We start from the raw sequence: 144,179 nt of genomic DNA on the forward strand, positions 1-144,179 counted from the left end.
TTAGGCAGATGGGAGGAGGGAGTATGGGTGCATACACATCTAATGGGTATAGTGCACACCATCTGGGGGATGGACACACTTGAAGCTCTGACTCAGGTGAGGCAAAGGCAATATAGGTAACCTAAACATTTGTACCCCCATAATATGCTGAAATTTTAAAAATTTTTAAAAAGAAAAAGAAATCTGTTGCTCTGACAATCCTTTAGACATCATTCTTGAAAATCCACCCATTCTTTTAATAAATATGATCATTATTTTTCTTTTTAAAAAATGAGATACGGGCCGGGCGCTGTGGCTCACGCCTGTAATCCTAGCACTTTGGGAGGCCGAGGCGGGCGGATTGCTCAAGGTCAGGAGTTCAAAACCAGCCTGAGCGAGACCCTGTCTCTACCAAAAATAGAAAGAAATTAATTGACCAACTAAAAATATATATACAAAAAATTAGCCGGGCATGGTGGCGCATGCCTGTAGTCCCAGCTACTCGGGAGGCTGAGGCAGTAGGATCGCTGAGCCCCGGAGATTGAGGTTGCTGTGAGCCAGGCTGACGCCACGGCACTCACTCTAGCCTGGGCAACAAAGTGAGACTCTGTCTCAAAAAAAAAAAAAAAAAAAAATGAGATACGAATTCACACCCACCAGAATCAAAAAGACAGACAATAACAAGAGCTAATGAGCATGTGGAGAAACTGGAAACCTTCATGTATTATTGGTGGGAATATAAAATGGTATAGCTACTTTGGAAAACAATTTTGCAGTTTCTTAAAAAGTTCAGCATAAATTTACCATACGACCCAGAGAGTTTACCTCTAGCTAGTTACCCAAGAGAAATGATAACATGTCTACACAAAAACTTGTATACAATGTTTATGGCAGCATTATTCATAATAGCCAAAAAGTAGCAACAATCCAAATGCCTATTAATTGATAAATGAGTAAATATAAAGAGGCATATCCACATAGTGAACAATTCAGAAATAAAAAGGGAGACAATATACTGATATATGCTACAACATGGATGAACCTCAGAAATATTAAAGAAGCCAGACACAAAAGACTATATATTGTATGACTCCATTTATATGAAATGTCCAAAAAAATGCAAAACTAGAGAAAGAGAATGCAGATTCTTGGTTGCCTGGATCTAGAACTGGGAGTAGGAACTTACTACAAATAGGTACAAGGGATCTTTCAGGGGTGATGGAAATATTCTAAAACTAAATTGTGGTAATGGTTGTGCAACTCTGTAAATTTACTAACACTCATTGAATTGCATACTTAAAACAGATGAAGTTTTACGGTATGCCAAATAGACCTCAATAAATTTATCTTTTATTAATAATAGGTCTTAACTGACTCATCTGCAAAATATCACAAACCAGGAGAAGGAGTAGCCTGAGTAAATCTCCTCTCTCGCCTTCTTCCTTTCTGATCTCTGGGAAGGACAAATGAATCCCTCTAGCTCCACACTAAGAACTGTTTTCCCGAGCAGCCTGCGGCAGCTGTACTAAACTCCTGTGCCTAGTGACTTAGCGGCCCCAATTCAGGCCTCTGGCAGCAAAGCTCACCTTGCAGAAATACTGTAAGAGTTATAAATACTTTAGATCCTTGGGGAGCTCTGTCAGTTCTCTGCTGTGGCACCAGTAACCTAGAGCAAGGAAACTTCTACTCCTAGGTATACTGAGTGAGCAAGGCTGCGAGGCATTCTGGCGTAATAAACTCTTTCATGGTATGGTTTGGACCCTTAAGACTTCCATGCTCTCTTGAAAGCTAATTTCTGCAAGCCAGTTGCAGCCCACACACCTAGAAAAACAGGCTGGATGCAGATAATTCAAACTAAAGCCCCATTTATCAGGTGGAGGGGCTGGAGAAACTGAATTTCGAAGAGTGGAAGGTTCTCAACCTCAGCTATATAATTAAACCATCTTGTAAGCTTTTTAATAATACTATATCAGGTAGACTATTCTTTAGTAAATTCAAATCACCCACAGAGATTTGGATTTAACTGGCCCAGATGTGCCCTGTGTACCAGTATTCTTTTTTAGCTTCTCAGGAGATTCTACTGAGCCTTGGATGCTTAGTAGAATGAGGCTTGAGGAGATGTGTGTGTCTTATGCCCATCTTCTACCAGTGACTCATTCAAAGCCTAAAATGCATTACTCCCTAAACAAGGACTTCTTCCCCACCTAGTAAGAGCACCAACTGGATAAAGTCAGCTGAATGTCAGACAACAGAATGTCATTTGCAGTGTAGATGCTGCCAATTTATCTCAGTTTAACCCAGATGAGTTTATGTTGAGTGTATTGATTTCTATGTCCTTAATTGTGACACCCAAAAAGAAGGGCCAATGCTAATAACATAACGGGTAGTGGAGAGATTAAAAGGAAAAAGTAGCCTTTATTTTTAGTATTCAAGGACTTTCCTCTACATCAGGGACCAAGAACAAAACCAGTTAGCACCTAGTACAATAGTAACACAATATTAATTATTAAAGGAAATAATCAAGGCCGGGCGTGGTGGCTCACGCCTGTAATCCTAGCACTTTGGGAGGCCGAGGCGGGCGGATTGCTCAAGGTCAGGAGTTCGAAACCAGCCTGAGCAAGACCCCGTCTCTACCAAAAATAGAAATAAATAAATTGACCAACTAAAAATATATATACAAAAAATTAGCCGGGCATGGTGGCGCATGCCTGTAGTCCCAGCTACTCGGGAGGCTGAAGCAGTAGGATCGCTGAGCCCCGGAGATTGAGGTTGCTGTGAGCCAGGCTAACGCCACGGCACTCACTCTAGCCTGGGCGACAAAGTGAGACTCTGTCTCAAAAAAAAAAAAAAAAAAAGGAAATAATCAAACATGGCTCTCAAACATCAGTGACCATGAGAATTTAGGACAGAGTTTCCTGCTGGCTTGACTGGACAGGAAAAGCTTCGTGGATGAGGCTGCATTCTAGTTGAGCCTTGCAAGACCAATAGAATTTGAATTGGAGAAGGGGAGAAACAATAAAAACAATCACCCAATAACGATAGTTGCAGTAGCCATTTTCTGTACACCAGGCACTCTCTGGTTTCAAGCATCCTTTTCTTTAAGCCTCATAACCACCTTATAATCCTCATTTTACAGATGAGTAAATGGTGACAATGGAAAAATTGTCCAAATTAAAAAGATTTGTGCAAGCTCACATCAACAAGCAGGATTGGAATCCATGCAACCTGACTCCCAGAGTCTGGGTAGCCAGGCCAAGGCAGAGAGAAAGAAAGGAATTCCCCGCTTGGGTGATGTTGTGCAAAGAGTCCAGCCTGCTGAGAAAGCTGGGCTCCTCTCACCAGGGGCCCTAGAAGAGAAAACTGCCTAACTGGGACAAGGTCAGATCATCCGCACGGCTCTGACCAGATACCAAGCCAATTGCAACAAGAACAGTGGAATCCAAAGCAAACCAGAAAGGATTTCTTTTTTTAGAAACGCAAGATGAGAAAAGCATCAAATAGGTGAGCATGACCAGCAAAGCACGGGTCTGGAGATTCCCAAGGGGTGAGGTTTCGCCAGAGGCTGTGAGAAATGCCGAGAGCTGGGGCTGGAAAGACTTGCTAGGCGTGAGTGTACGCTCCACCCAGCAAGGACCCTCCGGGACGGCATGAAGGGCAGAGAGCTAGGAAAGGCAGAGGCTGTGCAGGGGACGTTCACGGGGAAGCCACAGAGACGGCACAGAGTTAAGGCAGACAGCTGAGCCTGCTTTGGCTGAATTACATTTTTCAAAATGCCCAGTTGTAATCAGAAGTGCAAGATACCCAGCGTACATTTTAATCCCAGGAGCAGAATCCTGGGAGCGTCTATGAAAGGCACGCAGAATACACGAACGCTGCCCACAGGGAATGCACAGTCCTGTTGGAGGGACGGGGAAAGTACGCGCACACACAGAGTGAATGGCACTTGTGAGTCATTTCCTCAAGTCCTTGGAACTCAGCTGATAGAAGCCTCAATTATTTTGGCTTTTCCCTACACTACAGTCTGAGACTAAGCAAACCACCCAGAAAGGGAAAAAAAAGGCAAAAGGAAGAGAGGAGAGGAGAAAGGGAAGGAGGGAGAGATAGGAGGGAAGCAGAAAAGGAAGGGGGGAGCAGGAGGAGAGACAGAGAGAACCAAATGCATACAAGAAATTCATTTAGAGTGATATTAATCAAAGTGTGAACCAAATGCCACTGGCATCAGAGTCACCCTAGGTGCATCATAACATGACAGACCGCTAAGGTGGGACCTGGGAATCTGAAGTGTTACGGGTTCCTCAGAGGATCCTTGGGCGCCGAAATCAGAGAACCACTGGTCTGGACACAGCCCGTGGCCAGTCCGTGTGCTCAGCCCCCTGCACCTGCTGCGGCATCTTCAGCTGCCAAATTGTGTGGGACAATCTCATGCTCAGAACAGCAGTCCTGAGGTGAGGCAAAGTCCCCAGTCGTCAGATAAAGATGAAATTATGTTCACAGTGTATCATGGGCTTTGGGGTGAGGCCGACTCTGACTGAAAGCCCAGTTCTGCTTCTTCCTAGCAGAGACTTCAGAAAAATTACTTAACTCAGTGTCGGGTTCCTCATCTGTAAAATCCTCACAGGGTTGCTGGGACAGGTAATCAGGCAGGAACCCTGGCTCTCTCTCAGCTGCCTTTTATTTGCTGACTTCTAAGATGGGACATCTTAGCCAGGTGCTGTGGCAGGCACCTGTAGTCTCAGCTACTCAGGAGGCTAAAGCAGAAGGATCTCCTGAGGCCAGGAGTTCGAGGCTGCAGTGAGCTATGATCGTGCCTGTGAATAATCCCTGCACTCCAGCCTGGGCAACAGCAAGATCTCATCTCTTAAACAAACAAACAAAAAGGCAGCATCTTAGAAGAATTCTTCAAATTCTAATCCTGGTCGGACATGAGAAATTGAATGCCTCTCCTACCCTCTACTAATGGGGAGAAATTGCCCTTAAGTATTTCATCTTACTCATCCCTCAGAACATTCTTCTGACATCCGTGGTCTTCAGGCCTTTGCACATGCATTTCTCTCTATCTGAATTACACACACACACACACATCTCTACACCTTCCTTATTCTTGTAATTTCATACTCATCCTTCAACTTCCCGCTCAAGACTCACCTCTGGTTTAAAACTTTCCCAGACACTACAGCCTGCCCCAAATCCCCCTTACTCACCGCCACTGACAGCTCACAGAACCTGAACAAACGCATTATGATGACTGGTGTGGTCTCTCTCGCCCCCAGACTGTGGGTTCCCCAAAGAGCAATACTTATTAATCTTGGTAACCCCAGCATTTACTATCATGCCTGGCATCTGGCAAGGACTAGTAATTTGCTGAGTTAATATATTCCATATGTAAAATATAAAAGTATAAAACTGCTTTTTAAAGTGTTACAATGCTCATAATCACACTAGTTTAAGTCTTCTTTTTCCATCTGAATCAGAATTACTCAGCTTTATCCCCCACCTTATTCATTAGATTTGGCTCTGAATTATAGAAGTCACCCCATAAAAGGAAGATCTGCCACCATGAAGAGTATCGATAAGACTCTCCCTGACTTTAGAGGCAGTTCAAGCCAGTGCAGTGAACACTAAGCTGGGTACTGTAGTTGGACAAAAGGAAAACTTCCAAAAGCACAGCATTCCTGATGGAACCAGAGCCGTCCTCCTGAGGTGCTGGTTTCCTGTTTGCCGACAGGCTCGTCCCCAGATCGCCTTATGACATTCGCATTTTTATCGGAGTTCTGATAAAGGAGTAAAAGCAACATTTCTACCCCTCAGTGTTACCCAAGCTTACCTTGCTGCCCCACCTCAAATTGCCCCCTTTATGAATCGCACTGCCCGTGCCCTTTCCATTCCCCATGCCTTTTCATTCAAACGATTATGGTCACTTTTCAAAATTCTACTCAATTAATGGCTACCATTTACTGAGTGGCCAGACTCAATATATGCCAGACACCTCATTAGAGGTTTTACATACACTCTAGTATCTTAAGTCCCAAACAACCTATGACCAACTATTTTAAGTATCCTCATGTACAGTAACTTTTTGGTATTTTTTGAGGCAGAGTCTCACTCTGTCACCCTGGCTAGAGTACAGTGGCATCATCATAGCTCACTGCAACTTCTAACTCCTGGGCTCAAGCAATCCTCTTGTCTCAGCCTCCCCAGTAGCTAGTACTACAGGTACATGCCACCACACCTGGCTAGTTTTTCTATTTTTAGTAGAGACAGGGTCTCACTCTTGCTCAGGCTGGTCTCAAACTCCTAAGCTTCAAGTGACCCTCCCACCTGGGTCTCCCAGAGTGCTAGGTGTGCACCGCCATACCAGGCTAGTTTTTTATTTTTAGCAGAGACAGGGGTGGGGTGGGGGATGCAGGAAGGGTGGGGGTGGTCTCACTATGTTGCCCAGGTTGTTCTCAAACTCCTGAGCTGAAGCCATCCTCCCACCTGGGTCTCCTAGAGTGCTAGGATTTCAGGTGTGAGCCACCATGCCTGGCCCACAGTAACTTTCTAAGTGATAGAACCAGATGTGACTCCAAAGCCCATGTTCTTTACCACAAAGGTACAAGCCTTTCATTAGCTCATTAAATATTGATGTAATACTCCATGGATGAGGTATTGTTATCCCATTATATGGATAAGGAAACTAAGGCTCAGAGAAGTCATAAGACTTCTCAGACTAATTCTAAACTATTTAAGCCACTCTAGTTACTGATGTCTCTTTGGGTCTGTGCTGGCAGCTGTCTTCCCAATCGGACAAAAATTGTAGCCAACCAGGAGGAGGCCAGAGCTGAGAGGTGGAGAAAGATGCACCTTCAAGATACAACCAAGCCTTACTAACATATTCATGATCTTTTCAGTCACATGAGCCATTAAGTTACAATGTTTACTTTAGTTAGACTTGGCTATGATCTGAATGTTTATGTCCCCCAAAATTTCTATATTGAAATCCTAACCCTCAAGATGGTGGTATTAGGAGGTGGGACCTTGTGGGAGGTGATCATGGAGTGAGGCCCTCATCAATAGGATTAGTCCCCCTATAAAAGAAGCCCAAGAGAGAACCCTAGGCCCTTCCATCATGTGAGCACACAATGAAAAGGTGCCTTCTCTGAACCATAAAATGGGCCCTCACCAGACACTGAATCTGCCATTGCCCTGATCTTGGACTTTCTGGCATCCAGAAATGGGAGAAATAAATTTCTGTTGTTTATAAGCCACCCAGTATATGGTATTTTGTTATAGCAGCCCAAAGAAACTAAAACAACTTGGCTTTTTAACTGATGCTTACAACCCAACAGGACCTATTTAATACAGAAATGAACGCCTGCAAGGTGAAACTATAAAATAGTGTGGATGACTTCTTAAAAACTCATATATCAAAATTATTCATCCAAATTAGAGCAGTTCCTTTCGGAGTAGTCGTGTTAGGGTAAATGAAGTTGCATGTCAATAGGCAACCAGAGGTAAGGCTATGAAAAGATGTCCCTAAATTACAGTATTGATCAAGCACTAACCAATATTTTGGAACCAACAAAATATATCATTTTGCAGGCACAGTTACTTCACATTGTCGTAGGAAGTAGTTCAAGGGACAAGAAAGGAAAGTATTTGTTTCCATTCCTATTCAAACTACAGGCTCTTGCTCTGTTTAATTAGTCCATTCCAAACATCGGTATATAATTAATGAGTAATCAGCTTCCTACCCCTGCACCAACAGCCTTGTAGCCTGCAGATAAAACACACCTAATGGGTGCAGTGAGTCCATCTGGGGAATGGACACACTTGAAGCTCTGACTTAGGTGGGAGCAAAGGCAGTATACATAACCTAAACATTTGTACCCCTGTAATATGCTAAAATTAAAAAAAAAAAAAAAACCAATTCTCAACAAAATCAGACCTGCAGTCTCCAGATGCTCAGACACATCATGTGCCAGGGTTTACCTTTGGCCTCAGATTCTCCTATTCCCAGCCACGACTGGGCTGAGACTCAGGGACATCTCTCCTGGGACTGTGTCAGGGGTTCAGCTAAGGCGGCACATTTCCATACCCAGTTCACGACCCATGGCCGGCACTGCTGCCTAGACTATTACGCCAGTGGAATCGAGTCACAAGACCGTGCTTATCACAAGCTATGAAATGGGAGAAAATTGCAAAAAAAAAAAAAAAATTCTCCCTTTAGAGCTGTGCTCTTTCTCTTTCTGTGAATAAAAGGATATTCCTGGTCATTATGCAATTATAGAAGGATCATATTGGTGCCAAGAAGAATTTCCTGGGTTTAAGGAGAACAGAAGGACTTCTGAGATGAGGTCCTTCTGAGTGCAAACCTCAGACCCTTTGGCTCAGGCCTGACTGTGGCCCCCACCACCAGAGCTAAGGCAATAAGGGAGATACTTTCCCTTTGCCAGCTCCTCAGAGTGGTCTTCAGCACCGTGGAGTTGGACTCAACACAGTGTCGACCTCTCCTTCCCTACCTAACTGTACACAAGAGAGTGAAAATCTGAATTAACATATTTTATGTTAACGAGCCCATATAACACACATAAAGCTGGACCAGCCGCAGAGAGGCATTGAACCTAAAGAAAGAACAAATTAGCCTTCAAAGAGATCTGAAAAGCAACTGAAATCTCTGCTGAAATTTCTTTCAGAGGCACCAAGGGAGCATTCCATTCATAATAAAAATAAAATGTTTACTCTGGGAGGCCGAGGCGGGCGGATTGCTCAAGGTCAGGAGTTCAAAACCAGCCTGAGCGAGACCCCGTCTCTACCATAAAAATAGAAAGAAATTAATTGGCCAACTAATATATATATATATAAAAATCAGCCGGGCATGGTGGCTTGTGCCTGTAGTCCCAGCTACTCGGGAGGCTGAGGCAGGAGGATCGCTTGAGCCCAGGAGTTTGAGGTTGCTGTGAGGTAGGCTGACGCCACGGCACTCACTCTAGCCTAGGCAACAAAGCGAGACTCTGTCTCAAAAAAAAATAAAAAATAAAAAAAAATAAATAAAATGTTTAAGACACTCTTTGCCGGGCCAGGTGCAGTGACTCATGCCTATAATCTGAGCATGCTAGGAGGCCAAAGTGGGAGGATTGACTGAGCTCAGGAGTTCAAGACCAGCCTGAGCAAGGGTAAGACCTCGTGTCTACTAAAAATAGAAAAATTAGCTGGGCATCATGGCGCAAGACTGTAGTCCCATCTACTTGGGAGGCTGAGGCAAGAGGATGGCTTAAACCCAAGAGTTTGAGGTTGCCGTGACCTATCTTGATGCCACTGTACTCCACCAAGGACTACAGAGCAAGACTCAATCTCAAAAAATAAAAAAAATTTTTAAAAATAACAAAAAAAATACCCTCTTTCCCCTCTCCCCTTCCTCATAAAGCTTTTTCATAAAGCACAGAAGTGCTACCAATTTCATGTTTCACACGCCCCCAAACACCCCAAAACTATGAAATCTCTGCCTGCATTTGCTGTCATCACCTTCCTGCACCCTTTTCTGCAATACTCCTGTCTCCCTTCTTGTCTGCCCTGACCAGTGTGGCTCCTTCAGTTCTCCCTTTTCTGATTATCAGAGTCCACTGAGGAAAAGCAGCCATCCATCCAAAAAACCTACTAATTAATTTTTTTGTCTTTGTCACATTTTCTCACCAAAATATAGACTTAAGTATATGGAAATAGACTTACGGAAGACCTGGATTGTCTCAGTCACTGTGTGTGATTTTGGGATAATTAACCTAAACTTTCTGGCCTCAGTTCCTTGCCCTATAAGATAAAGTAACAGTAACACCTTCTTCACAAGGATATGGTGATTATTAAACAAAAAAACATGTTTTGTCATAAGGAATAACAAGCTAAAAAGTGCTCTATGTATGTGATCTCTAATTCTGCTGGCTTTAATTCTTTACATTGGTTAGAATATTAGATACATATCATTCAGTGTCATTCTAGAACGTTTAACTAATTAGAGATATAATATAGTTTGTTTTCCTAGTTGGTCACTCTTCACAATTGTGGGTAAAGTCTTAAAGGTTGGTTACCTTTGCTTGTTTAGTGAGTCACCTGATTCTACAAACCCATTTTGGTGTACCCCATAAATTAGATCCAGACTCTTTAAACAATCAATTCTAAGTTTGAATTTCTAATTCTCAACCTAGCCTCCATTTAAAATTTCTGACCATAGCACAAAAAAAGGTATTTCTGACCTGAGCCCACCTTTTAAGGAGGGACTCTCATCTAATTTTCTATTCTTTAAATCAAGACACTCTCCCTACCTCCAAATTTCTAATGAACAATAGGCAAAGGCATCAGACACAAGTTAAAAGGGGACAGGGACTAAAATAAAAGGGGCTAAATTAGAAATGAAAAGCATGTAGGACTCAGGAACACAGGAATTAAGGAGTACTTACACAAAAATACCAAAACCATTCCTTCTAAAATAGAAGATAAAGGAATAGTAAGCACATGTGGATCCACTAATTTGCCGTGAAAATTATCCCAAATTAATCTCTTTAGATTCCAGGTAAGAAGGTGTTAATGTGAACAAGTCAGAGATTGGGCAAAAGGGGACACAAAGAAAGGATGAAAGCACAAAGTGATATTCAAGCTAACAGAAGGATGACACCTATAGCTAGGACATCCTTAATCTTTGAGCTTCACATTTGGGATATGGGTTCCTATGGGCCAGATGGGGGGAAAAAATCAGACAGTCCCTGCAGCACCTGCTCAAGAAATGCAACAGTTGGTGGGTGTCACTTCCCACCACTTCCCACCACTTCTCCTCTCCCCCAGGATGGGAGGTGCTTTGACCTTTGATGAAGACTCGGCATTTACCTTGGCTCACAACTGCCTGCTGGCTGGCCCACCACTGAGTAGAGGAAGGAGATGGATAAGCAAGGGTGGGGAGAAGCAGCTGGGATGTGCTCTCTTCATTAGAGAAGACCAAGAGAAATTAAATTTGTTGCTGATTATCTGCCTGGTATAGGATCTGGCAAAGAGAGCAATTCAACAGTCTTTTTTTTTTTTTTTTTTTTTTATCCCCAAGGAACAATTTAGTTCTGTCTAAGCAGGTAAGAAGCTAAGAGCTCCAACTGCCCACATGCTCAAATTATAAAGTTTGAACTTGACATTGAAACCCAAATAAACATAACACCATGAGACATTTTCCATTGATCCCTCCCTCGAGTTCGCCTGCATTTTGCTTAACAAGCAGCTCATCCATATGTGGCTAGAGAAGAAAATGCCCTCAAAGCCCAGAGAAGGGCAAAGAGAACCATGCAGGATAGAAGGCTCAGCCATGGAAACTCCACTCTGGATTGAATTGCACATGCAGGACAGACAGGCACCACCAAACTGGGTCCAGTGTCCTGGCTGTGGCTTCTAATTCCCTTATCTGATTCTATCTATGAGTGAAGGGAAAACCTGGAAATATTATACAGTCACCAAACATAAAGATATTTCCGAGAGATCCAGGATTCCATCCCCAAGACAAGCACCTTTTTCTTTTACCCTGATACCTATCCACGTTCAAAGGGACGTTCTAAACATTGCCTCTGCAGAGGGTGACTACATTAAACATTTCAAGAATAACAAGACTGGATCTTGAGATGCTCCAGAGAATTGCAGATTTTTCCCCAAAAAGAAAAACATAGTTCCTATAGGAACCAAATATCTGCCTAAGTCCTTCTATCACAGACACTGACACTTCTTAAAATTAACTTTTCTCAAACTTTAGCTATGGGTCTTCACCATCCAGCTGAAAGGTCAGGGCTCTAAGCAATCTTGGTCTAAAGAGATAATTTAAAAAGAAACATCCAGCTATTGTACAGATCCTGACAGTGAAATCAGCCATCCATTGAATTACTCTCTTTGCCGGATCCATCCAATTCATTCAATAAATAAATATTCAACAAAACACCTACATATATTAATGGAACATCTATGTGGCAAGAAAATAAGTAATATAAAAATAGTCTTAAAAATATACCTGGCCTTCAAAAACTAAGTCAAGACATATTTACCTCCCTCCCTAAAAAACATAGCAAGCATTAACTGCCCCAAGAGGGGTATAAAGTGCCACAGTCACGTGAGTTCAGAAAGGCTGAAATTATTTCTGATGGAAGCGGGTCAAGAACAACCTCACAGAGAATAGAGTATTTGAGATGACTTTTGAAGGATAGGCAGGATTTGAACCTGAAAGATGAAAGGAAAGTGCATCCAAGTGGAAGGGTTGTTTTAAGCAATGAATCTAAGGAAACAAAACATTCGTTTCCTTCTGGCTGGAGAATAAGTTGTAAGGCACATAATAGGGGGGAAGAGGAAAGAATAAGCTAGAGCCATTTCACAGGTGGCCTTCAATTTGGAATCTGAAATTTATATCATAAACAATGAAGAGCTACTGAAAACAGTTTCGGAGCTGGAGAGTGGCATGGTAAGGCTTCGGAAGGATTAATTGGGCGAGGTAGATTAGGGGATAATGCATCCAGAGGCAAGAAGACAAACCAGGATAGAACTATTATAGTGCAGGAAAACAGCAAAGAACTGTGGCATCAGAGAGGACATGAAGAGGAAGGTGGATGACAAAAAGGTTGTCAGACTAGGGTCAACAGGATTTGCTCACTGGTGGTCATGTAGAATAAGGACATCAAAGATCATCCTGGGCTGGGCATGGTGGCTCATGCCTATAATCCTAGCATTTTTGGATGGCAGAGGCAGGAGGATCACTTGAGGCCAGGAATTCAAGACCAACCCGGGCAACATAGTGAGACTTGTCTCTATGAAAAAAATTGTTAATTAGCTAGATGTAGTGGCCCCACACCTATTACTGGCCCCACACCAGCTACTCAGGAGGCTGAGGCAGGAAGATCACTTGAGCCAGGAGTTTGAGGCTGCTGTGAGCTATGATCATGGTATTGCACTCTAGCTTGGGTAACAGAGCAAGATCCTGTCTCCAAGGAGGAAAAACATCATCCTGAAGTGTGTATTGTGGATGTCTGAGAAGAAAGTAGCATTGTCAACAGAAAAGGAACTTAGAAGGTGAAGATGCCTGTGGAATGCCCAAATGCTCACTTATGTTTGGCCATCTGCTAGAAATGTGGGGCTGGTGCCAGAAAGACATAGCGGTATCTTGGGAAGGCCAAAGATACTGTTCAGTCCTTTTCTTACCTTACCTCTTTGTGATATTTGCCATTGTTGACACTTTCCCTCCTTGAAATTCTCCTCTTGGGTTTCTGGAAAATATCCTTTCCTTGTTTTCTTCCTTGCTCTGTGTCAACTGTTTCCTAGTCTCTATGAGCTCCTGTTCTGGCTTTATTCCCCAGAGCTCCAGCCTCAGTCATTTAGTCTTCTCATTCTACATCCTGTCCCTGAAAGTCCCTTGTTGCTTCAACTACAACTGCCATGCAGAAGGCTCCTGTAGAGGGCAGTGGTTACGAGTGCAGGCTCTGCTGTAGGCCAAGGTTCACATCTCAGCTCTACCATTTGCTGGCCATGTGACTTTGGACAAGTCATGTGCCTAGATCTCTCTCATCTGTAAAACATGGTTATGGGGCTGTTAAGAGGATCTAACATGAGGATTAATGCAGAATCTGGTACATAGTAAGTCCTCAGTAAATGGTAATTATTACAAAACCACATCTGGAACTGGAAATCTACATCTCTCTTGATGGCCAGTTCTTTGTAGTCAGTTGCCACCAGGGCAGGACCTCTCAAAGTCCCAAAGTAAACTCATCGTCTCTCTCACTTCCACTACCCTGCCCCTCTGTATTCCCAGCATTCGTCCTACTATGCAAATTAGAAGCCACATTTCTCCTACTCCCTTACCCCCACGTCCACCTGTCATCAAATCCTGTAAGATACAATTCCAAACTACCAGCATGGCATAAAAGGCTCATCATTTTCTTACTCCTGCTTCCCTGTTTAGACTCATTCCCCCCCACACCCCATGCCTCAATGTGCTCACACACTCTGCGTCAGCTTCATACTTCCCACACCCGATTTGGATAAATCCTATTTGCCTTTAAGCCTCAGCTTGTATCAAGTCCCTGGGAAGATGTCTTGGCTGCCAGTGGGCAGTTAGAAACCTTTCTCTCTATCATTATAACAAAGTGTATCCTCCTACTGTGGCACTTGCCATAGTAGAATTATTGATTTGCTCGTCTCTCTTCTCCAGTAAATTGTAAGGACTGATAGGCAAGGACTGTGCCTTATTTATCGCTCCCCTCCCTTCCTCCATCCCCATCTAGCACAAATCATAGCACATGGCACTGAAAACAAAAAATTAAAGATACCTAAAATGTTTAGTACATAGAGCTGAGGTGACAACGAGGATTCCTGGCTCCTAGCCCAATGCTCTTCCCACTAAATCATATCAAGAAAAATGCTTCAAAAATGGAAAAGGTCCAGAGAAATTATGAGTAGATGAAGAAGATGGAGAGACTTTCATATGACTACAAAAGCAATCTTATCTTATCTGGAAAGATGGAGATTGAAAGAGAATATGATGCAACCATATAAATCATGAAGAATGAAGAATCTAAGACACAGAGTTTGAGTGCCCAAAATCATACAGTGAAGAAGTCTAGAGTGCGAGTGACGATGAAATCACGAAAGGCATTTTCCACAGCTTGTTGAGAATTGAATATTTTTTCTTGCAAGAAGTGGTCCAAAGCCTGGAAGAAGTGGTAGTCAGTTGGTGCAAAGTATGGTGAATATGGTGGATAATAGGGAGTTTCCAAGTGCAGCCTCTGTAGTTTGAGCAGTGTTGTTTGTGCGACATGTGGTCAAGCATTGTCTTGCAAGAGGATTGGCCTGTTGCTGGTGGCCAATCTCAGCTGCTTAATCCCAAGAATCCTCATCATTTTATCCAACTGGTTGAAGTAGACACCTGCTGTAATCCATTGACCAGGTTTCATGAAGCTGTAGTGGATAATACCAGTGCTGGGCCACCAAACAGATACCATTAGCTGTTTTTGATGAATATTCAGTTTGGGATGGTGTTTGGGCACTTCATCTTTATCCAACCATTGTGCCAAATGCTTGTGATTGTCAAAAAGAATCCATTTTTTCATCACATATAACAATATGGTGTAGAAATGGTTTGACTTTATGTTGTGACATCAAAGAAAGGCAAGTTTCAAGAAGATTTCTCTTCCAATCCTTGTGTAATTCATGCAGAACCCATCTCTCCAGCTTCTTTACCTTGCTGATTTGTTTAAATGGTCCAATATTGTCCGGGCACGGTGGCTCACGCCTGTAATCCTAGCACTCTGGGAGGCCGAGGCAGGAGGATCACTCAAGGTCAGGAGTACAAAACCAGCCTGAGCAAGACCCCGTCTCTACTAAAAATAGAAAGAAACTAATTGACCAACTAAAAAATATATATATATATACAAAAAATTAGCCGGGCATGGTGGCACATGCCTGTAGTCCCAGCTACTCGGGAGGCTGAGGCAGGAGGATCGCTTGACCCCAGGAGATTGAGGTTGCTGTGAGCTAGGCTGATGCCACAGCACTCACTCTAGCCTGAGCAACAAAGTGAGACTCTGTCTCAAAAAAAAAAAAATAGTCCAATATTGTTGGAGTATAACGTCAAACCTTGCTGCTAATTCACGCACGGCTGAGATGGATTTGCTTCCACTACAGCTTTCAGCTCATCATTATCCACCTCGGTCTCAGGTCGCCCACATGGGTCATTTTCAAGATTAACATCACCAGAATGGAACTTTTCAAACCATAGATGTACCGTGCATTCATTAGCCACATCCTTCCCAAACACTTCATTGATATGTCAAGCTGTCTGCAGAGCATTGGTTCCATGACGAAACTCATATTCGAAAATAACGGATTTTTTTTTACTTATCCATGGTTTCACAAAAGTTGCTCTAAAAAAAAATTTGAAAGATAATCACAAGCCAAACCATGTGTTTGAAAGAATGAGGATGTACCTTCACAATCAAAATAAAAGAAGTGTCAAAGTAAAAAAAAAAAAAATGTTTAGTACATAAATGAATAACTGAATAGTCAAGCAAACCAAGATGATCCTACAGTTTTCCTGGTCTTTTTGTTGTTGTTGTTAGCATGGTTAGTTATAGAATTCATTTAGCTTGACTTCAGTTCAAAAGTTTTTCTGGTTTAAGTCTACGGCTCTGGGTCGAGTACGGTGGCTCACACCTCTAATCCTAGTACTCTGGGAGGCCAGGCAGGAGGATCGCTTGTGCCCAGGAGTTCGAGGTTGCAGTGAGCTATGATGACGATACCACTACACTCTATCCCCAGCAACAGAGTGAGACTTTGTCTTAAAAAATAAGACTTCTATGCCTCTGGAACAAGAACCAACAGTTTTCTATCCTATTGTTCAAGATATGTATCTTCTAAAGCTAATAGGCAGTTCTTATTTTGTCCTTGCTGTTTTTCTGCATTCTCTTAATGTTCTCTGGTTAATCACTTGATCGAGGCCAAATATGTAAAACAGACCCACCTAATGAAAATCAAGAAAGCTCGAAAGAACTTTAAGTTTGCAAATATAGTTAAATTTGCAAATATAGTTAAATAGAAGCATTCAAATAGTTGAGTAACATGGTTCCTAAAGATTACCATTCAGAATATCAACAATCATTGTATTGCATGTTGCGGGTGGGGTGGGGCACATAGAATTGCAGGCGGCAAAATATTTTAAAAACCATAACATTTTTTCCCAGAATACATTCTTCTAATTCAAAGATGACAGGTGTTATGTGTGTGGGGGTGGGGGTTGGGGGGTGAGAGTAAGAAAGCCACTTCCCAGTTACTACCGTGAAGCTACCAGAAGACCAGTCTTTGATGCCTACCTCTGCTTGCAGAGGCTGTTGCACTTTTCATCCGGCCTCCTAGGATCCCTCTCTCTACCCTCTTGTCCCTCTCATCTTGACCTTTGGGGGTCTCCTGCTGGAAAGTGTTTCCTGCCATCACTCTCCGAAGCCCCTGGCAGGAACCCATCCCTCCCCCACCCCCCAGTGGGTGACCTCTTAATAAGCACCTTGTTTCTGGGCCTGGGCGGTCCCCCCAAGTGTCCGAATGAACAACACCTCTGCAACCTGGGTTTCCTCTAGCATGTTGGGGGCTGACACTGGACTTTTTGATGAAAAGTTCTCCTTCAGCTCGAGAGAATGAACCACCAATAATCATTTAACACAAAGCACCAAGAAGGAAACTAACTCCGACAGACCAGCTGCTCAGAGACCAGTGACTTAGACAATGCTGCCACTCATCGGCTAAAAATAAAAGTACTGCTGGTCTTTTCACCATGTTTAGAGTGATCTAATGGAACGTTTCGTGTGGATTTGGAATGGGCAGTAACTGAATGGATACTACCATTATTACTGGCGCCTCAACAGTAGGTCTTTTATATTCATAACACAGTCGCAATTAAAGCGTGCTTGTGAGCAGGGGCTGCAGCAGAAACTGGGGAATGTAGAATAGGAAATTATTTCAGAGTAGAGAGAGAGAAAGGCAGGGTGAAGTGTCCCTATGAGGAAAACAGATGAAGATAACAGCACTGGTAGAGTGAGCACCTCCCATCCGCCTCACACGGACTCAAGGAGCTCCATCCACATGAGAAATCTAATTTAGCCCCCACTAAAGCCCTGCGAGACTAGTTCTCTTGTCCCCATTAGTAGAATGTAGTCAAGAGGGCTACAGATTTGCATAAGCTCTGACACAGCAGGGCTGTTTTTTTTTTGTTGTTTTTTTGTTTTTTGTTTTTTTTTTATTTTTTCTACTGACAAGTCTTGCTTCTAAGCAGGGCTGTTTTGAACGAAGTTCTATCTGTCCTGTCCCCAAGGTCCCTTCTCATTCTACTAAATCAACCTGCCTTTTCTCACTTCTCAAATTTGTTTAGGGTGGACGTTGAGTACATAAGATTGTTTTGATCACGATCTCTTTCTAGGGTGTTAAACAAAGGAAACCAGTGCTTCAGGTCTAAAGTTTAAATAGCAAACAGAGCCCAGCATGGTGGCTCACTCCTGTAACCCCAGCACTTTGGAAGGCTGGGGTGGGGGGGGGTGGCAGGATCGCTTGAGGCTGGGAGTTCCAGACCAGCCTGTGAAACATAGTGAGACAAAAATAGCCAGGTGTGGTAGCAGGTGCCTATAGTCCCAGCTACTTAGGAGCCTGAGGCACAGGAGTTAGAGACTGCAGTGAGTTATGATTATGGCACTGCACTCCAGCCTGGGCAAAAGAGCAAGACCTTGTCTCTAAAAACAATAAACAGTGAACGGACAGATGCTTGCTCTGGGAGATTTGGTGCTGTGGATTCTCTTTATCCAGCAAGAGCTTTTTTTTTTCTTTTTCCTTCCCACTCTATTTCCCTCTCCCCTCTAAAATCCTCTGCCTAACTATAGATACTGTAACAATTTAAAGCTATGCTGTTCAGTTCAACAGCCACTATCTACATATGGCTATTGAGTACTTGAAATTTGGCTAGTCCAAATTGATATGCACTGTACATGTAAAATATTAATACACACTGGATTTCTAAGACTTCATATAAAAATCAAAACATAAAATATCTTATTAATGATTTTTATATTGATTACACGGTAACATGATACTATTTTGGATATATTAGGTTAAATAAAGTGTTCAAATTAATCTTACCTGTTTTTATTTTTTTATTTTTTTGAGACAGAGTCTTGCATTGTTGCCCAGGCTAGAGTGAGTGCTATGGCATCAGCCCAGCTCACAGCAACCTCAAACTCCTGGGCTCAAGCGATCCTCCTGCCTCAGCCTCCTGAGTAGTTGGGACTACAGGCATGTGCCACAATGCCCGGCTAATTTTTTCTATATATATCAGTTGGCCAATTAATTTCTTTCTCTTTATAGTAGAGACGGGGTCCCGTTCTTGCTCAGGCTGGTTTCGAACTCCTGACCTCGAGCAATCCGCCTGCCTTGGCCTCCCAGAGTGCTAGGATTACAGGCATGAGCCACTGCGCCCAGCCGGTTTTTATTTTTTAAATGTGACTACTAGAAAATTTTAAATTACATATATGGATAACACTATACTTCTATTGGATAGCTCTGGTTTAAAGATATGCAGCAGGCTTTTGTAAATAAAAGCATTTCATACACTAATTAGTAGATTATCACAGACATGAAATTGAAATCTATTTCCTGCTCAGTTGATAGGCAGAAAACTGCCAACTGAGGTTCAATTAAGACAACCGTAATTATTAACCAGGAGTTTCACATCATGAGGAAACTAATGAAGCCTGATTTTCTCTGGTTGTGTGTCTTACGGGTGACTGACTTGTTCACTAATTATCCCAAAGTTTTCATCCTGCAGATTACGTTAATAATAGAGTAATTTATGTACTAGAAGCATGTGGCTTCTATCAGGGTCAACAATGACTTCACATTCTTACTTTAGAAAAAGTGGAACTATTACTATTCCACTCAAAAGCATGTTCCTTAAAAAAGCTGCAGAACTTTCTTACCCCTACCTCGTTCAATGTCTTTAAACTAGATAGAAATGTCATTATGAGCTAAAAACTAATCACACCCTAGGATTAAACCAACTCACCTCACAGGCTCATATCCAAGCTAACCAGGGTTTCTTGGAGGTTTTTCTTGTCAAAACAGCCCTGGAAAAAATGGCCTTAGAGAAATCTACAGGCCAATGGATGCCTGAAGACGAGATATATTCAAAGTTCCTAACTAGGGATTAAAAGGGCAAGCTTAGTCAATAACTCCCAAGACTGACAAACCATATGGAGTTGCCACTTCTGCAGGGCCTTCAGAACATTGATAACAAGGACTGGAATTCATCAGCAAGGGCCAATGCCAACAGGAACACCCCCTTCCTGCCCAAGAATTTCAGAGCCTCCTTTTGCCCCTTGGGGTCAGGCTCTATGTCCACAATAATGCTGAGTTTCCAGACGGGAGGAGGACAGACTAATTGATTTCTCAAGTTCACCTTCAAAGCCTGACTCTGATCACTCACTCTCAGCATAAGAGAACACACCCAACAAGCTAAACTGAAATAAAAAATAACCTTGTATCAATTCCAGGAGTTTCTTAAAAATAAAAAAATAAAAAAAATAAAAAAATAATAACCTTGGTCTGAAGTCTCTTAGGAACACATTTGAACGGTGCACAATGCAAACTCAACAGATATCTTCTGCCAGCTCTTTTCAATTTTCTCTGCTATGTGTGATATTTTCCATGGATGAGACCAGAGATGTTTGGTTGTAAATGACTGTCAGATGTTTAAACAATTTTGTTGCTGAAACATGATAATTTCCAGAAGCCCCTTTTCTGTACACGGTATCTTTTAGTAAGACCCACCACAAAGAAAATGAGTTGTAAAAGAAGAATGGCAGAAGATCTGGAAATTAACCAGGAAACTGGACCATAACATGCCTCAAACAAAACAAAAAAATCATTAATAAGAAACAGGCCAGTTTCTAAGGGTCATGGAAAGAATACACACTGGGTTCCCAGCAACTGGCTATGTTTCAAAGTCAGTAACCTCCAACTTGTCAGGGAGGATTGTGGTTAATGCTGTGAGAGACATGTGCTGAAAGATTTCTAGTTGCCCTTAAATTCCTGAATTTTTAGTCAAGATATCATACCACACATGTGCAAAACAGAAAAGTCTGGTGAAGTCTAAATGGGCCCTGCTTTAAGTACATAAAATCTTAACTTATAAAATCAATACATTAGGAGATAATCATTTCTATCAAAAAACGTTTAACTTTAGAATATATTTAAGTAACATTTCTCCTATTCACACTCTAAGGTGAATCGTATGAAATTGCCAATCTTTGACCATTTTTGACCCAAAGCCCCCTCCAAATTCTGCAATTCAATCTATACATTTCATTAACAACATAAGTGCTAGAAAATTTAAAGAAAGTATTAAGAATCTCTACAAATTTCAAGCTTGCAAAAATAAATAGTTTTTAAAAATATTTCTCAAATTACAATTCAAAGTCTACAGGAAAATATTTTGTTCAATGTTTTCCATTTTTATCTGCATAATTTTTCAGTAACATACCTATGGCCTGTTTTAATCTGAGTACCACAGAATATAATCAGTGATGACTAAGAATTTTGGTAATAAATTGGCAATGCCTAAAATAATAGTAATACATTCCACATTTATATATTTTTATATTTCAAAGTAGCTTTAAATGAAATGAATCTATTAACCCATATCCCCAAATCCTTTGTGAAAGTGAGACAAAGATGGAAGAAAGAGAGGGAATAAAACAGGAAAAATAGACAAATTTTAGTTATCAGAATTTACACACATCCAAATGAAGACTGCTTTTCAAAGGAGTCCCCATGGAAAGCTAAAATATCTAATTCCAGATGACACCACCACATTGATCAGAATGTTTATGGAATTCTTTGGAACTACCTTCCAAGCCACGTGAGAAAGCTATTACATTCCGTAACAGTTATATTTCTTCTTTCTCTTTTTAAATTCCAAATGGCATCAACCAGCTTATTGATCTATTTAATACTTATTTCCCAAACTTAGTTCCAAATGTCTTTTGATTATTTGCTAAAGTATATGCATACATACATAAAAATAAAATAAAAACTACTCTCGAAAAAGCGAAATTTTTACAATGAGGATATACAAGAACGCCTGGTAGGTTCTCTCACTTTCCCTGTTTGTCTGCTTATACCCATCTCCTCCATCAGCACTCTCCACCTTCTGGAAGAAAAACAGGTCTGCTATCTTTAAACCAAGGTGATTAGGAATGAGAAGGTGGGGAATGTCTCTCACAGTGGCCAACCCCAATCCCACTCTGGGTAACTTCAGTATTTCTTTACTTTTTCTGCATCTTTTAACGCATCTAAAAATAACAGTAGGTAGACTCACCTACTTTTCAGAATGTGGCAGAGATTCATGGTGTAATCTCTCCACGTGGGAGGAAACACACTGTGGACAACCAAATAACAAAATGTACATGTCTAGCCAGTATGTAAAAAAAAAAACAACCAGGGAAGGTGTTTTTCCCATTCCCAAGGCCAAGAGTAGAGAAGTGATGGAAAGACTGACTGCTGATGTTTTCAGAGTTTACTTATTTTAATCAATTACACTGACCCATAAAAGTGTTTCTTACGCCCATGTCTAAAGGTAAATGGGTTTTTACGTTGAAAAAAAGCATTAATACTTCGGGGATAAAGAATAAGTTAGGGCTTCCCCTCGCTGAGCAGAAGGAATCGGGGCTGTGCTGTCTCTCCTCGTCGATCTGGGAAGACTCCCTGAAGGAATTGGGGTTTGTGTTCCTGGCGTGCCCGGGGTCTGGGCCGGGCTCAGCGCAGAGCCAGCTAGCCGACCCGGGCGGGGAAGCATCCCTGGTTGCTATGGCAACGGGCCGCCTCCAGGCTGCAGCGGCGGACACTTGGGTTCCCGCCTAGAAGACCGTATTTCCAAACTGCTCTGAGACGTGGAGAGTCCGCCCAATGGGCTCAGCCCTCTCTAACGGGCTCGCAGTGATCCTCCAATCAGGTGCTGCCACACGAAGCCCGAAGCTGAGTGGTCAGTTTTCCAGGGAGGGCGGGGTTGGGGAAACACTGTACGGAGTGGGAGGCTGCGCTCCCCTCGCGCGTAGAAAGGGTGCTGGTGACTGCTGCCGGGTACACCAGCCGGGGGAGGAATCGGGGCTTTTAAGTCAAGGGCTCCGGGGGAACCTTCTGCCGGCATCTGGTCAACCTGCTGGATCAGCACCTCCAGGGTTTGCTCCTGAGATCGAAAAGCAAAACAACCCAACAACAACAACAATAATAATAATTGCCCTGGGAGAGGACAGTTGCAACAGGCCATATGAAAGTAAGCAGCTGGTGTAGGCTCGGGGGAGATCTGGGCATGTAGGTGAGGCAAAGTTCTGAGTGGAAGAAGAAAATGCTGCTTCTGAGGAAGACAAAACTGTCAGTGAAAAGAAAAAAGTGGATATGGTGATGTGATTGGCATTCTGCCAGCCCCATTCTGCAGACTAGTGAGATCTTGCAGGCACTAGAGCTTCAGCAGGAACGCGCAAAAATAACGGAAGATAACAAAGAGGGAAGAAGAGAAATACTTGGAAAGTTTGAGAGAATATAGGGAAAGTCTGAGCCAGTGGGGGGGGGGGGGGAAACAGAAGGAAATGAAAATTCTCTAAGCTTCTGATCTGTGGGTAGAATAACTGTATTTTCTGGTCCACTATCAGATTACATGATGAAAAAAAAGCTACTGTATTTTGTGAGGAAGGTTGGGGCTGATTTAAATTAGTTCTGCCCCTGAAAATCCAAACTGTATGTTTGTCAGTCTTATGGCTGATTCTATTCATAGGCCCAGGGGCCTGAATTTTTTTTTTTTTTTTAATAGAGATGGAGAGATGGGGTTTCGATCTTGGCTCAGGGTGGCGTGGAACTAACTCCTGAGCACAAGCGATACTCCCACCTCAGCCCCAGAGTGCTATGATTACTGGTGTGAGTCACTGCACCCACCCAATGGGAGGACATCTGAATGACCAGGAAAGAAATCACATCTGACCAGCCCTCAGAGAGTGTATGGTACTTCCTTAAGAAACCTTCAGAACAAGTCACAGAATATGGTCATTTCTTTATCAGAATTATTTAAGATTCACTTCAGGTTTTTTTCCCCACCAAACACACATAAAATATGGAATTGTATTTCTGAGTTGTGCAGACCTTGTCCTTTTTCTGAAAGGGATAATAATGATGGATTTTAAAGCCCTACATGTGTGACATCTTTGCACTTCTCAAATCATGTGTCACCCCATTTCCTGCCCTTCTCTCCTGACAGTGCCTGGCTGAACCTCTACCTGTTCTCACAAGGGCTTTGCCTCCATTCTGCTGAAGTTGCTCCCCGTTGCTCCCATTACACTGTTTTTACTTCATTTTCCAGCCTGTTTCTGACTACCACAAAGGGCACTATCCTCTGAGCTTCTTATACAGAGAGTTGCTTTTCCAGGAACATTATTAACAAAAGGAAAGGTCTCCCTTTTCCATTACGGAGACCTACAGCTGCTACTAACCTTATGCTATGTTTTAATGGTCTTCTGGGCTCTAGCTTATAAAACCAGTTGTACTATAATTTTTACTTCCTTGAGCAACTCTGCCTGGTCAGTTCCCCACTGGTCCCTCGGGAGTTTCTCTTGTTTCATTTTTTAATGTTAGCTGGAATCTGTCTTCATTAGGAGTCTAGCATCTTGTTCTCCACAGAGCTGTATGAATAGGTATAACAGAAGGGTGCTGGAAGGAGCATGCTTGCTCTCCTTAATGGAATTTCTCAATAATGGCTCCTCTATGAGTATATTAGCAGCAGAGGAAGAAATATGTGAAAACCTCTTCTGCTCCCCATCTCTCTTCCCCATAACTCTCAGTGTTCCATAATCCAATCCTTCCATGCTGCCAAGGAGAGGCCAAAGAAAGTGTCCTGAGATTCACCACTGAAGTTAAGCAATGTTGTGGGTACAGCACAAGCGACATGGACTTTCAAAGGCAAGAGATATAAAGGGAGTAAGAGAAAGTGGAGTCTGGTGAGAAGTGGCGAGGTGGCCACAAGGTGGCACAGGATGACAACCACAGGGGCTCTATTTCTGCTTTCTTTACCCTCTTACAACTTAGTGCCCTTGGAAGCTGCCTTTACAAACACTTGTACCTCTTTCTTCCACATGGCAGTCTGTGGTCCTTTTCTTTTCCCAATCTCTCTTTTCTTTCAACAGGTCTCAATCTTCACTATTTCAACAGCAGATTCCCTTTTCTCCCAGGTAACCCTGGCTGCTAACCCTGTAGTCAGAAATTCTAAAAAGTGGGCTCCTCCCATGCATCTCTCTAAGTCACACATTCAGTGGAGTCTGAGCTTGGCATGCAGCAGGGTTCCACGGGTTTTGGCATCTCACCAGTCAAGTTGGGGTCCAACAGGCTGAGTCATAGAGGGCTGTTGACTTACCTTACTTAACCTTCAAAAATTGGCTGAGCAGTGTCAGTCTGAGTTTTTTAGATGATATGATCTTCTACAAAAGAAATAAATTGGAGTATTTAAATTGAGAGATCAGCCGGGCACGGTGGCTCACTCTTGTAATCCCAGCTACTTGGGAAGCCAAGGTGAGAGGATCCCTTGAGGCCAGGGGTTTAAGACCACCTTGAGCAACATAGCCAGGCCCCACCTATATTAAAAAAATATTGAGAGAACAGTGCCTCACTGGATTTTGGTTATAGAATTATGATCTAAAGACAAGTAACCCAGGAGTCCGGAGACCTGGGAACCCTGGCACTTAGCTTGTGTCTGTAGGCCAGTTACTTAATTTTTCTGAGTGCCATTTTTTTATCTATAAAATGGGGATACTATCCATCTTATAGGATTTATAACATACATAAAATATCTAACTCAATAAACACTAGTTCTCCCTTTTCCCCTCCTATGCAAAATGAAGGGGATTGTGCTAAATCTCAGTGTTTTCACCACACAAAAAAAAATGGTAACTGCAGGTGATGGGATAAATTAATTAGCTTGATTGTGGCAATGGTTTCACAATGTATACATATACTAAAACATCATGTTGTACACCCAAAATATATGCAAGTTTTGTCAATCATACCCTTCCAATTAATAAGGATGGATAAAAATAGGAAAAAAATATAATAGAAAATTGGGTCCATCTCATGTGATTAAAGGAAGTAATATTTTATGAAAATCTATTTCCAATATATATATGTCTGTGTGAATTTGTATGAATGTGTATATTGAGTTGTAATGTGAAATCTATTTCTTACTATGAGAAAGTGACCCAAAAAGATTGAAAACCATAGCCCTCACTGTTTTCATGGATTGGACTTCTAATGAAGTCTTGATCATTTAGATCAGGGGTCCTCAAACTTTTTAAACAGGGGGCCAGTTCACTGTCCCTCAGACCGTTGGAGAGTGCACACTGTAGGCCCGGGACTAGTCGGCTGCTAAGCAGGACAGGCAGCGGTGGCAAAAACACCCAGAGGACTGGATAAATGTGCTAGGCGGCCCACATGTGGCCCACTGGCTGTAGTTTGAGGACGCCTGATTTAGATAAACGACTGCTAAATTGGGATTGGGAGCAGGAAACAGCCGGATCGCCTTCAGAGCAGGGTGGACTTGCAGTGCTGCAGACCACTCATCTTGAAAAACAGCCAGTCGTGCCCTTCCCAACTTGTCTACACTGAAGCCTACGTTAGGAGCTGCCACAGGTAAAAGAGTTTCAAGTTTTCAAGTCTGCTCCCAGAAGGGGAGTCCCATCACAGACCTGTGATGCCTATGTGAAAGTAGCGTTAGTTCCCTTCTATGCAGCATGAGTAGCGTGAGTTCCCTTCTTCTGTCTTGGTCTCACCCCAGGACGTGTTTGTGCCTGCACAGGCTGGTTTCCCTTGATAATCCTGCAGGGTGCCAGACTCTGTATCTTTGAATTCAGTCCTCCCTTTGTGCAACACTGCTTTCTTTCTGAAATCCTCAAACTGACATTTAAAAAAATGTTTTTAGTAATTCTTGGCTATATTTTTTAAGTAAATTTATATTTATGGGTAGGTAACAGAGGCTTGGAATTCAAAACTTACAAAAGTAGAAAGCCTCTCCTTTCACTCCTGTCCTCCAGCCCCTTACCTTCTTCTCCAGAGGCAATAACTATTACTAGTTTTTCATTCGTTTGTTTTGCTTTGGTCACAAAACCGCAAGTACCAGCCACTCCCATAGTTTGAAGCAGGACCTGGAAAGGTTTCTCAAAACTGGTTTTGCAACCTTTGAGCTTTCACCACCTGAGGGATGAAAAGTTTGGAGAGAGATTTGGAGATTCATAGATTAGGAGAAAGCTGCTAGTGTGTTTGGAGTCCCATCAGCACTCTAAAATCATCTTTATAGAGCATTCAATACTTGTGTTGTCAATTATTTGTTTACATGTCTCTCTCACCTCCTGAACTAAGTAAGTCCCCTGAAGGCAGTGTGGGCTCTACCCCTGGCTCTACAATAGCACCACTTTCTTCTGATGCTCACAACTATTAACAAATCATTGGAGAGTTAACCATGCTTACAGAACACAGAGTAGATGTTACCAACCTTGATATATAAAAGTAAAAACTTAGTGAAAAGATGCAGAGAAATGGAAAAGGGAGTAAAAGTGGGGTAAAAGTGTAAGTGCAAGGTCAAACGTGGGGGAGTTACGGGACACCGCCTCTGGACTATGGAAAACGCAATAGAGACACGAGTAAATGGTTAGTGCACAGGTAATCACAGTAGAAGACAGGAAGGTGATGTAACTGTAGAGAGTAGGATGAGTACAGGGCAATAAAAGTCAGTTACCATAGCACAAAGGCAAGAAGGAATGTCTAAAGTTGATAGTAGCATACACGTAATATGTAGAAGTAAGGAGGAAGCCACCAGAAAAATCAAATATAAAAAGAGTTAAAGTGTAGTTGCTCCATTGTAGCAGGATTAGGTAAGACTGGGAACTGTCACTTTTCTGTGCTACCTGACTTATTTAACAATGGTGCCAGAACTACATTAATGGAAATTTTAGAAATAAGAGAGGGATAGTTGCAATGCATTTGAGAAAGCTAGCCATTCAAAATAGTTAAAAATGGAGTATATTGTGAATTTTTAGAAAACTGAGCCATTTCTTGGGGGTGTCAAATAACCAAAGTTTAACTACACCAGTTTCTCTTCCTATCTGAAGTAGGTTGCTGTTCACCTCCTTCCTATAGCCACTGAACACCAGCTTGGTTGCACTGTAACTACTTACATAAAGAATAAGTAATCAACGAGGTACGCTGGTATTTTGAATGAAATCAGACTTTGCCCCAAGATTTTGGCCCTGATATATATTGCTCGCCTAACGTACAGCATTGTGTCTATACAGAGCATTTCCTCCCACCAAGAATCCACAAGAGTATTATACCTTTGTACTTTTGGCACCAACAGCCCAATCTCCTCTGTGCCAAATGGCCACACATTAACCCTTCCCTCAGTGTCCCTTGCTTGGGTGTGTTCCTACATCCTGTGTTCCTTGTGCCTATATATGATGTTGACTTTTTGATTGAGAGAAAAGATAACATTTTTGCTTTTTAAACCCAAGCAGTGAGCAAAATTTGACACACTTTCTATAATGGAGAAAAAATAGACATCAGTGAGACAAAATGGAGAATCTAAAAACTGACCAAAATACATATGGCATTTTAGTTCATGGTAAAGGTGGTGTTTTAAAGAAGAAGGAAAAACATGCAACCACTGACAAACTGTTAGAGGCGAAAGGCATGATGCCCACTGCATTCCCTCATTTTGGTGTCTCAAAGATTAAAACATAAGTTATGAAAGATTGCACATATATTAAGGAGTTGAACATAAAATAAACCATGAAATCTCAAAATGAAAGCATGGATGATTGTAGGAAAGGCCTTTCTAAGAAAGATATAAAACCTAGAGGCCATAAAGTAAAAAACTGGTAAACGTAAATACACAAATCTTTTTCTCTGTGAAATAAAAGTTATCTAAACAAAGTCTAAAGACCAGTGTCACAAAGAAAAGTATTTTTGAGATGATAGATATCCCAATTACCCTGACTTGATCAATTACACAGTGTATACACGCATCAAAATATCACATGTGCCCCATAAATATGTACAATTATGCTATATCAGTTAAAAATACAAATACATATAAAATAAAAAATTAAGGACAAGTGTCAAGCAAAAAATATATTTACAAAATATATGACAGCAAAGGGCTGATTTCCTTAATGTATAAAAAGCTTATATATAAGTTAGTAAGAACAAAATGACAATCCAGTTTAAAAATGGGCTAAAGATAAGAACTGGCAGTTTTCAAAGAAAAAAAAGTTACAGTGGACATCATCTGGTGGGTGGCCCGCAGCGTCACCGGGAAGCGGGGGCTCGGAGGCCGAGCAGGGCTGGGCGGGCAGACGCCGCCGCAAGTGGAGATGTCTTTGAAGACCAGAAGCGCCCAGAGAAGAGCCTTCTCTCCAGAGCTCCACCGGGAAAGAGGGAGAGAGGCTGCAGCCACCCCGGGGGCTCAGCGGATGGTCCCACAAAAAAAAATAAAGTGGCCAAGGTGACGGTTAAATCTGAAAACCTCAGGGCCGTGAAGGAGGACGCGCTCAGCGAGGGGAGGATTCAGGGGGCGTTCCGAGTGACCCCAGGGAGACACACCGTCCAAGGAGAGGGGCTACCGTGGACGACGGCAGCGACCACGGAGAGGGCGAGGAAGAAAGTGAAGATGACCGGGACGAGGTGGAGGAACTTGGCGAGCCCACGCCAGGTGATGGGGGAGACGACGATGCAGCCTCCTCTCGGTCCCTTCTGCCCAGGAAGCGGGGGGATTTAGAGATGGAGACGCCAGCGCAGGCGAAAGCAGGAGAAAGGAGGGAGAAGATGCAGACGGAGTTCGGGACGCATCTGCGGAGGGCGATGAAACGTCGCGACAGAGAGATCCGCGAGGACACACACAAGGCCCACCTCCTGTGCCTGCTGCCCATGGCTTCGTCTGCAGCCAGCCGGACCTGCAGGCCGTCGGCCTCTCCGTCGTCCCCACGCGCTTCCCCAGAGTGCCGCCCGGGCCGTGGACGCCCGCCACCTCGCGAGCCTGGCCAAGTGGCTCGTGGGAACCTTCGCGGTGAACGCGGGGCTTTCGACCGACGCCCAGGACGGGCGCTGAACGGCGGTTTGCGATTTACTCTGCGAGAGACCGCCAGGAATTGGTCCACATGTTTCTACTGATTCTGCGGGCCCTGCAGCTCCTGACCCGACTCGTGTTGTTGTCTCTGCAGCCAGTTCCCCCGAAGTCACCCGCAGCCAAGGGAAAGAAACCCTCCAAGGAGAGATGCACAGAAGATCCCGGAGGCTCCTCAGAAGCTTCCAGCCACGTTCTAGAAAACCACACCGAACCCAAGCCCAGCAAAGGAGGCCAACGAGAGGGAACCTTTCCTAAGGCCGCCGGCAACCCAGGGGCCAAAGGGAAGAGGAGCGGGAAGAAACCGGCGAGCCTTCCTCCTCCAGCGAGGAGGAAGAGGGTACACGGGGCGGGCAGGAGGTGGCGGCCCAGGGATGTCCTCGTGGCCAGAGGCGGCAGGTGGCTTCCAGGGTCTCTTACAAAGAACAGAGTGGGAGCAATGACGTTGGCTCCGAGTTCGAGGTCTCCGGCAGGACCAACGAGAAGGACTAGGAACCGAGGAAGAAGGCCGGGGCCTGGCGGACTCGCCATGACCGCCCAGACTCCCCGACACCTCCCTCCGGCCCCGAGGGCGGTGGTAAGAGAGGCAAGAAGACGCCCGCGGGCGCAGAGGCCGGCGTGGACCAGTGGCTGGAGGTGTTCTGCGAGCGTGAGGGCAAGTGGCTGTGCGTGGACTGTGTCCACGGCGCGGTGGGCCAGCCCGCGGCCTGCTACCGGCTCGCCACCAAGCCCGTCGCCTACGTGGTGGGCATCGACGGCGAGGGCTGGGCCCTCGACGTCACGCAGAGGTACGACCCGGCCTGGCTGGCGGCCACCCGCAGGCAGTGCGTGGACGCCGCGTGGTGGGCCGAGACGCTGAGGCCCCACCAGGGCCCAAGTGTGGAGAGGCCGAAGCAGGAGGACCTGGAGTTTCAGGCGAAACACCTGGACCAGCCTTTGCCCACTGCCGTCGGCCTGTACAAGAACCACCCTCTCCACACGCTGAAGCGGCACCTGCTGAAGTACGAGGCCATCTACCCGAGACGGCGGCCGTGCTGGGTACCGTCGCGGAGAAGCTGTCTCCTCCAGGGCCTGCGAGCACGCGCTGCGCTCCAGGGACACGTGGCTAAAGAAGGGGCGAGCGGTGAGGCTGGGCGAGGCGCCCTACAGAATGGTCAAGGGCTACTCGAACCGTGCCCGCAAGGCCCAGCTGGCCGAGCCGCAGCTGCGCAACCACCGGGACCTGGGCCTGTTCAGGCCGTGGCAGACAGAACCGTACCAGCCGCCCTTGGCCGTGGCCGGGAAGGTGCCGCGGAACGAGTTCGGGAACGTGTACTTCTTCCTGCCCGCATGATGCCCGTGGGCTGCGTCCAGCTGCACCTGCCGGGCCGGCCCCAAGTGGCCTGCAGGCTGGGCGTCGACCGCGCCCCGGCCGTCACTGGCTTCGACTTCCGCGGCGGCTACTCCCACCCCGTCACCGAGGGCTGTGTGGTCTGCGAGGAGTTCGGGGACTTGCTGCTGAGCGCCTTTAAAAAATGACACTCATGGAGCCAGGTACAGTGGTGTGACCCTGCAGTCCCAGCTACTGGAGAGGATGAGGGAGGAGGATGACGAGTTCTAGCCCAGCCTGGGCAAAATATCAAGACTCTGTCTCTAAACAAACAAACAAACAAAAAATGATACACATGGTGATGGATATCCAATTACCCTGATTTGATTATATGACTATATAACATTATCACATCTACCCTGAAAATATGTATCAATAAAAATAATTAAATTTTTTAAATGGTACACATGAGCACCAAAATACTGCTATAAGTATGTTGATAAAAGCTTTTTCCACAATAGGCCTAAACTGGAAACAACTCAAATGTCCATGAACATTAGAATTAATTTGTTTCAAAGTGTGAGTTAGTCATATAATGGAATAATATAATGAAAATAAATAAACTGAGCTACGTGCCCCAATATGGATGGATCTCATAAATACAACATTGAGCAAAAGAAGCAAGAAACAAGAAAATTCATAAAGCATGACTCCATTCAAATAACGTTCATAAACAGAAAAATAAAGTCAGGATAGAGTGACTTCTAATACGTGGATAAGGCTATAATTGAATAGGAGCCCAGTGTGGACCTTTGGGTGGTAGCAATGTCCTGTTTCTTGACTTAAGCAGTACATAAATTATGTGTGTGTGTGTTAGAACTTTATGTATGTCATATAGTACAATAAAATGAGAATAAAAGAAATACCAAATGTATCATGGGGACATTCTTATGATGATAATAATGCCACCATTAAAGAATAGTAATAGCTCTTGAAGTACTCATGTAGAAGATCTCTAACATGCATTTAGTGCATCTTAATGCAAAGAAGAATAAGGTGCCAAAATGTGTATAACAGAAAGTCTTTTGTGTAAGTAAAAATGATAGATACATAGATGATAGATGGATACATACATATATTCATAGATAAATAGATGGATAATGGATAGATACATGTGTAGATAGGAACAAAGATGGACAATAGACACAAAGATAAATCAATAGATAGAAAATTGATAAATACATAGATATATAATATATGCATACATAGAAAGATAGAGAATAGATACATACATACATATACACATACCTAAAAATAGATATGTAGGTAGATAAGTTCATTGAGAGAGATCTATACATATTAATAGATAGATGATGAATGAATAGATAGATAAATGAGCACATAGATACATAGAATTCATAGGCAGAAAGATACATGGAAACATAAAAGATACAAAGGCATATAAAAATAGATACATTGATTCATAGATATACAGACGCATAGAAAAATGAATAGATATATTATAGATGATACATAGGCTGCATTGTGTGTAGATTTTGTTTGTTTTGTTTTTGGAGGGAATTATACAAAAATTCATAGTGGTTGCCTTCATACAATTTTACAATATACATCCATAAAATACAATGTGGCATTACTTGTATGTGCTATTTTGATATATTGTTTAATATGATGTCATTTTAAAATATATTTCATATGCATAGAAAAAAGATGAAAAGAATGTACCCAAATGATAAAAGTAATCATGTCTAGTAAGAGAATTATGGATGATTTTATCCACTTTGCCCCTGATTTACATTTCTCAATACTTCAATGATACCTATTTTAACACATTGAGTGCCACACTAGAAAAAAAAAGAATTCTTTCCTTGGGGCCACGGTGTTTAATTACAAACATAGAGTAACAACTTTGAAAACAAAACGATTCTTTCTAATTTGATGAAAAATTTGTTATTGACTTCTATTCATTTAATCCATGTTTTTAGAATTAAATTGTCAATATTAATTGTAACAATAAGAACATCAACAAGTAAGATTTTCATAACCAACTGCAGGGTTTTACAGGTTTTGCTTCATGATGCCCCAGGCTCAAAATTAACATGAGTTAAATACTCACGTGGCAGTTAATGTGTTAAAATATGTATCTCTCTTAAATTACAATAAAAATAAAATACAGCCATATTTGACTTAAAAAAATAAAAGGGTACAGACTGTCATTACTCTCTTTTCACTCACAACTTTTAACCTGAGTGCCTAAACAGGGAAGCGTGATCTCAGCAAAGATCCTAGCAAGTTTTTTATCTGAAAAGCTGTGTGAAGTGGTTGACCTAGTCTTACTATTCCCTTGCCGGGGCTGTCTTTTGCTCAGAGGCCGGGGAATTTGACAGGAGAATGCTGGAGGATAGGCAGGTCAGAGTTGAGGAGAGCAGATCTTTGCTGAGGAGACACCAGACATAAGGCCGCACCAATCACGCCACGTGAGCAAACAGGTCAGCTGTTGCAAAACAGCTCAGCATCAGAAGCAACAGAAGTGACCTGAGATTCCACTCATCCACAAAGCCGAAGCCAAACCAAACAGCTCAGCAAATCACAATAGCATTGCTCAGATACCCATTCGTTCCTTTATTCAATAATATTGGGCAACTTTGAAATGTTTCAATGTGCCTTAGGCCCTGGGAATACAAAGATGAAGTGTTTTCCTTCAGGGATATTACTTTATAATGGAGAAGAGAAATAGTAAGTAAATACATTCCAACCAAAGGTTAGGTGTTAAGTCATCTGAAGAGAAATAAAGCAAGGAAGGAGATAGTGACAGGCTCTTTCCTGTTTTAGATGGGCTGATCAGGAAAGGCCACTCTGAGACAGTGGCATTTGGGCACAGATTTGAATGAAGAGAGGCAGCAGTGATGCAAGGTAGGAAAATGTGGCAGGAAAGCAAGTGCAGGCCAGGCGTCGTGGCTCACACCTGTAATCCTGGCAGTCTGGGAGGCCGAGGCGGGTGGATCACTCAAAGTCAGGAGTTCAAAAGCAGCCTGAGCAAGAGCCAGATCCTGTCTCTACTAAAAATAAAAAGAAATTAATTGGCCAACTAAAAATATATAGGAAAAATTACCCGAGCATGGTGGCACATGCCTGTAGTCCCAGCTACTCGGGAGGTTGAGGCAGAAGGATTGCTTGAGCCCAGGAGTTTGAGGTTGCTGTGAGCTAGGCTGACACCATGGCATTCTAGCAGAGGCAACAGAATGAGACTCTGCCTCAAAAAAAAAAGCAAGTGCAAAGCCCCTGAGGTCAGAGCAAGCTCAATATGTTTGAGGACAGCCCTGAGGTCTGCCATGACTGGAGCAAAATAGGAGAGGGAAGATAGAGTCAGAGAGGCCAGCAGGGGCCAAGTCAAGTGGGATCTTGTGCGTGCTGGATTTTATTCTCTATGTGCTATTGGAGTGTCAGTCAAGCTCTCACTTGCTTAATAATGTTGAGAGCTGTCATCAGCTCTCTGGGCTTTTCAGGTGTTTGATGAAGATCCATTCTCTCCTGTAGTACTTTTGAGAAGTTCTCTGGAAACACTTCACACACTCCACACCTCCCCCCAAGTGGAGATAGCTCCCTTGGGGTAGAGTAGTACTCATGACTGCTTCCTTCTCCCAGAGCTTCTGTCACTGTCCCTCTAGCCTCCTTCTCCTGAGCTCCCTGCCCCTCTCCATACAGTGCTCCCCCAATCTCTCCGTCACTCTCCCTCTCACAGTCTTATCTGGGCCACAGGAATCATTCAGCATCCTTTATCAGACACTCTGAGAATGGACATAGCTCCCCATTCAGTAACCCTGCCACTAGCATAGTGAGCCAAGCACCGGCCTCCAGACATGGGCCAGACACCAGTACCCTGTGTCCATCAACTACAAGAAACATTTAACCAGTTCTCAAGTGGTCCTGAAGGAGCCCCTCTCCTTAGACCAGTGTTTCTCAACATCAATAATATTAGCATTTGGGGGCATACTTTTTGTTGTTGTAGGGGACTATCCTCTGCATTCTAGGATGTTTGGCAGTGCTATGGTCTGAATGTTGGTATCCCTCCAAAATTCATGTGTTGGAACCTAATACCCCATGTGGTAGTATTAAGAGGCAAGGCCTTTGGGGGTGATTAGGTCAAGAGAGCTTCACCCTCATGAATGGGATTAGTGCTCTTGTAAAAGATGCTTTGGGGAGCCTGTCTGCCGTTCTGCCATGTGAGGATGCAGCAGCTGGCTCCATCTATGAAGCAGAGAGCAAGCCCTCGCCAGACATCAAACCTGCCAGCAGCTTGAGCTTGGACTTCTCAGCCTCTAGAACTGTGTTTTTTATAAATTACCCATTCTAAAGTATTTTGTTATAGCCACCCCAAACAGACTAAGACAAGCAGCATTTATGGCCTCTAGCCAATAGATGCCAGCAGCATGCTCCCAGTTGTCACAACCCAAGATGTATCCAGACATTGCCAAATGTCCCCTGGGAGGTAAAATCACCTTAGTGGGCAAGCCACTGCAGCCCTGCCTGAAGGCGAGGAATGCCACAAGGTTCCTTGTGGAACTCGAAGCCCAAGGCAACAGCTCCCTTCTCATCCATCTCTAAATCTACCTTGGCCTTGCCAACCTCTTCTATACCCTCAAGTAGCAAAGGCCTAAGGGTTGCAACATCAGTTTGCAGAAACCTCCTTTCTGAGTAATACAAAGGTCCCCTCCCTTTTCCCTGGGAAACAAAGAGTATTTGGAACTTGGAGTCCTGGCACCTCAGTCAAAACAGAGACAGAAACAGTCCCATTCTTACATCCTATTATGCAATTATTTTTGTGGGAGGAAAAAGAGCATACATACACATCACACCCACGGTTACTAGTACAGTCTCTGCAGAGAGTATCTCTGGGAGTATTGGGGGCTTGTGACATCCATGATAAAGATAGGGTCCCCTGGAAGATTGTGTTGCAAGAGATGAGAGAAACAAAGACACAGACACAGAAATAATAGATAAGAAAGCGGGGAGGTCAGGGGACCACCAGCACTCCGGTGCCAAGGTGGCAGTGACTGAATCCCAGCACTTGCTTTTTATTTTCTTTGCCATGTTGCAAAATACAATGATCTCATGTGAAAAAATCATGAGATACAATAATCAAAGGTTGTGGGGCTCCCCCCAAAATCACAAGGTGTCTTAGCTAATTTCCTTTTCCTTTCTAGAAGTGAAAAACACATAATTCTTCGGTAGGTACAACCCTTTTGATCAAGGTAAACTGATTTTATCCCAAGCTCAAGCTTTGTATGTGCATGGATATCAATCTTTAATGTCCATAGCTGCAACCCATTTGATCAAGGAACAAGGAAACATGCTTTCCACTGGGAGACTGGTTTTACATTAACTGAGGCATTGTTGAGAGAAAGAGAGAGAAGGAACTTGGCCCAGCATTCAAACACTATGGAAGCCTTGAGACCCTTCTCCTGGGCTGACATATTGCAATCTACCTCTACAGCCATGAGAAGTTTTCATGTCAAGTCCATGGCTTTACATGCATGAGATCTCTTAGGCTCTGAGGTTGGAGCATGCTTTGCTGTACTCCCAATCACTGATATATGTCCCCCAACTAGACAGTTAACATCTGCACTTATGTCAGGCTTCTGCTCAGGCAATTCCTTCATATCCTATCCTGTCACAACCTCAGGCATAGCATCCCTAAGTCCCAGTGGTCTTAATCCCATCATGGGAGGACTCACGAGAGACTTGAATAATTATGTTTGTATTTTTTCTGAGGAAAGGAACCAGGTGGCTGGACAAGCAAAGTGTAGAGACTTTCACTTTTACAACTTTTGAATCCTAAATCCTTTCATCTACAAAATTACTTTTAAATGGGAAAAAGAGCCAAGAATTTAGAAAATTTAAAAGGTTTTAGGACTTTATAAGGAGAGACAGGTTGCATTAGAAAAAGCCCATGTGAGGAGGCCTAATTCTCTGAATGCAAGAAGATCCAGCTGCTCTGTGGCCCTTGTGTGTCCTGGGGTAAACTCTGCAGCAGATAAAAGCAATTCATGTAATTTTTATACAGATATTGCAGGTCCATGAGATTCTCCCTCTGAAAGATGGATTTAAACATTGATTATTCCTACCAGAAAGCTACAAAATAAATCAATCCATTCTTCCTTCCTTCCTTCCTTCCTTCCTTCCTTCCTTCCTTCCTTCCTTCCTTCCTTCCTTCCTTCCTTCCAATATTTGAGTGCCCACTATATGCCAAGTACTGTTCTAAGAGCTGAAGATACAACAGTGACTAAAACAAAACCCCTGGCCCTCATATATCCTAATGCAGAGAGAGAGGACAGAAAATGGGGAATAAGTAAGTAAATTATAGAGTGAGTTAGAGGTTGAGAGATGCTAAAGAGAAAATGGTAAGGAGGATATAAGGAGTGGGACAAGGGTCATGAAGCTTTAAATAGTGTGGTCAGGGAAAGAGGAGTCAATGAGAAGGTGACTACTGAACAAATTCCTGAGTTGCTGAGGAAGGGAGACTTGCAGACTTTCACACAAGGCCTAGTGCTCAGAAGAGCTCCACACTTGGTTTAATTTTCTGCTGTCACCGTCTTGAAATTGTTAATGATTTTTTAACAAGAAGCCCCACATTTTTATTGTGCACTGTGCCCCACATATTATGTAGCCAGTCCTGCTTTCAGATATTAATAACTGGAGAAAGAATCTTTCAGGCAAAGAGAACAGCAAAGAGCATACCTGGAGTTTCCAAAGAGCAAGGAGGCCAGGGTGAGCAGAGATGGGGTCAGGGGTGATGTGCACATAACACAAGGCTATCCTAAGAGCCAAGCTTTCTTCTGGGTGAGACAAAAAACAAGCTATGGGCAGAGGAGTGACCCAACACATGTTTTAAAAGGACCACTCTGGATTTTTCTTGAGACTAGGTTGCAGATGGGCAAGAATGGAATAAAGGAGACCAATTAGAGGAGGCTGTTGCAATAATCCAAAAGAGACATGGTTACGACCCAGGTGTTGTTAGGATGAAGGCAGTGAGAGTGGTCCAATTCTAGATGCATTTTGGAGACAGAATTGGCAGAATTTGCCAGATTTTATATAGGGCAAGAGATTAAAAGAAGAGTCAAGGATGACTCTAGTGTTGGCCTGAGAAACTGGAAGGATTAAGTTGTCATTTTGAAACACAGAGGACTATGAGAGAAGCAAGTTTTCCAGGGAAGATGAGAAATTCACTTTGGAACATCTTAAGTTTGACATAACTATTTCACCTCTAAGAGGAGACGTCCCATAGGTAAGTGACTATCTATGCCAGGAGTTCAGGGGAATGTCTACACTGACAGCCTATATTTAAGGGTCATTAGCTCACATGGATGATATTTAAAGTTATGAGAATAGATGATTCATCATGCATAGACAACAAAGAAGTTCAAGGTCTGAATTCTGAAGTACCCCATGGTGGAGGGATGAAGATGAGGAAATGACCAAGGGCAGGTTTCCAAGGTGGTTGATATAGAAAAAATCACCATCCTAATGTACACTGACTGAGAAGAATTGAAAAATAAGAGGAGCACAGCTCAGCAGATGCTCACAGTTTGACACCAGTACCAGCCAGTTGTGGTTAGAGCTCACAACTCAGACAGTCCATTAGCAAATGATGACTGACTAGCAGAAGAGCAATAAAGCCCAAGCCATGGAAATGGCTTATTATTATTATTATTATTTTAAAAAAAAACAGAGAGAGAGAGAGGCTGGACTCATAGGGTGAACAAATCCCATTGGCCCAAAACTGAGGGGATTCCCAGGATGTAGGATTTTCAGTGCTAAAACCAGGAAAGTCCCAGCCAAACTGGGATTAGCTTGTCAACCCAACTTGGTGTCCAGTCCTTCACTGGAATTGAGCCCTCCCAGCTAATTAACTTGCATTTTCTCATCTGTAAAAATAGGGGTGATACAGTGTTGTTTTTAAGATAGAACAAAAAAATTGCCTATCAGAATGCCTGATGCTTACTTATTGGGTGCTCAATAAATGATGACTGTTAGTAATATTAGAAGGAAAATCACTCTTTGTACCTCAGTAAACCCTATAGACACCACTGGATTGTGGCAAGCAAAACAGCTGGGATTCACTCAGTTATGATCCTGAGTTGTTAAGGAACATTAAATTAGGATCATTACATTCCTGTTTAGCACCATTACCCATTAAGAGGCATGAGGGTCATATTAGACATGAAATAAGGAGAGGAAGCCCAACACGATATTTGGTTCTACATAAACAGTATTTATTTACACTACTGTAATAATATTTATGCTAGTTACAGAATTTCAACTTATGGAATTGAACTATATATAAATTATGGAAAAATCAACCATAGATTCAGGACAAAGTGTAAATGCTATTAATCTGGACATTGTCAAAGTAGGGCTATAGCTGACAGAAGTAGGGAAGTGGAAATGGGGTAAAGAGGGGCAAAAAAGCATTGGGAGCATCAAAATCCCAAGTTGGAGGCCGGGTGTGGCAGCTCACGCCTATAATCCTAGCACTCTAGAAGGCCGAGGCGGGTGGATTGCTCAAGGTCAGGAGTTTGAAACCAGCCTGAGCAAGAGCGAGACCCTGTCTCTACTATAAATAAAAAGAAATTAATTGGCCAACTAATATACATAGAAAAAAATTAGCTGGGCATGGTGGCACCTGCCTGTAGTCCCAGCTACTTGGAAGGCTGAGGTAGCAGGATTGTTTGAGCCCAGGAGTTTGAGATTGCTGTGAGCTAGGCTGATGCCAAGGCACTCACTCTAGCCTTGGCAACAGAGAGAGACTGTCTAAAAAAAAAAAAAAAAAAAAAAAATCCTAAGTTGGAAATTAAGAAATCCTGTCCCATTTGTGGAATAAGTTGAGGTTTTAATGTGTTTCTTAAAGAGATGCCTTGATTCTGGCTGGGCATGGTGGCTCACACCTGTAATCCTAGTACTTTGGGAGGTAGAGGTGGGAAGATCATTTGAGTCCAGCAATTTGAGGCCAGCCTGGGCAACATAGTAAGACCCTGTCTCTACAAAAAAATTTTAAAAATTAGCCTGGCATGGTGGTGTGCATCTGTAGTCCCAGTTACTCGGGAGGCTGAGGCAAGAAGATCACTTGAGCTTAGGAGTTCAAGGCTGCAGTGAGCTATGATTGCTCTACTGTACTCCAGCCTAGACAACAAAGCAAGGCCCCATCTAAAAAAAAATGTCCTGATTCCAAGTGGAAGAAGTGAGAATGGTTATACAGTATAACCATTTTGGAGGGTGGGGAAAGAGAAGTTGAGAGAAGTGTACTCTTTCTCTCTCTCTCTCCCCTCCCATCTGATTTTAAACATAAACATTTTCGTTTTGTTTATGAAAATTTAAAAATAAAAAGAAGAGAAAGGATGTGAAAGTGTTTGCCCACTCGAAATAGTTTTAAGAAAGAATATTTGGGTGCACAAAGGCACTGAGCCTTTCAGAAAACTGAGCTATTTTGAAATGACTCATTCCTTAAGCATGTAAGAGTGCCAGGATCTTACTCCACCCAGTTCCCCTTTCACTCCGAAGCTGGGCCATTTTCTACACGCTGGATTCCTGTACATTGACTGCACTTGAAAGATTGACTAATCAAGCAATCACGGAGTATGGGGGGGTGGGGTGGAAGGATCAAGATGGCGGACGAGAAACACCGCCAGACAGAGTGTCTCTGCAGAAAAGACAGATACTAGCAGAAATTAGAAAAAAGAAGCAAGAAGACGAGCATACAGCGGACGAGGGCCGGAAGGAGGGGTACCTGAGACCCTGGGAGACTCCACAGGAGGAGGCTGTGGAGGAGAACTGGAGGCTGAGACCACTGGAGCAGCCCGGAGACCAGCGGCAAGGACCTCAAGAAAGACATCACCACATGGCCAGGGAGGAGTGGACCCCCAGCATGACATTGCTCTGAGAGGTTAGAACACAGCTGTGCTCATGGTGTTGAGTGAACTGCAGACACTCGCCAAAGGGCCAACACAACAATCCTGTGGACAGAGAAGGTTGCATTACCAGAGTGAACGTGGGGAATTGGAGATTATCCTATACTTTCGCATTCTAAGGCACAATCCCCCAAGAAAGTGACAAAGTCTATGTGATTCTGGAACAATCTTGGGAGGATTGTACAATAACTTCTTCTTATAAAGGGGAAGAAATAATCATTTAACTTTGCTCTGAAGACCTCTTAGTTGAAGCACAAATAATGTAACACCATGACAACTCTAATATTCCCTTTGGCCTTCAAAGTCATTATACACATTACGTTTATTCGCCTAACCAGATTGTCTTAAAGTTTGCATTAAAATTAGTTTATTTATACTCCAATGAGCAAGTCACATGAATGGACAATTCACAGAAATAAATGTGAAAAACCAATAAACATATAAGAACAATGCATCTTATTAATTAAGAGATACATATTAAAACACAATATAAGCTGGGCGCGGTGGCTCACGCCTGTAATCCTAGCACTCTGGGAGGCTGAGGCAGGCGGATTGCTCGAGGTCAGGAGTTCGAAACCAGCCTGAGCAAGAGCAAGACTCCGTCTCTACTATAAATAGAAAGAAATTAATTGGCCAACTAATATATATATATAATTAGCTGGGCATGGTGGCGCATGCCTGTAGTCCCAGCTACTCGGGAGGCTGAGGCAGAAGGATTGCTTGAGCCCAGGAGATTGAGGTTGCTGTGAGCTAGGCTGACGCCACGGCACTCACTCTAGCTTGGTCAACAAGCGAGACTCTGTCTCAAAAAAAAACAAAAAAAACACAATATAATTTTCATCTGGGGTTAGCAAGTTTAGAAAAGACTGATAATATTTGATGTTAGTAAGGATATAAAAATTCAAGGAAAACCTTGAATTGATATATTTTTGGTGGGCAATTTGGTGAAACGTTTATTAAATGTAAAATCATTTGCATCTTCTGCATTAGTATTTTCACCTCTGGAAATTTTTCTTATGGAAGTATTCTCACAAGAGAAAAGTAGATATTTAACAGGAATATTCACTCTAGCAATGTTTATAACAACCCCTAAATTAGAGACAACCTAAATGTATGTGAAGAAGGGAGTAGCTAAACTATGACATGTCCAGCAGACCACTTGGCAGCTGTAACTATGTTGTGGATCACTATGTACACCAATATGCAAATATGTTCAATCTGTACTACCAAGAATAAAAGCCAGCTGCAGAAGAAAGAGAATGTAGAATATGATCCTATTAAAAAATAATGGCAAACAAAAAAAAAAAATCACAGAATATGCCACCATTTTTTATGAAATGAGGCTGCCGCCTGGGATAACAGCTCTCAAGTATCGGTTGCCTAACTTGCGATGCTGTACATTACTCTGTATGCAAGGGTGTTCCTCTCCAATTTGGATTCCCCAAGAACTTCAAAATGTGCCCTAGTAGTACAGCACCACCCGTACCAGGTTTCAGAGGGTTGATATTTCTCCCCCTGGTCAAGACTTTCCCAACAGCTCATCTGCATTCTGAATGTCTGTGTTTGTTTTCCTTTGCTCCATAACAGATCACCTCAAACTTAGCAGCCCCCCACCCCCACCCATTTACTCTCTCACAACTTCTGAAGGTCAGAAGTCTGACACAGCATAACTGGCCTCCCTACTCAGGGTCTCATCAGGCTAAAATCAAGGTTTTGGCCGGGCTGCAGACCCCTCTGGAGCTTCGGGTCCTTTTCCAAGCTCATCCAGGTCATTGTCAGGATTCAGTTCCTTTCAACTGTGGAACTGAGGTCCTTGTTTTCTTTCTTGCTGTCCGGGGACCACTGACAGCTCTAAAGTCCACCCTCCACATGTGAGGGGTCGAGTCATTGCACACCTGCAAGGCCCCGCACCCCCAGTGAAGCCGGGACCAACATCCGGCTTCTGGAAACTGTTGCTTCTCTGTGCCATGGAAACTGCTGCTTGCTTGCTTGTTTGCGCCAACTTTGCATTGTTCGAACCCCTGTATAGTGGGGCTACCAGCCAACCAATCATGTTAAAGGTCAATGCATGATCCACGCGTGATCAGCCACTGCATAGCGTATGCACCATAGAGATAAAAGGCACGCTGCAACCCCCGTCGGGGTCCTTGCCTACCAGAGTGGCCACTGCGTTGGTGCTCAAGGCTTGGACCCTGGCTAGCCAGAAAATAAACTCCTCTTGTGTGTTTGCATCCTCGGTGTCTCTGTCTCTCTGTTGGGTAGGGTGGTGAGAGGTAGTCGACTCCCAACACACAGGCAGCTCACCGCATGGCTGTTTGCTTGCTGACAGCCCAGCAGGGGAACCTCTCTCTAACTTGTCACCTTCTTTTAAAGGGCTCACCTCATTTCATCTAATTCACAGACCACATTCAAATTTTGTCAGTTGCCCTAATAATACTTACTATAGGTCCAGGATCTCATTCAGGATCACACATGACATGTAGTTGTCATGTCTCTCCAGTCTCCTTCAATCTGAATCAGTTCTCAGTCTTTCCTTATTTTTTATGACCTTGACATTTTTAAAGATAGCAGGACACTCACTTTGTAGAAAGTCCCTTATAATTACATATAAGTTATACATTTTTTGACAGAAATACCCTAAAAGTGATAGCATATTCTAATGGCATCCCATCAGGAAGTATACAGAGTTCATATGTCCTATTACTGGTTATATTTTAACTTTTATTATAAGATAGTGTCTGCCTGATCTCCCTGCTGTAAAATTAACTGATAAGTATTTGGCATTAATATATAGTTCTGTGGCCGGGCGCGGTGGCTCACACCTGTAATCCTAGCACTCTGGGAGGCCGAGGCAGGCAGATTATTTGAGCTCAGAAGTTCAAAACCACCCTGAGCAAAAGTGAGAGCCCATCTCTACTAAAAATATATATATAGAAAGAAATTAGCCAGACAGCTAAAAAAATAACAAAACATAAATATATATATATAAATTAGCCGGACATGGTGGCACATGCCTGTAATCCCAGTTACTCGGGAGGCTGAGGCAGAAGGACTGCTTGAGCCCAGGAGTTTGAGGTTGCTGTGAGCTAGGCTGATGCCACGGCACTCTAGCCCAGGCAACAGAGTGAGACTCTGTCTCAGAAAAAAAAAGAAAAAAGAATATATAGTCTGTGGAAATAACTTTGGAATTATATAAATACCCTATTTCTTATCAATCATTCATCCAGTAGTTGTAGCATCAATTGATGGGTCTTGCTTGAATTAATTATTACCATACTCATTGCATAATGATCCTAATTCTATAATTTCCTCTGTATTTGTTAGTTGGCATCTTACTGAAAGGTAGATTTATCCATTTTGTCCAACTACTCATGTATTTATTCAGGCTCATATCAGTACAGACTCATGGATTTCTATTTTTTTCAGTGGATTGTGTCTGTTATTATCAATATTTGTTTTGATGCTTAAATTATCCCAGATTTGGTCAGTGGAAGCTTCATTTAAGCTGATTTCTGTGTCTTTATGAATAAAAAAGATAATACCCCTTATTATTCTTCAAGCAATTTTTACTTTCTGGCACAAAAATACCTTCTGGGCTAATCTTATACTTGTTTGTTCCATATCTGAAATCAGCCATTTATTCAAGGATCCTGTTTCCTTTCATGGAAAGTAATATTTAGAAATCAAGATCTAGGCACTAGGCATGCTCATTGCTACAGGGCTATTATTGCTTCTGGAAACTAGATTCTCATACCTTGATGGCACTTGAAAGATTGACTAATCAGTCAATCACTGAGTACACCACCAAATCCACTGATTTGAAATAGCACCTTTACTATGAACTAAAATGCCATGTGTATTTAGATCTATTTCTGGATTCTCCATTCTGTTCCACTGATGTCTTTTTCTTCTCTAGTAACAGACTATTTTAATCATAGCAGCACAATCTGGGCTTTTAAAAAATATCCTTTTGATTGATTGGTTCAGCCAATGCAGTCAGTGGAGTTGGGGTTGGGGCATCGGTTGGCATGATTGGTGGCCCCTGCTCCAAAGAATCAGCCAGTGTGGCCAGGACCACTAGGGCTGATGATTTGACTGGTATGGTTGGTGTGTTTGGTAGGACTTCAGCCAGCATGGTTGGGGCTGGCCAAGGAGACAGTCTGAGAGGCCAGGAGATAGGTTACACACTGGGGGATTAACTGAAGAAGTAAATGTATTGAGAGTAAATGGAATCCAAGTTTCTCACTATCTGAGAAGAGAGTTACAAATACAGAAAAGCAAAGCCTGGAAAAAGTCCCGCAGTATTGGTTAGGAACTAGAAATATTGGTGTGAACTCATGATTTTGAATATGTATAGATGGAGTGACTTTAGAAAAAAGATTTAGGTTGTGTATATGCGTGTATGTTAGAGTGTTTGTATATGTATGTATGTATGTTCATATATTTCTAGCTCTGTCTCCTGCAAAGTCCTGAGCAACATGGTAAAACCGCATCTCTGTAAAAAATAGAAAAGCTGGGCATGGTGGCACATACCTGTAGTCCTAACTACTCAGGAGGCTTAGACAGTCCAGAAGTTTGAAGCTGCAGTGAGCTATGATGGTATTACTGCACTCTGGTCAGGGCAACAGAGAGATGCCTGTCTGGGAAAAAAAAAAGATTTAACCACACCAAATTTATTCATTTCTCTTTGAGCAAAAATAAATAATAAAGTTTAAAAATCATTGACAAACTAGGGAAAGATATTTGCAGTACAGGAAAGCAAACAGCTATCTTTAATTTACACAGAGTTTTATATAGGTAGACAAAATTACAAATGGTAAACTCAAATACCAAATGCAAAAATGCCAATAAATTTGTCCTTTATAAATTGCAGTCTCAGGTATTCTGCTATTGCAGCACAAAACAGGTTAAGAAAGTCACAATCTGTGATTACCTTATTGTTTTTACTGACAGAGTCCCCTATTAAAATGTAAGTTCTATTAGTACCTGGTATCCAATAGGCACTTAACAAATATTTAGGTTAATGTTAAATGAGAGGATTCTGGAAAAGTAGTTTGAGGGTAGATTGTGAAGGATCTTGAAATGCCATGTTTGAGAGTGTGGACTTCATCCTAAAACATTTGTCACAGTCACTGAAGAAGAGATCTGCTTTAGAAAGATAACTGTGGCAACAGTTGGTGATGAATCTTGAAAGGAAAGCCAGTTAAAAGGTTACTGTAATTGTTCAGGTCAGAGATGACTTCAGGTCTGAACTAGGGCAGAGAGACTAGAAAGGAAACTATTTTAAGATGTCATCAACAGAATTGGTAATAATAATAGATACCATTTATTAACTGCCTACAGTAGGGCCAAACTCTGTATATCTTCACAACAGCCAAGTAAAATTAGTGTTAATGTGCTAATTTTGCAGATAAAAAGGCAAAACAAGTTTCAAAGAACTTATACAATTTCTCCCAGTCTCGCAGATACGTAAATGGCTCTTCTGCATTCTGTTGCAGGACTGTCTGATTCCCAAGTCCAAGGAGTGAAGGAGAAGGAGTGATGCTAAGTTTCCAGCTAAGGTAATTACTTAGATGTTGTCCTTTGCCGAAATACATAAAAGTTTGACTGGAAAGGTAATGAATGTGGCTTTGGACATTCTGTGTGTGAGAAGCCTATAACATAGTAAGCGTGCGTAGAAGGTAACTCTAGCTAACTTGCTGAATGGGATAATTCTTGGAAGGCAATCAGGGCTAACAGACTCAAGGGTGGGCTGGAGGTATGGGATTCCTAAAAAGTTTGGAAACCCAGGGATCTCCAGGGGGATAGGCAACAGAAATGAATCATTTTATTCATTCATTTAAACAATGACTGAGTGCCTTCTCTATGGCAGGCACTTAAGAGCACTAGGGATACAGCAGTAAATAGACAGACTGTATCTCCACCTTCATGTATTTAAATTTGAATAGGCAGGCCAGATAATAAACAAATAATTAGATAAAAAATATTTCAGATGGTAGAAAGTAAAACAAGGAAATGGATAAGGTATGCCTTGAGAAAAGGGAGGGTGTAATTTTTAATGGAATAGTCAGAAAAGACTCTCAGGTCTGGTCCGCCCACGACAGCCACTGTAATGAATGAGACCTCCAAACATCCCATGTTGCTGTTAATTCTCTCAAGGGTCAGTGTCTTCAGAGCGAGCACCTCACTGGCAGAGCCAAAGGCACATGCCCACCCCCTTAACACCTCTGATGTGAGGGACAGGGAGACCTGGCCCTATAACTTATGTATTATAGTAGGTACTACCTTTAAAGAACATACAAAAAATGATGAATTTTCCCAAGAAAGAAGGGAGTGTAAACCAAAAATAAAATCTTAAACCCCCCTCATGGCCAAGCAGGCCCCCAAAAAACCTTAAAACTCAGTTCCTGGCCATGAAGGGAAGGAGAGTGAGACAAGCCCCCTTATACCGCCTCCCTTTTGGAGTTTAGGCTACTTGCAAACTAGACCTAAGGCCGTGGCAAGGCAAAAGTTAAATCATGCCTGCAGGATATCAATTTACTTAACATCACTTTAAGTAGGTCTATTGTGGCTCGCTCTCTAATTAACAGACCCCCTCATCTTAACTCAAGCATATCTTTCCACGAGTGCAAGTCTTTTGACAAAGCTTGCTTGCTTTCTTTAACCAATTACAACTCAAAGAATACTAAACCCACCTACAACCTTGTAAGCCCCCCCATTCCAGCTGTCCTGCCTTTTGGGGCCAAATCGATTTATTGGTTTATGATTTTACACGAGGGCGTCACCGAGCCGTGTGTTCACTACTAAAGGCCTGCGGGCCCCGGAAGCGGTATCGTCCAGCTCTGGAGAGAGAACCCCGGGGCCGCGTGAGGCGGCCCGCAGACCGGGTGGGCGAGGGTGGGTGCGGCCCACCGCGCGGGCAGGGCTCGGCTCCAGCTCTCGGCAAAACCAACGCTAATACTTATTAGCTAGGGAAGCTCACAGGCCCTAACATCCCTAAATCCTCTCTCTCCGGCCGCCGCGCCCCAGCCACGCGCCGGCACAGGGCACTGACTCGGGCGCGCCTCCTTCCGCGCACGCGCCGTGCTAGCCTGCGCCTCACCCTTTACCCCAAAGCGCCTAAAACCAAGCTACGGTGGCCTTGCTGGGGATAAATTATTAACGCGCCACTGTTCCGCAAACCCAATCTGACAAGCATGAACTGCCGGGACAGTTTAGGAAGGCGGCGGCCACGAAGGCACCTGGGGGAGCAGATTTGTGGATTTGGGAGTGAGAGGAGCAAATCCATGGATCACCAAGGGCAGGAAGAAAATTCAGTGTCCGCCTCCCGAACAGCCCGGAGTTGGCAAACTTTAAAGCGTGACTCTGCGCCTGGAGCCCCAACTTGGGGGCGTGGCCGTGCGCTGCCCCAGGCGGGGGCGTGGCTTGCTCCAGGCCCCGCCCCGCCCCAGGCAGAGGGCGCGGCACCCACTCCGCGCCGCGCAGCTTCGGTCCGAACCTGCATCAGCCGCGCGAAGGTGATCCAGGTGAGTGCCAGCACCTGCGGGCAGCAAGGGCACTGACCCTTCGGGGACACTCCAGCTTCTGCTCTGGGCACTGTCGATATCTCCGCTACCCCGAGATGAAGAGGGACTCGCTCTCTTTCTAGCACCCCCACCCCCATCAGTAGATTAAAGTTCTGCGTTTTCCATCCTCTTTGCCCTCCGTCTGCCCTGTATCCTCTCTCCCTGGGTTTGGGGCGTCTGAGCGAGCCTGGGCCTCGTTATCTATAACTCAGGGAGATTCTCAAGGTCAACCCCTCCTCAATCCCTTTCTTTCCTCTCTTCCTCTTTCCCGGCTGTGCAGTCCTGGGGCTCCCTCTTTCTGGCCGGACCTCGCCGGCTGCAGCTCTGGTGCAGGGGATGGGCGAGCGGGGCACTGCAGGGGGAGCTGGCTGTGCAGGCCTGGTCGGTGACTCTGGTTTCGAAAGTGGCCTGCGAGCGCTCCGGATGTGGACGTGTTGCCAGGGAGCGTTGGAGAGCCCCTAGGGAATTGTGTTTGTTTTCCTCCAGCCTCATAGAAACGTTTGCCCATTTGTATTGGAACTTGTTAAGTGGATCGTTTCCTACCGCTGCCTTAGAGCAGGAGCCACCTCTGTGGGGGTGGGAGAATCTTCATTTCATGTCCTTCCTGGGATTTCAGAAAATGTCCCAGCTTATCTGGTGTGACAGCAGCAGGGAGGCCCAGGGCCGCAGCGGTGGGGCAGCTGCAGGGCGGTGGAAGACGTCGGAGACTCCTTACTGAGTCATTCCTTCAAGTTGCGGCTTCTGCTCATTCTTTCCTTGGGAGTCACAAGTTCACAGGCGACATTGTAGCGTCGGGACGAGTATGGGAAAGGAGGTAAAGAAAAGCAGAGGCGAGGGTGGGTAGGACAGGAGCTGAAATCTTAGTGCCTTTACTGGAGAAAGGTGTCCTCGAGGGGAAGGCCGCTTCCTGCTCTGCAGATGTATGTGCTGTGGGCCGAGGCGTGGCCATGCCGAGTTGCTGCAGATTTTAGATTCCTCGCGGGTGGGAGCTGGAGCAAGGGCTTCTCTTGGGAAATCAGTACATCACCTGGAACCTGCAGTCTCTGGGAAGCAGCCAAAATTATCCGTCAGAGTCACAGGCTGAGTTTTTATTTCAGTGGGTTCAAAGAATATCTTATCTGAGTCAGGAGACAGAGAATGTCTATTCTCACAGGAGTTAAATTTAAACAGAGTTAAAACCAACATCTAAAATCCAGACAAATACTTTCACCCCTGGGAAGATATTTTGTTAGGCTTCCCTCCTGACACAATGTTACAGAAATAGAAAACTTTGTCAAGTGATTTTTTTTTTTTTGAACCAGTGTTACTATATATATAACGAAAAGGAAACATGGCCAGCCATAGAAACTGTGCTCTAGAAGCCTCATTAGAGTGAAGCTGAGGTCCCCAACACCCAGGCACCAGTCTGTTAGGGACCAGCTCTGCCGTCCCTACCCTCCGTGGAAAAATTGTCTTCCATGAAACCAGTCCATGGTGCCAGAAATGTTGGGGACTGCTGTATTAAGGAACAGAACTGGAGAAAGGTAGTCTTCCACTTTATCTAGACTTCTTCCCGCTGGCGTAGAGTTCTGAGGAGACACAATCCTGAAAGGAAAGCTCCTCACCTGGAGGTTAGGACAGAGAAGGAGCATACATGTATTTTTCCAGACAAATGCTGAAGAGCCCCCAGAGCAGTCTGAAATGAGGTAGATGTCAAGTCAACCTGTCAAACGTAATTTAGTGCCTTCTGCACATCTAGCTGTATTTAAACATATTGTTTCCTACATTTATACTTAAATATTCTGAATCTGTATTCAGAACACCACTGCTGACCACAATTGGTCATGAACCATTTAGCATTTTAAAGCAATATATGCTTAGAAGGGTATACTCCTACTGTTTTTGCAATTGAATTTATCAATGCTGCTTATGAACATGTCATCTGCCTGGACAAGAAGAACGAAGCAGCTAGCATCAGGTGGATTATAGCTATGTAAAATAAAATTCCTGACTGAGTTTCCCTCACTCTCTCTTACCTTGTCTTTGTGGGGAGAAAAGTGGTAATGAGGCAACATTTAATCTTTTAAACATATTTGCAAATACCTTTAAGGATTTCAGCATTTGGAATCATAGGTCCTCCTGTAACCACCCTCTGAGTTCTTTTTAGAGTTGACCTGCTCTGTAACTGGAACTTGGGTGCTAAAATTTTGGTGCCTTCATCCACTAAAAAAAAAAAAAAAAAAAAAAAAGTGATATTTTATTTCTCCAGCTTAAGAGATGTGAATGATTGTGCTACAGCTTCATTCTCGGTACAGACAGGCATGAAAAGGTCAAACCCCTGTTTCAGGCAAAAACTAGCAGCCTAGGTGGTTCCTTCTTTTGGAATGGCTGGTACTCTAGCAGGGATTCAGCAGCTGGTAAGAATTAACTACCGTCTGCTTGCATTTCTTGTGATGGAAAATCCAAGTAGTGTCACTGTGACTCATTCGAGATTTTTTTTCCTCTTGTTAGAAGTCATAGCTTAGTTTCCCTATGATTCTAGATTGCTGTGTAATCCCAGTTAAGGGACAGGTATGTGGGACTTAAGATATAAAAAAGGAAGTACCAATTTCTGTCTTTCTTTGTTCCTTGCAAACCTGTATGTCCTAAAAGATTGGAGGATATTTTTTTCCATCCTGTAATCTCTACATTTATCATACTGCAGTGCTGACATTCCTTAAAAAGAAAAGAAATTTTGGGGGGGTGTTTCCCAAATTTTTTTTCCTCTTTCAATTAGAAACATCTCAGACTTTAATCAGTCACTGACTCAAAGTTAGCTATTAGCTCTCTCTTCTTATTAATATATTTTATGCTCAGGAGAGGGTCTGGGGAGGTGGTAATGATTCAGAGATGTCAGGTGTGGCCAAACATGCTCTTCAACCTTACTGAGAGGCAGTATAGCCAAGGGTCAGAGCATGGACTCTGGAGCCAGACTTCCCAGAATGTGGGAATTGGTCTTTGCTCTGTGGTTGCTGTGTGACTTTGGGCAGATTACTTAACCTCTCTCTTTTCTTTTTTCTTTCTTTCTTTTTTTTTTTTTTTTTTTTTGAGACAGAGTCTCACTCTGTTGTCCAGGCTAGAGTGCAGTGGCATCAGCCTATCTCACAGCAACCTCAAACTCCTGGGCTCAAGTGATCCTCCTGCCTCAGCCTCCCAAGTAGCTGGGACTACAGGCATGTGCCACCATGCCCAGCTAATTTTTTTTTCTATGTATTTTTAGTTGTCCAGCTAATATCTTTCTATTTTTAGTAGAGACAGGGTTTTGCTCTTGCTCAGGCTGGTCTTGAACTCCTGAGCTCAAACGATCCCCCCACCTCAGCCTCCCAGAGTGCTAGGATTACAGGCGTGAGCCACCCCGCGCCTGGCCCTACTTAACGTCTCTGATGCTCAGCTTCCTCATCTGTAAAATGGAATTAATAACAGGAATGCAGTGAGGATTTAGATGAATTAATGTCAATGAACTGCTTAGAACAAACAGGGTTTGACCCATACTAAACAATATGCATACTAATAATAAGTATTAATAATAATCGATTTCTCCTATTACTCTTCCTCTAGTCTGTTATCATCACCCTTCAGACACACTGGTCTCTTTTCTCTTCCTCATGCAAGTCAAGCCTTTTCCTGTCTCCAGTCTCTGCACTTGCTGTTTCCTTTCCCTGTGTTCTCTCTCACACATCACTGTTTATGTCCTTCAGAGCCGTTACCCCAACCTGTTACCCTCCTGTTCTATGGTCCTCCCATGTTGTTGCCCCTAGACATACACACTTGACCATGTGTTCTGGAGGGTCAGGACCTTCCTTTGTCAGTCTTGGTCACCACTGTCGTCCTATACCTCGAGAGGTGCATGGCCTTTAGTAAAGGATAAATAAGGGAAGGAATCATTTCGAGAAAATACTGAAGAAGGCGGTAGACATAGACGTGAGGCAAGCATTCTATTTAGGTAAAATGCTTTGTCCTACAATTTATGTCATCAAATCAGTTTCGTTTAATGCATTATGTGTTTTGGGTTTTGTTTCCTTTTGTGTCCCACGGCTTCTCCCCATTCTTTCCCTTGCTCTCTGAAGTTGTTGGCTTCAGACCATGGGGGATATCCTGAGGGCTGTCCTTGAGACCATGTCCCCTGGGACTCTCAGCCCCAGAGGGTTTAGCTAAGCTAAAAGCTTCTAGATTAGATATCAGAGGACTCTCACTCAGGGAGCCTTATGCATGGAGAATCTCTTTGGGGAAATTTGTCATCACACCAGTAGAGGAACCTGAGATTTGTTCTGTCTTGTTACAAATCTAGTGTTTTTAGATTCCTGGAGAGCAGAATTACCAGTTTTTCCCAGGGAAGATTCAGCTCTATTCAGGCATGTGTGTTTAGTGTCTTATCATATAAAATCAGACTCCAGAGAAGAAAAGAGCAGAGATTTTGTTGATTTGGCCTTAGTAGAGTTCATGTGAGTACAAGCCTGTCCCCTATAACCAAGAACCATTCACTTGGACTTGAGCATCACGCTGATCTTCCCTCCTCCACTGCCAGCCAGTGCAGTAATGTATTCAGCAATTGTTTTCAGAACTAACAATTCACCAAAGTGTTGGAATAAAAACATCCGACTCCAGGCATGGTGGCTCATGCCTATAATCCCAGCACTTTGGGAGGCCTAGACAAGAGGATCACCTGAGGCCAGGAGTTGGAGACCAGCTTGGACAGCACAGCAAGACCCCCACCTCTTTAAAAAAAAATCTGAAACTTGAATATTTTATATGGCCAACCTATGGCCATTTAACTATTCAGCTAAATATATTTGGATTATAACACAGTTGTCTCTTAAAGGGACAGATCTTTCATCCTCCTAATTTATAGTTAGCTTCTACTTTCCAAATATGCTACTAGCAACACTGATGAGGAATTGAAGAATATGAAGTAGTAGGAAAGATCTACTTTATGACCTGCCTTCTGCCATTTGCCTCACTTGAATTAAATTCAATAAATGTATATATATATATATTATATATATATAATAAATTCCATAAATAAAATGATTTCTATTCAACTAACTTCATTTTTAGCCCATGGAGCACTATCTACTGAATAGGCAGTACAAAACTGTGGGAGAACAGTTACTTTTCATCACCTGGGTTTTTTATTCCTTCTCTTAAATGTCTTTCAAATCTGTCAGTCATTTGAAAGTTTGACACTCAAACAGATTGATCATGTGTTTAAAGCATTTTTAAAAATGTAGTCTGAACCAAAGAAATCCCGTCTCTCCTTTTTCTCTCCTCTCACAGAAACAGAGAATTACTTTTTTTTAGGTTTTATTTTGTTTTTAATTGAAACAGCATAATTGGACATATTTACGGGGCACAATGTGATGTTTTGATACAGATATACATTGTGTAAGGATCAAGAGGATTGCTTTTGTGTGACTTCCCTCCAGGCTCTTTCATGTCTCCATTGAGCTTTCTATGGGCTCAGGAGGGTCAGCTGCTCTGTCTGAAGGTAATTTTGAGGCCTATTTCTTTGTGAAAATATCTGGAGGCAGAAGCGAGGCTGGGCAGATATTTGGGGAGCTTTAAGTGAGCCAGATGAACTGCCAGCACGACTTTAGAGTTGTCTGAGCTGCTCTCCAGTGTTTGGGACTCAGGTCCATTTAGTATGCTTAGACTAGCCCTTTAAATTACTATCCTTGCATGTTACTCTCATTAAAATGTTGGATTTTGCCACTTAAAATAAGATACACTCTGCAGGGAAGATTGAATTAATAGCACAGGCAGCCAAATAAAGATTTTAATGAAACATTGGGGAATGGCTCCAAGTTGATCTGTGAATGCTTTGTCATTGTGCCATTCCTGAATGCATTAAAAAAAAAAAAAAAAAGCAGTTGAGAAATTGCCTTACAATTTGAGGAGAACAATATCACAGCTGGAAGAAGGGGTTACCATTGTCCAAGCTGGACTTGACTTGTTTGAGAGCAAAAGGAGAGCTTAAAGGCAAAATCTCTCTCTTACAAGTCTGATAATTGTCATTTAGGGCTGGGTTTGGTGGCTCATGCCTGTAATCTTAGCACTCTGGGAGGCTGATGCGGGCGGATCATTTGAGCTCAGGAGTTCGAGACCAGCCTGAGCAAGAGTGAGACCCTGTCTCTACTAAAAACATAGAAAGAAATTAGCTGGACAACTAAAAATATACATATATATATATGTATATATATAAAATTAGCCAGGCATGGTGGTGCATGCCTGTAGTCCCAGCTACTCAGGAGGCTGAGGCAGGAGGATCACTTGAGCCCAGGAGTTTGAGGTTGCTGTGAGCTAGGCTGATGCCACTGCACTCTAGCCCGGGCAACACAGTGAGACTCTGTCTTTAAAAAAAAAAACAACAAAAAAGGCGGGCGCGGTGGCTCACGCCTGTAATCCTAGCTCTCTGGGAGGCCGAGGCGGGTGGATTGCTCAAGGTCAGGAGTTCAAAACCAGCCTGAGCAAGAGCGAGACCCCGTCTCTACTATAAATAGAAAGAAATTAGTTGGCCAACTCATATATATAGAAAAAATTAGCCGGGCATGGTGGCGCATGCCTGTAGTCCCAGCTACTTGGGAGGCTGAGGCAGGAGGATGGCTTGAGCCCAGGAGTTTGAGGTTGCTGTGAGCTAGGCTGACACCACGGCACTCACTCTAGCCTGGGTAACAAAGTGAGACTCTGTCTCAAAAAAAAAAAAAAAAAAAAAACTAGTCATTTAGTAAAAGATAAGGTGGTGTAAGGGCATGACTCAGAAGTGATAAATTATCGTGACAAGTGCCCAGATCCATAAAGCCTGCCTTTTGCTCCATTTGAGCAATGCTGGTGGTGCCCTGGGGAGATTCTGCTGGGCAGCCAGGAGGGACTTGTGTAAATAGTGAAGGCGAATTTTACCCTGGGAGTGTTCCACTGAATGAAGTTACAGAGGCTTTCTGGGTAAGCCTTCCTCCTGCCAAAGGAACCCTGCTCCAGCGAGATAAGATGAATGGTGGCGGAAGCAGGAATTAAAGGAGAGGTTGAGCAAAGCTTTGGCACTGGAATAGTTATGTTCCCAGGAGACTCTTGTCAGTAAAATTTCTGGAGATAGGTACCTTGGCCAAATATCATAATGAAACTCTCTGTTGCTAACTCAAGTCCTGGAATGTAGTATACATTGTAGGGGTTAGACCAACATTGCTTCATTTTAAGCCCAATTTGATCACTCCTAAAGCGAGACTTGGGCAATGGTGCCTTGTAGCTTACTTAAAACCCACTAGGCATCCACTGACTCCACCTACGCTGAAGAGTTGTTGCCCTGAGTGCTGTTCCATCCACCTGCAGACCTCATGGTCCTGCTGGTTACCAGGGCATGACTCCTCCCCTAGAAACCCACTGTGGCCTGGGGCTCTTCTGCTGCCCCCAAGTGCCGTACCCGACCTGCTTCAAAATACAGTTCCTACTTTTCTTCCTCCAACCTGAGATGTCCTCAAAATATATATATATATACTTGGCAAGTAATACATTGATAAATTTAAAAGTTGCAAGTAGAAGTGCTACTGTGTTTTTAAAATATTATAGAAATAATTAGGTTTCTAATGTATTTTCAAAAGGGACATCTGTGAAAACCTACCACTAACATATTTAATGGTGAAAGACTGAATGTCCCCCCCACCCCCAGTATGGGGAATAAGGCAAGGATGTCCACTCTGCCACTTCTGTTGGCTCTGCATTGGTTTCTAGCCAGGGCAATGAATCAAGAAAAAAAGTAAAATAAAAGGCATTCACATTCAAAGTGAAGAAGTAAAACTGTCTTTCTGTGCTGATGGCATGATCCTATATATAAAGTATTCCAAAGATCCTGGATCTAGCTCCCCCTCTCCCTTGTGCCCTGGCTCTGTTTCTGTTTGTTCCTGGAGCAGAAGCCAAGGGCGTAGCAGTACAGGGTGTAGCAGAGCAGGGTGTAGCAGAGAAGGGTGTAGCAGTGCAAGATATAGCAGTGCAGGGTGTAGCAGTGCAGGGTGTAGCAGAGCAGGGTGTAGCAGAGCAGGGTGTAGCAGAGCAGGGTGTAGCAGTGCAGGGCGTAGCAGAACAGAGTGTAGCAGTGCAAGGTATAGTGGTGCAGGGTGTAGCAGTGCAGGGTGTAGCAGTGCAGGGTGTAGCAGAGCAGGGTGTAGCAGTGCAGGGTATAGCAGAGCAGGGTGTAGCAGTGCAGGGTGTAGCAGTGCAGGGCGTAGCAGAACAGAGTGTAGCAGTGCAAGGTATAGTGGTGCAGGGTGTAGCAGTGCAGGGTGTAGCAGTGCAGGGTGTAGCAGTGCAGGGTGTAGCAGAGCAGGGTGTAGCAGTGCAGGGTGTAGCAGAGCAGGGTGTAGCGGTGCAGGGTGTAGCAGAGCAGGGTGTAGCAGAGCAGGGTGTAGCAGCGAAGGGTGTAGCAGTGCTGCCCTTGACCAGAACACTGCAGAGGTCCTTCTCTTTATTGCTCCCCATGCTGGAGAAAGAGATCGTTTAACTCCTGGGTAAGGGCAAACTCAGTAATGTGCTTTAGTTGCAAAGAGCATGAACAGTGGTGTCAGTCTCCCTACATTCAGACCAGCTGCATGACCTTAGGCAAATTACTGAACTCCTGTTTGCCTCAGTTTCCTCATCTGTAGAAGAAGGAATAGTAACTAATACAGGGTTGTGAGAATGAAGTATTAGTTTATCTAAACTCTGTTACCGTGCCTGGTTAAATATGTAGCAGTGATATTATTAAATATTTCCCATTTTGCTGTTTCTGCCAGATAGGATGAAAAATTCTGTGAGAAGTTAGTTGGGGGTCCCACTGAACCCTTAAATAGGCCTTTCACTTGAAGTCACGTTGCTGACTGTTGAGAGTTCGAGGCACACCTGATCCGTGGGATTAGAAGTGCTGGTCCCCAGAGGTCATCCTGTAGCATAATGAGCATCTCCTTTGAGGGATGGGGATCCTGTAAGTCATTTCAGTACTGATAAAATCTGGTCTGGTGAGTGACCGTGACCACAAAGAGAAATCTGGGAACCCAGTGGCTGTCACAGGTTAGGCTCACAAGATAAAGTCTCAGGAGACTCCAAGCTGTCGTACCTATTTGGTTGGTTTTGTTTTGGGGCCTCTGTCACAGCTGAAAGAAGAAATCGTCTTCTGGTGGGCACACTCTTAGTGAGCAATTGTGAAGGGCTTAGCTGTGAAGCGCGCGCTCTGCCCAACAACCTCTGATCTCATCAGCCCCGTTCTGTTCTCGGGCTGGTACAGGAGAAGAGCACCTCGGGAGCTTCCAAGGATTTGGTGGAATATAGATCACCAAGATAAGCCTATCTTTGGTTTTGAATCAGATAAAATCACCATCTTGCACCAGTAAAATCACCATCTCCCACTGTTTTTGCACAGAACAGTGGTTCTTAAAATGCAGCCCCTGACCAGAATCATCAGTACCCCCTAAGAACTTGTTAGAAATGAAATTTTTTTCCTCATCATGTGAGCAAAAAAAAAAAAAAAAGGAAATTCTCAGGCCCCACCTAAAACTGTCAGAAACTCTGGCAGCAGGGTGTGCTTTAACAAACCCACCAGGTGCTTTTGATGCCAATGAAGTTTGAGAACCACAGAGCTACAATTAGAATTGCCCTCTATTGAGTTTGTCTTCATGCAAGTTACTATAAAAAATATAAGTAGGAGACATACTCTCTGTCCTCAAAGAGCATACAGCCCATTTGGAGATGTACCCCATATTCACTGCTCAGCGTTCTAGTACTAACTGAGCAGTGGGAAGCAAAGGTGCAGGTACTCCAGGGCAGAGCCTGTGGTCGGTGAGGGTTGGTCAGGAGTTAAAGCTTCGCAGAGGCCCTGTAAATGCCTGCCCTGGGCAGTGATGACAGGCGGACAGTGTGAGCAGATTTGGGAGGGGGGACTGCCCGCCTCCCAGATGTATGGCCTCACAGCCCGTTTGTTTCTTAACCCTCAGCACATGAGCTTCCGTCCACCTTCTACCACTCCCCTAAAACCTGGCTGTTAGAGGGTCCTCTCCCCAAAGCTAGGATCATATTCTGGGTCTGTTCGTGCATCTTGGCAGAGAGGGGTCAGTTCTTCCCTTGCCTTTAGGGTCTGTACTGTTCTGGGTCTCTTCCTACCCTGAAATTTAGGGAAAGCTACTGGCATGCTAGGAGTGGACTGAGAGTTGAGCCCAGGCAGAGGGCTGTCTGGGTTAAGGGTGGTGCATGTCTGGTCACACACCTTTCCCTTTGGGTAGTTGTACTTCCTCTGCTGACTCTACGATCTCACACTTTTCCCTCCTCTAAGCCTCTCATCTTAGCTCCTGGAAGGAGAAGCAGTCACTATTAACCTCTGCGTGGCCTGTAACCTCATCACCTGCATCTGTCTCTCTTAAGTTGCTTCCTACCGTCCCACCCTTTGCAGTGGTACAGCCACACAGGCCAACCTTCCTGTCCCTTGAATGTGCCAGGCTTTTCCTCACCACGCCTTCACACTTGCCGATCCCTCTGATTGGAGTTTCTTTTCCCCAGAATGTTGTGTGGCTCTTTCTTCCTCATTCATGTGTCAGTGTGGATGCTGCCACAGCGAGGGATCTTCTGGGTGATCCTGATAGAATAGCGCCCGCCCAGTCTCTCTGCACCAGTGCCTTGCATTTTCCCCAGAAGAGTCACCACCCTCTAGAGTTGCTTTGTTTGTGTGCTTGTTGGCAGCCTCCTGTCCCTCTTAGCAATGCCTTGAGGGCAGAGACCCTTCTCGCTCCCTGCTGCGTGCCCCACACCTAAGCAGCACCTGGCATGTAGTAGTAAGCACTTTATATGTTGTGGTCCAATAAGTGAATTAAGTGTTCTTCGATCGATTATGCTGTCCATAATCTAACAACACCCTTTTACAATCTAAGTAGATCAGCCATTTGCCAAATTTGAATCATTTGAAAAAGCATCAGAACCAATGTCTAAGTCAAAGCACACATTACTGATTTGTAGAAAGATCAATCTCCTCATTTAGGAACTGCTTAGGTGGCCAGATATGTGCACTTAACCAGCATTTGCAGTATGTCTTCACATTCGAGCCACTTATTACATGTTCACACCAGGTATGTATCTAGTTTATCTCATTTAATTCCCCAAACCACCCTGTGAACTAAGTAGAATCTCCCCCCTTTTCGTAGAGACATTAGATACTGTTTCAGAGCGAGCCGAGGCAGCATGTGAACACAGGTCTGACTCCCAGATTCCCTCTGTCTCTTTTCCTGTAGATTTCCCATTCAGGTCCACTAGGGCTAAAAAAAACTTTCCAAAAGGATCTCTACTCTTAAATGAGTGACAAGAATTTTCTAATTTAAAAAAAAAAAACCGACATAGATGATTCAAGTTCCTTTTAACCCTCTGGTTTAATGTTCTCTACTCTTCGATTTAATGTTCTCTCAGCTGAAATATTTTGACTTAAAACTGCCAAGAAACAGAAACAGAGGTAGGAGCAGCTACCTCTGCGATTGCCAATAAGGTGGAACGGAAACTTTTCTGTCTTATTTCTCCCTTTCCCCAACCTGTTTAGTTTGTTTTGTTCCGTTGTCCCCAGCTTCTGATCATTGCTACGAAGGGAAAAATCTGGAATTGGGTAATTGTTTACTTATTTGCCGCTGTCCCCTGCTAGAACGTGGGCACTCCGTAAACTCGAATTAGCAGGTGAATGCACGGCTACCTGGTGCGGTGACGGCAGTGTCTGGCTGCGGTGAGGGTCTGAATGACTGCGGCCTGCCCATCTCAGCACTTCCTCCTGAACGCTCCGACTTGTCACGTGATATATTTTAATGTGGCTAGCTACTGAGAGTTCAGAAAAGGAGGGGGATATGTGCAGTTCTAAGCTTTGCTATTTTAAAATGGCAACTTTAAATTCTAAAATGTATATTCAGGCCGGGCGCGGTGGCTCACGCCTGTAATCCTAGCACTCTGGGAGGCCGAGGCGGGCGGATTGCTCGAGGTCAGGAGTTCAAAACCAGCCTGAGCAAGAGCGAGACCCCGTCTCTACTAAAAATAGAAAGAAATTAATTGGCCAACTAATATATATAGAAAAAATTAGCCGGGCATGGTAGCGCGTGCCTGTAGTCCCAGCTACTCGGGAGGCTGAGGCAGGAGGATCGCTTGAGCCCAGGAGTTTGAGGTTGCTGTGAGCTAGGCTGACGCCACGGCACTCACTCTAGCCTGGACATTAAAGCGAGACTCTGTCTGAAGAAAAAAAAAAAAAGAGACAGTAAAATGTATATTCAGTATCATTTAGTCAAACCTTTTGTAATTGAATCAGGTGAGTGATAGTGAACAAAGCACTGCCGTGTGCAATGTAACCTAATAATGTGTAATATTTTTTGAGTACTTACTATGTGTCAGGCATCACGATGGATGTGTATGGACAGTGTCTCCATTTAATCCTTACAACAGCCTTTTGGGTGGGGTAGGTACCATCCTTCGCTCCATGTAACAAATGAGGAAACTGAGGCTGCTGAAAAGATGTCGAGTAATTTTCCCAGGGGCACTTAACTAGGATGTGGGAGAACCAGGTCCGGAAGCCAGACAATCTTGATTCCAAGACTGCACTCTTAGCTGCAGAGCTGTCTCGTGTGCTGCACATGGCAGATGAGTGACAGGACTTGAGCCAGAAGTCAGGTCTGACCCTTTGCTTCCATATAACATGACTGCCAGTTCCTCTGTCTTCTCAATTACTAATTACTGTCAGGCCACTTTTTAGATAACTTTTTAAAATATATATTTGCTCATTTTAGAAATTATAGAAAAGTACAAAGGGAGACCTGTCATCCAGCCATCTAGAAATAACTTTGCTTATGATTTTGTTATGTTCTTCCTTAGTATTTTTTTTTTTTTTTTTTGAGACAGAGTCTCGCCTTGTTGCCCAGGCTAGAGTGAGTGCCGTGGCGTCAGCCTAGCTCACAGCAACCTCAATCTCCTGGGCTCAAGCGATCCTCCTGCCTTAGCCTCCCAAGTAGCTGGGACTACAGGCATGTGCCACCATGCCCGGCTAATTTTTTCTATATATATTAGTTGGCCAATTAATTTATTTCTATTTATAGTAGAGACAGGGTCTCACTGTTGCTAAGGCTGGTCTCGAACTCCTGACCTCGAGCAATCTGCCCGCCTCAGCCTCCCAGAGTGCTAGGATTATAGGACTGAGCCACCGCACCCGGCCCTTCCTTAGTATTTTTTTTATTATTATTATTATTGTGGTTTTTTTTTCTTATTTGGTCTTTAGAGATGTTTTAAATTCCTTAGTATTTTTATTATTGAGAAAACTAAAATTATAATGCATATATACTTTGTTTTCTATTTCTCCATTTACTATGCTGTATGTTAAGCCTGTTTTAACATCTTTAATTTTTATATACACTATTTTTTTGTATAGTATTCTATTTTACAGTTGTGTTATATTTATATAACTGGCCCTCTGCTCTTTGACATCTCTACTATTTCTGTTTTCGCTATTATAAATGGTGCTGAAGTAAATGTCTTTGAACCACATTTGCTTGCATTTGGAATATTATCTCAGGATAGATTTCTGATAGAATTTATGAGCCAAAGGGTATGAACATTGTAAAGAATATTAGCTGTCGACAAGCTGTCTTCCAGATGGTTCTATTTTATACTTCCCCAACAGTGTGTAATAGTGCAAACTAGGTACTTTTAAGTACAGCCGTGCATAATTTAAGGATGGGGGTACATTCTGAGAAATGCATTACGATTTTATACTTACACAAACCTAGATGGTAGAGCCTACTACACACCTAGGCTATATGGGATACCCTATTGCTTCTAAGCTACAAACCTTACAACATGTTACGGTACTGAATACAGCAGGCAATTGTAACACAATGGTAGGTAGTTGTGTCTCTAAACATGTCTGAACAAGTTATGGTAAAAATACAGTATAAAAGATTTAAAAAATGGTACACCTTTATAGGACATGTTTCATGAATGGAGCTTACAGGACTGGAAGTTGCCCTGGGTGAGTCAGTGAGTGGTGAGTGAATATGAAGGCCTAGGACATTACTGTAGACTTTGTGAACACTGTACACTTAGACTACACTAAATTTATTTTAAAACATTTTTCTAGCTGGGCGCGGTGGCTCACGCCTATAATCTTAGCACTCTGGGAGGCCGAGGCAGGTGGATTGCTCAAGGTCAGGAGCACGAAACCAGCCTGAGCAAGAGCGAGACCCCGTCTCTACTATAAATAGAAAGAAATTAATTGGCCAACTAATATATATATAAAATTAGCCGGGCATGGTGGCGCATGCCTGTAGTCCCAGCTACTCGGGAGGCTGAGGCAGCAGGATTGCTTGAGCCCAGGAGTTTGAGGTTGCTGTGAGCTAGGCTGACGCCACGGCACTCACTCTAGCCTGGGCAACAAGCGAGACTCTGTCTCAAAAAAAAAAACAAAAAAAACATTTTTCTTTGTTCAATAATAAATTAAGCTTAGCTGCCTGTAACCTTTTTACTTTATAGATTTGTTAATTTTTTTAACTTTTCTCTTTTATAGCAACACTTACCTTAAAACACACCTTTACTCCACAAAAATATCTTCTTTCTTTACATCCTTATCCTATAAGCTTTTTTCTATTATTCAAAACTTTATTTTTAGGCTGGGCGCAGTGGCTCACGCCTATAATCTTAGCACTCTGGGAGGCCGAGGCAGGTGGATTGCTCAAGGTCAGGAGCACGAAACCAGCCTGAGTAAGAGCGAGACCCCGTCTCTACTAAAAATAGAAAGAAATTAATTGGCCAACTAAAAAAATATAGAAAAAATTAGCCGGGCATGGTGGTGCATGCCTGTAGTTCCAGCTACTCAGGAGGCTGAGGCAGAAGGATCACCTGAGCTCAGGAGTTTGAGGTTGCTGTGAGCTAGGCTGCTGACACCATGGCATCTAGCTTGGGCAACAGAGTGAGACTCTGTCTCAAAAAAAAACAAAACACTTTATTTTTTACTTTTTAAACTTTTTTATTAAAAACTAAGACATGAGCACACACATTAGCCTAGGCCTACACAGGGTCAGGATCATCAATATCACTGTCTTCCACCTCCACATCTTGTCCCACTGGAAGGTCTTCAGGGGCAGTAACACACATGGAGCTGTCATCTCCTAGGATAACAATGCCTTCTGGAATGCCTCCTCAAGGGCCTGCCTGAGGCTGTTTTACAGTTAACTTTTTTGTTATTGTTATAAGTAGAAGGAATACACTCTCAAATAAGGATAAAAAATATGGTATAGTAAATATTAATGCATGAACCAGTAACATAGTGTATTACCAAGTATTATGTACTGTACATAATTGTATGTGCTATACCTTTATAGGACTGTCAGGGCAGTAGCTTTGTCTACACGAGTGTCACCAAAAATGCATGAGTAATGCACTGTGCTACGGTGTCACTAGGCGATAGGAAATTTCAGCCTCATTAAAATCTTATGGGACTACTATCATATATGCAGTCCTTCATTGATGGAAATGTCATTGTATGGTGCATGACTATATGTGGTAGAGGGTTTCAACTCACAGATTGTAATTTATACAGCTGCTTTTTTGCCTAACCCACAAAACTGCATGATGATTAACAAGCGCTGTCATATAACCAAATGAATTGCAAAGTAATCTTCACCTGTTTCGGAAGATCAGCTCAGGAAGGACTTTTGAACTGTGCACTGTGTGTCTAATACCATGTAGAAAACAAAGTTCAGGGCAAAGTTCTCGCTCTGCAGAACCTTATCTTGTTGGGTCCATGAAAGGGTTGCTGGAGACACAGAGCAGGTTACAATCAGCAAAGTGCGGTATGCAGTTCAAATGAGTGCTCATGCCAGAGAGCGGCTATCAGTTCCAGCTATCAGTTCCTTCAGCCTGTCCATGAGAGCTATCTGCTGCCCCTGGGGCTGGCACAACCCAGGGTGCGGCTGTGGCCGCCTGGGTGTGGCCCCTGTGAGCTGAGCTGCTGTTCCTTCCCAGCGCACACCCAGGCACACAAAGGCCACTCTCAGAGGCCGTCTCTTTCTCGTGTGGGACGGATGAGAAATGCATCAGACGACTTTGTACTTACACAAACCTAGGTGGTAGAACCCACTGCACACCTAGGCTGTATGGGAGAGCCTATTGCTCCCAGGCTACAAACCTTACAACATGTTACGGTACTGAATACAATAGGCAATTGTAACACAATGGTAAGTAGTTGTGTATCTAAATATGTCTGAACAAGTTATGGTAAAAATACAGCCTAAAAGATTTTAAAGGCTGGGCGCGGTGGCTCACATCTGTAATCCTAGCACTCTGGGAGGCCGAGGTGGGCGGATTGCTCAAGGTCAGGAGTTCGAAACCAGCCTGAGCAAGAGCGAGACCCCGTCTGTACTCAAAATAGAAAGAAATTAATTGGCCAACTAAAAATATATAGAAAAAATTAGCCAGGCATGGTGGCGCATGCCTGTAGTCCCAGCTACTCGGGAGGCTGAGGAAGAAGGAATCTCCTGAGCCCAGGAGATTGAGGTTGCTGTGAGCTAGGCTGATGCCACGGCACTCGAGCTTGGGCAACAGAGTGAGACTCTGTCTCAAAAAAAAAAGACTTTAAAAATGCTACACCTTTATAGGGTTCTTTTCATGAATGGAGCTTGTAGGACTGGAAGTTGCCCTAGGTGAGTCAGTGAGTGAATAAGAAAGCCTCAGAAAATAAGAGCTTGGCAAATGATAAAGTTTTTGTTTGTTTTTATTTTGTTTTGCTTTGTTTTGTTTTGAGACAGAGTCTCACTCTGTTGCCTGGGCTAGAATGCCGTGGCATCAGCCTAGCTCACAGCAACCTCAAACTCCTGGGCTCAAGCAATCCTCCTGCCTCAGCCTCCCAAGTAGCTGGGACTATAGGCATGCGCCACCATGCCCAGCTAGATAAAATTTTTTTTTTAATTAAGCTGATTCTTTCCTTAAAAGACAAACCTTAACCATTTTTCATTCCCCATTGGATTTAGCAGCTATGATGATAGCTTTTCTCTGTGTTCTAAACTCCTCTTTCTTAAGTAATTGATACAGCCAGCTTCTTCCATGGTTTCAACAGATACTTTTGAAGGAAGCAAAGGAAACTCAAATTGGTTAGGTGCATACCTTATACCAGACACCGTGCCAGATGGTGGACATTATCTCAGAGGCACGTGGCAGCCACCTGGTGTTGCAGCTGAATCATTTATTCCGCAAGCATCTATGAGCATGCACTCTGCTTGGCATGGGAGATGCCAGACAGATATGGTCCCTCCCTCATGGAAGCTTAGCAGCTGTTATAATTGGCCGCTCTTTCTGTTTCAAGTACAGGCTGTTACGGCGTATGAAGCAGGACTCCTCACTTGGTAGGAGTGCAAGGAGATGTCTAGGAGAGTTCTTCTCTCAGGCAGCTCTGCAGTCATTGCTCCTGCACCTATGCAGGTGTGTCCCCCGCAGGGAGAGCAGGCACGCTACTGCCCTGTGCACTCCCACTGTCCCTGTGACTGATTATGTGTCTTCTGCAAACCATCCACTCTAGAGTCAGACTGTGGGTCCATCTTCCTGCGAATTTGCCCTTCGAAGGTACTTAGTGTTCTGGCCCTGCCTGCCCCGGTCCAGATTCCTACTCAGCACGCACACACCACCTTAACAAAGCATGAGGGGGGTAACTTCCACTAAGGTGCGAATGCCTAACAGGTTTAACCTTGTAGATTGCACATATACCTTGAAAGAGGAGCTCAGGAGCAAATATTAATTTCTAATTGTAGATTCTAATTGTAGATTGTAGATCAGTTGCTTTCCAGAGTGTTTCTTGCCTGCAACAGAGACATCTACTCGAGAGGCGCTTCTCTGTCTTGCCACCTACCCACCCCAACCCCTGACAAATCAGAAAAACAGGTCAATGAAGAAGCTACCAAGTTCTAATGTGTTACCTGGACTAGCTGAAGTGTTTGTAACAGGAATTCCTTTTTTTGTTTTTTGGTGGTTTTTTTTTTGAGTCTTACTCTGTTGCCCAGGCTGGGGTACAGTAAGCCTCATTATAACTCACTGGACCCTCAAACTCCTAGGCTCAAGTAATCCTGCCTCAGCCTCCTGAGTAGCTGGGACTATAGGCATGTACCATCACACCTAGCTAATTTTTCTACTTTTTATAAAGGAGAGAGCTTGCCATGTTGCTCAGGCTGGTCTTGAACTCCTGGCTTCAAGTGATCTTCCCACCTTGGCCTCCCAAATTGCTGGAGTTACAGGCGTGAACCACTGTGCCTGACTTGTTTTGGGGAAGAATTCTAAAGCCTGCCTTGTTCTTAGCTCTGCCCTCATCTCCTTGAGCCTCCATTTCCTTTTCTGTAAAATGGAGCTACTAGGATTTTTGTGAAGTTTAAAAGGGAGCTGAAAAGTGCTGCACCAACATAAGGTAATCCACACCCAGCCAGGGAGTCCGGGAGCCGTCCAAAGGTTAGGGTCTGGAAGGAAGCAGACTCTCTTGGCTTACAGACTTTGACCTAATGCAAACATGCTTAATTTTATTCTCCTTGAACAGGCAGCTCTGAGAGAGTTAGAGGCAGCTGCATTTTTTTTTTTTTTTTTTGAGACAGAGTCTCACCTTGTTGCCCAGGCTAGAGTGAGTGCCATGGCGTCAGCCTAGCTCACAGCAACCTCAAACTCCTGGGCTCAAGCAATCCTCCTGCCTCAGCCTCCCGAGTAGCTGGGACTACAGGCATGCGCCACCATGCCTGGCTGATTTTTTTTTCTATATATATTAGGTGGCCAATTAATTTCTTTCTATTTATAGTAGAGACGGGGGTCTTGCTCTTGCTCAGGCTGGTTTCGAACTCCTGACCTCAAGCAATCCACCCGCCTCGGCTTCCTAGAGTGCTAGGATTACAGGCGTGAGCCACCGCGCCCTGCTGCGGCTGCATTTTCAGTGGCCCGGTTGGCCCAAATGTGTCGAACTTTAAGGATAGGCTAGAAAGCTGAGTCATTTTTATTTTAAAGAGGTGTTCAGAATTCACACGAAAGTTTTGTTTTAATGACTACTATCGCTTCCTCCTCATGCTGATTTTCTAAATGTAGGAAGAGAATGAGGACAGGGAAGCTTGGAGGGCAGCCAAACACTCTGCCATCTGCAGATGGGTGGGGCCCGCTGACCAGAGCAGTTCTGGGCTGAGCCGGGGGCCAGCCCTCTCCAGTGTGTGTCTCTGTGTCCCCTCCCCTCTGAGGAGGGATGTGGGTGCACTCAGAGAGCAGCTCAGGGTGACGAATTTCGAGAGGGAACTGATGAAAATTATTGTGAAAGCTGGTAGGAAGGGGGGAAATTTTTAGGATTTAGTCCCCGAATGTTATTTTTCTGAGCTAAGAGAAACTTACTTTTAAGGAGCTGAGCTGCTCGCCAACCCCAGATTGCATTTTGAGAAAGATGCTCTGAGAATACCCCGTCAGTTTGGCTCTAAATATTCAAGTGGGACTGAAAGGGGTCGTTGGAACTAAAGGAATCTGAATCTGAATCCCAGCTCTTGTTACTTTGTGGTTTAGACCTTGGGGATAGTACTTAACCTCCAGGCATTCTTTGGAAAATAGGGATAGGACTGACCATCTTGTTAGTTTGTTTATGAAGATGACTGGGCACACTTTGGAGTGAGGTAACGCCCCGAGGTTTACAGGAGAGACTGAAGCCAGACGGTTACCAGGGATGGTAATTTTAAAGCTGAACACACACCGAAGCTGCTGACTTGTGTTGGCCTTGTGCACGACAGGCAGTCTGTGAGAGGTCTCTCCAAGCATGGTAGCTGCTCCTTCGGTCCTGCCACGCTCTGACCCTTCTTCCATCTGTTGATCGAAGCTCAGAGGTTGGAGGGGTGGCGCTGGGGAGCCTGTGAGGTCGTTGGGCTTCCTCCCCCCTGCCAAATGTGGCTCACTTTGATGCCTACTCTCTTCGCTTCCTTCTCTCTCCTTTCCTCTAGGGGATCAGGACAGTAGCTTAAATAGCAGAAATTACTTCATACTGGAAAATGAGCTAGGGTTAGCTTTTTCTCCAGACATGTCATTATGAAAATTTTCAAGCATACAGAAAAGTTGAAAAGAATTGCACATTGAACATCCATATAGCTACCGCCTAGCATCTACGATTAACATTTTGCTATATTTGCATATATCATTTCAGGGGGTAAAATGCATAAGATCTATGTATTTGGATCAAAATGAGTCCTAGATATCAGAACACTTCATGGGGCTAAATTTCGAAGTGATGATTTGATGAGCAACCTAAGTTCCCAGGAGCTGCCCAAAGCATCCTAAGTAAGCCCAGGAGCCATGCTCTGCTTTCAAAGCCCTCGAGTGGGGCCTGGCCCTACCTGGGTGAGATTTCTGCTGCTGTTCCCAGCACGTGCCCAGGATCAAAGGGAGGCCCTAAGGTTCCTGCTTTTATAGTGTCTCAGGCAGGAAACTTGGAATCACTGTGTGTATGCTGTTTTGGATTCTGTTTTTCTCTTTCCTCTCCCCCACCTCTTCCTCTGTTTTTCCCTCCTCCCCCACTCTCCCTCTCTCTCTTTATCCGTGTAACAATGTATGCTTTAGCATGTTGTTGCGTTAAATATTTTTTCAAAAATGTGATTTTTAGGGGCTGTGTCGCTCTACAACAGTGACTATTGCAATGGTGTAGATAAATCTTATAATGTTGATCAAGATAACCCAGGCACAAAAAGAGGAAATACAATATATGAATACGTACTTTTCTGTGTGCATACTGCATACGTGAATAATTTTTAAATTCTGTTATATGATACATGGTAGTATCACGAATGACCTCTTAGAAACGTCAGATTTGGCCGGGCACGGTGGCTCATGCCTGGATTCTGCAGGCGTCAGATTTGGCCGGGCACGGTGGCATTCTGGGAGGCTGAGGCGGGCGGATTGCTCGAGGTCAGGAGTTCGAAACCAGCCTGAGCAAGATCGAGACCCCCGTCTCTACTGTAAATAGAAAGAAATTAATTGGCCAACTAATATATATCGAAAAAATGAACTGGGCATGGTGGCGCATGCCTATAGTCCCAGCTACTCGGGAGGCTGAGGCAGCAGGATCTCTTGAGCCCAGGAGTTTGAGGTTGCTGTGAGCTAGGCTGACGCCACGGCACTCACTCTAGCCTGGGCAACAGAGCGAGACTCTGTCTCAAAAAAAAGAAAAAAGAAGGAAAGAAACGTCAGATTGACTCACGCCCTTTCGATCAGCATGTATGCATTTGGTCTGTATGTAATAAATCGTCACACTCCCTAAGACCTCAGACCCTGTGATGCCCACTGTGCGGGGGTCGTGTCCCAACGCGGTGTTCTTTCTTCCACAGCGCCAGGATGGCCGTCCTCTCTAAGGAATACGGCTTCGTGCTTCTAACCGGTGCTGCCAGCTTTGTAATGGTGGGTCACCTAGCCATCAATGTCGCCAAGGCCCGCAAGAAGTACAAGGTGGAGGTAAGTGGAACCCAAGCTGGTGCTTTTGTAGGCTTGTGCGGGGCTCATCCAAGAACTTGTCTTTAGTCAAGGAGGGAGAGGTGAGGAGCTAGTGGTGGGAAGTGGCAGTTTCGGGGCTGTGTCTATTAGAAATTCTGCTCCTTTCTGGAAGGAAAGAGGCAAGAACTATGGGGCCCTGCTGGGGGTATGCTGGGGTTAGAACAGCAGGTTTTTGGCTGGAGCTGTTTGCTGAGAAGCTTTGTTACTATATTTTCTACAGAGGATTAAATGGTGACGTTGTTTCCTGGTGTGCCACTTTAAAAATGATGTCTTGAGGTGGCTTTCCTGTTTTCCGAGTAGAAAAGAAGCATGTGGTGCTGAGGTTAGCCTGGACTTGGACATAGGAAGGTGGTCTATTAAATAACTTCCTTCAGTTCTAGCTGATCTAGAAGGGATGATTACTAAGGTTGTCCCTGGTGAGAGCAATTTTAAATGTCTATTTCTGTTTAGCAACTTATAATTAAACTCCCTCACTAGAGAGAGCTTTTTTAAGTTTTCATATCTAGTTTCTTCCTTTTTATTTTTTATTTTTTTTCACCTTCTAATGGATGCTTCCATTAAAATGATCACACAGTCAATTTCTGTTCTTCCATTAGGGAAATCTTAAAAGAATGTGGTATTTGATGACTCTTGGGAAAGAGCTATTTCCCTACGGTGTCTTTGTAATTCATCTGAAAGCTACCATTGATACATAACATCAATGAAAAGCACTGAGTTTGGCACGGGCTGCCTCTACCTTGTACAACTACAACACAGACATACACTCTTATTACTGGATATTTTCTAAAAACATTGAATCTGCTTCTGAGAATTGAGACCCTTGTCACTGTAAATATTTAAGCAGAAATAGAATGACCATCTGTTAAGAGTGTAAGTGATACTTTGGGATATACTGTTTTTAAGGTTAATTTTAACTTTCAACACTGAATGGTACTCTTGATCATTTAATCAACATGTGCCTTGTTTGACAGTATCCTACCATGTACAGCACAGACCCTGAAAATGGACACATCTTCAACTGCATCCAGAGAGCTCACCAGAACACGTGAGTGTCAGCCCTGCAGGGCACCAAAGACATGTGCAGAGTGGGTGTTTTCTGTCCAACACCCTGTCCCTTAGTGCTCTGTATTTGCTGAGCATAGTGATGTTGACAATCATGGGTACCTCGTTAAAAATTATGTATGGGGACAGATCGAATATTAAGCAAACTTAAGAGTTGTTAGAATAGTGGGGATTTCCGGATAATCTTTTTCTTTTCTTTTTTTTTTTGAGACAGAGTCTCGCTTTGTTGCCCAGGCTAGAGTGAGTGCTGTGGCGTCAGCCTAGCTCACAGCAACCCCAATCTCTTAGGCTCAAGCGATCCTGCTGCCTTAGCCTCCCAAGCAGCTGGGACTACAGGCATGTGCCACCATGCCCGGCTAATTTTTTCTATATATATTTTTAGTTGATCAATTAGTTTCTTTCTATTTTTAGTAGAGGCAGGGTCTCACTCAGGCTGGTTTCGAACTCCTGACCTTGAGCAATCCACCCTTCTCAGCCTCCCAGAGTGCTAGGATTACAGGCGTGAGCCACTACGCCCGGCCTAGATAATCTTTTTTTTTTTTTAATGTCTTTAATGTTGCATTACCCTGTACAGTATTTGAAGCATGTCCCATTTAAATTAAGGTTGGATCTCCCAGCCCTAGGGAACAAAGAAGTTTTGGATTCTGTAAGGAAATCCACTATAATTCACCAAGACCTTCCTCTTCAGTTTATTGGATGTGAGGTCCTTTCACTCAGCATGTTCTGAGTTACCTCTAACCCCATGCAAAGCAGAAGAAGGTGGATATTAGCGACCAGGGCTTCTCCCTCCATCAATATTTATTTTTGCTCTCAAGTTTCTAACTTGGCAAGTGAGAATGTAAAGGACTCTTGGTTCTACATAGGCAAACTTAAATGGGGCACTTTTTAAAAAGTTTCTTTCTGTCTGTTCCAGGTTGGAAGTGTATCCGCCCTTCTTATTTTTTCTAGCTGTTGGAGGGGTTTACCACCCGGTAAGTTTTGCCACAGAATGTTTACCTATTTGGATTTAGTTTACTGAGCTCTCATCAGGGAAGGAAGAAGGAAATTAACATTTAATGAACATCAGTGTCTAGGCACCATGCATTTAACAGGATTTTATTCAATTATTTTTTACAAAAAGTTCTTTAAAGTAGCTGGGGTTTCCCCCCTCTTTTTTTTTTTTTTTGCAGATAAGAAAAAGTCTCTTGGATACTATTTAACCTGCACAAGGTCAAATAGGTACAGAGTAGAAGTATGAGAATTTGAACCCAGGTCTGTCTGATTTTAAAGGTTTCATATCCAGGAGAGTCTTCATTTGCCATGTTCATTCATTCATGCAACAAACATATACTCACCACCCAAGGTTCTGGCCGTGAACAGAACCAGCAAAGACACCTGGTTTCCTAAAGCTTACCTTTGAGTTGAGGTCACAGAGGAAAGGCAACACAGGCAAATTATGTAGTGTGTTAGATGCCGGTGAGTGCATGGAAGAAAACAAAGCAGGGAAGGTGGAAAGGGACTGTGGAGCAGGGACAGTTCTGAACAGGCTGGCCAGGGAGGAGGGCCTTGCTGGGAAGGTGACAGTTTAGCAAAGGAGGTGAGGGAACAGGTGCTGCACATGTCTCCAGACATCCAGGCATAAACAGCCCAGAGGGAGGCCAGCGCCTGGCTGGTCCGTTTGGTGAGCAGTGAGGAGGCCACTGCTCCTGTTGATATTTAACTTTATCCCAAATCAACCCATACAAAAACCCTGATGCAGTAGCCTACTGGGTGGTAGCACTGCTAAATGGGACAGGCACTAGGGAAAGTGGCCCTCTCTCACATTCTCTCTTCTTTGTTCTCCCCTTACTCCTTTTGGCCAAAGGGGCCACTCTAGCATGGTGCCCAGAGGGAAGGATTTTTCACCTTACATAAGTTTTGACTTTCTTCTCAAAGGCGTTGGGAACAGGGAGGCTTTTCCCTCCAAGACCACACATTCTGGGGTTCACAACATGATACACTCTCCCGCTCTGTCCCGTGGAGCCCCACCTTGGTGCAGCCTGCAGCACTGCCTGCTCACAGCCCTGCCGGTGGGTGGCTTCACTGGAGACGTTGTGTGCACAGCAGCTGGGGTTTTTCAGTCAGTCTCAAGCTCTAGTCTCAAGCTCCAAGGCCCATTTGAGACAACGGGGCTTTTCCTCTAGCCATGCCTTTGGGACAGTTTCCTCTTCTGGCTAACCCTGAGACCCCAGGCCTGCCTGTCCTTCTCTTATGCTCCAGCACAAGTTCCCCCAAGATGCCAGGGCGAGCCGGGAGCTCCCTGTGTCCCACCTATCTAGGAAGCCAGTGCTCATCCCATGGCTCCATGAGCTGTTCATAGAGGAACCACAGATCTTCGATTGTCTTGACTGAAACAAATAACTTAATTCTACCTAATTTTGGTGGGGAGTAGTTTAGCAAATCCATGAAATTGTTAATTTTTGCTGACACATTGTGTAATCAACCCTAGGTGTTAATAAAGGTTTGCCTGTTTCTTTAATGTAAATACTAACATAGCCCTTTTATCTTAGCGTATAGTTTCTGGCTTGGGCTTGGCCTGGATTGTTGGACGAGTTCTTTATGCTTATGGCTATTACACGGGAGGTAAGTACATGCACAAGGAAACACAATTAAAATTAAAATCCTATGCTACTATATTTTTCCTCTTAGGGCTTTAAGAAAAAGGGTATTAAAAAGATCTATTATCTTCTCTTTTTCTTAACTAACCTTTCAATAGTAACAAAACTCATTTTCATTGAACATTTTATTTGTGCCAATTGCTATTCTAAGAACTTTGCATATGCTATTTAACCTCACAACAATTCTGTGATATAGATATCCCATTTTATAGATGAGGAAACTGAGGCATGGACACATTATTGGTCTAGGTCACATAGCTACTAAGTGTGTGCTACTAAACCAGGATTCAAACCCACACAATCTGATTCCAGAGCCTAACTGCTACTGCAAATGGTGTACCTGAGAAAGAAGGGAAAAAGACATTTTTGGCTATATTTCCTCCTTTGAAAAAGAGGGAAATACTGCTAAAAATCCTAGAGCAAATGTATTGATGCAGTTATTATCCCATAATTTTCTAAAGTCCAACCAGTACTACTGGGACACGTTACTTGGTGTCCCTTACCGACAGCTTTAGTATCTGAAGTTGTCAGGAAGTACGTGACTTCAGGCTGAGGGCTGGTTAACCTCATGAAGCCAGGTTGTCTCATGTGCAACCCCGGATGCCATGATTGATAGAATAGCTCCTGGATGTTGCGAGCATCATCAATTCTGGACCATTCCTGCTAACTTCTGCTCTTGCTTATTTTTCAGAACCCAGCAAGCGGAGTCGAGGAGCCCTGGGGTCCATCGCTCTCCTTGGCTTGATGGGAACAACTGTGTGCTCTGCTTTCCAGCATCTTGGTTGGGTTAAAACTGGCCTGGGCGGTGGGTCCAAATGCTGCCATTAAAGAATTGTAGGGGTTTAAAAACTCTTAATTCATTTTGAAAGACTTACCATTATTTCCAGTTACATTTTTTTTTTTCTAAATATAATAAAAACTAAATCTGGCATCAGCCTCATACCTAAACCTCCTGACTCGTATCATTCATTTCTTTTTGGGTCTCCATCTAAAATCAGTAGCATGTTCCTGCTAGGTGAGAGAGGAGACACAAGTAGTAAGTACCTCCCCTCACCTTGCCAGGGGATGCTTATGTAGTATGTGAAGACGAGAAAGTGTCTGATTGTGGTGTAACATGTTCATAATTGTGCCATAGTGGTGAAAAATTAAGGAAAACCTTTTAGATCTAGTTAGGATATAATATTATCACTTGCAACTAATACTTAGGATAACAGTAAGCATTTTTTTAAAACTCTCCATTGGAGATTGTTTCTATTGTTTAATAATGGAAGCAATAGGCTTAATTTAAGAAGATGAAACGTAACATTTGGATACAAAGATTTGATTGCATATATAAAAATGAGGAGGATTTAAAAGGTTTTTGTTGATTTAGAAAACAATGAAAGTTGGCAGAGTGAGATAGTAGCTCCAAAAACTAATGTGCACCAGGCAGGGTGGCTCACACCTATAATTCTAGCACTTTAGGAAGCCAGGGTGGGAGGATTGTTTGAGGCCAGGAGTTCAAAAGCAGCCTGAGCAAGAGCAGGACCCCAATTCTAGAAAAGATAGAAAAATTAGCCAGATATGGTGGTACGCACCTATAGTTCCAGCTACTTGGAGGCCAAGCCAGGAGGATCACTTGAGCACAGGAGTTTGAGATTTCAGTGAGCTATTATTATGCCCCTGCACTCTAGCTGGGGCGACAGAATGAGACTCTGTCTCAAAAAAACAAAATGAAAAATGCTAATGTGGCCATAAACTGCCTTAACAGAAATATAGTGACTAGACCTGTGCTGTCTGATATGGTAGCCGCTAGCCCCATGTGATGATTTAAATTTTGATTAATACAATTTAAATAAAACATAAAAAGTCAGTTCTTTGGTTGCACTAGCCACATTTCAAGTGCTGAATAGCCAGTGAGGATTAGAGATAGGATTTGAATCTGGCCTGACTCTAAACTCCACGCATTTTCCATTGTACCACTCGGTCGCTTATGCTCTGAAGAGGAATCATATAAAGGTAGAGTGCTCTGGTCAGCACGGAAGATGGTCAGCCTTGGCCAAGACCGCGTGGAGCTCTCGTGGCATTGGACGAGGAGGTTAGACTACATCAGCATGCACCCCGGTGTTAGTTTATGAGACATTTTCACCAGTGGAGAGAAAAGCAAGGAAAATGAGGACAGTTTTTCATAAAGCTTTACCTTGTATTCTTTTTTACATTAAAATGTTTCTTTACGAAATGATAGTGATGATAAACAGTAGGGGTATTTTTGTTCCTGACTTGAAAAAATATGATATAATTAAGAATTTATAATAAGCTAGATTTTTGTTTGTTTTCTTTTGTTTTATAAGAAAGGCACCTAAAGAGGCTGGAGAACTTGCTGAGGTTTCGTTTCTCATTGCACAGGTAGCAGACAGCAGTGAAGCAGGCCAGGGCAGACCTGCAGGTGAAGCTGGCTCCTCACCTTTGTTTGAAGGTTTTTTTGTTTTGTTTTGTTTTGTTTTTTGAGACAGAGTCTCACTTTGTTGCCCAGGCTAGAGTGAGTGCCGTGGCGTCAGCCTGGCTCACAGCAACCTCAATCTCCTGGGCTCAAGCGATCTTCCTGCCTCAGCCTCCCGAGTAGCTGGGACTACAGGCATGCGCCACCATGCCCGGCTAATTTTTTGTATATATATTTTTAGTTGGTCAATTAATTTATTTCTATTTTTGGTAGAGACGGGGTCTCGCTCAGGCTGGTTTCGAACTCCTGACCTTGAGCAATCCGCCCGCCTCGGCCTCCCAAAGTGCTAGGATTACAAGAAGTTTTAACATACTTTTCAAAGTACAGACGCTCCCCACCTTTTAAAACTTCACAATGGTGTGAAAGCAATGCACACTCAGTAGAAACAGTACTTTGTTTTTTTTTTATTATTTTTATTAAAATTTTATAAAATTTTCCTCTTTTTCATTCTATTACATCTTACATCCAAAGAAACTGTACTTTGAGTACCCACTCCGTTTTTCACTGTTCAATAAATTACATGAGATATTCAGCGCTTTATTATAAAATAGACTGTGTTAGGACAGTGATTTTGCCCAGCTGTAGGCTAGTCTAAGGGTTCTGAGCACATATATGATGCTGAGAACCTGAGCTATGATGCTTAGTAAGTTAGGTGTACTAAATGCATTTTCAACTTACAATATTTTTAATTTACGATGGGCTTATCAGGACGTAGCCCCACGGTAAGTGAAGGAGCATCTGTAATGTGATCCATATTTGTCATTTTGCTATTGCACAGTGGGCTCAGATGGAGTTTTATAAGGACCCCAGTACATAAAGGGTGCTGTGGTTGAAGTGTAGCACCCAGAGCTCTGCCTTTCCAATCCCTAGTTCCCCACTAACAGCACTTCCAGGGAACCCCAGGGCTTGGCCGCATCCAGTTGGTAGATGGCTGCTTTAGAGAGTAACACTCTTCTGGCAAGCTAGTTCCTGTTAAATTCCCTTGTCTTGTGGAGAAAAAATGGGCATAAATACAGCTACCATTAACTACTAATCTATAGGCAGTGTACATTCCAAAAAGGCGATTTACTTCTATGGGGAAACACATTCAGAGTTTTGTTATAGGTGGAAATTAGAGAACCATACCAGCCAATAGATGCCTAAATTGATCCCTGCTGAACCTTAAGTGCCCCTGCCTGCAGGTCACCATGTGCCCTTGGGCAAGTTTATTAGCCTTCCTAAGCCTCGGCTTGCCAAGGGGTAATGAAAATACTTGTATGAATTTATGAGGATCAAATGATAACACGTGCACAGTGACTGCCACGGGCTCTTGTCACCAAAGGCTGGGCTCAGGCTCCATCACAAGCTGTAATTGGAAGCACAGGAGCCACCTGCTGGTGTGAATCATTTGACAAAAGTCAGCAATTGGGGGTTATCTTTATGTTCTCAGGACCCCCCAGTTTGCCCCACTTCCCATTTCATACCTAACAGCCTCCAAAGACGCTCTCCTTAATCAAAAAGTGAGACTCTCAGTTCCTTCCCTCTTAAGCAACACTGCCCACTAGAACTTTCTAACACGATGGAAACATTCCACATCTGCATTGTCCAACAAGGTAAGCCCTACCCTCATGTAGCTATTAAGCATATGAAATGTGGCTAGAGGGCCGGGTGCTGTGGCTCACGCCTGTAATCCTAGCTCTTGGGAGGCCGAGGCGGGCGGATTGCTCAAGGTCAGGAGTTCAAAACCAGCAAGAGCGAGACCCCGTCTCTACTATAAATAGAAAGAAATTAATTGGCCAACTGATATATATATAAAAAAATTAGCCGGGCATGGTGGCGCATGCCTGTAGTCCCAGCTACTCGGGAGGCTGAGGCAGAAGGATCACTCGAGCCCAGGAGTTTGAGGTTGCTGTGAGCTAGGCTGACGCCACGGCACTCACTCTAGCCTGGACAACAAAGTGAGACTCTGTCTCAAAAAAAAAAAATGTGGCTAGAGCAACTGATGACTGTTTTTATTTTTATTTTAATTAATTTACATTTGGTAGCTACATGTGGCTTGGGCTACTGTACTTGGATAGCACAGCTGTTAAAGCAGAGGTTCTCAACCTTGGCTGCCCATTAAATTCACCTGGGGACCTCTTAAGACTCCAGATGCCTGGAACAATTAAATTAGAATTTCAGTACTATTAAAGGTCTCTCTGGGCAATTCGAAAATTGAAAACCATTGCTCCAAAAGCAGTGCTTGGCAGACTCTTGTAGGTATGATCACCTGAGGATCTTGTTAAACTCTGGACTCGCTTGCTTTTTTCTCTATTCCTTTATTCTACTTAACCGTGTCGAGTCACACTCGACATCCGAGTGCAAAGGGTTAAGATACAGATTCAGATTCATAGGTCTGAGGTGGGAACTGAGAGTCTGCATTTTTTTTCTTCTGTTTTGAGACAGGGTCTCCCTCTGTTGCCCAGGCCAGAGTGCAATGGCCTGGGCTCAAGTGATCCTCCTGCCTCAGCCTCCCAAAGTGCTGGATCGCAGGTGTGAGGCACCGTGCCCAGCCTCTGCATTTCTAACAAGCAGATGCTGCTGGTCCCTGGACCACACTGAGTAGCAAGGCTTGAACCCAGCCTTTCCAATCACTTATTCAAACCTCAAGTACTAACTATAAGCCCAGCGACATGATATTTCTTGTTTACAGCAGGTTTACATTCTAGTTGGGGAAGATATAATTACCATGCAAACAATTTCAAATAGCAATACATACTTTGAAGTAAATAAAATAGGGCAGTGGGATATGGGGTGTATACGGTTACTTTAGCTTTAAGGAGCCTGAAAGGTGAAGATCTGGGGAAAACATGCTCTGAGAGGAGAGGGAACAGCAAGTGTGAGGTCCCTGAGGCAAGAGTAAGCATGGCCGAGTAATCAACAGGGTGATGTAAGATGGAATCGGATGGCCCGGCCACGGTGGCGCATGCCTGTAATCCTAGCAATCCTAGCTGCTCGGGAGGCTGAGCCAGGAGTTTGAGGCTGCAGTGTGCTATGATCACACCTGTGCATAGCCACGGCACTCTCCAGGGTGTCACCATACATAGGGAAAAGAGAAAATTGTAGCCAGATGTACCTTTATTTACAAAATATTCATTACAAAATTTTCCAAAAGTTTTCCTTTGTATGGAGACTACAAAGGGAAAATTTGGTAAAAACGTCTCCTATTTTCCCTAGGGAGAGAGACTTTGGGAACAACCTGTAGTGTGTCACATTAAGGAGTTTAGATCGTATACTAATAACAATTTTTTGTTTGTTTGTTTTTGTTTTTTGAGATAGGGTTTCACTCTTGCCTCGGCTACAGTACAGTGGTGACACCACAGCTCACAGCAACCTCAAACTCCTGGGCTCAAGCGATCCTTCTGCCTCAGCCTCCCGAGTAGCTGGGACTATAGGCATGTCCCAGCATGCCCGGCTAATTTTTTCTGGTTTTAGTTGTTTGGCTAATTTCTTTTCTATATATAATAGAGACTGGGTCTCGCTCTTGCTCAGGCTGATCTTGAAATCCTGAGCTGAAGCAAACCTCCTGCCTCAGCCTCCCAGAGTACTAGGATTATAAGTGTAATCACCGCACCCAGCCAGTTTTTCTTTTTTTAAAGACTAGTCAAGTGCATTAGTGAGAAGGGGGGAAAGTAGTAGAAAAAGGAATTTAATCTGTAACTGACTGTGAACAATCAAGCGAGATAACTCACTACCTTTGGACCAGCCTAGTTTTTCTGTTTTTAGTAGAGACAGGGTCTCACTTCTGCTCAGACTGGTCTTGAACTCCTGACCTCAAGCAATCCTCCTGCCTTGGCCTCCCAGAGTGCTAGGATTATAGGTGTGAGCCACCGCATCCAGATGGAACTCACTTTTGAAACTTAAATATTTATATTAAATTAAAACTAATTGTGCTACAAGAGTAGAGACCCAGTATCTTAAATAAAAAGTAATCAAAAAGCAAAATGAAGACAAAAGATTTCAGTTTAATGTTACTAAATTCTGACTCGATACTTTTACCTACTAAAGCACTGGGCTTTAAAAGGGAATTAGCAAGTGTTGAGTACTAAAGACATTCTAGCAGCAAACTGAGAATTTCTCTTTTTATTCATTCAACAAATCACCCTTTGAGCCACTTCTGTGTGCCAGTATTGTTCTTGGCCCCGAGGGTAAAGCTGTGAACATTCTGTAGGGATGACAGTAGGGAGAGATAGAAAATAAACAACAAATTAATGTAAACAGTTGGTAGATAGTAATGAGCATGCTGGGGAAAAATCAGGGGTAAGGGACTGAGAGAAGGTGTTATTTGAAATAGGGTAGTCAAGCAAGTCCTCATTGAGAAGGTGACACTTGAGCAAAAATCTGAAGAAGGTGAGAGAGTGAACCATACGGGTACCTGGGAATAGAATGTTACAGAACAGTGAAGAGCAGGTAGAAAGGCCCTGAGGTGGAAAGTGTGTTCAGGGAATAGGACCGAAGCCACTGTGGCTATAGTCAAGTGAGCAAGGAAGGGAATGGAGAGAAATGAGATCAGAAGGGTGAGGGGTGGCCAGATTCTATAGGCTTTATCATGGGTTTTTCATCTCATTGAGATAGAAAGCCATTGGAAGGTTTGAGGAGTCAAATGACATGGTTTTGCTTAGATGATAAAAAGGTCACTGTAGCTGATACGCTGAAAGTAGGAGGTGTTAGTTAGGAGGTTATCACAGTAATAAGTTTTGGTAAGTCAGACCATTATGAAAATACTGAGAAGTGATTGGATTCTAGTTACATTTTAACTGGAATTTAGTTACATTTTAAGCAGAATTTAACAGTGGAAGTCAGGAGAAGTGATTGGGTTCTAGTTACATGTTAAGTAGGGCCAACTGAATTTTGTGACAGATTGAATGTGGAGTGTAAAAGAGAGGGGTCAGTGATGACTCTAATGATTTTGGCTTGAGGGAAAAAAAAGGATTCTGAGCTATTGCAAAGAAGCAAACCAACATGAAACCTCTTCATATTTTTTTCTTCTTCCTTGGATTAAAACAATTCCAAGCCAGGTGTGGTGGTCGTACCTGTAGTCCCAGCTACTTGGAAGGCTGAGGCTAGAGGATCACTTGAGCCCAGGAGTTCAAGGCTAACCTGAGCAACAGAGCGAGAGAAAAAAAAAATTCCCCCAAAAACTTGTATTAGTACATTTAGCACAGGAATATATCAAATAAATCATAAATGCACATAAAACAGTATGAGTTGGGGACCCATTTACATGCAGACTCATCAGGATCCAAGGTTACTTCCTTTTCAGAAAATCCTAGGAAAGATGTGTACCCAAACATTAACAGTAGTTACTTCTAGGTGATAAGATCAGATGGGGAAGGGAGTGAGAAGGGTACCTTCTGCTCCTTAATTCTCAAAAGTATATCAAAATAGTAGTGGAGAAAAAAAAGAAAAGCCCAGGAAAATTTAACTCAATGACTCACTTCCAAATCAAAGGAAGGCCTTGGCCTCTTGATTAAGTCAATGTTTCCCTAAGTTATGTTCTGTGATACTATTACTCTCATAAGATGCTTCATTAACTGATTTTTTTTTTTCAGATAAATTCGTTCAAGCAAAAAAACTTTGTTCAAATCTTTGTTCAGGTAAATTTGTGAAACACAATAGCTAACGACATCCTGGAACATACTTCAGACCATGCTGGTGTGGTAGGAATAATGCCCCCCGTAAGTCCAAGTCCTAATTCCCAGCACCTGTGCATGTTCCCTTATTTTGGGGGGGGGGGAGGGACTTTGCAGACGTGACTGAGTTAAAGATCTCGAGATGGTAAATTATTATGGACTATGCAATCACAAGTGTCCTTATGAGAGCATGACAGCGGGAAATCTGACTATACAGAGAAGAAGAAAGCAATGGGGGCAGAGAGAAATTTGAAGACGCTAAGCTGCTGGCTTTAAAGACTGAGGAAGGCGCTATGAGCCAAGGAATGCAGCTCTAGAAGCTGAAAAGGGCCAAGGAAAGGATTCTCTCCTAGAGCTTCAAGAGGGAGTGTGGCCTTGACTACTCCTTGGTTTTGGCCAAGTGAAATCATTTTGGACTTCTGACCGTCAGAGCTGTAAGATAATGTAAGATTATCTTATTAAGTTGTAAGATAAGATTTGTGTTGTTTTAAGCCTCGAAATTGCTGATAGTTCGTTACGGCAGGCATAGGAAACTAGTAACACTGGGCTAAGTTCTAGGAACCAGGGAAGGGTAGCGGAAATTGATGGCCCACACCTGCTTTGAACGTGCTCTTCAACTAACAGACTTGCTGAATGTGGAAAAATTCAAACTGTGTGTTTCCTCTGCTCTCACACAACAGTCAACACAGAAGACTTCTGTGACCATTAAATGTGGAAAGGTTTCTCCCCACACACCAAGCAAGTTATTAGTTCTGCAGTGGATACCAGCTGAGTGCCTCCAATTCAATTCTGACTCTATCTATTAATACCGGGAGATAGTGTCAGATTCCATAGGCTGAGGGCTCAGTCCCATAAGCCATAAGCCTGCCCCTCACCCCACCAGTCATTAAGTCTGGACCTCTGGAACTTATGACCAACAGGCTTCAAGTTGGGGTTCCCGTGATCCTCTCTTTGGGTTTGATTAATTTGCTAGAGTGGCTCACAGAATTCAGGCAAACATGTTTACTGGTTTATTACAAAGGATATTTTAAAGGATACAAATAAACAGCCAAATGAAGGGATACACAGGGTGAGGTCCCAAGCACAGGAGCTTCTGTCCCCATGGAGTCGAGGGGTGCCACCCTCCCAGCACATGGATGAGTTCTTGTTCACCTTGTAAGCTTCATGCCTTCAGCAATCCAGAAGCCCCCAAATCCTGTCCTCCTGGGCCTTGTACAGAGACTTCATTGGCTAGCCATGATCAACCATGAACAACCATGTTGAATGTGATTGGACAAAAAGGTATGATCTAATACAAAAAGACTGGGTGGGGAAACCCAGCAAGGCTTGTCTGTTTGGATTCTTTTTGGCCTCTGTGCAGCCTCCCTTCCTCCAGGGGTACGGGCCTTAACACTCTCCACAATGAGTGTATTAGGACCATAACCAGAAAGGTGGGGGAAGATTAGAGTCCTGCCTTGGGCAGGTGAAAGAAAAGTAGAAGGTCAGAGAGAGAGATTCTGTTTTCTGAGGCCTAAAGCACCCAACCTTATAACAAAAGACTGTAACAAGGGGAATGGGATTAGGAGCCAGGAATTGTGGATGAAAACTAATGTATGTACATCATAACATCACAGGTGCCTAGGACCAAGACTCCAAATCTCAGTATCTTCATTTGAAAATCAGGGATAATACCTTCCTTGGGCTTAGTGTGAGCACTAAATGAGAAGGAATGCAGGAGCATGGTGAGTACTCAAATGCTGGTTGCCTTTCCCCTGCTGTTTTCTCTTTAGAGGGATGATCAGAAACTTGACTTCTCCCAGGCAGTGCCTACTGTTTAAGTTGCACAAGGCTCCCCTGACACACGGGGTAAGATAACTCTGTTGCCTGGTTCAGGACCACATATGTGTCTTCTATGCAAATAAACACCAAGAAAGGCCGACTCAATTGTTCTCATACTCTGAAACTATAGTATTTGCCCATCATAATACATAATTAGATCCAGGCCCAGTAACAATAATCATCCCTTATCTCTATTAAATTAGCTATTATTTATAAACTGTTCCCCTGAAAGAAAGAGAAGGGGCAGAGTGAGGCATCACTGTAATAGTCTGCAAAGTCACGATGATCTGACAGCTCTCCAAATTCAGGCACTGCTTATCGAGGTGGGGACAAACATGGGGCTTAAATGCTTACGTGGGCTATAAAAAGTTCATTACGGCAACCAAACCTGCCCTTTGGACTTACTACAAAGATCAAATCCCTCCGCCTGTGCTTTTAACTTTAGCCCTCCTCTGTCCTACTATAACCTTCAGACGTGTTTAGTTTCAAAATGTGAATGTCAAAGAAAGTAAAAGCAGTTTTAAAAGTGATGAGATTTAATTTCACTGTACTACATTAGCACACAAATAATTGGTACATTTAAAAGGTAACTCTTCTGGTGTAAGAGAGCAGGCTGTAGTTCAATTACCAGAGATAGGTTTCCTCTATTACAGCTCCAGATGGAAACAAAAGTGCTTACTACAGCAAGTCGACATCACACAGAATTTGACCCTTTATCTAATCCCTTCCCTATCCTGGTTGTCAGTTTTCATAATGGAATGATAAGGGGACATGGCTTTAAAAATGTCACTAAGCAGAAATCATCTCTACTGATTCTACCAGGAACCTATAAAGGAACAAATTCTTTAAAATAAGTAGAGAATTAATGCTGTCAGTGGGCCAAATGTGTGGAAAACATGTAATCCTAGTCCTCCTCCCCGTTCTCTGGAAGTGTATTATTGGCTCTTAAAGACTGCACAGAAATTTGCTTTGAAGAAAATCACAACTTTCTTGATTAGTATCTAAAAGGCACTTAGGCACGTTTTCAATTAGGAAAGTGATTGAGAAATGAAGAATAACACTGAACCATTCATTCTCTCATCATGAATGACCAAAATCCTGGATTTCAAATGGCATCAGTTGTCGAGCCTCTGCCAAGCCTCTGTCAGCGATGATTCTCATCATTCCATGGCCTGGCCATGGCAGCAGGTTTCACTGCAGGTTTTCAAAAAGCAGATTCCACATCACCCATCTCCACGCACACAGTCTTTAGTTGTGAATAATATTCAATTGTCACACGGCCATTCTCTCTGCCAAATCCTGAAAGGAAGAGAAGGGATCAGGATGAGCCATGACTGCACGTCTGAAACGTCTCAGCCATCTTCACAGACAGGCAGGGCTAATCAGAGCTGCGGAAGAACACAGACCTAGATGTGTGGATTAACATCCTAAATCCATACATTAGCGGTGGAGCTAGCCACGAGGAGAAGACCCACTGGCCGGCCTTTAGGGATAGGGACAGGGAAATTCACAGGTCTCATTTCTTACCAAGAGGAATCTTAACTCGAGGTATCTGCTATTCTGGGTTCAGGTCTGAAAACATTCAGATTTCCAATCATGTGTTAAAGCAGTCTCTACAACAACCAACCTGACATCCTTGAAAGTTGGTGCTAATTTAAAACTTAACTCTACATAATAGGTTTATTAACTATTTCTTATAGTAAATCTGTAGGAGTAACCTAGTATTTCCACCCTCCCCACTCATGTGAGCAAGGGGATACTTTAGGTCACCTCTGATTTCTCAGAGTCCAAAACACTGCCCAATTACTAGTAGGTGAGGTTATTGTGCCAAAAAAGACAGTATACCACACGTGGCCTTTCTTGTGCACCCCACACTAGACCTAGGAAGGCTCTGCCTTCTAGGGGCAAGACCCAGGTCTCCAAAGGTACACATTTCCAGGGGCACCATTCAAAAGGTAATATACACGAAGGTCCTGGCAAGACCTAGCTCTGCCTCTGGTTCCTTTCAAATCCTCTAAGTACACAGCTAAGGTCAGGCATGCCAGGCCAGGTGCTGCCCTGAAGATCTGCCCATCTTTCTTTCTTTCTCATCCCATACAGACAGGTATGCCTGGTCCGAATGGAAGGGAAGGGAAAGCTGACCTAAAAGGCCCCCCAAAGGCCTATGCTGCAGATTCTCTGCACTGAAATGATTCATAAAATGGTGCATTTGTGTCTGTGTGTACAGCTCCTCTGAGTACCCCATAGGGACAAAGATGATTAGTGGAGTATGATTAGGGAATGCCAGGGTAATACCAAACTAAATACCAAGCAAGATTGTCAAATTAACACCCATTATCTCATCAGTATTCATCAGAGTTTATATATTTGCCAACACTGCAATGGCTATAAATAACTGCCACAGAGACTAGAGGTCAGACTCTTACAATGGTGCCTCTGTGAAATCTGAGCCACTTTTCAGTCTAGAAGAACCGTATTGGAAGTTAATGAATGTTTATAGGCAACAAACTCCAAAGAAAGAACCTCAACGTTATAGCTGTATTCCTGATGCTTCAAATCTAATGAATGAGCAGTGGCTTTGGGAAAACATTCCAATATGCTATCTAGTATAATAATCATGACTATAAGTGATTGTTAAAGATATAAATTAAAATATTTCATTAATTAGGCAAAATAAAGAAAACAAGTTACTATGAGCTTTCTGAGATATTAGAGACACTTTACCTAAACTGAATCTAAAAGCTTCACAGTGGATGATGAATTTTGACAGTATCCCTAGAGACCTGGTTTGCTTTCACACTTCCCAGCTGCTCACCTGACTTCTTATATCCACCAAAGGGCAACTCCACTGGGCTGACGTTATAGTTGTTAATGAAGCACATTCCAGCCTGCAGCTCAGCCACCACTCTGTGAGCCCGCTGGAGGTCCCTGTGAAGAAAAAAAAATGTGTTGGTTATGCTTATGCTACCACTTTAACAGGAAAAATTAGACTGCCAGTTCTAGGGGTCTCAATCATACTAAATTCTTATTTCTTCAAAATGTTTTAAAATATTTTATCATCCAGGCAAAACAGACATAGATTGGGTTTTATAGTGTCATCCAAAAGGCATCTACAAAATAAATTGCAGCAGCAAAGGTGCCAAAACAATTCAATGGGAAAAACACAGTTTTTTCAACAAATAGGGCTAGAACAAATGGATAATTACATACAAAAAGATAAAGGTGAATCCCTTTCTTACACCACACACAAAAATTAACTCAAATGGATCCATACTCCAAGTGTCACAGTAAAAAACTATAAAACTCTTGGAAGAAAACATAGGAATAAATTTTCATGACCTTAGATTACACAAACACTTCTTAGATATGACACTAAGAGTAACAGACAAAAAAACAGAATAATTGCACTTGGTCAAAATTTTAAATTTTGTGCTGCAAATACTACTAACAAGAAAGTGAAAAGAAAACCCACAGAAATGCAAACCGAAACTACAATGAAGGCCATGCTTGGTGCTTCATGCCTGTAATCGTAGTACTTTGAGAGGCAGAGATGGTAGTATCGCTTGAGGTCAGGAGTTCAAGACCAGCCTGGGCAACATAGCAAGACCCTGTCTCTACAAAAAACAGAAAAATTAGCTGGGCATAGTGGCATGCACCTGTAATCCAGCTACTCAGGAGGCAAAGGCAGAAGGATGGTTTGAGCCCAGGAGTTTTGAGGTTGCTGTGAACTATGATGATGCCACTACACTCTAGCCTGGCAACAAAGTGAGACCCTATCTCAAGAACAACAACAACAACAACAAACAACACACAAAAAAAACACCTACAATAAGATACCATATCACACCCACAAAGATGGCTAAAATCAAAAGGACTGACAATAACAAGGGCTAACAAGGATGTGGAGAAACTAGAACCTCCATACATTATTGGTGGGGATGTATTTAATAAAATGGTGTTACCACTTTGTAAAGCAGTTTAGCAGTTCCTCAAATGTTAAACATAAAGTTACCATGTGACCCAGCAATTTCACCACTAGATATATACCCAACAGAAATGAAAATATAAGTCTACACAAAGACTCATATATGTATTTTCACAGCATCATTATTCATAATAGTAAAAAAGTGGAAATGACCCAAATATCCATCAACAGATGAATGGATAAACCAAAAATGGTATGTATGTTGGCATGGTGCAGTGGCTCACACCTATAATCCTAGTACTCTGAGAGGCCAAGGCAGGAGGATGGCTTGAGCTCAGGAGTTCAAGACCAGCCTGAGCAAGAGCCAGACCTTGTCTCTATCAAAAATATAAAAAATTAGTTGGGCATGGTGGTGTGTGCCTGTAGTCCAAGCTATTTGGGAGGCTGAGGCAGGAGGATCGCTTAAGCCCAGATGTTTAAGGTTGCCGTGAGGTAGGCTGATGCCACAGTACTCTAGCCCGGGTGACAGAGCAAGACTATGTCTCAAAAAAACAAACAAAAAAGTGGTATATATCCATACAATGGAATATTGTTCGAGAATAGAGTACTGATATGTGCTACAAAATAAATGAACCTTGAAAACATTATGCTAAGTGAAAGGACACATAGTGTATGATTTCATTTATATAAAGTGTTCAGAATAGACAAATCCATAGAGACAGGTGCCCAGAGGCTGGGAGGAGTGGGAATGGAGAATGACAGTTAATGTGCAGTTTCTTCTTGGGATGATGAAATGCCCTAAAACAGATTACTGTGATGGCTGCACAATTCTGTAAATATACTAATAACCACTAAATTGTACAATTTAAATGAGTGAATCGTACAGTGCGTGAATTATCCCAGTAAAGCTGTAAAAAAAAAAAAAAAAAAAAAGCAATATTGGAGTTACCCTTCTTTGTCATTGGATTGTCTGTATTGCGTGGCAAAGCAAAGTAAGAGCATGTAACCTACTCTATCCTCAAATAAAAAAGTAGCTCTTCAATCTTGTCTTCAGAGCTCAAAGCAAAGTGAACATCAGGTTGTCAAGGGAGACTTGGGCATTCCTTCCCAGGTTCCTGACCACCAAGCTATAAAAATATTTAACTTTGCACATCACCCAAGAAACAGCATAATCCTAAGTGTAAAAAGCAACCTTAGAAAACTGCCTACTACTGCTAAAGACTAATCAAAATTTGTATAAAACCAAATAATCTGTAATCATTTTCAAAGACCTTGCCTTCCCAAATCATTTTTACTTCTACTAGTAGTTGTTAAAATTTATGTACAGAGATATTAATCACAATATTATTTACAGTAGTTAAAACTGGAAACAGCATCCTAAATACCCAACAACAGAAAAATGCCTCCATGAGTCACAATGCATTCCAATTAGGAACTATTGCAATGCTACTAAAAATCATGTTTTTAAGAATACTGCACACTATTTATATGCTTATAGGTTTCTAAATTTCTTGACATGTATGTTTTCAATAGACACCTAACTCAGTGCTGTGCACAGATCAAACCTTAAGTGTTTTTTTTTTTTGAGACAGAGTCTTGCTTTGTTGCCCAGGCTACAGTGAGTGCCGTGGCGTCAGCCTAGCTCACAGCAACTTCGATCTCCTGGGCTCAAGCAATCCTGCTGCCTCAGCCTCCCGAGTAGCTGGGACTACAGGCATGCGCCACCATGCCCGGCTAATTTTTTCTATATATATTAGTTGGCCAATTAATTTCTTTCTATTTATAGTAGAGATGGGGTTTCGCTCTTGCTCAGGCTGGTTTCAAACTCCTGACCTGGAGCAATCCGCCCACCTCAGCCTCCCAGAGTGCTAGGATTACAGGCGAGAGCCACCTCGCCCGGCCCAAACCTTAAGTGTTTATTCAATGAATGAATGCAAAAGGACAGAATTTTCATCGACAGTTTATAGCGCAATTTAACCTCAATAGCAGGTTTCTCCGGCCATTCAGGCCATTCAGCAAAAAGATGCTTTGGCATCTTCGAACTTAAAACGTGCGCAAACAGAAAATGCTGATGGCTCCCGTGAGGGCAAACTCCAGTGAGGGAGGAAGATTAACTACATATCTAAGCAGATGCTGCAGCCCCATTCCTTCAAAACTGCTTTGGGTGTCCGCCATGTACCTGGTAAAGACGCCAGCCGCTAGTCCAAAAGTGGTATCGTTGGCTCTTTCCAGAACCTCAGCTTCAGTGTCAAATGATAAAATGGACATAACAGGCCCAAAGATCTCTTCTTTCACACAGGTCATATCATCACTGCAATTAGCTGCAAGCATTAAAATGAAACCAAATGTCAGTGAAGACAGTATTATTCCTGACACTTGATAATGTCTTCTTATTCACAGTAAACAAGAAAATGTTATACACAGCTTAAAAAAATTCAATGTGGCACTTACAGTATGAATATAATTGAAACATCATTTCTGCGTGGCAATTTAATATATATTAAAGAGTCATAGCTTTTGTGCAATTCTCAATCTGCTTTTTAAACTCCATCATAAGGAAATAGCTAATAGCTAATGAATAAAGGTTTGTTTATAAGAATGTTCATCCAACATTATTTATACTACTGAAACTGGGAGCAAAAAATTAAACATTCAAAATAGATGAAATGGTCATATGAAATATACACATCTCAATGATGAATTATTTTTTATTTTTTAGAGATGGGGTCTTGCTATATTGCCCAGGCTGTCTTCAAGCTCCTTGGCTCAAGTGATCCGCCCACCTCAGCCTGTCAAATAGCTGAGACTACAACAGGTGTTTGCCCCCATGCCCAGCTAACGAATTTCTATAAAGCTTCTAAAAGTAATGTTTTTGAAGAAAACTTAATAAGTAAATGTTACTTAATAAGTAAACATTCACTGATGATACAAAACTGTATATATTGTCCCAATTTCTGTTAAAATATTACATATATAATTTTCTTATAGTTTTCTACATTTTTAAATAACTATGGTACAATTACAATTATAAATAATATTATAAAAAAAGAAAATCTAGGCCGGGCGCGGTGGCTCACGCCTGTAATCCTAGCTCTCTGGGAGGCCGAGGCGGGCGGATTGCTCAAGGTCAGGAGTTCAAAACCAGCCTGAGCAAGAGCGAGACCCCGTCTCTACTATAAATAGAAAGAAATTAATTGGCCAACTGATATATATATAAAAAATTAGCCGGGCATGGTGGCTCATGCCTGTAGTCCCAGCTACTTGGGAGGCTGAGGCAGAAGGATCGCTCGAGCCCAGGAGTTTGAGGTTGCTGTGAGTGAGGCTGACGCCACGGCACTCACTCTAGCCTGGACAACAAAGCGAGACTCTGTCTCAAAAAAAAAAAAAAAAAAAAAAAGAAAATCTAATATAAAAACATAAACTTAGAAAAAATAATTAAGGGTACTCATTGTATACTTTAAAGGATAATTCCCTAAAATGATTTAATTGATACTTGACATTTTTAAATATGCAGCTCTTCTATCTAGACACCCAACACTGAACCCTCAGGATTCCCAAATGGAGGTGTGCATTTGCCCGCACTGTATCTGAAGAACAGGCACCGTGATAGTCACTGCATGGGGTGAGAGCCGTTGCCTGTAAAATTGTGTTATACATGTAAATGATGTGAGGGCAGAAAAAAAGCTTCAGAGCCTTACTATAAACACCAGCTTTTTTTAACCAAAGTCTAAAACCAACTATTCACATATCTACAAATATGACAATTCTAAAATCTCTTAAGAGATGGATTAGAGTTTGTATATACAAAGAATACCATGCTCATCACTTGTGGGTCGCACAGTACGCTGGAGACACCTGAACTATCTTCAAAAACACAGTGAGCAATACTTAGGTGTGTTTAAGGTTAGTTTATTATGTTCTGATTCTTTGAAAACTAGTAATCTACATATAATTTTTGGGAGGAAATCATTAGCCAGAATAATTACTCAAGACAGTTTATTACCCAATAGTCCCAGAAAATATTTTATTATCTTATGCAGATTGATTATAGAATATGGGTCTATGTGCAGTGAGTTCTATGTTCGAAAGTCAAAAGAGATGACAGGATGAAGAAAGTATGAAGTAGCAGATGACATAAGAAAAGGAAAGGTTACTGCCTGAAACACATTACCCACTATATGTCAGTCCCCGAATCATTTTTTGTCTGTTTGTTTTCCAAACTCCTGGGCTCAAGGGATTATCCTGTCTCGGCCTCCCAAGTAGCTGGGACTATAGGCCCCAAATCTTAAGTAAATAAATTTAACAAGTTACACTCTGGAGTCATTTCCAAATTTTAATGTGCATAAAAATAAACTGTGAGCTTATTAAAATGCAGATCTCTAAGCCTCATGCCCTGTGAGTTATATTCAGGGATATAAGGGAGGGACTAGGAACCTACCTTTCTAACAAGTTTTCCAAGCAATACTGATGCAGTGTACCACAAACCAGGCTTTCAGAATCACTAGAATAAAGTTATGACAGTTAGCTCCCTCCTCTTTGCCTAGGTTCACAGCTTGTTTAAAAATAACTTTTTTTCTGCTGGGCATAGTGGCTCATGCCTATAATCCCAGCACCTTGGGAGGTCAGAGGATTGTTTGAGGTCCAAAGTTCAAGACCAGCCTGGACAACAAGCAAGACCCCATCTCTACAAAAAAATAGAAAAATTAGCTGGGTGTGGTGGCAGGCACCTGTGGTCCCAGCTACTCAGGAGGCTGGCAAGAGGATCACTTGAGCTCAGGAGATTGAGGCTGCAGTGAATTATTCTAACACAACTGCACTCTAGCCCAGGCAAACAAGCAAGACCCTGTCTTAAAAAAAAAAACAAAAAAACTTTCTTTCCAATTGTCAAATACATGTTCTCTGTTGTAAGTCTGTAATATTCAGAAATGCACACAGTGTGACAAAAATCACCTCTAAAAATCATCCAAAGAAATTTACTATTAATGTTAGGATGCATACTCCATTCTTTATTTTTCCTTTGCACATATTTGGTTTTTAATAGATTTAGAATAATACCATATACACTATTATATAAGCAACATTTTTTATTTAATGTATGATAAACTTATCCTAGTCATTAAATATTCATTAATAATTATAAGCTAATCCCTATAAGGACATTAGGTTCTCAGCTATTAAGCATCAGTGGATCTCTAGTTAGCAAGACTTGAAGGTTAAACTGCATCAAATATCATGTGTTAAATACTAATATCACTATTAACCTTAGAAGCAAAAATTAGCTGAGTTTATCTTCAAGATAAAATGTAAGGAATTATACCTGATTCAACATACATAATTTTTTAAAGCCTATAAAAGTAATAGTATTTTTATAGAGCATATTAACATATACTGTAAAGTGACAGACAAAAGCATGAGAATGATGAAAACAAAATTTATAATAGTGGTTATCTCTGAGCTAGGAGGGAAATATTACTAGATGGGTGTGAGTAGGATGACCATATATACTTGATTGTCCAAAGTAAGAGATTTTTTAAGACTGAAAGGAGGTGCTAAAAATTATGAAATTACATTGTTTTTAAAACATTAATGTTATCTAATAAATTAGTCTTATTATATTAAAGACTGATAGTTCTAATGAAAAAAATTCTTCATTTTCTTGAGAAATTAAATTCATTACTCAGGCCCCTGTGCGCTCTTGTTGCAGGGTGCATGTATGCAGCTGCAAAAAAGTAAAATTTTTAAAAAATGCATTACTCACTTCTTCTTTTTTTTTTTTTTTGAGACAGTGTCTCCCTCTATTGCCCAGGCTAGAGTGCCGTGGCATTAGCCTAGCTCGTAGCAACCTCGAATTCCTCAGCTCAAGCAATCCTCCTGCTTCAGCCTTCCAAGTAGCTGGGACTAGAGGCATGTACCACCATGCCTGGCTGATTTTATTTATATATACACACACACACACACATTTTAGTTGTCCAGCTAATTTCTTTCTATTTTTTTAGTAGAGACAAGGTCTCACTCTGGCTCAGCCTGGTCTCGAACTCCTGAGCTCGAACGATCTGCCTGCCTCAGCCTCCCAGAGTGCTAGGATTACAGACGTGAGCCACCACACCTAGCCTACTTACTTTTTTATCAAACATGCATTTTCGGCTGGGCGTGGTGGCTCATGCCTGTAATCCTAGCTCTCTGGGAGGCCGAGGCGGGTGGATCATTTGAGCTCAGGAGTTCAAAACCAACCTAAGCAAGAGTGAGACCCTGTCTCTACTATAAATAGAAAGAAATTAATTGGCCAACTAATATATATAGAAAAAAATTAGCTGGGCATGGTGGTGTATGCCTGTAGTCCCAGATACTCGGGAGGCTGAGGCAGCAGGATTGCTTGAGCCCAGGAGTTTGAGGTTGCTGTGAGCTAGGCTGATGCCACAGCACTCACTCTAGCCTGGGCAACAAAGTGACACTCTGTCTCAAATTAAAAAAAAAAACAAAAACAAAAAAACATGCATTTTCATTTTTTTCAATTCCTTGCTTCCAGAACAATAGGTATTGTCCCAGGTAAACTCATACGTATGGTTGCCCTAGAGGAGGGGGGTCACATAAAAGGCTTCAAAGGTAATAAAGTACTTCTACTTAAACCTGGGTACTAGGATCACATAGTTTGCCAACCCTTGCTTTACATCTATACATAGTTTACAAATATTCATTTATCGTTTCAATATTTAATTCAAGTCACTTAAAAGCAAAGAAGAGGTTACATACTTAATACACAAGGTCGCATGTAATATCCATCCTTTAATTTAGGATCATCAGGTACATAGCTATCTCCACCACATAACACTTTAGCACCCTGCCAGAAAGAAAAAACAAAAAATCACATATTTTGTATTAAACATACAACCCCAATAATATTCCTAAAATGTTAAGTGACTGCTGAATAAATGCATACTTAGTCTCCCAACTGCAAGTACAAAAAGTACAAAGCAGAACATTGCTAGGGACACTAATAGTCAGATGAATGTTAACACATGAAATGGGCAGACAGCTAGTAATTTAGGAGTAATATGACTCTCCCCTAATCCCACTCCACCAATACTTATTTCTTACCTGCTCTTTTGCCCGTTTAACAAACCCAAGAACTCGCTCCAGGTGTGGTCGGTTGATGAGCGGACCCATTCTTGTATCTTCCAGAAGAGGATCTCCAATTTTTATTTTTTGGGTCTGTTTCACCACTTCCTCTGTAAATTTATCAAGAATTTCTTTTTGCACAAATACTCTTGTGCCATTGCAGCAAACCTAAAAGACAGACACAAGACATCAATTTGTATGTGTGTAAGGGGAAAAAAGGTTGTGTGTATGGGGAAAAGATAAATAATCTAATAGCTTTAAACTTAAAAGAGGCACTACACATTTTTTAAAGGACAGTTACACTTCTGAAAATTGTCCCCATACTGAATAGAAAGGATCACACATGTAACTGTAGGCATACCACCCCTCACACACAATCTTTGAGATAAAAATTAGCTCTTATTTTGCTGGTTTAAATTTTCTTAAGGCCATTACTGGATCTGCATGACCCACAGGACCTCTCCTACCTCCCCAGCTGCACAGTCTGACTGTATACTTTAAGAATGGGAGGTGAGAGTGGTGGGAACTGAAGAGTAAAAATAGATTAAGAATTATAGTCTTAAACCTAATTTTTCAATTGAGCATTTAAATATCTCTAAAAATACAAATAATCACTATTTAGACCCTCCTAAAGACATAAATACTGTTCAAATGCTATAAGAACAGAAGAATAGAAAAGAAAGTCCAAAAACAGATCCAAGTGCTCATGAAAATTTAGTTTATGATAAAGGTGAAATCTCAAAGCACTGGGACAAAGATGGAATAAATGGTGCTAGAACAAATGGTTAGCCATGTGGAAAAGATAAAATAAGATACACATCTCATATATCATCCACAAAAATAAACTCTAAATGTGTCAGAAATCAAAATATAAAATATTTAAACTATATAATGACTAGGAGAAAATATAGGTCATTCTTCTATAACCTAACTATACGAAAAGGTTTGCTAACTATTATTCAAAATCTACACACAATGAAAGAAAAAAAATGATAAATTTGACTACATAAAAATAAAAATCTCACTCTGGGAAACCGAGGCGGGTGGACTGCTCGAGGTCAGGAGTTCAAAACCAGCCTGAGCAAGACCCCATCTATACTAAAAATAGAAAGAAACTAATTAACCAACTAAAAATATATATACAAAAAATTAGCCGGGCATGGTAGCACGTGCCTGTAGTCCCAGCTACTTGGGAGGCTGAGACAGGAGGACTGCTTGAGTCCAGGAGATTGAGGTTGCTGTGAGCTAGGCTGATGCCACGGCACTCACTCTAGCCTGGGCAACAGAGTGAGCCTCTGTCTCAAAAATAAATAAATAAATAAATAAATAAATCTTTTGCATGGCAAATATGCTAAACTAAGCCAAGACAATTGAAAAACTAGAAGAAAATATTTGCAACATTTATCTCAGATAAAAGGCTAATATCACTAATATTTAAAGAACCCTTAAAAATTGGGGGAAAATCAAATCTCATAGTACAATATACCAAAAATGTGAACTTCACTAAATGTAAATAGAAAAAAAAGATCTTCAGTCTCATTCATAATTAGAGACTTGAAATTAAAGCCATACTGAAATACTAATTGTCACCTACCTAGTGAAAATTTAATATATTGTACATCAATGTTCACAGCAGCATTATTCATAATAGAAAAAAAAGTGAAAACACACAAGTGTCCATAAATGAAAGAATAAACAAAATGAGGTGTATGTGTGTACACATGTATAGTACACACAAACACCATGGAATATTACTTAGCTTTAAAAAGGGAAGAAATTCTGACAAATGCTACAACATGGATGAACCTTGAAGACATTACACTAAGTGAAACAATCTAAACATAAACAAATATTAAATATTATATTTAATATTTGTCCACTTATAACAGGCATGAGAATAGTCAAATTCATAGAGAGAGAAAGTAGAATAGTGGTTACCAGAGCATGAGGAGAGAAAGTAATAGGGAGTTATTATTTAATGGGTACAGAGTTTCAGAGTGGAGTGAAGAAAAAGTTCTAGAGATAGATAATGGTAATGGCTGTATAACAAGGTGAATTATACTGAGTACCACTGAACTGTATACTTAAAAGTGGTTAAAATGGGAATTTTATGTCACATATGTTTTACCACACATACACAAACAGTCACCATATATAAGGAACTCACAACTCACAACTCAGTATCAAAAAAAAAAAAAAAAAACCTGATTAAAAAACAGTCAAAAGGCCTAAATAAACAGTTTCCCAAAGATATACAAATGGCCAACAGGTACAGGAAAAGATGCTCAACATCACTAATCATCAGGAAAATGCAAATCAAAGTCACAATGAGATATCACCTCACACCTGTTAGGAAGGCTACTATCAGAAAAATAAAAGATAAGTGTAGGCAAGGATGTGAAGAAAAGGGAACCCTTGTACACTGCTGGTGGGAATATAAATTAGCACAACCATTATAAAAAACAGTATGGAGGCACCTCAAAAAATTAAAAATAGAACTACAATATGGGCTGGGTGCTGTGGCTCACGCTTGTAATCCTAGTACTCTGGGAGGCTGAGGTGGGAGGATCACTTGAGGTCAGGAGTTCAAGACCAGCCTGAGCAAGAGCAAGACCCCATCTCTATTAAAAAAACAATAAAAATAGAACTACAATATGACTCAGCAATCCATCTTCTGGGCATACACCCAAAGGAAATGAAATCGGTACCCTGAAGAGATATCTGTACTTGCATATTCATTACAGCATTACTCATAGTAGCCAAGATAAGGAAACAACCTAAGTGTCCATCAACAGATGAATGGATAAAGAAATTGCGGCGCATATATACAATGAAATATTATTCATTCTTAAAAAAATGAGATCCTGGCCGGGCGTGGTGGCTCACGCCTGTAATCCTAGCTCTCTGGGAGGCCGAGGCGGGCGGATTGCTCAAGGTCAGGAGTTCAAAACCAACCTGAGCAAGAGCGAGACCCCATCTCTACTATAAATAGAAAGAAATTAATTGGCCAACTGATATGTATATAAAAAATTAGCCGGGCATGGTGGCGCATGCCTGTAGTCCCAGCTACTCGGGAGGCTGAGGCAGAAGGATCGCTCGAGCCCAGGAGTTTGAGGTTGCTGTGAGCTAGCCTGACGCCACGGCACTCACTCTAGCCTGGACAACAAAGCGAGACTCTGTCTCAAAAAAAAAAAAAAAAAAAAAAAAAAAATGAGATCCTGCCATTTGAAACAACAGAGATGAACCTGGAGGACATTATTTTAAGTATAACAAGCCAGGCACACACACAAAAAAATAATGCATGATCTCATGTATGTAGAATCTAAAAACATCTACTATATAGAAGCAGAGTAGAACGCTGGTCACTAAGGGTGGGGAAGAATAGGGAGATGTTAGTCAAAGGATACAAAGTTACAGTTACAAGTTACATAGGATGAATAAATCTAGAGATCTAATGTACAACACGATGACCAAGTTAATAATACTGAATTGTATACTGGAAACATATACAATTTTTATTTTTAAAAATAATCACAAAAAATTACATATATATTTACCACTTCTACCTATTTACTCTGAAAATATATCTCCAACAATATGAAAATACACATGGACAAGGTCATTCATTACAGCACTGTTTGTAATCACAAAATACTGGAAACAGTGTAAATGCAACCTATTTTGTGATTAAAAATAAAAAACCTCAAGACTGAAACGAAATGGAACCATTTCCTGGATGTATTAAGCAAAGAAAGCAAAGTGCAAAAGAGTACATACTACCTTTTGGGTAAGAAAGAAGAGGAAATAAGAAATATACAAATGCCCATTCATTTGTACAAAAAGAAACATAGGAAGGAAAAACCAGAAACCAATTAGACTGGCTACCTACAGGAGATGCATAGGAATGGCAGGAAGGAAGTAACGGGAACAGGGCATAAGGGATGGGGAGGAGCAACATTTCTGAATGCTCCTTTTTGTAAAATTCTGACATTTAGAACCATGTTAGTGTTTCTCTAATCAAAATAAAATTTTAGGCCAGGCACGGTCCTAGCACTCCGGGAGGCCGAGGTGGGAGGATTGCTCAAAGTTAGGAACTCGAAACCAGCCTGAGCAAGAGCTAGACCCAGTCTCTACTAAAAATAGAAAGAAATTAATTGGCCAACTAAAAATATATAGAAAAAATTAGCTGGGCATGGTGGGTGGCGCATGCCTGTAGTTTCAGCTACTTGGGAGACTGAGGCAGGAGGATGGCCTGAATCCAGGAGTTTGAAGTTGCTGTGAGCTAAGGCTGATGCCACAGCACTCTAGCCCGGGCAACAGAGTGAGACTCTGTCTCAAAAAAATAAATAAAATAAAATAAAATTTTAAAATCAGCAAAGATGGGGGGAAATAAAACCCAAAAGAAATACAAATAGAAACAAATGAATCTGTTATTTCAGTAACTATCATAACCACACTGAAGGTGGGGGAAGGCAGAAGGGGAACTTACCAAAGTAACTTTTGAACACAGTTATTTTGACTATACCCTTAGGCTAAATACAAAAAGAACTATCAAAAATTCTGAACTCTAATTAGAAGGTTCATTTTCCACAGTGGTATGAATCACAAAATCTGAAACTACTATAAGTATATTCTAGGACTGAGCAATTAAATAATATATTGTGGATAAGGGGAGCCAAATTTCTTACTGTCAGAGAAGGAAATTACAGATATAGAAAGGATGAAGGCCCAAATGAACCCTGTGGTATTAGACTATAATTCGAAATATCAGTGTGAATTTTTGGTTATTAATCTAGATAGCCAGAAACAGAAATAGATGTGTGTATGTGTATACACATACACACAAACATGTATTTCCTAGTACTGGCCTCTGAGAAGGCCTAGAAACAATGATGCTCCAGTAGCAGTGAGCACACCTGGCACTCAGGTCTTGGTTTCTAAATACCACTTACCACTACCTGGAACCAGGGCTCCTTAAGAGAAATGGCTAATTCCAGAGCTCGGCCAGGGAAAGTACAAGAGGAATCAGAACACGTTGCTGTGCCAGAAAGTCATGAAGTGCTCCAGGAATAATGAAGACATATCAAAAGGTCATATAAAGGGGTTCCCACTACTCAAATCTGCAATTATGTGAGCACCAAAAAAAAATAATGATAGTAGTGGATTATAACCCATAGAATGAAATAAGAATCCATGGGTCCATACAGACATAAATAAGTGAATGAAAGACAAATGAGAGAACGGCAAGTTCTTATAGTAAAAAGCGAACTAATCAATAGAAGGAATGATGGAAGTGGAAAATCATCATTTGCAACCTCCACAATAAAAACTGTTTTCAGCAAGAATCATCAGCAGGTGGCCAGGCATGGTGACATGGTGCCTGTAATCCTAGCACTGAGGGAGGCCAAAGCAGGAGGATCGCTTGAGGTCAGGAGTTCGAGACCAGCCTCAGCAAGAGCGAGACGTCGTCTCTACTAAAAATAGAAAGAAATTAGTTGGGCAACTAAAAAAAATAGAAAAAATTAGCTCACACCTGTAGTCCCAGCTACCTAGGAGGCTGAGGCAGGAGGATCTCTTGAACCCAAGAGTTTGAGGTTGTTGTGAGCTATGATGATGTCACAGCACTTTAGCCTGGGCAACAGAGCGAGAATCTGTCTCAAAAAAAAGAATCATCAAGGGGTAATAAAACTATTTTGGGTGAAAGTTTGATGAGGAACTGGATAGTCTCAAAATACCTCCTACAAGATATTTATTAACCACAAAGAAAAACAACAGTGACTTTATAGTGAAGAGTCGCCTTAAGCAAGTGATCAAAGTTAAATCACCACTGAGAAGAATACAACATCATGTTTGTGGTATTTTTTTTTTTTTGCCAAAAATGCACAATATGCATGTGACTGGAAATATCAGACCCAAAATAAGGAATATCCTACAAAATAAATGGCCTGTACTCTTCAAAAATGTCAGGATCCTGAAAGATATGAAAAACTAAAGAACTGTTCCTTTTTTTTTTTTTTTTCTGAGACAGAGTCTCACTTTGTTGCCCAGGCTAGAGTGAGTGCCGTGGCATCAGCCTGGCTCACAGTAACCTCAATCTCCGGGGCTCAAGCGATCCTACTGCCTCAGCCTCCCGAGTAGCTGGGACTACAGGCATGCGCCACCATGCCCGGCTAATTTTTTTTTGTATATATATTTTTAGTTGGTCAATTAATTTATTTCTATTTTTGGTAGAGACGGGGTCTCGCTCAGGCTGGTTTCGAACACCTGACCTTGAGCAATCCGCCCACCTCAGCCTCCCAAAGTGCTAGGATTACAGGCGTGAGCCACTACGCCCGGCTAAGAACTGTTCCTTTTAAAGGAGATTAAAGACAAGACAACTAAATGCAATGCATTATCATTGACTTGATCCTGGACCAGGAAAAAAATGCTTATCTTCTTTTGCTAAGAGGCCATTGTTCAAACAGCAAAATTTAAATAAGGACTATAGATTACTAGTATTACATTGTTAATGGTTTTATTTTAGTGAGTATACTGTGCTTATGTTAAAAGAACACACTTGTTTTTAAGAACATTAAAGTATTTAAAGGTTAGGGCCTTGTGTTTACAAGTTAGCCTTTTTTTTTTTTTTTGAAGACAGAGTCTCACTCTGTTGCCCAGGCTAGAGTGCCATGGCATCATCATAGCTCACAACAACCTCAAACTCCTGGACTCAAACAATCCTCCTGCCTCAGCCTCCCGAGTAGCTGAGACTACAGGCATGTGCCACCATGCCCGGCTAATTTTTTTTCTATATATTTTTAGTTGGCCAATTAATTTCTTTCTATTTTTAGTAGAGATGGGGTCTAGCTCTTGCTCAGGCTGGTTTCAAACTCCTGACCTTGAGTGATCCTCCCACCTTGGCCTCCCAGAGTGCTAGGATTACAGGCGTGAGCCACCACGCCCGGCCTACAACTTACTCTTAAAAGTTCACAAAAACTTAATAATATGCATGTGTATGTACATACAGATAAAGAGAATGAGAAAGTAAATATGTTAAAATGTTAAGATTTGAGAAATCTGACTCAAGGGTACATGGGAATTCTATTTGTGCAACTGTATGTCTGAAAGTATTTCAAAATATAAAGCTTTAAAACATGCTGTTGGATGAAGGGGGGGAGACTCCTCTGACACCTTTCCCAGGGACAGGAGCATACCTCGCCTTGTGTGAGGAAGTTGGCCATCAGAGCCCCTTTCACAGCATTGTCCATGTCACAGTCTGAGAAGATGATGAGTGGAGATTTGCCTCCAAGTTCCAACGTAACAGGTTTGATTCCTTTAGCTGACATCTCCATGATCTTACAGAAAAAGAACAAAACATTCAGAAACAAAATAGATTGTAAGCTAGGTCCACAAAACCCTGATCCTACAAAGTCATCTTGAACTGTGTACAACCTGCAGCCTTATACTTGTTAATATACCTTGCCCTCCATTTATTAAAATACTCTTATCCAAAAAACTGAATAGGACCCACAGAACTGCATCTGACATTCTGAAGAGGGCATTCATTTTAAAAATACTGTCAATTCACAAGACTATCATAGCCAGAAATTCCTCTGTGTTACTGTTACTGTGTTTAAGGCTGACAGAGCTCAAAACACAAATTAAGGTTAAAATAATGAATCTGAAATAACCTGAGAAAATACCCTCCTTTCATACAAGAAATTAAGTCACCAAATAATACAAGCAGCAGTCCAGGCCCCTGCTCACTCATACCTATCATTTCCCCAGACAGGAGATAACTTCCACCTCCTTGGACTACCACAAATCACACATGTGTGCTTCCCTCCCCCTTCACACTTTCATAGGAAACTTCAGACCTTTGCCCAGTAAAATCTCCTACCCTGTTCCCAATACAAGCTAGGTAAAATCAGAAGAGAAGAAGACTTCAAAATATACTCAGGGTAGGTCTGGCTTTGCCATATCTAGATGCCATTTGTGTTAACCAAGACTGGTTTCATCTTCACCTTCGTGCCAGTGGGCACACTTCCAGTGAAGGAGACCTTGGCCACATCATGATGGTGACACAGAAATTGGCCTGTGGCAGCCCCTCCTTGCACCACATTGAAGAGCCCAGGGGGCACACCAGCCTCAGTGTAGATTTCAGCCAGTAGCAATGCAGAAACAGGTGTAAAGGGAGAAGGTTTAAAGACCATGGCGTTACCTGCATAAACCCAAGACACAAACACAGAAAGACTTTTTAAGACTGGAGATCCTCTGAGGATAGGACTAGAGGACAATTCAAGAAAGATTTCAATTATTTCCTGTTCTCCCATCAAATGCTAGATCAAAAATCTTATTAATAAGTAAATACATCTTGGTTTCTCTCATTAAACAGACCCCAGGCCGGGCACGGTGGCTCACGCCTGTAATTCTAGCACTCTGGGAGGCCAAGGCGGGCGGATTGCTCCAGGTCAGGAGTTCGAGACCAGCCTGAGCAACAGCGAGACCCCATCCCTACTATAAATAGAAAGAAATTAATTGGCCAACTAATATAGAGAGAAAAAATTAGCTGGGCATGGTAGCACATGCCTGTAGTCCCAGCTACTTGGGAGGCTGAGGCAGCAGGATTGCTTGAGCCCAGGAGTTTGAGGTTGCTGTGAGCTAGTCTGACGCCAAGGCACTCACTCTAGCCTGGGCAACAAAGTGAAACTCTGTTTCAAAAAAAAAAGAAAAGAAATAGACCCCAAATCATATACTTATCCAGTCTCACATGATAATACCTTACACTTGCATATCTAGGCCTTTTCATATATATTATCTCATTTAACACTCGCAACAGCAGTATGAAGTAGGTTTGATTAGCCCCATTTTATAGAACTTTAAATGAAAGGCCAGAAAGGTTCATTTGATGAGTCCCCAAAGCTAATGACTTAATTCTAAGACTATTAGTCCTCTAACACAGCTGTCTCTCAAACAGCAATGTGCTGAAACAAGAATGTGCAATGGTAACAGGACAGAAGCTGCATTTCAATATAATAACCAAACAGTAATGCTTCTTTAACGTAAATCTTCTTTTCTTACAGATTCTTCTCTTAAAATAGTATAAGAAAGCTGCTTTTAAGTCAATCATCCAAAGCTCCTCTAATGGAAGCCTTGTTTATCATTTCTCTTAAGACACAAATGAAGAAAGGAGTTTATCTCCTGCTTCCTAAATGAAGTCCAACTCCTAAGTGCTATCTCCTATGTAAAAATTCTTGTCCAAAAAGGAAAAGAACTTATGAGTATCACAAATCTAATTTAATTTAGCAGGAAAAATTAACTTTCTTTCCATATGCAAAAATAAATTAGATAAATAAAAACGGAAATACATAGGCATGATCTGTGTGTACGACCCAATCTGTAATCTCTCTTAGGGAAAAGATGGGGCAGGAATACAACATGCCTGCTGATGCTTTGAATGCTCCAAAGGAGGCCCCTTCTAATTTCGTGTGTGTTTGTGGAGGGGAGAAGGGTAGAGAATGGGGAGAGAATGGATGGCTCACAAGTCGAGGAATAATTCATTCTTACCGCAAGCTAAAGCTGGCGCTGACTTCCAGCAGGCGATCTGAAAGGGGTAGTTCCATGCTCCTATTCCCACGCACACCCCGAGTGGTTCTCTTCTGGTATAGCCAAAGGAGCCACCTGGGAGCTGAACATGTTCACCTGTGGGAAAACAGAGGCGTAAGGCAGAATGCTGGTCTGCACTCCCAGGATATCCCCAACCAGTCCCACCAGCCTCCTCACTGCTCCCAGTACAGTGGGCTCACCCCTCTTCCTCCCATTTATTCCAGTCATTCTTACATTACACTGGCTTCTGCATATTCTCTCCACATAGAGAATCCTACCTATCCTCCAAGTGCATGTTCATCCAACTTGATTTAATTCTCAAAAACTTTACTGAACCTCTACTAGGTAACTTAGATGATAAGAAATGCAAAGGAGGGCCAGACTCAGCAGCAGGGGAGGATTCTGAGGACCCTAAAACCTCAGACTTCTGGCTCCCCTCCCTGGACCCTGCCAACCATTGATATCAACTGTTGTAAATTTTAGAAATTGTCAAAATATTTTTGCTAACTAGGTAAAACTGGTAAATATGACATAGTGATTCTTGTAAGAACTGGTTTTGCAGCAACTTGGTCTGAAGCTCAGGTACCATGCTAGGTGCTTTACATGCATTATCTCATTTAATTCTTAAAACAACCCAAGAAGATAGGGAGTATTATCTCCGGTTTAGATAAGGAAAGATCAAGTAATTCCTAGGCCACCCAGGTAGAAAGTGATGAACTCAAGACTTTAACCCTAATCTGTCTTAATTCCAACATCTTTGCCCTTCACCACTAGGCTCTGCTCCTGTCAGCTGGTCATACCGGCCAGGCGAGGACTTACCAGCCATGGACCCAGCCAACCCTGCATAGTACTCTAGGCACTGCCAGCAAGTGTCAATGTCCAAGCGGGCCTCAAAGATGGACTTGCCATTGTTGATGGTCTCCACAGTGGCAATTTCATCCTTCCGTTCCTTGGGGTAAAACAGGAGACTAGATTTAAGACATATTATGATATTGCTTGAAATAGTCAATGCTTAAATAGAATACATCACTTGATTTTTAAAAATAGAAACAGTTTGCATTTTAAATGAAAATAAAGAAATGGCAATGTTACGTTTAAAATAAAGATAAAAGCTTACTGCTAAACAGCAGCCCTGTTCTTCCCTATAAGTTAACTGACAAAGATTTAAGATCACAGTTCATTTCAAGATCAGTTAGTAAAAGAACATTGAGAAATGTTATATGTACATGTATATAAATATGTATGTTTCTGCATATATAATAAGAGAGAATTGTCCTTAGGGAAATTATACAAAATAGTCTAATACACAATTGCATTTAAGAGGTTATAACACACATTACTTTAATTCACTCAAAAAAAAGCAGCATATTCTTTTTTCTTTTTTTTCTTTTTAGACAGGGTCGTACTCTGTCACCCTAAGCTGGATGTAGTGGCATCATCACAGCTCCCTGCAACCTCCAACTCCTGGGCTCAAGCGATCCTTCTGCCTCAGCCTCCTGAGTAGCTGGGACTAAAAGCGTGTGCCACCACACCAAGCTAATTTTTTTATGTTTTGTAGAGATGGGGTCTCGCTGTTGCCCAGGCTGGTTTCAAACTCCTGGACTCAAGCAATCCTCTCCCTTTGGCCTCCCAAAGTGCTAGGATTATAGGTATGAGCCATCATGCCCAGCCCTCTTTTCTAATACTTAGCACTCATCAATACTGTTTTCAAACACTGTTTTTAGTTCTGGCCTCTACAACTTACTAAGGATAAAAAGACTGTAGAGGCTGGTCTGATTGTAGTGGGTTATTAGAACTCATTAACATTAGTGTCACTAAAGTTAACATATACCCTCCTACTGCTAAATTGGCTTAAAAAAAAATTCTAAACATGGTCCAGGGATGAGCTTAAAGGTTTAGTAAATTAGACCTAAAAAGGAAAGATAAATAAGGATTTTCTTTGGCCTAAAGAAGATAAAATAACTGAGTATGTAAGAAATAGACAATTGGTATTATGAATCCAATTTAAAGTAAAAAATAGTATAAATATCACAACATATATAAAAGATGAATCAAGTAATTGACAAGAAGGAGCATTCTCTTATTAAAACTGATAGGCAGTAAGGCTGACTAGAACCAAAATGGAATGCAACTGAAACTAACACAAACATTTACCCATAGTACAAATCTCAGAAAAGATGGAAGTAGGAACACAGAAATCAATATGAAATACAGGGAAGGACAGCAAGACAGTAGAGTGTGGACAAGTTGTATTACTATAAAGACTAGAGGTGTAAAGTGTTTTGGTTCATTCATTTCACATTCCCTGCTAGGAAAAAGAATATTGATCCAGTCTCCACCTTCAAGAGCTTACTTCTAAAAGGGGAAATTAGTAAATTCTAAATAAATATCGCGATTGTTGAACACACATGTTCCTTCAAAAAAAATAATTTTTTCACATTCAAACATGGTCTAAATTAAACTCTCTTAACTAGTAATGCACCTTTTCCTTCCCTGATCCTATACTCACCAAAACAAGCATTTAACAATTAATTTGTTTCCTAGTATACTAATACTAGAAAGAGGGTAAGCAGAGGACAACAAGCATTAATTCTTAAACCAAGTATAAATTATTCCCCATTCTTGAATTTGTAGAGTATGATTAACATGAAGCAGTTTCCCAAAGGTATAATCAATTATGAGTAGCTTAAACTTTGTTTCTACAATGCAAAAGGGAAACTAGAGAGGAAGTAAGTACTAGCTCATTAATCAGTACAGAATACTTCAAATACATAAAGAGATATTACACTGGCAATAGTGAAGCACTTCTGTTTCCACTTTAGGATAAGAGTGAACAAACAGAAAATAATCTGTGACTACCGCTGCTAAGCTTCAGAATATTTACTAAGACAGTAGAAAGTTTTACTTTCAAGATTTTTTCTTTTTTTAATACAATGGATAGGCAAGTAGCTTTGGAGACTGTTTCAAGGTTTCAGCTCTCAGAGAAAATTCAATTTTCTAGCTGGCCTTGGGAAATTTTTCCTGTCTTATTTTATTATTCTTCATCCTATAAAAAAGGTTATTTACTGACGATCATCATGAGATCTTCTGATATACCATGCAAAGATCATCAAAAAATGTCCCTGACAAAAATTACCAAGGAAGCAGGGTGCAGTGTTGCATGTCTGTAATCCCAGCTACTCAGGAGGCTAAGATGGGAGGATCACTTGAGCCCAAGAGTTTGAGACCAGCATGGGCAACACAGCAAAACCCTGACTCAAAAAAAAAATTATCAAGCAGTCCAAGTGGGTCTTACAGGGTTTATAGTGTGTGAAAAGAGAAAATGAGGCTGCCCTGAGGGCTAGAGAAACAAGGGCCACATTATGGAGGGGCCATTGGCAGTTTTACCCCAGCAGGTGCCATGGTCAAATGTGGGCTTGCAGGAGGGCCATGCTGGTGGCAATGTGCAAGACAAACAGGCTAGGGCCCAGACTGCAGGCAAGCAGATAATCTACATACACAATCTTTTCTTTATTTAAATACTGTTGTCATCATTTTAAATAACATCCTCCCTCTGCTTTTAAGCCAAATGATAGTTACTTTCAAAAGGAGACTCCAGCTGAAAAGTGATTAGGTCTCACAGACAAGATCTACATAATCTGTTAAAAGTACCAGCAGATTCAAAGTAAAAACGGGAACATATGACTAATAAACATATGGAAAACAATGTTCATTTCCACTAGGAATCAGTGGGCTTCCAGCCAAGAGGGAGTAACAGGAACCAGATTACTGTGCCACCTTAGTTGACTAAAAATACCAGATAAAACACATGAACAATAATTTTCAGACATCAGACATTAGGCAGCTCAGGGCAGTGATCCCTGAGAAAGGGAAACCGATGACGTGAGCCCTACAGTTGCTGCAGCTTACCGCCTGGAGAGAGTTTCCAGGCCACAGAGGAGGGGAGGAGAAACCTAGATGGGGGCTGGCAGATACCCTGAGTTAAGGAGACAGGTTGGGAATTCAGGGAATACACAATGGCTACAATCTTCAGAGCTAAGTATGGAAGAGAAGACAGCTGCACAGAAAGAAAACCCCAGAAATCTGCAGAAAGTCTCCTGTGAGTACCAGTGTGAGGAAGCTACCCAAGGCTGGGAAAAGAACTACCAACGAAGAAAAGGTAAAAAAATGTCCCCAGAACTCACACAGGGCTGGGTATAGTTCAGGTTCCCACTAGCCAGGGTGAGAAAAACTTCACTAATATACAGAGCACAGAGTTGGGCAGTCAGAGTATTCAGTAATGGGGCAAAATTAGCTGATCTAAAGCAAGCCTTGCAAGGATCAAAACTGATTCCAAGTAATTTCCCTGTACTCTAGAACAAAGCTCAAGGGTATTTTTTAAAGTACAAGAATATTCATCACCCAACAACCTAATATGCTCTAGTGATTCACTAGAGATCAAATATCTAGTGATTGAAAATTACCAGGCATGCAAAAAGTAGGAAAAAAACCACATTTAACCAGAAGGCAAAACTAATCAATAGAAACAGATCCAGAAATAACAGATGATAGAATTAGTAGACAAGGACATTAAGTTACTAAAACTATACTCCATATGTTCAAGAAGGTGCAGGAAAACAGGAGCATCTTAAGGAGAGACATGGAGCACACCCAAAAAAAGACCCAAATTAAACTTCTAGAGATGAGAAATACACTGGGTGAGATTAACAGCAGATTAGACACTATCAAAGATTGGTAAACTTCAGTCATAACAACAGAAATGATTTGAAATAAAACACACACACAGGGGGTGGGAGGAATGGCTGAGGGGAAAAAAGCACATACACACACAAACTAGGGGAAAAAATGAACTGAGCATCAGCAACTTGTGGAATAGCTTCAAGCAGCCCAAAATATTTGTAATTTGAGGTGAAGAAGAGGGGGCAGAAAAAATATTTGAAAGAATGACAGCCAAAATTTTTCCAAATTTAATGAAATTATAAATTTACAGATTCTCAATAAACCCAAGCAAAAGGAATAAGAAGAAAACTGTGCCCAAAGACATCATAATCAAATTGCTTAAAACCAGTGATAAAGAGGAAAAAAATCTTAAAGCAGCCAGTGTGTGGGAATCACACTATATACAGAACAAAAATAAGAATGACAGCCAATTTCTCTTCTGAAACAACGTAAACCAGAAGACAGCAGAGCAACAACTTTAAGGCACTGAAAGAAAAAGCTGTCAACCTAGAATTACGTACCTAGAATTCTTTCAAAAATGAAAGCAAAATAAAGACTTTTTTGGACAAACAAAATCTGAAAGAATACCAGCAGACCTGCACTATAAGAAATGCTAAAGAAATTCCTTCAAGCTAAAGAAAAATGACAGAAGATAGAAATCTGGGTCTATACAAACAAATGAAGAGCACCAGAAATGGTAAATATGTGGGTAAATACAAAATATTTTTACCTTATTTTAAAAATCTTTTAAAAAGATAATTGTTTATAATTTAAAAATGGAAGGAACAAATAATTGCAGATTGATTAACTTGAAAAATCACTATAAGAAATAACTGACAGGCCAGGCGCGGTGGCTCACGCCTGTAATCCTAGCACTCTGGGAGGTCGAGGCGGGCAGATTGCTCGAGGTCAGGAGTTCGAAACCAGCCTGAGCAAGAGCGAGACCCCGTCTCTACTATATAAATAGAAAGAAATTAATTGGCCAACTAATATATATAGAAAAAATTAGCCGGGCATGGTGGTGCATGCCTGTAGTCCCAGCTACTCGGGAGGCTGAGGCAGGAGGATTGCCTGAGCCCAGGAGTTTGAGGTTGCTGTGAGCTAGGCTGATGCCACGGCACTCACTCTAGCCTGGGCAACAAAGCAAGACTCTGTCTCAAAAAAAAAAAAAAGAAAAAAAAGAAATAACTGACAGCTCATATAATTGCAGGTTGTGGTAAGGGATTTTTTTCAGTTATGAAATAATTTTGGGTAAAGGCAGGTCCAGAGTATAGTTACCAGACCAGAGCTTCAAAGAAAGGTATTAATGAATAGAATACATAGGTATTAAAGGCAATGGGAGGAAGAGGGGAAAGGAAAAAGAAAAGAAAATTCATATCAGACATACTAGATTTCAGAGCAAAACATATTATTAGATATTATTCAGGATTAATAAAAGTCATCTCATAACAATAAAGGAGCCAATTCTTAACAACCCTACATGCTCACACACTGGGAAAAATGAAGAACAACTTAAAATAATAAATTATGAGCTTTGTGTTATTACCTTTGGTCTATCAAATTAAAAATAAATGTTTAACAATAGGGAAAAATGCTTTGTTGGGAGAAAATTCTCCATGAATGTTTTGATATGTCTGCATGGTCCAGGTTTTCTGAGCAAAGAATACTGGCAAGCTGACTGAATAACAAAAGCCTTGGAAAGCAGAAATGGCATCTCCCTGAAGATACAGACCTCCAGAGAGATTTGGAGTTGTAAAACTCTCTAATTCCTGTCCCTGGAAACATCTGCTTAAATTGCAGGGTAATAAACATCTTCTCTCTTCCCTGGAGATCTGCCTAAAAGTATTTCTTTCCAGAGGAGAGGATGGGCTGATGCACCAGCAGCCCCTATCTGAGTCTCACAATTTTAGCATTTCTCTCCTGCGGTGCAACCCACTTCATGTGCAGGGTAACACCTGGCTCTTACCACATCCCCCAGGAGAGCCAGGGGCTCAGAAACCTCGTGCTAAGGCATTGCTCTGCTGCTGCACTTAGCTGTGTATATAAACCATCTTTTCCTGTGATTCAAAAGCCTCACATTTCTTTTCAGAATATATATACAGAATATGTACACATATATACACATACATGGAATATGTACATATACATACACAGAATATGTGTGTATATATGTACATATTCTACCCTTGCAAGCAGAGTAACTCTCAGACCTTTAACAGTTTCTGACTTAACATACATATGACAAAAAGTCACCATAGTCCTACCACTCAAAAGATATCCATGATACACATTTTGATGTCTATTCTTTTGAATTTTCTAAATTTCTGTAATGAGCATCTAGTACTTTTGATTTTTAAGACTATAAAAAGTTTAACTTTTTTTTTTTTTAAAGGAAACATATATGAATCTATGAAATCTTCCCAGGCAATTAAGGTAACAAAACCATATCTGAAGCTTTATCTGAAAACAAATCTAAAAGAGAAAGGTAGACTTGAGAGTCATCAGAGGAAGGAGTAAAAAGGAAACAAGTACACAAACATGATTAAAAAAATACATAAATAAAGGAGTATATTGTAACTCAAAACAAAGACAGAAAACAAAACCTGCCAAGGGAAATGTCCAAGAGCCAAGATCCGGATGGGAATTACTGAATGAAAGCTTGTTTTATATACCAAGGTGAGCATGTGGAAATGGTTTTCTATTTCATAAAAACGTTATAACCTAACATTGCATCAAAGTCTAAGTGCAAATCATTGCAAAGAACCCTTAGAGCAATGTATGAGGAGTTTTCTGGAAGGGAATAAATGAAAACCTACCCTTATTATCCTGGCAGCCTCCAAAAGGATTCGGCAGCGCTCCATGCCAGATTTTTGACTCCATACTTTAAAGGCAGCCTTTGCATTCTGAACAGCCAAATTTACTTCCTTTTCTCCTGAACATGTGAAAGTAGCTATCACACGGCCTGTAAAGAAGGGAAAAGACAGTGTTGTTTCAAATTATTGCCACACATTTAAATAAAATATTATGTGTCAACAAAGGAAAAAGTCAGTGTTGTTTCAAATTATTGCCACACATTTAAATAAAATACTATGTGTCAACATTCTGTACCCCATTCATTTTTAAGTATGGTTTAGATTTAGTGACCACTTCTATAGCACTTCTTAACTATATTTTGTGGTCACTAACCCCTTTTAAAAGTCTGATAAAAATTGCAGACCTCTCTCCAGAAAAATGTACTTACCCACATCACAGAATTACAGAGATCATGTCCCCTAAACTCACCATGGACTAAGGGTTAAGAATCATTGCCCTGTACTATAGTTGGATTTACTAATAGTAACTCCCTATAATCATTTTGCAACATTCCTTAACATTGTCCCAGAATCTCCCAGGTCTTGCAAAATCAAAGTGGAAAGTAATCAGTCTACTGGGTTATGAACCCTGATTTTAACATAGATAAATCCCTTGTCTATGTTCTATGTAGCTTATACCATACTACTGATACTTGATAAATACAGTTAATAAGCAATACCAGGATAAGATAACCCTAAAAGAAAATTTTTTTCTCAAATAAAAAAATCTAAGCTCTCCTTTTCTTACTCCAACTTAAAATTCCATGTCCCTATTTTGGGACAAAATATGAAACAGCCAATTTTTCCAGACCCACATCCCAAGAGTTGTACTGATGAAATTCTTTTAAGTATGCCAAGTCAACAGTTCCTTTTCCCAAGAACTCCTGGGATTATGCTTTTTCCAGAGAGATTTCACAAATCTGCAATTTCTCTTACAAACTTCAATAGCCAGTTAGTTGGTAAAGGCAGTGACTGAAGATCACATATATTGTAGGTAATTAAAATAAAGAGCAATTTTTCTTCCTTTTGTATCAATATTGGGGGAGGGGGCAGAGCTGTTTCTTCATATGTAAAAGAGAGCTGTGATGATGTCTATGGCCCCCTTCAGTTCTGACAAGTCACAACTCTGTGGTTTTAGTGTGGATGGTCAATCCTAAATTCTCCAGTCACCTGCAACCCAGTTTTATTGCTCTAGGTTCATTTTACACAAAATATTTACATTTTTCTCCCCACAAATATTCCATAAAACCCAGCAGAATAAACACAAGAGAAAACCAAAGCAAAAGGCAAAAAACAAACAAAAACTCTCTTCCTCCTTAGCCTGGTGATCTTTGCAGTTCCCAGAATAAATCCAGTGCCTAGCATAGTGCTTGACAAACATTAAGCACTAGATTAAAAAGTCTGAATTAAACAGGATGAAAAAATTGTGGAGATCTCATATACCGCATGGTGCCTATGTAATACTGCACTATACGTTATATATATAATTATATATAATACATGTAATACTGTATTGTATGCCTGAAATTTGCTAAGAGAGTAAATCCTAAATGTTCTAACTCCCCAAAAAAGTGGCAACTATGTAGAAGTTATGTTAATTAGTCTGATTGTGGTAATCATTTCGCAATGTACACGTATATTAAACCACCACGATCTACATCTTAAATATATACAATTTTTATTTGTCGATTACATTTCATTAACCCCCGGGGGACGTGGATCAAGGTGGGGCTTCTTCCTTTTCCAATTGTGATTCTTGTACAGAAATATTTTAACACTAGAAGATGGCGACAAAGTACTCATTCTTGTTTATTTCAGCGTTCTTCTGGAAATCCTGTCCTGGGCTCACAGTTGAAGACATTACATAACAGCCCCAGCTTTAAGAAGTAGTAAACAGAGGCACGACTTCACGCACCGGGACTTCGTGGCCTCTGTTCCGGCCGCTGCAAAATGACTCACGACCCACCACGCACCTCTCCGGCTCCTCCTCCTCCTCCCTCCCGTCCCTGCCCAGACACGCTGTGTCTCCACAGAATCGCGAGCTGCCTGCACACACGACTCTGCGCGGTGACTTCTCCACTGTCACTCTGCTCAGGAAAACCTCTGCCGAGCCCACGACCTGAAGGCCGGCAGTAAAGTCCGCGCCCAGCCCCGCCGCCCCCGGCTGCCCTCTCCGTGCGGTTACCGGTTGCCGGCTCGAATGCCTTCTCCGTGCCGGAGGCGTCCACCGGCTCCGCACGGGCCCCGCCGCGGTAATTGAGCGGCTGCGACACGACGAAGGTGCCGGTGCTCATGGCGGCGACAGGGGCGGCCCAGAGAGTGCGGAGAAACGAAGAGAGCGCGACCCCGCCGGCTCTGGGAAACATGGGGGCGTGCGCGGCGACGGGGCGGAGGGTCAAGGGCCGCGGGGGCGTGGCCTCTTGAGGGGCGGGGCCTCTTGGAGGGGCGGGGCCGGCGGCGGGTTGGGGGCGGGGCGCAGTCTGACTGGGGTTAAGACGCCTCAAAGTAAAGTTGGGACTTCCGGGAACCAGGTCTGGGAGATTCTGGGCGCAGTCGCTCGGTTCCCCCGCGGTCCAAGGCAGGCCCTCGCCTAGCCGGGGTGGAGCCGCGTACCAGTGTCCTCCCTCCCCTCCCACCCCCCACACAACCTCCGAGGGACTGAGGGAAGGGGAAAGGACTTCCTTCTTCCTGGTGGATGTCTGCAAGATACTTTACAGGCGTTTCTCTGTCCATCGTTGCATGTTACCATCCTAGGATCCCACCCTTACTCTCACGCCTAAGGAAGGCGGAGGACGGGAGTGCCAAGAGTATTACTTTGGTGGTTACTTCACTGTGAAGCCACCGTTTATCTGTATGACAATACTTTTCAAAGGGTTACTGTAAAAAAACGAGGGGAGGGGCCGCGGGGGGAAGGAGATAGAGGACACTGTGACTAGAAATTGCTTTCTAAATTCTAAAAGTGTAATATAAATGCTATTAATGACGACCAGTGATACAAAGCGAGGCCTAACGTACAGGTACAAAGAGCAAAAGCCACCACGGGGCGGGAGAGGCGGAGGAGGCGGGGAAGCCTTCAGTAAGACAAATCTGCCACGTGGAGGCACTCACAGGTCTCAGCTAAGTGATCTTACACAAAGGCAGTCTGGTTCAGTACTCCTGCTAAACTCCCCTGCATCTCCAGTAGAGACTTTAATAAACAGAAATTAATAGGCAATTTGGACATTTTCTCTGGGCTTGTTTCTTTTCTAGGGGCTGCAGTCTTTCTCAATGTTTTTTTCCTTCACCTACCAGCACAGCAGCAAAATATTCGTGTTAGGTTTGTTCCAGGTGGGAACCTCAAAAGTGTGTATGGGACAGAATGCGGTTAAAGGAAAACCAAGGTTTGTGAATCAACAACCACAGGGGGCTTCTGGAGAGTCCCAGGAGGTTGTAAACCTAACAGGCAGCTGCAGCCAGCATTCTTATCCCCCCAGATAAGGACAGAACTACTCCCCTCCCCTATCTCTACAGGATGAGACTGACGCAGGGGTTCCAAAAATTGGTGGTTTGAAAAAATTTTTTATTGCTGCTGCTGTTTCGGTAGAGGTACTCACTCCCCCCTAAGAAACCCTCTATAAAACCCAAGGCATTTCATCTTGCTCACTCTTGAGAAAATAAAAAAAAAAAAAAAAAAAAAAACCCAAGGCTTTCCCCTCCCTCAGTGTGGATGCTCTTTGACCTCCACCCATCTGCACCCAGATGCCCAAAATAAATTGCATTTTGCTACATATGAGGCTTTGTGTGTGTGTGTGTGTGTGTGTGTGTGTGTGTGTGTCTGTCTCTCTGTTTCTCTCTCAGCTCCAGACCTAACAATTAGGATATGTGGTTTCCAGGTTTAGGGTAGATATAAACTATTCTGGTCAATTTTTCCTGTCGTCTGTATCAATTTGTTATCCCTTTCAATGCAACTGAGATGTGTAGGTAGGTACTGGTCCTCAAATGAAAACAGCAGTGCCCAAACTCAAAGCACCTGAAGTCAAACTAAGAGTGACTATGTTTGTTATTATTGTCCATTGGAAACAGAATTGAAACCTATCAGGAGTTGGTGATGACCACTGTAGATCTTCAGGATCACTGGAGTAAGGATGGTCATTTATGTGTAAGGAGACTATGTAAAATCTTATGGGACAATTTCTATTTAAAATGTTCTGCACCCAGTAAATCCAGTTTGATTTGTCACATCATGATGCCCTGATGTTTGTTTTAGAAATGAGGTCTTGATGTCTGTTGAACTAAAATAGATTATAAAAATGACAAACCTCCTTCAAAATATCTAGCTGTTCCTCTCACCTATCTGTGCTTTTATTATTAACATATTATTTTTATTAGCAAAATTCAACATGTAGAGAGACACCTTTGTAGGTTGCAAAGCACTTTCACATTTATTTTCTCCCTTAATGCTCATAATAAACCCACGAAAGAAAGATACTAACACAGATTGAGCTAGGAATTACTTTGTGGCCCTTTCACAAATATCTCAGTGGCAATTCTGCAACATAACTTTTACCATCCTCATTGTACAGAGGAAGAAACCAGCTCGGAAAGGTCATAGAGCTTCCCCATGGAAGAGCTGAGATTGGAGTCCAGCTCCATATGAGTCCAAAGCAACCTTCTTACTAAACCAGGTTCAGATGTCCCCATGAAGGATACTATCAAAATTCACTCTTATCTGGGTGGTTATTTATCAAAGAAAAGTGGGATTTTTGAAACCCAGAAAGCTGGTCCTGCAGAGGAGATTTAAAGGATATGTAAACTTCCTAGGACAAGTTTGCCAGCAATACCCGGAAAGCAGCTGGCAAGCCACAGGCAGTGTTGGCCAGTCCTACAAGTTCAGGATGAAAATTCAGAGAGACCAAGAGGGTGAATGCAAAGAAGCAGTGCCCCTTAGACAGACGTGTGTTGGAGGGCAGACATCGGGGTAGAGAGATGTAGAGAAGGAATAGAATCATTCCTGAAGGTGGAGGAGAGCTAAGGATAAACTCACAATTTGCTTACAGTCAAGCTTGGGTACCAGTAAAGCCCCATCCGTCTCCACATTTCCTTTCCCAGACAACTGGAGGTAGGGAAGAGAAGCAATTACATTCCCCTCCTCATCTCCAGGCCTCCCAAAGGAGGGAGGCCTTGGGAACTGGTACTGTGATCCAGGGGCCTTCACTTCCCTCTGCCCAGGTCACCCAGCTGCCAGGCTGTTGCCCTGGCTTAGTTCCACCATCAGTATTACTCGATTCTTGGATACAACCTCCAGAATAAAAGAAAAGATCTTTAGGGAGTAGTCAGCTCTTAGTCTGTCCTCTAGAACTATATAATAAAAATACACACACATACACACATTTTTTATTTCCTGAACAATGTGTCATTCATTCTTATAATTCCTTCAGTGAGGAGCCAGAAAATCATCCACACAAAAAGAGAAAGGAAAAAACTATTCAAAATCCTGTTCCAGTCCATTTTAATAGGGCCCTTCTCTTACAATAGTTTACAGATTGAATTCCATTTTAAGCCTGAGTGTCCTCACATTCTTCATATACAGAGTATAATTTTCTCACTGAAAAACTAACAGGTTTCATGATCCGGGCAGCTGACATTAGGATTAGGACCTTAATGAACATTTGCTGAACAAACAAATGAACAGTAATTCAAGTCAAAAGTTTTACAAACCTGGACTTTGAAATCACCACCCTAATAAGGATATTCCCTGAAGCTAGTTCGGTATCTCTACTTGGAGAATCCAGTGTTTTTCATTTTCAACAGTTTTTTCAGGCTGTAATAGTCATATTTTCAAAAATAGGTTTAATTTATGAATTCCAGATAATATCAAATACAGTATGTGAAAGTGGTATAAAAATTGGAAAGCATTACGCAATTGTTATTATAATAATAATGTTCATAGTTTGCAGTGTCTTCCTGTTTTTTTCAAATGAAATTCAGGGCCACTGACTTTGGAATTTGTTCTTGGAGCTAATAATCAGCTGGAAACTGAAGACTACTATCCTTACAGAATATTTAGAATCTGTTTTTTGTGCATTTTTTTGTTTTATTATTTCTAAATATTAATTAAGGAAGTATAAGTGTTTTTGTTACGTGGATATCTTATCTAATGCTTAACTCAGGGCTTCTGGTGTGCCCATCACCAGAATAGTGTTCATTGTACCCAATAGGTAAGTTTTTATCCCACACCCACCCTCCCCCCCAGAACCTGCTATCTAAGAAAGCAGAGTTATGGCCAGGCGCGGTGGCTCATGCCTATAATCCTAGCACTCTGGGAGGCCGAGGTGGGCGGATCACTCAAGGTCAGGAGTTTGGAAACAGCCTGAGCAAGAGTGAGACCCTGTCTCTACTAAAAATAGAAAGAAATTAATTGGCCAACTAAAAATATATATAGAAAAAATTATCCGGGCATGGTGGTGCATGCCTGTAGTCCCAGCTACTCGGGAGGCTGAGACAGAAGGATCGCTTGAGCCCAGGAGTTTGAGGTTGCTGTGAGCTAGGCTGATGCCATAGCACTCTAGCCCAGGCAACAGAGTGAGACTCTGTCTCAAAAAAAATAAAACATTTAAAAAAAAAAGGTCACTAATCCCATTCATGAGAGCTCTGCCCTCCTTACTTAATCACCTCCTAAAGGCTCCACCTTTATACTATCACGTTGGGTGTTAAGTTTCAACATGTGAATTTGGGAGAGACACATTAACACGTAGCACTAACTACATTATGTTTTACATTATATTATCTCATTTATTCCTCAAAATGACACCACAAGTGCTATGGTCTGAAGGTGTCCCCTCCAAAAGTCATGTGCTGGAAACTTAATCCCCCATGCCACAGTGCTGGGAGGTAGGGCCTTTTGGGAGGTGTTTAGGTCAAGAGGGCTTCACCCTCCTGACCAGTAGATTAATGCCATTATAAGAGGGCTTGACAGAAGGAATTCATTTCCTTTTTGCCCTTCTGCCTTCTCCCCTGTGAGGACGCAGTAAGAAGGTCCTCACCAGATGCTGGTGCCCTAACCTTGGACTTCCCAGCCTCCAGAACTGTAAGAAAATAAATTTCTGTGCTTTATAAATTACCTGATCTCAGGTATTTATTTGTAGCAGCACAAAACTAAGACAATGAGGTAGGCACTATTATCTCTATTTTAAGTTGAGGAAACTGAGGTTTGATAAGACTGAGTCATTTGCCAGGTTAGACAGTAAGATACAGAACTTAATGGAGTTAAAAATAGGCCATTCTGAAAAAAAAAAAAAAATATATATATATATATATAGGCCATTCTGGCATACTGACTAGTTAAAGGCAGTTGAAAAACAGCAGATGCAAAAAGATTTCCCTGACTTTTGTGCTGTTTCTTAAAAAAAAAAAAATATATGAAATTCCCAAGTGAAAGAAGTAACATCTTTATCCTGTTTTTTTGGTTTGTTTTTTTTTTGAGACAGAGTCTCACTCTGTTGCCTGGACTAGAGTGCTGTGGCATCAGCCTAGCTCACAGCAACCTCAGACTCCTGGGCTCAAGCCATTCTCCTGCCTCAGCCTCCCGAGTAGCTGGAAATACAGGCATGCGCCTCCATGCCCGAGTAATTTTTTCTATATATTTTTAGTTGTCCAGCTAATTTCTTTCTATTTTTAGTAGAGACAGGGTCTGTCTTGCTCTTGCTCAGGCTGGTCTTGAACTCCTGAGCTCAAGGGACCTCCTACCTTGGCCTCCCAGAGTGCTAGGATTATAGGTGTGAGCCACCATGCCTGGCCAACATCTTTATCCTTGAGGATAAGAAGGCAAGACCAAGAGAATTCTGTACAGAGCTTCTTAAAATAACTCTTCTTTAAAGTCTTCTGCTTTGGAGACACCTGTATTGAAGTCTTCTGACCTCCTCATCTACTCTGGACTTCCTGTTCTCTCCACCAGCTGCCCAAGCCCTTGCTATCGTCATAAGCATTGCCTTTATCTCTACTCCGTGGTATCTTCTGTTTCTGGTCTTACATGTCTTCCTCTTTCTTTGTATACTCCCTCACTTTAACAGAGACATCTTCTAGTAGTAGCTTCCTGAGACAGGATGCAAGGAAGGTAAATTTTTTAAAACCGCCTAACTGAAAAATGTTCATTCTCTCCTCACACATGATTGATGATCTGGGTGAGTACAGGTAAGTATAGAATTCCAATTTGAAAATAACTTTCTTTCGTAATTTTGAATGTAATATCCCATTATGTTCTAGTGTACAACGTTGTTATCGAGAAGTCTAATGTGCAGGCAGTTTTTCATCAGCCTTCCCAATAAACATTATTTTTTTGAGAACCTGCTCTGCACCAGGCATTGAGTTATATGTTAGGAGTATACAAAGCTAAATACACTGGCACATAGTAAGAACTTAATAACTGTTGTGTAGCCAGTCTACTTATTTATTTTTATTTTTTTATCCCGAACAGCAGGAAAACACAATAGAGAAATCAGAAGTTCAATGAAAGTGCTTTGGACAATTTCTAACATAAATCACAATTTAGAACTGTTTTTTAATCCCATCATATGTAACTTCTAAATTCCCCATATCCAATTCATTACCAAGTTCTACCCTTAAAATATCTCTTGAATTCATCGATTTCTCCTCTGCTCCTCTGTAGAAGAACAACAAGAAACCAGACTGAAATTCCAAAGACATAAAATTGCAGTGAAATTTTTGTAATGTTGGAGAATAGATTAATTCTAATGGAAAATATTTTTAAAATATAATTCACTTCAAGCTCAGTTCTATCTGAAGTGATTTTTTTTATGAATTATCAATATCTCTTACCTGGCCATGTTATATTTTCTTCAATTACTACATCTCCCAAACCTTGATCTCCAAACAGATAATGAGACTTACATTTCAGATGAATAAAACAGACTGCAGTAAAGCACTTTGAAAAGAGATTCCTTATCTTTTTACCTTGAATGGCAGGAAAGCACAACAGAGAAATTCATGCTTTATGATAAAGAACAGGGAACACTTAAATTCATCTCACCATGATTAGTCAGAAAGAAGGTTCTCTGCTTATCTCTGAATTAATTAGGTTTCAGATCAATTGATACAATTGCACAACAAAGTTTGAAAACCTTTGTTCTAGCTTTTGGGCATATAAGTGAGGAAGAAGGGATAAAAAGATATTTTATTAGGAAAACTGAAGTTCCTGACTTGAAATAGGACCACTGAGGAGGGAGGCCTGCTGGAGTTCTCAGAAGCAGAGCCAAGATTTCTTAGAGAGCAATTTCAGAGCTGTTTCAGCCCTCAAACCAGAAATCAACTGAATGTTGCCTCATCCATGATGAATAATTAATCTAAAGTTTCCAGCACCTTTATAAAGTGCACTATTGAAGGCAAAAATAGCAGTGGCTTATTCAAGAAAGAAATTTATTCCACAGCTACTGGTCTGCAGCTGTTCTTATGTAGCAGTTGTGGCATTCCTCTGTGGGAAAGAAACTGTTAACACAGTCAAACACCTCTTTCTTAGGAAAACAGAAAGTGGGTATATGTGTGACAGACACAAGATGTATTCTGCAGTTTTGTTTGGCTAAGGAGATGGTATCTTGTAAAACAAATTGAGAAGATTTAAGTGTCTTGGAGTAGAGTGAAAATATAAAATTTGGTGTTTGAATAATGCTGTTTCTTTTTAGAAAAAAAAAAGAAATTTATTTCTCTCTTACATAACAGTCCATGCTAAGCAGTCCAGGGATAACATGATGGGCGCCAAAGTGTTAGAGCCCCAGGCAAACACTTTGTCTCACTGTTCTTACGCCCTCACCTGTTAACTTCTCCATGCTCCTTGAAAGGCTGTTCTCATTTAGCTTCTAATAGAAAATCTTCTGACATACCAATACATGGCTATGATCTTTGTATCAATAACGAGCATCCAAAGTGATTCTGATGCAGGTGCCCACATCTTTGGACCACACTCAAAACAACTAAGCATTGTTTCCCATTATATGGGAAACACTCTCGGAACACTAATTTTGTAAGATGCTCCATACGAAAAGGATTCTGTTGATAAATAACTTTGGGAAACAGGACATATTAATACTATATTTTCCTCTTGGAAACTAGCATATTTAGAGCTCACATAAATGCAAAAGTAAAGAAATCTGTTCAATGTTATACAACCCAGTGTCTAACAAAATTATTTGAGCTCAGCACTGCTTTTCCAGGTGACATCCATTAAACCCTTTTTAGGAAATGCTGCTTTAAGAAATGCTGTTTTAGAATCAGGGGTAAGATTGAGAAGAGACCATTAAAGTTAGCAAGTGAGGGATCTTTAGTCTCTTCAAATAGAGCAATTTTGGTTGAAAGAAGCCAGATTATAATAAGTTATGGAATGAACCAGAGGTGAAATGGATACAATGAGTATACCACTATACTTTCAAAAAGTACAGTGGAAGGAAGAAAAGTGCAATACCATTTCCAGAAGAGAAAAAGAGAAGGGAAGAGGGAGAGATTGCAAACCCAACAGAAAGAAGGAATAACTGATGCAAAGTCCCAAAGGTGGCAGCAAGGAGTGGAGTCAAGAGAACAAGTAGAGATATAAAGAGATGTGATGCTGTTTTGCTTTCCTCAAAAAATAGAAAAGGTAAATACAGATATACATATGTTTGGAAGTGAAGGACCATGGCTTAAAGAGAACCATTTTTCTCTATGAGGTAGGAAAGAAAATCACCTGCTGAAAGTAAGGAGAAAAGAAAAAGGTTGTAAGCTTCATATGGGAGATAAAGTTCTGGAACAGCATTTATGGGAAATAAATAACATGGCTAACTAAGAATTAGTAAAAAGATTGTTGAGCAGAATTCAATTCTGAGTTGAATATTGAATAGATTTTTCTCCATCTTCACTCAGAAGCACTTATTTAAGCTCTAAATATGCTAATCGTCATTATGATTTCCAAGAGGAGAATATAGTAAGTTCTGTTTCCCAAATTTATTTATCAATAGAATCCTTTTTGTATGGTGCATCTTGCAAAATTAGTGTTCTGAGAGTCAGAATATAGGACACTTAGAAGAGGGGAACAAGCACGTGTGTGGATTCCTGTAGGGTTAAGGATTAATGGGGCAGGTAAAGAGGAACAAGGGAACCAAAGTTCCTTGTGAGAGGGCTATGGAATGATAACTTTGTAAGAAAAGAAAACTAGAAAAAGAGAAGAATAGAGGAAAGTTAAAGTTGTGGAGTTTTCTAGGATATGGAAGAACAGGTTTGGTGGTGGGGGATATAGACATGGAAGAGTTGGAAGGATAACAGGGTGTGTTCAAAGAGATTTCTGTGTTCACTATTTCAGAGTTTTAGGTGGTGACTAGATCAATTCATGGGAATGAATTGCTGGAGTGAACTGGAGGGAAGGTTGCTGCAGTGAAGGATGCTTAGGAATTGTGACACTAGCTGACAAGGTACACGATGAGCAAGGGCTACCTTTAAATCTTGGGTCTTTCAATCTTGGCTCCTTTAACAACAAATGAATTTTGAACAAATTGCTTAACTCCATCAGCTGCTGTTTTCTTATTTTTTTTAAAAAAAAAGAGAAAATGATAACTAACTGGTAGGAGCAATGTAAAAAGATAGCATACATAAAATATCTGGCACAGTGGGCTCAGTAAGTAACAGCTATTATTATTGGATTGATCAATATGAGGATGTTATAGATGCCTGAATATTGGAGGAAAAAGGATAGAAAGGAGCTGGGTGTGGTGGCTCACACCTGTAGTACAAGCTAGACAGGAGGCTGAGGCAGGAGGATCACTTGAGCCCAGGAGTTTGAGGCTGCAGTGAGCTGTGATAATGCCAGTGCACACCTGCCTGCACAACAGAGTGAGACACCATGTCAAAAAAAAAAAAAAAAAAAAAAAGATAGGAAAAGATTAAGCTGTGTGATTAATTCCTCAGCAAGTCTGGGGCACTGACTTGTAGGTGGCTAAAGGAGAGTATCAAGATCTGTGAAATCCCAGACAATGTTAAGTCCCTGCCAGTGTCTTCTGGGAGGTACTTTGTTTTCCACTATCCTCCATGTCCTCATCTGAAGTGGGTGTGACATTTCTGCTTCTAACCATGATGAAATAACTGGGACTAGATTTATCTTCCTTTCCCTTAAACAACTAGAAAACTGGGCAAAACATAGGAAACAAGGATTTACAGACATTGGACAACAAGTAGCATAGGACAGTTATCTCTGAGGGGAGGGAAACAAAGTGAGTCCTTCAAGTTTCCCAACTCTCTGCCTAAAAAGAGTTTCTCCGCCACAGTGCAGGAGCGCAAATACAAATAGAGCCTAGTTGTTTCCCTGAACTGAGGAGACATAATTCAGAGGTAGCTAGAATTTGTGGGACAGGACCACAAAGAGGGTTAGTACAAAAGAGAACTATACAAAAAGAGAAGCTATACAAAAAAAGAACTTTGGAGCTCTGCTGAGAGTCCTCCCCTTCATTTCCCCCTGGCTTTATTGAGATATAACTTACAAACAAAATAGTATACAGTTAAGGTGTATAATGTGATGTTTTGATATAAATATATATTATAAAATGATTACCATGATCAAGTTAATTGACATATCCATCACCTCACATGGTTACCATTTTTTTGTGTGTGTATGTGGTAAAAACATTTAAGATCTAGTCTCCTAGCAAATTTCAAGCATACAATACAGCATCATTAACTATGGTCCCCATACTATACATTAGATATCCAGGATGTATTCATGCTGTATAACTGAAACTTGGTGGCCTGTGACCAACATCTCCTCATTTCCCCCACTCCTAGCTTCTAGAAACTGCCATTCTACTTGCAGAAAGTCCCCTCAATTTGAAGGCTAAGAACTTATCTGTAGTGTTCAGTAATGAGACAATTACTCAGGGTAGGTAGAATTAGGTAGAAAAATCGCTTCAGCTCATATAAGACTGGGAATACTTTGGGTTCCCATCATCCTGAGTGGAAAGATGTTATAGAGCATTATGTAGGGTCCTCAGAAAAGTATTGCCCCAATAGTGGGGTCAAATTTGCCCTAAGCTAGTGGCTGCTCTGGGCCTGCCACAACAAAGCTTAAAAGCTAACCTTAGAAGAATCAAACCAATTGTATGTTACTTATCTGTGTCCCAGAACAAAACTGACAAAATATTTAAAGTAATACAACAAAGTCTAGCACCTAACAAAGCAAAATTCACAATGTCCAGGAGCCAGTCAAAAAGTATCAGGTATGCAAAGAAGCAGGAAAAGAAACCCATAATCAGGAGAAAAAACCAGTAAAAAGAAATAGACCCAGAAACAGATGATAGAATTATTGAACAAAGATTTAAGTCTTATAAATATACTTCATATGCTTAAGAAGGTATAGGAAAGTACGAACATGATAAGTAGGAAAATGGAAGATAGATAAAATACTCATATCAAACTTTTAGAGATGAAAAACATAGTATCTGATAGAAAAAATACACTGAATGGCAATAACAGATTCGATATTGCAGAAGAAAAGATGAGTAGATTTGAAGATGCAGAAGTAGAAACTCTAAGAGGTAAAACATGCAAAGAAAAAAGATTGGAAAAAAAGCAATGAATTTAGTGAGTTGTGGGGCAATATCCAGTAACTGGAGTCTCAGAAGATAGGGCAACTGGGCGGTGGAAGGAAAAATATTTGAAGAAATGATGATCAAAATTTTCCAAATTTGATGGAAACTACAAACGGATCCAAGAAGTTGAATAAACCTCAGGCAGAAGAAACATTAGGAGAACTACACCAAAACACATCCTAATCAAAATGCCAAAAATCTGTAATAAAGAAGAATTCTAAAGTAGGGACCGAGGAATATGCCTTCTTCAAAGATTATTCAGCTTTCGGAGTCTGATTTCCACAATTTTGGGAGCACATGATTTGCCTTATTATAACAGACTTTTAGGCCAGACTTCCTGTGGTTTCTTCAGCAATACGCTGACTTCCAAAACTTACAAGGCATTTAATCTATTTGTGTCTACTCTATTCAGTTCCACAGGCCAGTAGCTAAACTCAGAGTTCTTTTCTAAACAGAGTCTTTAAGCTTATTTTACCTCTTTGCTTCCCTGCCCTGAAGCCTTTTTTTCTTAATTTAGTGGCAGTTGGCCTTGAAACCATCTGAAATAATTGAGCAAGATTATGATGAGATCTTTGACTGAGATGTCTTAATGAGAGGCCTCTGAGCCACAAGTCTTATCTATTGTGATTATATACTGAAGCAGTTGGCTTTTCCAAACCTATAAGGCCCCAACCTTAAGGACTCTTTATTCCCTTCTTTTGCTTGCAAACCACGTGATTCTGATCTGAGCTCACATCTTTTTTTTTTAATACCTACCTAAAAACAGCAAGCGGCAACCAACTCACACTTACATTCTGATTCATTCCAACTACCTTCCTTAAACGTACCAACATAATAAAAATTGTGTCTCTGCCTTTCAAGTTACCACAGCAACAGTCTTACCAAATATTTTGCCATAGCATAAGAAGAGGCGCCATCTTTTCAGCCAATGATATCAGTTCCTCACCTTCTGCTGTGCACGTGCTAAGCCAATGTCTATATTTGATTTTATGTTTTTCCTTTAAGCAATGTCAGATGCAAAAGTGCCTATATTGACAAACAAAATAATATACAGTTAAGGTGTATAATGTGATGTTTAGATATAAATATATATTATAAAATGATTACCATGATCAAGTTAATTAACATATCCATCACCTCACATGGTTACCATTTTTTTTTGTGTGTATGTGGTAAAAACATTTAAGATCTAGTCTCCTAGCAAATTTCAAGCATACAATACAGCATCATTAACTATGGTCCCCATACTATACATTAGATATCCAGGATGTATTCATGCTGTATAACTGAAACTTGGTGGCCTGTGACCAACATCTCCTCATTTCCCCCACTCCTAGCTTCTAGAAAAAAATATTTTAAGTGTTTGATTTCTATATTAGTCAGGATATGTTAAGCTATTTTATTAAGCAGATTCAAAACATAATAATTTTAACACAGTAGAAATGTCTTTACAATTTACCTAACAGTCCTGGAGCATCTAGGTAAAATGTTTAAGAGCTTTGGGGCAGGGGCAGGGAAGAGGGGACTCTCCTCCACATAGTCACTGAAGGACCAGGATGTGTCTTCAACACATGGCTCCTCAGGATGCTCTGAGCATCACCCTGCCAGTCATCCAGAGACAAAAAACAAGAAGTCTTAATGCGTTAGGCATGAGGTGGTTCACATCACTGCTCTTCCCACACCAGTGGAGAGAACTGAGTCGAATGGCCACGCTGAACTGCAAAGGAAACGAACTATGAGAGTGAAGAATGGGTTTTGAGAGATGGCAGTTCATCTCCTTCACAGGTAATATATTAGAGTTCTCCAGAGAAAAAGAATCACTGGGATATAGACACAGAGGACAACAGAGAGATTTGAAGGAATTGGCTCCTATGATTGTGGGGGCTGGCAAGTCTGAAACTTGTAGGGCAGGCTGGTAGGCTGGAAATTCAGGGAAATTGAGGTTGCAGTCTTGAGTCTGAATTCTATAGGGCAGCAAGTTGGAACCTAAGGTAAGCTTTCTATGTCACAATCTTGAGAAATTCTTCTTCTTTGGGAAACCTCAGTCTTTGCTCTTGAGGCCATCAGTTGATTGGATGAGGCCCACACACATTATGGAAGGTAATATATTTTACTCAAAATCTACTAACTGTAAATGTAGACTATCAGTCTACATTTTAAAAAATAACTGTGCAGATCATCTAGACTGGTGTTAGACCAAACAACTGGGTCCCATATCCTAGCCATGTTGACACATAAAATTAACCATCACAGATACCCAATTATTAACATCAGTTACCTTCCTTTGCATTGACAACTTAGAAAAAAGAAAAGAAAAGAAAAAGAATAGCAGTTACCTTTTGGAGTAGGAAATAAGTAAGGGAAGGGGCAGGACGACAGTGTGGGAGAAAGAGGCATACATTTTTGCTTTTTATTTTATAGCTTTCTAAATATTTGTATTTGTACCATGTGTGTGTACGTTTCTTTTTAAAAACTGTTATTTATTTATTTATTGAGACAGAGTCTCACTCTGTTGCCCAGGCTAGAGTGCTGTGGTGTCAGCCTAGCTCACAGCAACCTCAAACTCCTGGGCTCAAGCGATCCTCCTGCCTCAGCCTCCCAAGTAGCTGGGACTACAGGCATGTGCCACCATGCTCGGCTAATTTTTTCTATATATTTTTAGTTGGCCAATTAATTTCTTTCTATTTTTAGCAGGGACAGGGGTCTCGCTCTTGCTCAGGCTGGTTTCGAACTCCTGAGTTTGAGCCATCCTCCTGCCTCGGCCTCCCAGAGTACTAGGATTACAAGCGTGAGCCACTGCGCCCAGTCAAACCTGTTATTTTTAAGACGGGAAATAAGATGTTATGGAATGACAATATGAACCTGAAAAAAAGAAAGTTTTTTTTTTTGACAGAGTCTCGCTTTGTTGTCCAGGCTAGAGTGAGTGCCGTGGCATCAGCCTAGCTCACAGCAACCTCAAACTCCTGGGCTCGAGCGATCCTCCTGCCTCAGCCTCCCGAGTAGCTGGGACTACAGGCATGAGCCACCATGCCCGGCTAATTATTTATATATATATCAGTTGGCCAATTAATTTATTTCTATTTATAGTAGAGACGGGTCTCGCTCTTGCTCAGGCTGGTTTTGAACTCCTGACCTTGAGCAATCCGCCCGCCTCGGCCTCCCAAGAGCTAGGATTACAGGCGTGAGCCACCGCGCCCGGCCTAAGAAAGTTTTTTTGAAAAAGATGACGAGACAATGGGTAGCTGAGAGCACAACTCCACCTCTTAGTCCATAGATAGGAGGGACAGGGAAACAGCAGCCTTTGCTCCAGAGGGCTGTGGACTATCATGTATTGTTGTATATATTCAGATAATTACATCATATGTTTCCCTCATAAGAAAATTAGGATATTAGTTAAAGTGGAAAGAGTAGTTTATGATAAAATGGAGGATGTGATAAAGTCTCAGAAAAAATAGGGCTGCAGCTGACACTGGAAATAATTAAACACAGAGCAAAGGAGGTGATCCAGGGAGGAGGAAGGACTATGTCAATTGGGGACAGGCAGTAACAGGGAAGAGTGGTGAGGGGACCAGCAGAAGGGGCCAAGGAGGCCAAAAGATATGCCAGAGAGGCCGGGCTTGGTGGCTCACGCCAGTAATCCTAGCACTCTGGAAGGCCGAGGTGGGTGGATCACTCAAGGTCAGGAGTTCAAGACCAGTCTGAGCAAGAGCGAGACCCCGTCTCTACTATAAATAGAAAGAAATTAATTGGCCAACTAATATATATAGAAAAAATTAGCCGGGCATGGTGGTGCATGCCTGTAGTCCCAGGTACTCAGGAGGCTGAGGCAGGAGGATCCCTTGGGCCCAGGAATCTGAGGTTGCTGTGAGCTAGGCTGAGGCCACGGCACACTAGCCAGGGCAACAGAGTGAGATTTTGTCTCAAAAAAACACAAAAGATATGCCAGAGAGGCCCTCCCGGCTCTACGTGCTCTCTCTCCTCTATTTTTTTTGAGACAGAGTCTCACTCTGTTGCCCAGGCTAGAGTGAGTCCCATGGCGTCAGCCTGGCTCACAGCAACCTCAAACTCCTGTGCTCAAGCGATCCTGCTGCCTCAGCCTCCCAAGTAGCTGGGACTACAGGCATGCGCCACCATGCCCGGTTAATTTTTTCTATATATATTAGTTGGCCAATTAATTTCTTTCTATTTATAGTAGAGACGGGGTCTCGCTCTTGCTCAGGCTGGTCTCGAACTCCCAACCTTGAGCAATCCGCCCGCCTCGGCTTCCCAGAGTGCTAGGATTACAGGCGTGAGCCACCGTGCCAGGCCTCTCTCCCCTATTTTTAAGGTTGGTCATCCTGTCAAGGGGAAAACAAACCTCTTTTAAAGTTGTTTTGTTGTTTGTCTTCATGGAAGAATGTTGAAAGGCTTGAGGAGCAGCAGGTGAGTATAGGAATGGAGAAATGTCACATTAACTGCCATGCATTTATGAGGCCTGTGACTTTATATTCAACCACGTAATGGCTGCAGCTGGCCCCTCTGCAGTACCTGTTAAAACCTTCTCCGTGCGTGGTCCACTCGCCCTGCCGCCCTTCCCTGCACAGCGGATACAAAGCGCGTCACTTCCCTAAGCAGTAGGCAGGGCCAATTACCATCACTAGGTGGCACACGCACATAAACAGTAAGTTGAGTTGTAGAAAAAAATAAAAGTTAGAAAATTAGAAAAAACAAACCCATACAACAAAGAAGGACTTTCAAGAATGAGGTAAACAAATTAAAATTGCACTTTTGAATCTTTACCACCAAATTACTTTTTTGGTGTCCTGTCAGGACTTGAGGCTGAGTACTTGGTCATGGTAGAAAGAAATATCCCTGCACCAGGGGGCAGCAAATTGCAAGGTACAGATAAAAAAAGTTAAAAAAAAAAAAAAAAAGCACAGGAACCAAGAGCCTAATTACTCCTTGAAGCAGTCCAATTCTATTTGAGTGGCCTCCCCGAATCACTGTCCATAACTCTTAATCTGTATCCTATGGAAAGACATTTTTCCCATTTCCCAGACGCGCAGAGCCCTAATTTTGCTCAGGTGTCTATTCCACAATTGCACAAGTCTAGGGTAGGTCGGGTACACGCGTGGCCTGTTCCTGGGGAAGTGTAGGACAGGGTGGGCCTGGCAGGAGCCATTGCCTGCAACTGTTTGCACTGGGGGGGGGGGAGGAGCAGGAAGGACTGGGGTTTTTGGGGTGCAGTTGGGGTGGTAGCAGTGTTCCACTTCAGTGAGTTTGTTGGGGGTGTCAGTGCACTTGCTGGGGTAATCCCTTTCTCTTCTGGCAAGAATACCAGGCCGGGCGTGGTGGCTCACGCCTGTAATCCTAGCTCTCTGGGAGGCAGAGGCGGGCGGATTGCTCAAGGTCAGGAGTTCAAAACCAGCCTGAGCAAGGGCCAGACCCCGTCTCTACTAAAAATAGAAAGAAATTAATTGGCCAACTAATATATATAGAAAAAATTAGCCGGGCATGGTGGTGCATGCTTGTAGTCCCAGCTACTCAGGAGGCTGAGGCAGGAGGATCGCTTGAGCCCAGGAGTTGGAGGTTGCTGTGAGCTAGGCTGACGCCATGGCACTCACTCTAGCTTGGGCAACAAAGTGAGACTCTGTCTCAAAAAAAAAAAAAAAAAAAAAAAAAAAAGAATGCCTGTCCTGCCCAGCCTCCAGAACAGGGCCTGTGCATGTGGACCTAGGTAGGCTCTGCTTTTCCTGGGCTCTCTGGGGGCCCTCAGGGCCCCTGAAAGGAGTGCCTCTCCTCACCATGGGTCTTGGAGGGGACCTATCCCACTCTCGAAAAAACCCTCTCCCTCCCAGCACCCTGCTGGCATGTCAGGTTAACTTAGCCAGGCACCCCTCTGGTCACGCTTGCTGTCCCTGGGACTTGCCTGGCTCTGCCTTTCCACCTACCTACCCTACCCCAAAGAGCAGTGGGGACAGGCAGCAGCCCCTGGCAATTAAGACAGGAGAAGTACATGGTGGGCCCGGGGCTCATGGAGGCGTGGGACACCTAAGTCAGTCAACTGTCACCTGGCACCTTCCTAGTGGCCTTGGGTAACTCCCTGTGTCCCGGACCCCCCTTCCCTGCTCAGCAAACTTCATCCTTGCCTCCGTGGGCAGCCACTCCTGTCCCTAGTGTCTCATGCCAGCTCAGAACCCAGGAGGAGGAATCGGAAGGTTCGCCTCTAGCCCTGAGGCCGGCTGGTTTGGAGATGGCAGAATCGTAATGGAAGACAATAGAAGTATGGTGATCAGGTAGTCTTGACTGTATCCAAGGAGAAAATTATTTGTTACAGCATCAAAGATGGCACATGAGGGGTGCAGCAGGCTGGAACCAAATACACTTAGATCTGGTGGCTTAGGGCAACATCTATAGGTTAAGTGGGAGAAAAGTTACCACTCTACCATCAGATTATATTTGAATAAGGAAGTGTACCATGAACATGGCAGTCACGATCAAGGTTAAGTTTAATGTTAGACTTCGTTTTGATAAAGGTGTGGTGGATGGGTGTCAGAGAAGCAAATAAAATTGTCAGTTGCTAAGGATGGTGTGATCATTTTATTAACCACACTCTGATGTTGAGTGTGTGAATAGAAACAACAGAGGGAACTGGGGGACAGGGTGGCAGAACCCAGCACCAGGAGAGCTTGGATGCCCGTGTTGAAATGAAATATTCTGGTAAGGACAATGCACAATCCAACCCTCCATTATCCTTCGCTGGGAGTTTCCTTTTTGTCCTCTAAAACTCACCTTCCCAAACTGGTTGGGTCAAAGAAGTAAAAAGATATTTGCCTTCTGCTTCGTGTGTCAGGTTCTCTGACTTGACCTCTGGAAGAAAGAGCCTTTCACTTACATAGGTCTGGTGAAGAGGGCATTTTCTTCTTTCCTGAAAAAGGGGTGCATAGAACTACCCGTGTCTCTGAAATCTAGGGCCCACTGAGCAGTATGTGTGAAGGCCACCACGTGTCTATTGAGTAAGCAAGGATACACTGGGTAAGCTGACATGATAATTGAAAAAAAGTTGGAAGTTAGAGTTATTTTTTGACTTCTGTTTTGTCGACAAGGACTGAGACCAGACAACTCACCTGGGAAAGGCAACCTAAGAAAATGAGCTCACACATCATAAAGTTTGGAACCCAGCTGTTGCTACTCCATTATTTTCCAGGGATTAGCCCCTTTGGTGGCTCCTCTTTCCAATAACTCCAGGGCCACAGCTTCCCTGATTCTACAGGTGGCATGACAATTATGAGCCTGAAGGGAGATGAACTGACAGCATCTCTTCTATATAAGCATGTCTTAGGGACCACAGTCCACATACACAGAATAGCTCCAAGACTCAGCTGTGTGTCTGTTTCTCAGCTTTAATAACAGCGAGAGTTCAAGACTCAAGTGGGGGTTGGGCACGGTGGCTCATGCCTGTAATCCTAGCACTCTGGGAGGCCGAGGCGGGCGGATTGCTCAAGGTCAGGAGTTCGAAACCAGCCTGAGCAAGAGCAAGACCCTGTCTCTACTATAAAAATAGAACGAAATTAATTGGCCAACTAATATATATAGAAAAAAAAATTAGCCGGGCATGGTGGCGCATGCCTGTAGTCCCAGCTACTCGGGAGGCTGAGGCAGGAGGATCGCTTGAGCCCAGGAGTTTGAGGTTGCTGTGAGCTAGGCTGACACCACGGCACTCACTCTCTAGCCTGGGCCACAAAGCAAGACTCTGTCTCAAAAGAAAAAAAAAAAGACTCAAGTGGGTAATGGGAGGAGGAAGTATTTACTCAGTGATGTCAGTAATTCTCCCATATTTTGTTTTTATATCTTGCTGAATTATAACTAGGTGTTTTCAGATAAAGTATAAATGTTGTTAATATGTAACAATATATTATAACAATGTAATAATAAATTTATACATTTTAGAATGAAAGTTGGTCATTCTGTGAAGTTATATTTGAATTGGAATTTTATTTGATTATTTGATATTTCTCATTTTATTAAATTAATACAACAAATTATCTTATGCATTTATGAAAAATTTCCCCTTTAAGGAACAACAAATCTGAGCAAATTCAGAATGATTAAATCATACTCATTTTTTGGTTTGGGGATATTTCTGTGTGTTTCTAATACTTTAAAACTATCCAAGTAATGAAGTCATAAAGTAATGTTTTACGAACTTGAATGACAAGAGTATTCCTTTATCATAAAAATCTTCTACATTTAGTACCCCTATTTTTTCTCTGGAAGTTTCACATGGTATTTAGCTCAAGAAAACATAGCAACAAGTAAATTTCAATGTAGTTGTTAAAGGTCACAAGTTAATGTTATCTGAATTAAGTAAGACTGGTGTTTTTTAGTATTTTTAAATGTAAAAGAGAGAGGATGGACACTGTTGAAAACACAAAGAAATAGAAGGTTGATGACAAAAATGATACATTTCTGCTTATAAGAGCATGAAAACCTCAAAAATCTCGATCAGTAGAAAAACTTTTGTTCCTGAACATTAAAGAACTTTGTTTGCATTAAAATACCTTAAAATATTTCTTTCATTTTTTTTTTTTTTGATACAGAATTTCACTCTGTCACCTGGGCTAGAGTGCCATGGCATTAGTCTAGCTCAGAGAAACCTCAAACTCCTGTGCTCAAGCCATCCTCCTGCCTCAGCCTCCCAAGTAGCTGGGACTACAGGCACGTGCCACCATGCTTACCTAAAATTTTCTATATATTTTTAGTTGGCCGATTAATTTCTTTCTATTTTTAGTAGGGACGGGGTCTCCCTCTTGTTCAGGCTGTTTTGGAACTCCTGAGCTTGAGCAATCCTCCCGCCTGTGCCTCCCAGAGTAGCAGGATTACAGGCGTGAGCCACCATGCCCGCCCTGTAAAGTAATTTGAGAGAGATTTACTCTGATGACCTGGAGTCACACCCAAGAAGCCTTGAGCAAGTGGACTCAGTGTGGCTAGGTAACAGTTTGGTTTTATACATTTCAGGGAGACAGAGGTTACAGGTTAAGTCATATATCAATACGTGGGAGGCATACATCGGTTTGGCCAGAAACGGGGTTGGGGGTGGGGGTGGGGGACAGTGGAGTGTCGGGGCTTACAGGTTATAGGTTGGTTTAAAAATTCTTTGACTTGTAATTGGTTAAAGATGTGAAGCTTTGTCTATAGGCTTGGAATGTTTTAAGATAAGAAGCTTTTAATCAGAGATAAACCACTGGACATAAATTTGTTGTGTAAATTCAGGACCTGCAGGTTTGTCTTGCATACTTCTAGGCCTGTTAATAGGTTACAAAGTATGTCCCCAAGAAGGGAGGGAGGCATGATGAGGCCTGTCTGACCTCCCTCCTCTTGGCAGGCAATTTAGTTTTAGGATATTTCTTTGGCTACATGGGGGTCCATTCAGTCAGCTGGGGGGGTGGTGGTGAACCTTAAGATTTTATTTTAGTGCACAATAGCATACAATTATTTTCTGTAAGTTACATTAGCCACTGTCAGACTAGTTACTGAGGCATGGAAAAATGTCAACTGCTAAGGTTAACATAAATTTTACTTTACATCTATTACTTAATAAAACCCCTAACATAATGAAGTCCCTACAAACAATGATTTTAATTTCTAACCCCTCTTTCAGAAAGATTTGTAAAGGCATAAAAAAGACAGAAGGATTTTTTTTTTTATTCCTGGTCTACTTCATTACAAGTACTTCAAAGAGTGTTGTAGCTAGCTGTCGAGGCTGGAGGGTTATGATGGATGTATTGCTTATTTTCAGGGTGAAGAATGGCATTTTAAAATACCATAACTGCTATACAATGAATTTTTCAAACATGGCCTCAATTTCGAACATCGGAGTATTTAAGAATTCTAAAACTTAGTGTACTACCACTGCACCAGAATTTATTATTGCAACAATTGTAGGGGATTTTTAATAGTTTTTATTTTACTGAAAATAACATTTAATAAAGTAACTGATTTACTAACTATAACAAAAGGAGACATATTTAGCCAAAGAATCAATCCCTCTTGAAAGAGAATATTCACCTCCTTTCATTTAAATTTTTCTGAAGGTATCTTACTGATTTCAGATAGAATTTAAAAATAGCAACCAAGGAACTAATTAAACTGACAAAAACTAGTCAAGATATGCTCAAATTTACTAACATTCATGGGTACAAAATATAATAGATGTAAAGTTTTCCGGCAGTGAAAGAAACAGAGAGAGAGAGAAGTGGGGCCAAACATCGTGCCTTTATTGAGCATTCCTGGGTGAGGTTCGTGGGTCCCGAGAGGGGCGGGGGCTGAGAAGGGGTGTCCATTTGGAGCGTGTTAAGGCTTTTATACTGTTTGGGGCCGGCTAGGAACTTTTGGTGGGAGGAGCTGGGGATTTTCCACTGTGACCTTTGGCAGTTATTGAGAAATAGGAGGGGCTGGCGGTATTTGGGGAATCCAGGAAACAAAAAGTTTCTTATCTGGGTGGATATCCAAGTGTTGTTGTTTTCAGCAGGGCCTGGCAGGTGTCCTTGGTGGGGCTGGTCTCGTGAGCCTTTTCTTTTTGATCTAGGGAGGGGAGGGGGACCTGCCACCAGCCTTACAATAGACTCCACCAGTTTTAAGTAAATAAGGAAAAATACATAATTACAAAGACAGTCTCTCCCCTTGGAAAGGAAACAAAAAGCCACTTTTGACCAGTTGTTCCCCACATATACACATACCCGGATTCCCTACCACCCTGGAAGAAGGTCAACATCCTGGCCACCAGGTGAGCAGGAGCAATGTGGTCTGTGTCAACAGAAAAGAAGCAAAACTCTGTAAAATAATTTAAAGAAGGCCGGGCGCAGTGGCTCATGCCTGTAATCCTAGCACTCTGGGAGCCCAAGGCGGGTGGATTGTTCGAGGTCAGGAGTTCGAAACCAGCCTGAGCAAGAGTGAGACCCCATCTCTAACATAAATATAAAGAAATTAATTGGCCAACTAATATATAGAAAAAAAATTAACTGGGCATGGTGGCACATGCCTGTAGTCCCAGCTACTTGGGAGGCTGAGGCAGAAGGATTGCTTGAGCCCAGGAGTTTGAGGTTGCTGTGAGCTAGGCTGACGCCACAGCACTCACTCTAGTCTGGGCAACAAAGGGAGACTCTGTCTCAAAATAAATAAATTAATAATAATAATAATTTAAAGAGATTTATTCTGAAGCAAATTTGAGGACCATGACTGGAGCCACACCCAAGAAGCCTTGAGTTAGTGGACTGGCTGTGGTTGGGCTCCAGTTTGGTTTTATACATTTCAGGGAAACAGGGATTACAGGTAAAGTTATGAATCAATATGTGGGAGGCAAACATTGGTTTGGCCCAAAAAGGTGGGCCATCTAGAAGTGGAGGGGGGACTTACAGATTATAGGTGATTTTAAAGATTCTTTGACTCATAATTGGTTAAAGACATGAACTTTTGTCTAAAGGCTTGGAATGTTTTGTTTTGTTTTGTTTTGAGACAGAGTCTTGCTCTGTTGCCTGGGCTAGAGTGCTGTGGCGTCAATCCAACTCATAGAAACCTCAAACTCCTGGGCTTAAGCAATCCTTCTGCTTCAGCCTCCCACGTAGCCGAGACTCCCAAGTAGCCGGGCACCACCATGCCCGGCTCATTTTTTTTTCTATATATTTTTAGATGTCCAGCTCATTTCTTTCTATTTTAAGTAGAGGCGGGGTCTTGCTCTTGCTTAGGCTGGTCTCAAACTCCTGAGCTCAACCATCCGCCTGCCTTGGCCTCCCAAAGTGCTAGGATTACAGGCGTGAGCCACCACTTCTGGCCAAGGCTTAGAATGTTTTAAGATAAGTCTGTTAATCAGAGAGAAGCTTGGGGACATGTGCTGTGAAAATTGAGGACCTGCAGGTTTGTCATGCATACCCTTAGGCTTGTTAATGGGTATAAAGGATGTCTGCAAGCAGGGAGAGAGGCATGAGGCCTGTCTGACCTCCCTCCTCTTTGCAGGCAATTTAGTTTTAGGGTAATCCCCTTAGCCAGGAGGGGGTCCAGTCAGCGGCTGAGGGGGAAGCCTTAAGATTTTATTTTATTTTATTTTCATGGTACAAAAGTATTTAATAAGCAATACATCAGTACAGAAAAACACATAGTTCATAGCTCATCCTTTAAAACCAGAATACCCAGCGTAAAGTCAGTACAGATTCTTATTTTTACTTTAAAAAAAAAATCAAGGGTACATATCAGAATTGAACTACTATGTTTTTTCTTCTATCTAGAGATGTGATATACATGTTTTCTGACACGTAATATTCTACCAAACATTGCATTAAACCAAAGCAGACAGATGACCAGCAAAGCTGTTTACTACCTCCTACTCATGCTGAGCTAGACTGGTGGAACACCATCTTGGTAGGAGAGATTTTGACAGGAAGAAGAAATTAGGAGTCCCTACTTACCCCAACAGAAAACCTAACAAACTGGTTTATATGGAAAGGATTTTCAGCAAACATGCACAAACACATTTAACATGCTATTAAGAACAGGATATCTTTGAGTCAATTTCCAGCACACAGCATACATTCATCAGAGCACAGTAAAAGAAGAATGAATGCCAACATAGAAAGCATTTGTGCCTTCATAGCACGAACAACTAAGCACACAGCATATAATACTTTGATCTTTAAGTGGGTAATCATGGAAGTTCCAAGATCACGTCCACTAGGTTAGCCTGAGTATTTCATCTATAAAAATATTTTTTCAAAAATAATGCTTAAGAGACTTCTAGGAACAGTGGGACTACAGTATCAGGACCAGCAGAAGACAGTGATACAGGGACTGCAAATGTTAAGACTAGGGGAGTTGGTTCTACGTAAAGGACATCTCTTTCAGTTGATCCCTACGGCTAGGACAAGCTGTGATCACAGGAGATTTGGAAATCAAGATGGGCAGCTGGCTTGAGTAACACCCTAGATAAATACTCAAAAACCCCAATGAAGGTGAAGGACTGAAATTTTGACCTATGTGAAAAAGAGCTCTGAGTGTACAAAAGCAAGTTCATGCAAAGTCTACTGGGACAAACAGGGTTGGTCATGGTGGGTTATTCCACACTACTGACACGCCAACATGTATGCTGGGGAAGGGCCCCCCAAGTGGAATGCCTGACCATGGGCTTGCTCCAGAGGAGTCTGACTCAGAAGCACCCGAGTGAGGGATCTCACTGGGTAGGTTTAATGAATACAAGAAGTTGTTTCAGGATAACCAGGTCCAGGAGGGTTAGGTCATTTTGGTTTTGACCCATCAATACTTAACATGAATGCAGGATGGAGTCAGTCTTTCTAAGTAAGATGTATTCTGCTGTCGTCATCAGCTGAGCCTTTTGGACTCCTGGGCCTGTGACATCCAGAATGATCCCATTCGTTGGCTGCACGTAGGATCTAGTGCCGTAGATTGTTCTGGGAAGTTGGCATAGAAGATGATTTGCACAATGAAGTCACCACTAAACCACTGCTTAAGTCCAGTCCCCGGCCTTCTTTTTTCTGCTCTGTAGTCCAGAAACATTTCTTTAAAAGCCAGAAAATCTGTCAATGTGAGCAGCATGTCAAATATGTCACCAGCCACTTCATCCTTATGGTGCTGTAACGTCGTTGTGAAAGCCGCCGTGTTAAATCCGGGAATGCGCTCTGGCAGCTGTTCTTCAATATACTTTTCTACCAGAGAAATATATTCATTAAAAATAGGTGTGTAGGTGAGTTTATTCTCTTCTGTGTCTTCAAATTCCTGCTAGTACTTGTCCATGAAATTTCTCTGTAGTATCTGGAACTCGTCATCCATGATAATGTCCTCCAAATAGCCAACCACGGCATCAAATTCTGCATCAGAGGCGGAGGAAAAGGACAGCGCGAAGCTCTCTTCTTCTACGGCGTCCATCGTCGCCGCCGCCCCCACCCGCGCGGGCGAGCAGGCCAGGTGGGCTCCTACCCCGCCCGCGCCCGGGACCGGCCCAGCCCCCGCTCTGCTCCACGAGGCCCCGGCCCGCGTCGAGGGCGCGGCGGTCAGCCGGCCAGGAGGGACGTCGCCGCCCCGGCCCGCTCACCGCCCTGCAGGCTCAGCCAAGATTTTATTTTAGTTCACATCTGGGAGGGCTGGGGCGTGGGCCCCGCACCCTTCGGACCCTCTCTGTGGCACAGTCGCACCCGGGGACCCCCAGCCGAGGGACAGGACGGGCGCTGGGCCAGCGGGCAGCGAGCTGGGCTCCCGCGGCGCCAGGTTGGGGCCCGGGGCCGGCCACCGGCATGCTAGGATTTGGAGCGCTCCTTGCAGCAGCCGGCCGGGGCGCGGGCTTCGGGCCCTAGGACTTTTGCGGCCACTGCCTGGGGCTCCGCAGCAGCCGGGGGAGGGACCGCGGCAGGGAGGAGGTGGCCGACGCCGGGCGGCCCGTGGCCCTGGGTGGCGCGGGGGTATCTGGAGGTGGGAGAAGTGGAGGAGCAGGAGCCGGGCCACCGCCACTTCCGCCCCTGCTGGCCCAAGTAACAAGGTGTCCTCCCTCCGGAGCAACACCCTCCTCCGCCAGTGCCTTAGCCGGCGTGGGGCAGTTGCCTTTGGGCCGCCTGAGCACCCTGCGGCCCCCACCCCCCCTGCGACCTCGCGCTCTTCACGCCAATGGCCCTGGTGGCGCCCTGGAGCCCCCGGGCTTGGAGCACCGCGTGGTGCGCACGCCGGCAGGGACTGGGAACGGGCGCCGGGGTTGGGTAGGGGGGAGCATGGGAAGATCGCTGGGTGTGTGACACAGCTGGGCCAGTGCCCGGGATGGGCTGCTCCCCCTGGCGAAGATCGCGGGCGAGCTGGCGTGGCGGTTCGGGAGGCGCCCAGAGCGGCAGGGCCACCCCCGAGTGTGCGGCCGCCGCAGGGAGCGCTGTGGCCGCATCGGGGCTCCTGTCTGCAGCCGCAGGTCCTGGCAGCTGCAGCCGAAGCTCGAGACTGGTCTTTGGGGGGGGGGGGGAGTTGAGTGCCTCCGCTGAAGGCCAGCCTCTTCCCCCAGTGGCCATGATGGTGAGGGTCGCGCCCTCTAGCGCCACCACTGCCCCTCCGGCCCAGTAAGCTAAGGGGTCTGCACGGGGATGCGCGCCCAACGCCTGGCAGAGATGAGCAGGCAGATGTCCCAGGGTTGGGGGCCGCTGGCTGTCAAGGTGCTACACCGGCAGGCTGTGGAGGGTCTTTTAGGAGGGGACTTAAGCCAGAGTGCGCTGGGCCCCGTGGTCCCTGGCTGTGGCGCCTGTAGCCCCAGCCAAGCCAGGCTCCCCACACCTAGGCAGAGAGGGGTGGCCTGGCCAGGGACTGCCGGGAGCCTTCCCCCTGGAAACAGGCCACTCCCCGTGTGGGTGAGTGGCGGGTGGACGCCTGTTCCCAGCCTGGGAGCCACGTGCACGGGGACCGTACAAGGGGCCATGGCCAGGCGAGCGAGGGGGCTGGGGAGGGCGGGCGGCCCTGAGCGGTCCTGAGAGAGATTTACACGGGAATGAGCCCAGAGTGGAGCCACCTCTCGCGGGGATTGGGGGTCTGCCCGGACCTCCGGGCTTCCGGCTGCCAGCTGCCCTCCCTGGCTCTGGGTGCCTTCCTGGGACCTCAATTTCCTCACTTGTCCCTGAGGCCCTATAATGGCAGGTCGCTTCAGTGACTGATAGTCCTGGTAGTCCCTCAGCCTGCTTGGCCTCTGTATCTCTCTTCCCCCATCCCCACTTTGTTCAAAACTTTGCAGTGGAATGTCTACAGGTAGGAAGGCAGGAAAGACAGGCCACAGCCCTCGGCATCAGTGTCCCTTCCAGGCACCTCCCTCCCCATAAGCTCTTTTAAAGCACATAGGTCCTATAACTCCGAGAGCTGGAGAGAGTTTCATACCTGTCCAAAACCCGAACACTTTGTTTCTTCACCCCATGCCCTCATCTCACCCCAAAACCCAAATCCTTTGGTGCATCCAGCTTTAGCCAAGAGTTTGAATTGGATGCTCCTCTGAGGTCTACCCAAGGCCCTCAAGATGGAGCGTTGCTCCACTTCCATCCCACCCTGTGCCTCCCCCAGTGTATTTGGGGTGCTTAATGGTAGTGACCCAGAATGGGGTGCAAGGTTCCCCAGGCAGCTGACGTGGTCCTCCCCAGCAGGCTGGCCTGACCATGGACATCAGTCCAGGTGTAGGAGACCCAGGGCAGGGAGTGCCTCTCACCCCCACCTGCACACCTTCCAGCCACTTAAACGAACGTGGTGGCCTCCCTGGGTCTCCTGGCCATTAGGGCAGGATTTTTATCTTGAACCACAGAGGGAGAAACTGAGGCACAGGGCCCATGAGTGGCAAAGTCAAGCAGATTCTGTGACTAGGCAATAGGTCCCCCAGGCCCATCAAGGGCCCTCAACCTGGTTGAGGTGAGCACCTTGTGGGGTGGGGGAGCTGGCAGGAGCAGGTGCTGTGGGACCCATGGGGAAAGGAGGGGGACATTATCACCTTTTCCCTGCCTCAGGCGCAGCAAGAGCTTTGTTCTGTGATGTGTGTGGACGCCAGGGACTGTGTGTGGATGGAGCCCCCCACCCCATCTTGTTGATCAAGAAAGACCTTTTCTAGGGCCACTGGGGAGGGTGGGTTATGGCACCACATGTGGCTGGCAGCTGGGCAGGGCCTGTGGGGGCTGAGCTGACCTATGCACTGCTGTTGCCTCCCCAGGGGAGCCAGACCCCGCACTCTTAGTGCCCACTCATGCCCAGTCCACACTGCCCTTCACTGGGCATCCCCCTGCCTGACTCCCCCAACTCAGCTCCTGCCCTGTCTCCCCAAGCCCCATGGCCTTGGGATGGGATCACAGGAGGTGGTGACTCTGCTGCCTGCTTCTGCCTGAAGTTGGGGGTCCCTGGCCTCTACTGGTACCGACTGGGCAGGGTGGTAGGTGGGTGGGTCAAGGATCAGCCCTGGGCCAGGTGCAGTGCCCTTCTCTTGTCCCCACCCCATACCAGTGAAGCTGGTGTGGAACCAGAGAAGACCCTGTATAGCAAAATTAATCCTAGGCAATAAAAACAAAATAGGAGGTATCAATTTACCAGACTTTAAACTATACTACAAGGCTATAGTCATTAAAACAGCTTGGGACAGGCACATGACCAGGGACATTGACCAGTGGAACAGAACAGAGAACCCAGATATAAAACCATCCTCATATAGCCAACTAATCTTCAACAAAGCAGACAAAAACATACACTGGGGAAAAGAATCCTTATTCAATAAATGGTGCTGGGAAAACCGGATAGCCACATGTAGAAGACTGAAACAGGACCTACACCTTTCACCTCTCACAAAAATCAATTCACGCTGGGTAACAGACTTGAACCTTAGGTGTGAAACTATTAGAATTCTAGAGAAAAACGTTGGAAATACTCTAGACATTGGCCTAGGCAAAGAATTTATGAAGAAGACCCCAAAGGCAATCACAGCAACAACAAAAATAAATAAATGGGACCTGATCAAATTAAAAAGCTTCTGCACAGCCAAAGAAACTATCAAGAGAGCAAATAGACAACCCATAGAATGGGAGAAAATTTTCGCAAGCTACACATCCGATAAAGGGCTGATAACTAGAATTTATTTAGAAATCAGGAAAATCAGCAAGGAAAAATCAAACAACCCTATCAAAAAGTGGGCAAAGGACATGAACAGAAATTTTTCAAAAGAAGACAGAATAATGGCCAACAAACATATGAAAAAATGCTCAACATCTCTAATCATCAGGGAAATGCAAATCAAAACTGCAATTAGATATCACTTATCTCCAGTAAGGATGGCCTTTATCAAAAAGTCCCCAAACAATAAATGTTGGCGTGGATGCAAAGAGATAGGAACACTCCTACACTGCTGGTGGGACTGCAAACTAGTTCAGCCTCTGTGGAAAGCAGTATGGAGACACCTTAAAGCGATACAAGTAGATCTACCATTTGATCCAGCAATTCCACTACTGGGCATCTACCCAAAAGATTAAATGACACTCTACAAATGGGACACCTGCACTCGAATGTTTATAACAGAACAGTTCACAATCACAAAGGTGTGGAAACAACCCAGGTGCCCACCAATACATGAGTGGATTAATAAAATGTGATACATATATACCATGGAGTACTACAGCTTCAAGAAACAATGGTGATATAGCACCCCTTGTATATTCCTGGATAGAGCTGGAACCCATTCTACTAAGTGAAGTATCTCAAGAATGGAAAAGCAAGCACCACATATACTCACCAGCAAATTGGTATTAACGGATCAACACCTAAGTGGACATGCAGGAATAACAGTGTCGGGCAGGTGGGAGGGAGGAGGAGGGGATGGGACTATACAAACATAATGAGTGGGATGTGCAACGTTTGGGGGATGGTCACGCTTGAAGCTCTGACTTGAGGGGGGAGGGCAGACATGGGCAATATAGGTAACCTTAACATTTGTACTCCCATAACATGCTGAAATAAAAAAAAAAATCCCAAATAAAACTGCAAAAAAACACCCCAAAACAAAGATAAAACTTTTATTTTTTTTTCCTGCCATCCTAGAACCCTATCACTAGAGCCAGGATCACTCTAGTTGGCTACCTTGGTTATTACATGCCCACCTTTTGGGAAGAAGGGACAATGTGACTGACAGCTCCCCAGGACCATATGAAGTAGG

General features: G+C 42.7%; 2 protein-coding genes, 1 long non-coding RNA gene, 1 other non-coding gene and 1 pseudogene across 4 annotated transcripts; 2 read left to right on the forward strand and 3 right to left on the reverse strand.

Moving 5' to 3' along the window:
* Positions 1 to 33,362: 33,362 nt before the first annotated feature.
* LOC142869591 (uncharacterized) lies at positions 33,363 to 48,052 on the reverse strand. Its single transcript, XR_012918186.1, has 3 exons — positions 47,686 to 48,052; positions 45,524 to 45,630; positions 33,363 to 34,084 (listed from the first exon to the last, which is right to left on the reverse strand). It is a non-coding gene; the product is annotated as an uncharacterized LOC142869591 (long non-coding RNA).
* A 338-nt stretch (positions 48,053 to 48,390) lies between these two features.
* Positions 48,391 to 74,711, forward strand: MGST3 (microsomal glutathione S-transferase 3). Its single transcript, XM_012745300.3, has 6 exons — positions 48,391 to 48,516; positions 69,903 to 70,026; positions 71,037 to 71,110; positions 72,041 to 72,098; positions 73,656 to 73,728; positions 74,455 to 74,711. The coding sequence occupies exons 2-6, from the start codon at positions 69,910 to 69,912 to the stop codon at positions 74,589 to 74,591; spliced, it is 459 nt and encodes a 152-aa protein (XP_012600754.1). The 5' UTR covers positions 48,391 to 48,516; positions 69,903 to 69,909; the 3' UTR covers positions 74,592 to 74,711.
* An 8,169-nt stretch (positions 74,712 to 82,880) lies between these two features.
* On the reverse strand, positions 82,881 to 114,306 carry ALDH9A1 (aldehyde dehydrogenase 9 family member A1). Its single transcript, XM_012745299.2, has 11 exons — positions 114,094 to 114,306; positions 111,873 to 112,018; positions 105,157 to 105,286; positions 104,299 to 104,433; positions 102,756 to 102,952; positions 101,946 to 102,086; positions 94,732 to 94,920; positions 94,387 to 94,474; positions 89,816 to 89,957; positions 86,527 to 86,639; positions 82,881 to 85,010 (listed from the first exon to the last, which is right to left on the reverse strand). The coding sequence occupies exons 1-11, from the start codon at positions 114,272 to 114,274 to the stop codon at positions 84,916 to 84,918; spliced, it is 1,557 nt and encodes a 518-aa protein (XP_012600753.1). The 5' UTR covers positions 114,275 to 114,306; the 3' UTR covers positions 82,881 to 84,915.
* Positions 114,307 to 121,322: 7,016 nt separating this feature from the next.
* LOC142869851 (small nucleolar RNA SNORA41) lies at positions 121,323 to 121,455 on the forward strand. The gene has a single exon (XR_012918403.1). It is a non-coding gene; the product is annotated as a small nucleolar RNA SNORA41 (small nucleolar RNA).
* A 16,135-nt stretch (positions 121,456 to 137,590) lies between these two features.
* LOC105860513 (ADP-ribosylation factor-like protein 2-binding protein pseudogene) lies at positions 137,591 to 139,475 on the reverse strand (annotated as a pseudogene).
* Positions 139,476 to 144,179: the final 4,704 nt, after the last annotated feature.

Source organism: Microcebus murinus, chromosome 2, assembly GCF_040939455.1.
Source record: "Microcebus murinus isolate Inina chromosome 2, M.murinus_Inina_mat1.0, whole genome shotgun sequence".
In the NCBI taxonomy this organism is placed as follows: domain Eukaryota; kingdom Metazoa; phylum Chordata; class Mammalia; order Primates; family Cheirogaleidae; genus Microcebus; species Microcebus murinus.

Excerpts from the sequence above, each read along its gene's own strand:
- ALDH9A1 (XM_012745299.2), bottom strand. The coding sequence starts at position 114,274 with ATGTTTCCCAGAGCCGGCGGGGTCGCGCTCTCTTCGTTTCTCCGCACT. Across the intron at positions 102,953-104,298 it reads AGCGCCAGCTTTAGCTTGCG|GTAACGCCATGGTCTTTAAA; the intron begins GTAAGAATGAAT and ends GGGTTTATGCAG. Across the intron at positions 85,011-86,526 it reads TGGTGGATATAAGAAGTCAG|GATTTGGCAGAGAGAATGGC; the intron begins GTGAGCAGCTGG and ends TCTTCCTTTCAG.
- MGST3 (XM_012745300.3), top strand. The coding sequence starts at position 69,910 with ATGGCCGTCCTCTCTAAGGAATACGGCTTCGTGCTTCTAACCGGTGCT. Across the intron at positions 72,099-73,655 it reads TTGGAGGGGTTTACCACCCG|CGTATAGTTTCTGGCTTGGG; the intron begins GTAAGTTTTGCC and ends CTTTTATCTTAG. Across the intron at positions 73,729-74,454 it reads TTATGGCTATTACACGGGAG|AACCCAGCAAGCGGAGTCGA; the intron begins GTAAGTACATGC and ends CTTATTTTTCAG.